Source organism: Chelonia mydas, chromosome 20, assembly GCF_015237465.2.
Source record: "Chelonia mydas isolate rCheMyd1 chromosome 20, rCheMyd1.pri.v2, whole genome shotgun sequence".
NCBI lineage: Eukaryota > Metazoa > Chordata > Testudines > Cheloniidae > Chelonia > Chelonia mydas.
The window spans coordinates 4,630,717-4,738,723 of NC_051260.2; the positions used below are offsets into that span (position 1 = coordinate 4,630,717).

A 108,007-nucleotide genomic window follows, 5' to 3' on the forward strand; every position below is an offset into this window, starting at 1 on the left:
AACGTTGCCACCAGATTTTCAAAAGCACTTAACGCTGGCCTGACGCTGCTGCTGTTGAAATCAACGGCAGTTTTACCATTATTTGCCTTCCACTGGGAGCAGAGCTAAGCCAACGCAGAGAGCGCTTTTGAAAAACGCATCTCCAAGGTCAGAGCCTGAGTGGATGGAAATTGCCACAGCGCTGTTGAAATCAATGGAGCTCTGGCAATTTACATCAGCAGGCCATCTGCTCCCTAGTGTCCAACTCCAGGTAGAGTTTTGCTGGAATAAGACCTGAATAAGGAACACAGGATTTGGCCTGAAGAGTTAGCATGGAAATTAGGAAGAATTTGAACCATTTCAGTGTTTTAATTGCCCATAAATATTTACTGCAGCAGAGACAAAAAAAGCCCCTTGACCTTCACTGCTTAAGGGCACTGGTTCACCGCTAAGGACACAGGTTGTTATTTTCCATTTATCTAAAAGCATTTAAGTATTCACAGAAAATGTTTGTTTTCTTTTGCAGTGGATCAATGTGCTCTGGTGCAACATGGGCCCGACAAGAACCTAATTCTCCACTTCTCTCTCTGGCCCGACCACGCCTTCTTGGAATGCCTTCCCCAAACTAATCTTTGAAGCCCCTGTCTTCCTTCAGATCCCTTTCCAAGGCCCATTTTCAACATAACAGTCAGCTGTCAATTTATAGTGGCGAGGCAAGTTGATCACAGGGTTAACCGAGAACATTAATAATTCTTGTTTAGTGGGTTTATACCTTTAAACTTCCTGAGTCGAAACCTGCTAGGCCTTGCAACTGTGTGACTACTTTCCTTCCTCTTTCATCCTCTCTGAATGCTTATTGCACCAGCTTGTTGCATTTTATCTTAAATTTTAACACAAACTCTTGGGGGCAGGAATTGTTTTACCCCGTGTATTTTACAGGGTGCTTAATACAATCCTGATTGTTCTGATCTACAGCTAAAAGCAAGCGTCAAATCCTCAGCTGGTGTAAAGTGGCCTGGCTTCACCAAAGCTAAGAAACTACGTTAAGTGGGGCTGATTTACAGCATCTGAAGATTCAGCCCCAATATTTCAACTTGAATGCAATGCAGTGGTTTCCTTTTCATGAAGACCTATTTTTAACACTAGATGGTGGTAGCTTCACAAATCTCGGATCCAGGGAGATGCAGTTACTACAGCTTCCATTACTGCAAGAAAGCAGTGGCTTCTAGAAATCCAGAAGTACTGCTGGGATTGCTCTCCAGCTAAAAGACATCTGAAGTACGGTAGGAGATCAATGGTGGCGAACAGCTGCTTGTGGCTGGGGACAAAACTTTGAAAGGGCACCATCAGAGGAATGGAACTTTTTTGCAATTGCCATTGCAGGTGTTGTCAGAGGCTAGTTTTAATATTTGCAACACAAGGAGGAGCTGTGGCATGCAAGCGGCTACGTTGGGACATCACACACAAAAAACACAGTGCTAGGAAACGCTAACCTATTGGGACAGCCATCTGTTTTAGATTGCTTGAGGAAATTCTGATTTCTGCAGCAAAGGGGCTGAGGAATTTGAACCTTGCACCCACACCCCAGGAATGGTCTGATGAGATGGTGGGAAAGAGCAGAAAGAGGCTGCATCAGCAGGCGTGAGAAACCAACTAGCCACACGCAAGGTTCTTAAAGTCATCAGGAATAAGTCCAAGGAGAGGTTTTAAAAAAAGGCAGACAGTTTTGGCCTGGATCCTGCATTGAACAGGGGCCAATGGACAAGGATGACCTGACCACGAGGAATGTCTTTCTGTATGAAAGAGTAAATCATATTATTACACATATCAGCGTGGCACCTAAAGGCCTCGGCCAAGAGATGGGCTACCCTGTGCTAGGTAGCGTACAAATGTAACCCACCGATGAGAGCATGTTACAGGTTTCTCCCCTCTGTGCCAATCCACAGAAGATTGGAGGGGTTCAAACCCCTAGTTTTAGCTCGGAGGTTCAGCCCCCATGTGTTGACCAAGAGGGTGGCCATCCCACAAGCGTCAAGTAAAAAGGCAGCCCCTCTCTTAAAGACCTCACCCAATAAACAGAGGAGACAGAAACAGTGTGGGAGGGGAAACAGAGACAGATGAAATAACTTGTCAGAGATCACACAGCAGTTAGTGGAAGAGCCATATGTATGGGGCTCAGAAGAGTTGTGCTAACCCCTGGGCAACACTACCTTGAATACCAGTCCCCTCTCATGTCGTCCTTCAGGGATACAACGCATCCTGCAGAACCTAATTTTGAAGCCTTGCTCTGCAGTCTGCACAGGCTGCAGCTTTAATTCACGGCTACTCTATTTCCTGTTCTGTCGCTGTTCTGCGGTTTCACTATTAACATCAAAATTGAAGGGAAATTCCCTGCCCCCAAAGTGCTCCCCATAAATTTTTTCGGTTGAAACTCACAGACCCAAATGCCACGCAACAGCAGAGAGGCAAACGTAAGGAGGAGACCCGGCACGAGTAAGTTGTCGCGGGAAATTTAGCCCTTTGTGTTCATCAGGTGTATAGTGTGACTGCATCTCCATAGAGTAACTCGCTTGATTTGACTGTTTAAGGGAAGGGCATTGTACAAGCCCCGGAGAGAACCAGGCAGCCATTGCTGATGACTGCAGCCTGCAGCTATGTGGCCTACATCTTTTAACTAGCCACAAGAGCAAAGTGTGTGTGGGGGGGGGTCACCACAACCCCACTTATTGTTATGAGCTTCACATCGAAAGCAACAGAGCTTCATCTGGCTAACATACTGGAGGATAGGCGAAAGATTCAGGGTCGTATGCTTCTCTGAGTTGTACCAATGCCATTCTACTGAAGCCTCAGAAGTCATACGAGCATGCTCCTTTGGGTTCAGAACCAGAGTAAAAGGTTGAAGCAGAAGTCGTCAGCCAAACAATCAAGGTGCAGGAAGGTTTGCCATTTTGGGATCACTACTTTGATCTTAAACTGTGAATAACTGGCAGGTTGCATATCAGATTAAAATTCCTAACTCTACAGTGATCTCATCTTCACTACAGTAATTGTTGGAAATTAAATAGCAATAAACTATTAAAGCATTTATTGAATGCAATCAATGTAATGAAGGCAAACTCAGTAATTAAACCCCCAAGTCATGCACTTTTTAATAATTCACTGGTATATTAATTTATAACTCTTGTATGAAATGTGTATTAAGGCTCTGTAACACATTCCTGGTGTTTGCTTCCCACAAGATTTCTACAGTGACTGCTTTGTAGCACAGTACATCTGAGATTGGCTTATGCTTCTATGGTCCAATGCAATGTTCACTGAAGTATTTTGTTATGTGTTTATAATTATACAATGCCCAGCATAATGCAACCCTGGGCCATAACTGGGCTTGCTAGGTGCACATAAATAACAATAAATCAATTGAAAGACTCCTTTTGATTCCCCGGGACATTAGATCAGGCGCTGGCTAGTGCATCTTAGGCTTGTAAAATTAATGAAGAGCCCAAAATAGCTTTGGTATATTCTGTAAAAGTGAAAGGAATCCCTGGGAACCAGACAGCAGAAAATAGGATCTAAATATTTTTCTAGCTGTGTTCATGGTGTGACAGATATGTAAACATCCCGCACTGTAATTTCCTTTACAGTTTTGTCAAACGTTCTCTTTGTGCCGTGCGTATTGCTCCTTGTTTGCTAATGATTGCAGCAATAGCCCATAAAGAATCATCCCTATCTTCCTAACAGGCAGGGGATGTTTCATCAGACGGATTAACCGAGCCCCTAATTATGGAGCTAGAGTTTAAACTTTCAGAACTGAGCTGCAGAAAAAAACTGGAAATTATGACAAGAAGCAAAGCTGATTTGCGTAGTTATGCTAATGGAGATGCATGAGCCCTTCAAACGACAATTGAAATTGAAGGGAAATTCCTCTGAGCATTGGTTTTATTTCCTTTTCTTCTCCCCCGCCCCGCAGTAATTGGTGCAAACAGCAAAGTCAAATCCACAATATGGCAGGTAAGGCAAGGAAGAATGTGCTAAATATAAGACAAAGATATTTTTCTTTGTGGCAAAACTGTTTTGATATGGAGTAACCCGTGGGCCATGAACTAGATTTCCACTTGCATGGTATTATAGGAGGAGATTTTCAAAAGGCACAAAGGGCAGTTTGTGTCCCAATTCCGGCTGAAGAAAAGAATAAATCATTTCCTAGTTCCCACATATGCCTTTGGCAACCTTCCCGTTTCATGTCTGTCTCCCTGGAGTCAGTTTGCTGCTATGCTACTGCATGGCATTAGTGGTCACAGGTGGGATGAAATTCATGACTCCCCACGGGTTGATGGTAATGGTTCATGGGTGATGCAAAAGCAAACCTTCCCCCCACAGAGGAAGCAGCCCTAAACATATCTGAATGACGGCTTTATTCTGCGCCCTCTTCAAATCAATGAGGAAACTCAAGTCTGGCAGGTTTGTCTTTAGTAAGGGTAATTACAAACTTCCCACTTTTAATTACTGAGAAGCAGCATGGCCTAGTGGCTAGACTGCCGGGCTAAGAGTCAGAAGACCTCAAGTCTAGTCCCACTGCTGCCACTCCCTGACCTTGTGACTTTGAGCAAATCACTTCCCCTTTCTTCCCCCACCCACTCTTTGTCTTTTCCTGGTAGATTGCAAATGCACTGGGGGAAGAAACTGCTTCTTATTATGTGTTTATACAGTGTCCAATATAATGGGGTCCTGATCTCTGTTGGCACTGTTGCAATTCAAATAAATAATAATCATATCAGTTGCAACAGCTCCTCCTAAAAAAAACTGCATCATAGGGCCTGCCTGGCTCCTTGCTAGTGTTTCTTCTTTAGTAACATACAGGGCTAATCATTTTATACTAGTTTTTGGTTTCCGTTAGCAAGGCACTGGAGAAATGGAAGAAGCGTTTTTCCAGCTTTACCAAGAATTCACACACCTGCAAGATTTATGTGCAAAGCAGGCTGAGCTGCTGCAGAAGTTGACTGTGAAGAAGGAACCAATGACTGGTAAGGGACACTGCTAACTCCCTGCTTCGGTTTGTGCTGGTTACAATTTCTGGCCCCCTAAAGAAGGTGTGAAGCTCAGGCAAACGTGAATTCACATACCTTAGAATTGGAGTCTGCATGTAGCTGGTCCGAGGGGGCACACTTTGTTGTGGCAGTTGCTTATGCTGTGTTGGATGGGAACTACCCTATACATCGTAATAAGGATGTTGAATACCAAGCAGACAGTCAAGGTAAGAATCATGCTTGGACTCCTCGGAGGACTCATGGCAGATGCAGCGTCTTTTAGAGTATGTGTACTCTGGAGCTGGCGGTGGTCTCAAGTGGAAGTGGGGGAGGTCTAGGTTGGATATTAGGAAACACTATTTCACTAGGAGGGGGGTGAAGCACTGGAATGGGTTCCCTAGGGAGGTGGTGGAATCTCCTTCCTTAGAGGTTTTTAAGGCCCGGCTTGACAAAGCCCTGGCTGGGATGATTTAGTGGGGGTTGGTCCTGCTTTGAGCAGGGGATTGGACTAGATGACCTCCTGAGGTCTCTTCCAACCCTAATAGTCTATGGACCGTACGTCCACATAGGATGACCATACATCTCGTTTTGGCTGGGACGGTCCCTTTTTTAAGCCCTGTCCCAGCCGTCCTGACTTTTTTTGGCAAAACTGGGCATTTGTCCCGTTTGACTGCCACTGGAGTCACCGCAGCTGCGCTGCGACTTGTGGCATGCTTGCTCAGTCGGGGCGAGCGTGGGTCTGTCTACCCGAGGTCTGGAAATGACACCTCTAGCGTAGACGTGCCCTGCGAGAGTCATTTATGAAGCAAAAAATTCACCAAGGGAAACTAGCAATAGAACTGAGCAAATTTCCTCTTTTTGCAATTTCCCCCCCCGCCTTCCCCCAAGTGAATTTTCAAACAGTTTTGTAACCAAAATGCCATCCATTGTGATTGGTATTAGAGAGGGGCTCAGTCAAAGCCAGAGCACCAGAGAGCTTATGATTATACATTTTTAAAAGATGCAAAGTTACCAGGAGAGCAGATTGAAGACCAGAAATACTTTCTGGATTGCCCCGCTAGCCAGGTTGAAAGCTCTTTGGGGGCAGGATCTGTCTTTTTGTTCCTTGTTTGTCCGGCGCTGGGTTCCTAGTCCGTGACTACGGCCCCCAGGTGCTACCCTAATACACCAAATAAATAAGCATCGCCACAGAATGCAATGCACATGTCTTTGACCATGCTTTCTCTAACATAAGCATATAGCAATATGTGTCTCTATGTATTAGATAAAAAAAATATCCAAAACAAGTCACTGCACCGCACACACGTCTCCCTCTGGGGAGAAGACGAGAGAACACACCCGTGAGAGAAGTTAGTCAGATTGCTTAATGCAGTACTGGAAGGTGCTCAGCTACTCAGAGCAATGAGGCTTAGCGCACAGCCCCTTCCCCATTTTACTGGTGGGCAAGCTGAGATGCAGAGAGGCTAGTGATTTTGTCCTCCTTTGTAAACTGCTTTGAGATCTGCTGATGAAAGGGCTAGGTTGTTATTTTTGTTACTACAGTGATGAGTGTGGTATAAGAATCTAGACAGCGTAGACTAGAACGCACCTATCTAAACTTTCTTTTCTTCCCTCTCTGACACTTCCTGGTTTGCTAGAGAAATCCCAGAATGCATCAACCTGTGACATCACTGACATCATTCGTTCCACAAGATGCAAAAAAGAAAAAAAACCCACATTCGCTTAGTAGAGTTTTGTCATTTTTGCTGAATTCAAAGCAAGAAGGGATTTACTAAGATTCAAGGCTATCTTCGCCTGTGATCTTAGCTACCAGGCAGGCTCATTTGCATTTGTGTGCTGGTATAGAGCACTTACCATCGTCCCATAATTAAGCAAGGTGAGGAATGGTAGATGGAATTGCCTTTACCTTCCTGCTCAGGAGAAGCCCATTGAGACGAGGGGGTAGCCATATCTGCTGTATAGCCAATGCCCAGTCACCAGTGTTTGTCGTCCAGGGCTGTGATTCACAAAAGGAGAATGATACCATTGGGGGGAGATGCAAACAAAAGCCATAACCTCCTTTCAGTCCCATGAGTAAGTGGCCCCACTGTTTTCTTTTAAAGACATGCCAATTTCGATGCCAATCCAGTGCACAGACGACGGGGGGTTAGCACAATCAGAGAGACTCTTCTTCAAACAGCAGTTACCAAAGGTTCCCAGCTCTATCCTTTCCAACCCAACAGTTCCTACATGGCCCAACGCTGCAGTTCTTCGGGACCAGCCACAAGATGCAGACACGGTTTCTCATTTTGCTATTAAGTACCCCCTGAGTGCAGCAAACAACGGCTTGTCAAGCGGCGCCAAGGGGAAGGCAGATTTCGCAATAGCACTTTCCAGCCAGAACCACCACAAACCGCACGTGGGCAAGAAGGCGGCTTGTGACACGCTGTTGAAAAATTATACGAAGTTTCCTGCCTTGAAAGCGGACAAGGAAAAATCCACAGCCCCTCCCATACCTCCAGAGCTTGCTACCCTAAATCCAGAGGATGTAGGCTCCTTTCCTAGTTTCTTGGATCTTTATGAAGCACCACAGGATTTACAGATGGAAAGTACTTCCCTTCCAGCTGCAGAAATTAAAGTTCCTATAGAAATACGAGGACCCACGCAGGTACAGTATATGGTTACATAACAGTATCTACTATTTGTATTATTATAGCCCTGGACCAAACCCCATTGTGCAAGGTGCAGTACAAATAGAGAACAAAAAGACTGCTTAGGTACTTTTATTGCTCCCTTCACTGTAGTATCTGAGCACCTAACAGTTTCCAGCATAGCTATCCCCACCACAGCCTGGTGAAAGAGGGAGTTATTACCAGTCCCACCTTACAGATGGGGACAGAAAAGCTCAGTGGCATGCCCCAAAGTCTGTGGAGAGCAAAGACATAAACCCAGGTCTGTCAAGTCCCAGGCTAGCCCCCTAATCACGGGGCTGTCCTCTTTCTCCAGTAGATTGTAGGATTTGCCATACAGCAGTGGTTCCCCAAACTTTTTGCCAGCACGACCCAATTTTAATGATTTTTTTCCTTCCGGGACTATAGGCACCGAGTTTTAGTTTTCCCCGGAGGTGCTCCACCCCTGCTCTGCCCCGAGGCCCCGCCCCCACTCTACCCGTTCCCCCAAGGCCCCACCCCTGCTCTGCCTCTTTCTGCCCCTGCTCTGCCCCCTTCCCCGAGACCCCGCCCTCGCTCCGCCTCTTCCCACTCCTGCTCCACCTCCTCCTCGAGGCCCCCACCCGCTTGCTGCTCTCCACCCTCTCCCAATCCCCTTAGTGAGCCGCCGATCAGCTGATTGGCAGTGCCGCCAAACAGCTGATCGGCGGCAATGCCCCTGAACAGCTCTGGCTGGTGGGTGCTGAGCATCCACTATAGCACACTGCTTAATTTGTGCCAGGGCTTGCCAGGGCTGAGCCCCGGCACCTCTTGGCTTGGCAGTTCATAGCCCCAGCATCTCTGAGCTTGCTGCGCCAGTTATGAATGTAAAAAAATTGCTTGAGCCCCAGCTCCTCATTGCTGGAGCCCCGGGACCTCTTTCATTACAAATTAAGTACTGGGTGCGAGGACATGCTGCGCGCAGCGAAATGGTGTCCTCCACATGCTAGGGATCCATGACACCGTCTGCGGAGGGCGCAACCCCATTTGGGGTCGTGACCCATAATTTGGGAAACGCTGCCCTGCAGGATCTGACCATCCGCTCTAGCATCATGTTTTCAAGGGGGAAGTGCTGGATTCATCACCAGAAAAAAATTAACACTCCCCCCCGCCACTGTACCTAGCCAGTTGTTTAACTCTGTACACATGGGGAGCAATTCTTTCCTGAGCCTTGGGGCAGCCAGTTGATGCCCTGAGCATGAGATCTGATAAGCTAGCTGTAACGCATCATCATACATGTTGTCTTTGCTCAGAAATTTACCAAGCCCTATTTAGGTGACAGCCCATTTGCGAGTACTCTTGGAGGGTCTAATCACCTTCATTGCCCTTCTCTGGGCCATTTCACTCTCAGCTACCGTTCGCCTCCTTCTCTGAATAGTCTAGAATATCGTCCAAACCCCAACAAATACTGAGGGACCCTGCCATGCATTTCTGCACCTCAGAGGGACCAACCTTGCACTCTGACTCCGTGTTGCTTATAACTAAGCCATATTTAATTCATTGGCAAGGCTTTGCTGCTTACCCCATATTGATATTTTCCTTCACAGCCTCGTCCAAAGGACTTCATCCAAAGCCTTTTGAAAAATAGATGATTTGGTCCATCTAGGGTAAGTGCTCGGCCACTGCTCTGTTGGGCACGCTGCAAATGCATGTAATATCCCCACTAATCTTTTTCAAAAGCCTGGACACCCTATCACCAGCCTGGGACAACACTCTGCCACGTCCAGTTACAGCCCTTACCTCAGGGCCCCGTTTATCCTTCAGCGCACACACACTCAGAAAGAAACATGGAACACCAGACCGCCACAAAATACTAGGCCAGGTCCACACCAAAAAAGCTAGATTGACGAAGCCAGGACCCTCATTTATATCCCAGAGCTGGGACTCATCAGACCCAATCCCTTGATGCTGTCAGCTGGGTCAGATGATTCCCAGCACATGCTTTCTGTGTTCTTCTCAAGAACAGGGCTGGCTGCTCCCCAGTCCCCCTGGGCCCTAAAAGGGTCAGCCCTGTTACAGACCCCTAATAAGTTAGAGGCAACATTTTCCCCTTCATAGATTCATAGATTCCAAGGCCAGAAGGGACCATTGTGATCATCTAGTCTGATTTCCTGGATAATGCAGACCAGAGAACTTCCCCATAATACTTCCTAGAGCAGATCTTGTAGAAAAATTAAAAAATGGTGTGCGAGGCAAGATCTCTCCTACGCCTCTCTCGTCCAGCCATCTCCTCTCTGTCTCTCTTTTTAAGTGTCCCCTGCTGATAAGCTAAATCATTTTGACAGGTGTTTAGCCATCCAGTCCGTAACCACTGATCGCCTTTCTTTGGCCCATGTGGGGATGCAGGCAGAGGTGCACAGATCGAGGAGTCCACCTTAGGCTACTCACATGCTGTGACAGCTCCATTGTGCAAGGCACTGTTCAAGTCTATAGTAAAAAAGTAAGACCGCACCTCATTAGCCTCCTTTAAATCCCTCCATCTGATTGCTTCCTTTTGCTCCTCCTTCTGTCCGTATGTCTCTTGTCAGATTGTAAACTCTTTGCGGGCAGGCACCGTCACCTTGTTCTGTATTTGTACAGCGGCTCGTGCAATAGGATCCTGGTCCATGAGTAGGGCTCGGAGATGCAGTGGGAGTACAAATAAATAATAATGGCAAGACACAACAGATAGATGAAATATACAGGGTGTTGTTGTTGGGGGGGAGTTTATTGTAATGCAAGCATGGTTTTGCGTAATTTCTTTTCACTTTTCCAAAAACGGGGATCTCGTTATAATTACACTATTAACAGTAACTGCTAAGGATGGTCAGCACTGAATCAAGGGTTGTTGTTTTTTTTTAAGAAGGAAAAAAAATGGACGTGTCTTGTAAAATCCAAATGTGCCTTATCAGCACTTAATAATAAAGCAGCAAAAAGGAAATTACAGAGCTTTCCAACTGACCTTTCACAAAAGCCCTTTGATCACATTGTGGCTTTGGCAGAGATTGGAGTCTCCAAGGAGGAAGCGATGGGCAACTTGAGACACTCAAGTGCCATAAATAACTAGGATGGGGGTGGGGGGGAATCGCCCAGGGGCTTCTGAAGGAATTGAAGTGCGAACAGAGGTGCTGCTGCGAAGGACATATCAGACTCTATGGCCCGAGACACAGCTGGATAGATTCTGCGCTGGGTCTCTCAGGAGGTGCAACCTTAGAGGAGGGGCAGGGGCAAAAGCCGGCTTTAAACCACATTTGCACCTTCTGCCTGCTCCAAGGGTTGGCGTGGCCGTGGGGTAAGTTAGAGCAGTCCTGGGGCTGCTCTGTCTTAACAACAGCTGTATTGCTAAGCACTACAGCCACCCCTCCTCCTGCCTTGGCCCCCAGCACACCTGATACGCTGTGGAACAATGGGGGCAGCATAGGGGCATAGAGGTTAGCTCTAGGGGGTCCTGCATAGGGGAATTCCCCGGGGACCAGTGTGATCTCTTTTTATAGCCCCTGCAGCAGAGGCCAGCCACTGGTCAAGCAGAGTTTCCTGAAAGCGGTGCCTGTTTTTAAACAAGAAGCCAAGATTGATCATGGGAACTAAAGACCCATGGAAATAAACATAGTTAAAAGCCAAACACAAATAATACCCCTATCTTGGTTAACCCAGTTATCACTCTTTCCCTTTAATAATTTTCTAGACTTCCTGGACTCCAGGATGGGCAGTAGAAGACAGTCCACTTGGTCACAGCGGGGATTGTGAACTCCAAGGGTACTCTGCATACACAGACCTGTGACTTTTGCCAAGTCATTTTCGCAGCTGGGGAAACAGCACAAGGAGACTATTACAAGCATCTCATAGCTCATATCGAATAGGATTGGTATCATCAGGTACTTGTAACCCAGCTTACAGAGGATGGCTTTCTGTTTATGAGCCTACTGTAGAGTGGTTGGAATAAGTGACGTCTTGACTCAGTGGCTGAACTGAAAGGTTGTGAAAAGAATTTTTGGTTTGGGTTGACCCAAAATAAAAACGTTTCAATGTTTCCAGCAAAGCTCAAAAAGTCAAAAAAGAATTTGTTTTGAATGGAATGAAACATTTTATTTAATTTCTGAGTTTTTATTTTTTAAATCTTTTTCAAATAGCAATTTGTGAAAATGAAGTGACACTCTAAGATGAAATGTTTCATTTTGGAAATGGAAAAAAAATAATAAAAATGAACTGTTTCAACAGTTCTGATTTTTTTGATATTTGACCAAACCCATTTGTGAAAATTGACCCCAATTTGTGAATTCATAGAATATCAGGGCTGGAAGGGACCTCAGGAGGTCATCTAGTCCAACCCCCTGCTCAAAGCAGGACCCAGCTCCAATTTTTGCCCCAGATCCCAAATAGCCCCCTCAAGGATTGAGCTCACACCCCTGGGTTTAGCAGGCCAATGCTCAAACCATTGAGCTATCCCTCCCCTCCCAAATTGTTTTGCTCCGTCCAAATCTGCAGGTTTTTCGCGTGGCGGCAGCGGAAATGAATCACACAAAAAAGTGTGTTGAGCTCGGTTGGCTTTGAGTTGGATCTTTTAGCTCAGGCAGTTGTGGCTCAGATGTTAAATTGAACGTTGAAATGTTGTTCCTGTGATCCAATTGGCTAATGCATCAGCTGATGCCTCTTGGTGGCCTTTGATTGGTGGGTTTCAGGGGTATTAAAGCAGCTTCTGTTCTGCAGGCTCTGAGGGAGGGGGTTATGTTTTTATTAGCTCACATGCTTTTATATGTACATGGTCAGATGCGGTAAGTGGACTTATCCATGGCTGGGTATCCCAAGCATTTTACTTGGGCAGAAACTATCTCAGCAGTACGGCTGGGGAAAAGATCAGTGCCTTCTCATGGCACTGAACAGTTATTCATATCACGGCTCTTCCTCTGACTCAGCTCGAAATCTTGCCATAGAGAACCAGATGAATGAACATCCATGGAAGCAGGTGCTGGGCAGGGAAGTAGAGAATTATTATTTGTTCTCATATAAGGACTAGCGGCCTCAACCAAGATCAGGGTCCAATGGTGTCAGGTGCTTGACAAACCCATAGTAGGAGACAGTCTCTGCTTTGAAAAGCGTACCGTAAATAGACAAGGTAGGAGGAAGAACAGAGGCACAAAGAGTTGGTATGATTTGCCTGAGGTCCCAGAGCTGGGTAACGGCAGAATTAAGAAAGAGCTGAGATCACCTGAGTCCCATGCTAGTTCCCAATTCCCTAGACCATGCTGTCTCTCTAACTTAGATGAAAAACCAAGTTAACACAGATAAGCCCCTGTTAAATAGTCTCTTTATCACGAATGGCAAAAGCTACTCCAGTTCTCACTCTTCCTTAAAACCTCATCGGCACCTGTTTAATCGATCCCCTAATGAGCATGAGCAAGGTTCTGCACCGTCTAGTGGTGATAAGAATAAAAGAACAGCCAGACTGAGTCAGACCAAAGGTCCATCTAACCCAGTATCCTGTCTTCCAACAGTGGCCAGTGCCAGATGCCCCAGAAGGAATGAACAGAACAGGGAATCATCAAGTGATCCATCCCCTGTCGCCCATTCCCACAGGCTAGGGACACCATCCCTGCCCATCTTGGCTAATAGCCATTGATGGACCCATCCTCCATGAACTTATCTAGTTCTTTTTTGGACCCTGTTACAGTCTTGATCTTCACAAGCTTTTCCCGGGGCCTTCTGTGTATTTAGAGAGGTGTTAAGCAGAAAATGGTGATGTGAACAGAAGACACCTCCTGCTCAAAGATGTGACAGGCATGTCATTATTCTGTTTTTCTATTTAGTCCCTTAGCTGCTTTCCAATGGGAGGCGGTGGGAACAAGTGGGTGAAGCACTAGACTAAGACTCTGAAGGCCTGGACTTTATTCTCGGCTCTGACTTCCTGTGTAACTTTGAGCAAACGCTCCCGAGCCACAGCTTGTAATGGATCAGTTCCATTTGCAAGCTTTTGATCTTCACTTTGCTCCTACCTTTACTAAGAGTGGCAATTAATCTACTATAAGGGTGTAATTCATGATGCCCTAAAAATATAATACTCCCTAGCTCTAATAATAATATTACCTAGCTCGTATCATCAGTCAGTCTGAAAGCAATTTACAGAGGAGAGCAGTATCATTATCTCCATTTTACAGATTGGAAAACTGAGGCACAGGGGGGTAAATGACATTACCACGGTCACCAAAGCAGGCTATTAGTGGAACCAGGAATCAAACTCAGGTCCGCAGAGTCCCAGTCCAGTGCATTATGTGCTAGGCCATATTGCCAGCTGGAAAACAGGTGCCTTCAGATATCGGAATTTAGCCACTCTACTCCAATTAATTTTAATGCGGCTAACACCCCTCCTAGCTTTAGAAATCTCAAGTTCAGCCTCCAGACTTCTCCTTTCATCAATGGTTCCATGTTATCATCCACTCAAGGGGTTCACCCAGCAATACAACAATGCGCACAAATCCGGCCAGGGAGAGATTGTCCTTCTTTTGTGCTCCTGTTTAGTACATGGACTGTATTGCAGCTCCGTATGTGGGGAAGGTACTTTGTAATATAAGTGACACTAGAGGCCCCCCGTCAGTTGCACCGGGAAATGGAGTCTCAGAAAAACAGGAGGCAAATGCAGTCGCTGGGAATGTCTCAGTATCGTAAGCCCCTGCTCAAATGGGTGGGAGTTTTGTAGCAACCAGCACTGCCCCTACTGAAGTCCATGGGTGGGTTTAATGGGCGCTGAGTTAGATCCAGCCTGACTTCAGTGGGAGCAGAGTTAAGCCAACCCTGAGCTCTGCTGAAAATCCCACTGTGGTGTATTGAGGACTGTGTTGGAATTGCAAGCTATCCCTTTAAGAGTATGCTGTTCCCTGGTAAATGGTGTTGTCTGTTATTTTGATGCCATATTAAGAACTGGGGAGGAATTCCAAGGAACGCTGACGAAACTTAGACGGGGTTCTAAAGAGATTGCAGAAATATGGTTGTAAGGGTAACACAGAGAAACGTGCTTCATTCCCAAGTCAGGTTACGTATGTGGGGCGGAAGAGGTACACCCGTTAAAAGTAAGCCATAGCAGCACAGCTCACCCCACCTTGTTCTAGGCTGGTTCTTTCGATGCTGACTGTCTCTGATCATCTCTCTACTTCCCTGTAGAGCCCTTAGCCTGAAAGCAAGACCAGGAAAAGCCTCCTCACCCACTCGTAAAGTGACAGCTTGCTATTCCAGTACAGTCCTCAATACCCCACACCTACCCTATCGTTCCAGGACACAATATGTATGCAGAATAGCAGGTTAAAGTTATTTGGCATCATTTACATATCGGCCTGGATCCTTGGCCTACTGAAATCAGTGGTAAAATTTGCAATAGTTCCAGGCCTGGGTTCATTCTCCAGCAAAATTTTGTGGTTTTGTGCTGGCAAAGAGAAAATAATATCTGCTTCTCCTCCCAGAAATGTAGCCTCTCCAATAAAGCAATGTCTGAGCTTGTTAATTCTCCTAAGCCATGTTCTGTCATGTGTTGGTGGCAACCAGCCTCTTAATCACTCTCGTAACTTTCAAAAAAAAAAAAATAGAAAAAGAAAAAGAAAGGAAGAACTTATACTGAGCTGGACTTCTAAGTCACCAATATAAGGGGCGCTAATTAAATCGAACATTCGTAGGACATAAAGCGTCTAACCTTTCCTCCTGATCCGAGGTGCCATTAAGGCTCTGACATCTGGCACCAAATGTGAATGCAGCGGAGATTCTGGATGAAGGTGGGTGTATACGGTGATAGGTGACAGTAGTGTCACTGTGACTTATACAAATGCCAAGTTATATTTATAATGTATCACAATACACAGGCTTTTCTTAGGGGAGATTAATGAAAGTTTCGGGTTTTTTTGGGTGTGAGCCATTGATCACAGGAGCTTCTTCCACGCAGAGCCCAACAACTTCTTAACGTACATCACAGCATTGCACCTTGATACAGGTGCGAGGCCTCTGACTTCGGTGGAGTTACTAATGTTTCACAGCCGTGTGAGAGGAGAATCAGACTGATTATTTTTCTGTAGGCCAATGAATATTCCAGTTCCTAGGACTCTGCTAAGCCTCATGTGTACACTCGTAAGCATTCGGACAAAAGTCTTATCATTTTCCCCCTTCCTGTTCGCTTCATAACCGCAACCAGAAGAAATGGCTTCAACACCCCCACCCTGAAGTGTGCACGCGTGCACGCGCACACACACACACACACACACACACACACACACTCTGCAGCTCGGCTACTCCAGATCATAATGAGAGGACAGCTTTTAACTATGCTCCTTTGTGGTCCAGAGTATATTCACCGAGTGCTGAGTTACGAGAAGGAGTGTATCAGAAAGCCGGCACAGGGAGAGTGGCCATACATTGGGTTGGTATGAAGTTCTAGCTGGCATCGGGAAGCTGAGAGTTTGCCAGAAAGAAAAGGCGAGATCTTTTCTGCTTTGGAAGCCAGAGTAGCAAATTTTATTAAAAATAATAATGAAGTACAGATGGATTTTCTCAGGAACTAACCATGTCTTCGGTGTATTGCTGATCGACAATCTCTTTTACATAAAGTAATAGTATATGATACTCTAATAGTGAGGCATGCTTGGAGCATTTGTGTTGTGTATGAGTGTGTGTGTGTGTCTGTGTGGGACTGCATTGCACTGGTGAGGGGTGGCACCACATGGGTAATTGCACTGAGTGCATCTTTGGACCCTGTGCTAACAGGACATTTCTCTCCTTTCTGGGTCTCTGATTCAGCAAGCTACTTAAGCATGTGCCTAACTTTAAGCATGTGAGTAGCCTCATTGACTTCAACAGCACTACTCACAGGTTTATAGTGAGTCATTTGCTCACCTGCCTAACTGAGTCACAGCCGAACCCCCCTTCCAAGTGCCATAAAAACTAGCTTTACTTTTTGATCATGCTTTGTTGCATTTTTTAAATGTCATGTTGTAAGGAGCCGTTAGTCACCCCGACTAGGCAGATGGTCCACACTGACATAAAAACTTTTTTTTTAATCTAGTGCTTTTCATTGGCATGACAATTCCTTTGCTCGGTAAATAACCTTCAATTCAGCATGTTTGTCTGAACTGCAGAGGGAGTAGGTGGCATCTCAGTCTAGTGGGCTGTGTTGAGCTCACTGAAATGGATGCGGTGTCACTTCTGAATAAGCATGTGTTGGCTGATGTTCGCAAGTTCAGATGCTGCATAGGATGTGCAATAGCCCCCGTAAGGTTTTATTTTTACTACTGAATTTATTATGGATACTGTTGCCCTCAGAAACGAGCATGTCCGCTCCCTGGCAATCATCTACCCAGCTGGGAATGTTCTTGTGGATACATTTCTCAGGTCTTTGTCTTAGTGGGAAGGTGAGATTCTCGGCTTTCCCGGAGCGTATAATTTATGTTAAAGCTGGCCAGAAAATGCCATTTCCCCCCCCACACACAGAAAATATCAACCAGAAAAAGTTGTCATTGAAATTTGCAGTGGAAAATTTCAACTTTTCTTCAGCAAAGTGAAACTTAATTTGTTTTTCATTTTTTTGCCAATTTTCTGATGAGAAACGAAAAAAATTCAGCTGAAAAAGGCTCAAAAGAGTTGGGCTTTTTGGGGGGCTGAAAATGTTTGTTTTCTCAGGTTGCCAACAAAAAGTCAAAAATGTTCAAGGAGCACAGACACTTTATGCAACATTTTTCATTCGCTCAAAACAGCCATTTTTCTGTCGGTAAAAAAAGGTCAAAGGAAAATTTTTGACCAACCCGGTTTATATCCTTGTTGGTTCACAAGATGTGCCTTGAAATGGCCACTGGTCACTTGGATCAGACAATAATGTAACTATTTACTAGACAGGTTAGGATGCTTTCAGCACCTTAAACATCCTGGGCCAGTCCACTCCTGCAGTCACGTCTCAAACATCTGGTGTTTTTTGGTGACATGAACAAGGATCTCTTGCTGAATATGGCCCTGATTCAGTTAAGCCCTCAAGTGATTGGGTAATCCCATCGCTGTTCAGCAAAGCGCATGTGTTTAAGGTCTTGGCTGAATCAGGCCCTATGGACCAAGGCCATCAAACGTATTTAATTGTGTCCCCCTCAATCCAATGATGGTTGCCAAGCCTGTGAGGGTGGCAGAATGCAGACAGAAGGAGAATAAGTAGCTCCTCAGAGCTCCATCTGGGATTAGATTCCCTCAGGGTTGGGGGGAATTGTTTTTGTTTATTATAATCCGCATCTGTTAAGATTCCATCTGAGTTAAGTTTCTTCCCTAAGGGGTGGATCCGAGACTCCCATTCAAGTCCATGGAGAACCACCCATTGATTTCACTAGTGCAGGATCAAACCTTTAGTGACAGTAACATTTTTTCCTGCTTTCATACAAATCAGTAGGCAGAATTATATCCTATATGTACATGCTCTAGGAATTCTTTCTGGGAAGATCTATGGCCTGTGTTATAGAGGAGGAGGTCAGACTAGAGATGATCACAATGGCCAAGTCTGGTCTTAGAATCTATGAATCCTTCAGGTTGCTACAGTTGCTATCCATCTGAAAAGGCATGATGCCTGATTACGGCACTGTCTCAGACCTATTCCTGATATCAGCTGGGAGTTTGTTAATTTAGGGATAACACATGAGAGGCCCTAAACGACACAAACATAATAGTACACCTTGTGTGCATTCAGAGGCCAAAGACTAAATACTAATGTAACTGCCTAATACCTGGTGTATATTACTCATATTTAAACACTGGTTTATGATTTTATTTTTGTTTCTGAGGGGGGAAAATTGATAAATATATTCCATGAGTCTTTGCCACAAATTAACTGAACCAGGGCAATTGGGACTCATTATAAAGTTATGGTGACCAAATATGGGCCAAAGTCTGTTCTCTGTTAGTGACACTGGTATCAATCTGTGGTAAATCCATTACAGTCAATGAGTGTTATGCCCATAACTGAGAGTGGAAATTTCCCCTCTTGGTTTTGCGTAGACAAAAGCTCATTGGGCAGTAACAATCAGATATGGACTGCCTCTGCATTCTCATTGGCTAAAAACTTAGAAATCAGCATTAATGACTTGTTCACAAACAATGCTCCATACTCGACTTCATGTCATTTCTCCCTTTGGCTGGCTGGCTGGTTGTAACGTGATCACTTTTGAACATTGCATCAGATCAACTGCAAAATTTCAAGGGCAGAACCCTATTGATTTTGATGAAAATCAGAGGACCAGAAAAGCCTGATTTCTACTTAAATCAGGCCCACAGAGGGCCCATATGGCGCTGAAGGTGGAGGAAGCTCTATCTGCTGCTCTCTACACACAGGTAGCAGCTTACTAGAAAGTTGCATACTTAATGGCTCATTAGGCCAAGCTCTGTTATCCAGCTTTTGAAATGCAAACGGCCCGTGAGAGGGACTGGCCAGAGTGTGGGAGGGAGCATCCTGGAGGGAGTAGAGACAAGGGGCCCAGTTTGAGGGCAGGGAGGCAAGTCCTGGCTAAGGGGTGGCTGCTTGGAATGGGGGGACTTGGGGTTCAGCTGGGGGCTCTGGTCAGAGAGGGAGTAAGGGTCTAGTTGCGGGTGGGGCTAGCTGCAGAGGGGCCCAGCTGAGGGTCCAGCTTGCCCTATGTAAGCAACAAAGTGTGTGACCTTCCGGCAGATACTCACACATACACACACAGGTATTTTAGGCTGGCATTTTCAAAGGAGTACTAAGGGAAGTAGGCTCCTAGATCCCATTGAAATGGGTCTTAATGATGGGTTCATGAAATATTTTCTTACAGTATGTACAGAACCAATATTTCTTGGAGAAACCACAAAACCTCCCCTCGCAGTGATAAAACACCTTTGATTGGTTCCAGGAATTCTTTCAAAGACAAAAAAGGGCAATAAATATCAGTTTACCACCACCTATAATGTAATACCATCTGGTCATCCACGAGTTATAGGAAATCAGTAATGACTCTGTTAATTACTAATTTACCAAGTTACACTTCCATTTTCAGCTTCCAGTAAGACATGGGGAAGATTAATGTTTCCTTATACCTTGAGTAAATGAATATGAAACTGGCACATAAAGAGAAAATGCCCATTTTAATCTATTTAATAACTAAAAAAATCCACTGTAATTAGAAGAATTACAGCTAAAGCTATATAAGATGGGAGCATTGCTCTTGGCATATGTTTTTAAAAGCTACTTTTGAAAGCTCCAAAGTTCTATCCTGAATAAGAAGGGAAATTCTATGGTCTGTGATTTACAGAAAGTGAAACTAGATGACAGAATAACATCTTTCTTTGACAGGGTAACAAGCTGTGGATAAAGGAGGAAGCAGTAGATGTGATATATCTCAATTTTAATGAGGTTTTTGATACTAGCTCACATGACTTTCTCTTAAGCAAACTAGGGAAATATGGCCTCAGTGAATCTATTACGTGTGTGTGTGTGTGTGCGCAAACCATACTCAAAGAGTACTTTTAATGGTTCACAGTCAAGCTGGAAGGGCATATCAAGTTGGGTCCCGCAGGGATCCATCCTGGGTCCAATTCTAGTCAATACCTTCATAAATGATTTGGATAATAGCATAGAGAGTACACTTATAAAGTCTGTGGATGATACCAAGCTGGGAGGGGTTGCAAGCGCTTTGGAGGGCAGGACTGGAATTCAAAATGATTTTGACAAACTGGAGAGATGGTCTGAAATAAATGAGAGGCAATTCAGTAAGGACAAATGCAATGTAGTATATTTAGGAAGAAATAATCATTTGCACAAAATCAAAATGGGAAATGTCTGCCGAGGAAGGAGTACAGAGAGACAAGGTGGATGAGTTAATATCTTTTATTGGATCAACTTCTGTTGATGAGAGAGACAAGCTTTTGGGCTTACAAAGAGCTCTTCTTCAGGTCTGGGAAACTAACTCAAAGTGTCACTGTTAAATACATAGGAAGCAGTAGGGCAGAAAAGGATCTGGGGTTACAGTGGATCACCAGTTAAGCGACAGTCAACCGTGTAACACTGTTGCAAAAAAAAGCAAACATCATTCTGGGATGTATTAGCAGGAGTGTTGTAAGCAAGACACGAGATGTTATTCTTCCACTCTACTCAGCACTGACACAGCTTCATCTGGAGTACTGTGTCCAATTCTGGGCACCACACTTCAGGAAAAGTGTAGACACATTGGAGCAAGTCCAGCGGAGAGAAAAAAATCATGATTAAATGGCTAGAAAACATGACCTACATGGAAAGACTCTGAAAATTGGGTTTGTTTAGTCTGGAGAAGAGAAGACTGAAGGGGACACGATAACAGTCTTCAAGCAAGTAAAAAGGTTGCTATAAAGAGGAGACAGATAAATTGTTCTTATTCACTGAGGATAGGACAAGAAGCGATGGGCTGAAATTGCAGCAAGGGAGATTTAGTTTAAACATTAGCAAAAAACTTCCTGTCAGGGTAGTTAAGCACTTGGAACAAATTGCCTAGGGAGGTTGTGGAATCTCCCTCACTGGAGGTTTTTTAAAGAACAGGTTAGAGAAACACCTGTCAGGGATGGTCTAGATCAGTAGACTACTGTACCCCTTTCAGGAGTCTGGTTTGTTTTGCAGACCCCAAGTTTCACCTCACTTAAAAACTACTTGCTTACAAAATCAGACGTACAAATACAAAAGTGTCACAGCACACTATTACTGAAAAATTGCTTCCTTTCTTATTTTTACTGTATAATTATAAAATAAATTAATTGGAATATAAATATTGTACATACATTTCAGTGTATAGTATATAGAGCAATATAAACAAGTCATTGTGTGTAAGAAATTTTAGTTTGTACTGACTTTGCTCGTGCTTTTTATGTCGCCTGTTGTAAAATGAGGCAAAGATCTAGATGAGTTGATGTACCCCCTGGAAGACCATTGCATACCCTCAGGGGTATGTGTACCCCTGGTTAAGAACCACTGGGCTAGATAATACTTAAGTCCTGCCTCAGTGCCGGGGACTCGACTAGGCGACCTATCAAGGTCACTTCAAGTCCTATGTTTCAATGTTTCTATGATCAAAGTGGTGCCTTCTGACCTTAGAATCTATTAATCTATTTTCAAAATTATAAAAATCATCTGGCCCATACACATCAGTTTATGGTTTTTCTCTTGATTTCATGAGCATAGGTCCATTCCCCACACCATCATGAATCAGAGAAACTCATAAGTTATCATTCTATGATTCACATCTTAAAAAAGACAATTTGTTGCCATGTGGTTTACACAGAATAGACTTTGCTCTCAATGTCTGCATTCAGAGGAGCTATATTTCATTAGATTTTTCTCAAGGCTCGAGCCAACGACCATTAATTTTAACACGAGATGGTGCAGATTCTAAATGAATAATTGTGAGTATGAATCTGAATTACAATTAGAGCTGAGTGAATAGTTGTTGGTTTTTTTGGGGGAGGAGATTGTTGGCTGAACTGAAAAATTTAAACAAACAAACAAACATATAAACAAACAATATTTTTGGGTCACACTGAAATTGAAATTTTTGTGTTTTTCACTTCAACAAACACACCAACCAACCAACAAAATTATTTGCTTTGGGTCAAACAAAACACTGTGTTTGACCCAAACTATTTTTGGTTGGTTGTTGGTTTCGTTTAGTTACATTTTTCTAGTGGTTTTAAACCTTTAAAATTTTTCTTTAAAAAGAAATCCAGCTCAACTGCAAACCAAAACGTTACTTTGAAATAAAAGGCCACAACATGTCATTTTTTACCACATTTTTTATCATCTGGCATTTATCTGCCAGATCTGACCTGAATTTGTGGGGAAAGATAGTTCAATGGTTTGTGCATTGGCCTGCTAAACCCCAGGTTATGAGTTCAATCCTTGAGGGGGCCATTTAGGGATCTAGGACAGAAATTGGGGAGTGGTCCTGCTTTGAGCAGGGGGTTGGACTAGATGACCTCCTGAGGTCCCTTCCAACCCCGATATTCTATGATTCTATAGTTTCAGTTGCCCAAAACGAGCAACTTTTTGGCAAATAAATTATTCCTTAGCGGAAGAAGGAGGCAGTGCTGCTGGGCAAACGCATTTCTCCTAAGCCGCATGGTGCTGGAAATGCTTATCCTTTGCTCCTGAAAAAATACACTGAGTGGACTGACGATAACACAGGGGTCAGCATATGCAATATGAAGGTGTGGGGAGTTTAGAGGGGTGGGTGTCTCCTGATCTCCGTCCCTCAGGTAATGTTACCTGGAAATTTGCATCCTTTGGTACAATCTGGTCCATTCCATAGGCAAAGCATTTGGATTTGCTCTTTGGCAATAAATAAAGGAATAAAATACTCTCTGGCAGGTAGGGTTTAGCATTACGGGGAGCTTGGGGGAAGGCAGGAGGAAAGCCATGGACTCCATCAGAGGCAGGGAAAGTGCCTCGGCTCTCCTTCCAGTTTGGAGGCAAAATTTTAGCAGAGAACTTTGGGGCGCTCCTGTCCTGACTGTCCCGTCCTAACACATCCCCCTGCTCGTCCATCTCGGACCCAGAACAGGATTTCTTTCTCCTTCCCCATTTCCCCCCTCTCCACCCATCTCTCCTCCTTGATTTGCCATTGCCTCCTTATATTTCCATTAGCCCCTTCCCCATCCCCCTCCTCCTTATCCCTCCCCCCGCAACCTCTCTATCTCCTCTACCCCCCCTTCCCCCGTACCTCTGTCTCTACTCTCTCTCCCCCTGCATCCCCACCTCTTTTCAGCCTACTCCTGTACCATCTCCCCCATACTCTCTCCCCTTTATCCCCAAACCTCACATCCTCTCCCCTTGTACCCGCTCCCCTATACCCTTCCCTCTGCAACCCCCACTCCTCCCCACCCCCTGCAACTGCACCCCTCTCCATATCACCATACCCGACCTCTCCCCTCCCCGTGTATTCTCCTCCCCTACAACCTCCCCCTGTATCCCCCCCTCCATACCCTCTCCACTATATCCCCAACACCCACATCCCCTCCCCTTGTACCCCCTTCCTCAGCAACTCCACATCTCCCCTCTCCCCTCAACTCCCACCAATCCCCATAACACCATACCCCACCCCACCTCTCCCTTCCCCTGCAACCTCCCCCTCCCCCACATATTCCTCCGCCATACCCTCTCCCCTATGTTCACAGCCCTCACATCCTCTCCCCTGGTACCCCCTCCCCCGGCAACCCCACCTATTCCCTCCCCTGTACCCCTCCCCTTGCAACCACCATTTCTTCCCTCCCCCTGCAATCCCACTCCTTCCCTATATCACTATACCCCACCTCTCCTCTCCCCGTGTACTCCCGTCCACTACAACCTCCCCCTCCTCCATACCCTCTTCCCTATATCCCCAACACCCACATCCCCACCCCTTGTACCCATTCCCCCAGCAATCCCCACCTCTCTCCTCCCCTGTACCCCTCCCCTTGCATTCCCACCTCTCCCCTCCCCCTTTTGGCCCCCTACAGCCCCATCTCTCTTCTACCCCATAACTGCCACTTTTCCCCTCCCCTTGCATCTCCCACCTCCTCCATACCCTCTCCCTTATATCCCCAACACCCACATCCTCACCCCTTGTACCCCTCCCCCGACAACCCCACATCTCCCCTCCCCTGTACCCCTTCCCTGCATCCCCATCTCTCCCCTTCCCTGTACCCCTCCCCCTGAACCCCCACCTCTCATCTCCCCTGTACCCTCCCCCTGAAACCCCACCTCTCCCCTCCCATTGCATCTTCCACCTCTTTGCTACCCTGTGCCCCCTCCCCCTGCATCCCCATCTCTCCACTCCCCCTGCCACCTCCAGTGCTCCCCTCCCCTGTACCCCTTCCCCCTGTACCCCCACCTCTCCCCTCCCCCATACTCCCCACCTGTCCCCTCCCCTTGCATCTCCCACCTCTCCGCTCCCCCTGTGTCCCCTCCCCCTGCATCCCCATCTCTCCAGTCTCCCTGCCACCCCCAGCACTCCCCTCCCCCTGAAACCACACCTCTCCCCTCCCCCATACCCTCCACCTGTCCCCCCCTTGCATCTCCCACCTCTCCGCTCCCCCTGTGCCCCCTCCCCCTGCATCCCCATCTCTCCACTCCCCCTGCCACCCCCAGCGCTCCCCTCCCCTGTACCCCCTCCCCCTGTACCCCCACCTCTCCCCTCCCCCATACTCCCCACCTGTCCCCTCCCCTTGCATCTCCCACCTCTCCGCTCCCCCTGCCTCCTCCCCTGCATCCCCATCTCTCCACTCCCCCTGCCACCCCAGCGCTCCCCTCCCCTGTACCCCCTCCCCCTGAAACCCCACCTCTCCCCTCCCCCATACCCTCCACCTGTCCCCTCCCCTTCCATCTCCCACCTCTCCGCTCCCCCCGTGCCCCCTCCCCCTGCATCCCCATCTCTCCACTCCCCCTGCCACCCCCAGCACTCCCCTCCCCCTGTACCCCCACCTCTCCCCTCCCCCATACTCCCCACCTGTCCCCTCCCCTTGCATCTCCCACCTCTCCTCTCCCGCTGTGCCCCCTCCCCCTGCATCCCCATCTCTCCACTCCCACTGCCACCCCCAGCACTCCCCTCCCCCTGTACCCCCACCTCTCCCCTCCCCCATACTCCCCACCTGTCCCCTCCCCTTGCATCTCCCACCTCTCCGCTCCCCCTGCCTCCTCCCCTGCATCCCCATCTCTCCACTCCCCCTGCCACCCCAGCGCTCCCCTCCCCTGTACCCCCTCCCCCTGAAACCCCACCTCTCCCCTCCCCCATACCCTCCACCTGTCCCCTCCCCTTCCATCTCCCACCTCTCCGCTCCCCCTGTGCCCCCTCCCCCTGCATCCCCATCTCTCCACTCCCCCTGCCACCCCCAGCGCTCCCCTCCCTCGTACCCCCTCCCCCCGTACCCCACCTCTCCTCTCTCCCCCATACCCTCCACCTGTCCCCTCCCCTTGCATCTCCCACCTCTCCGCTCCCCCTGCCTCCTCCCCTGCATCCCCATCTCTCCACTCCCACTGCCACCCCAGCGCTCCCCTCCCTCGTACCCCCTCCCCCTGTACCCCCAACTCTCCCCTCCCCCATACCCTCCACCTGTCCCCTCCCATTGCATCTCCCACCTCTCCGCTCCCCCTATGCCCCCTCCCACTGCATCCCCATCTCTCCACTCCCCCTGCCACCCCAGCGCTCCCCTCCCCTGTACCCCCTCCCCCTGTACCCCCACCTCTCCCCTCCCCCATACCCTCCACCTGTCCCCTCCCCTTGCATCTCCCACCTCTCCTCTCCCGCTGTGCCCCCTCCCCCTGCATCCCCATCTCTCCACTCCCCCTGCCACCCCCAGCACTCCCCTCCCCTGTACCCCCTCCCCCTGTACCCCCAACTCTCCCCTCACCCATACCCTCCACCTGTCCCCTCCCCTTGCATCTCCCACCTCTCCTCTCCCGCTGTGCCCCCTCCCCCTGCATCCCCATCTCTCCACTCCCCCTGCCACCCCCAGCGCTCCCCTCCCCTGTACCCCACCTCTCCTCTGTCCCCCTCTGCACCCCCCCCCCGTGGCCGCTCGCCGGGCCGCGATTGGCTGCCGGGGACCGGGAGCCGGGCGGGAGGCAGCGGCCGGCGCTGGCTGGGCTCCGGGGAGCTGCCCGCCCCGCAGGCGCTGGGGGCCGGGCCGGGCCGGGCCGGGAGAGCCGCGGGCGGGGGGCGGAGCTGGCGCAGCGGAGCTCGGCGCGGCGGAGCCGCCTGCCCCAGCCATGCCCGCGGGGAGCAACGAGCCGGACGGGATCGTCCTGAGCTACCAGGTACCGGGCCGGGGCCGGGGCCGGGGCCGGGGCCGGGGCGGGGATGGGGAGCGGGGGCGGGGCGGGGGCCGGCCCCCAGCCCGGCGCCAGGGCCCGAGCCCAGCTTGCGAGCCGAGCCGGGGAGCTGCGGCTGCTGCCCACTGCGGCAGAGCCATTTCCTAGCGCTGGAGCGGGGGGTGGTCTGACTCCGGAGTGGGGGGCTTGCAGGAGGAGAGGGGGTCTGACTCCGGAGTGGGGGGCTTGCAGGAGGAGAGGGGGTCTGACTCCGGAGTGGGGGGCTTGCAGGAGGAGAAGGGGTCTGACTCCGGAGTGGGGGGCTTGCAGGAGGAGAAGGGGTCTGACTCCGGAGTGGGGGGCTTGCAGGAGGAGAGGGGGTCTGGCTCCGGAGTGGGGGGCTTGCAGGAGGAGAGGGGGTCTGACTCCTGAGTGGGGGGCTTGCAGGAGGAGAGGGGGTCTGGCTCCGGAGTGGGGGGCTTGCAGAGGGGGGGTGCACAGCTACTGCCGAGGCGGCTAAGGGGAGACCCAGTCCCCCCCGCTCCCCTCCCGGCGCGCAGCCCCCACTGCAGGGAGCTGTCCAGGTGCGCTCACCTTGCGGGGTGGGGGATAGACAAAGCAACTGCCCCGTGGCGGCGCGGGGTGGGGGGGTGTTAAGGGGAGACCAAATTCCCGTCTCCCCTTTGTGCCTCCCCCCTGTGCAGACAACTGTCCAGATGCACTTATCTTGGGGGGGGGGGGAGGGGGTACATAGCTACAGCCCCTGTGGCGGTAAGGGGAGTCCAAACCCCCTCCCATAGGTGCTGAAGCTAGAGGTGTGGGGGTTCTGCAGCACCCCTTGGCTTGAAATAGATTCCACTATAGACAGGGTTTACAGTTTGATTCAGTGGCTTTCAGCACCCCCCTTATACCGATTGTTCCAGCCCCCCTGCCTCCTCCTCGCCTCTCCCTGCCTGTAGGGAGCTCTCCAGATGCGCTCACCTTGGAGAAGGGGGATAGACGCAGTTACTCCCCCTGGGAAATAAGGGGAGACCAAATCCCTCCTGCCCTTCCCTGCCCCCATCTGCAGGGAGCTGTCCACAAATCCCTCCTCCTCTCCCCTCCCCGCCCACAGCCCACCCCTTCTCTACCGCACAGAGCTGTCCAGATGCTCTCGCCTTGGGGGGCTTGCGGGGGGGGGGATACGCAGCTACTGCTCCTGGTTGAAAGGGGAGACTAAATTCCCCCTTTCCCTTTGCAGAGAGCTGTCCCGATGAAATCATCGCGGGGGGGGGGGGGGGGGGGAAGATATGCATAGCTACTGGCCCTGGGTTAAGGGGAGACTGACTTCCACCGCTCCCCTTACTCCTGCCCCCCTGCAGAGAGCAGTCCAGATGCCCTCACCGTGGGAGGGGGGGTTACATAGCTACTGCCCCTCAGAGGTAAGGGGAGAGCAGTCGTCCCCCCCCTCCCCGAGAGCTGAGAACCGTCCAAACCCACTTACCTCTGGGGGTGGGGTGGGGGCAATGCACAGACAATGCCCTAAGGGAATCCGATGGGCCCAGCCCTAGCCCCAGCAGTGTAGAACTGTCCGGGTGCGCTGACCTTTGGGGTGTACGATGTACACTGAGATATAAGAAGAACCCATTTGTTCCCCCCACACCCTTTTGTAAGCCGCCGAGTGGAATCCAAACACTCTCCCCAGTTGGCACCTGGCTTCCCTTTGTCACTAAACTGGTGGCTTTACATACAGTGGCTGAGTTTTTGGGAGCCATATGGACAAATGCCGAATGAGCTTCCACAACACAAAGAGACAGTCCGGTATGGACAACAGGCGGAAGGATTGCAAGCTGCATGCTCGGTGTCAGCTGGGAGTGGGCTGTGGGGGAGGCAGAGGACTCAGACTCCCTGAAATTGCAGTTTACTATAACGATTGACAGATTACTGCTGTCTTATTTCTCTCTTGCACAATGTGTGTGTGTGTGTGCACATGCGTGAGGGAGGATGGAGGAAGAGAGAATGGGAGACGTAGATTTTCAATAAGCTTGTTTTTTCCCTTGTATCTTAACGATATTATAGGTGGGATTTTCAAAGCAGCTTAGGGGAGTTTGGCATCTAATACCCACCAGATTTTCCTGTTAGTTATCAGGTTTTTAGTGATGTATATTGGAAGGGTGGGAATATAGCAGCTGTTGGCTTTATAATAGCGACTCAATATCCTTGTGATTTATTTGTTTTACGGTAGCACCCAAAGGCCCTGGATCACTAGGCAACGTACAGATGCATAGTAAGAAACAGACCCTGCCCTGTAGACCTTGCAGCCTGAATAGACAAACAGTGAGAGGGGAAACAGAAGCACGGTAGGTGAACTAATCTGGTCAAGGTCAGACGGTGGCTGAGCCAGCAAATACAAGCCAGCTCTTCTGAGCCCCGGTGCTGTTGCTTAGTCCCGCGACGGTGCTGACACCATCGTTCACCATGTCCTGCCCAGAGTAGAACAGGGAGGGAGGGAGGATTCAGGAAAGTAGGAAAAACTTCCTAACTGTAAGGATAGTGTCGGGGTGGAACAGGTTCTCGAGGGAGGTTGTGGAATCCCCATCACTGGAGGTTTTTAAGAACCGGTGGCCAAACACCGGTCAAGGATGGTCTAGGTCTACTGGTCCTTTCTCAGCATGGGGGATGGATGAGATGACCGCCTGAGGTCCCTTCCAGCACTACGCATCTGTGATTCTATTCCTCCCAATGTATAATAAAGTGACAATTTTTAACGTGCAAGCCGCTGTGTTTGTGAGCCTCTGGTCACCTTAACACACATCAGCCGAAGTCCTGACTTACCACTGCAAAGGCGATAAAGGCAGATAAAAATTCCAGAGCAGGAGCAGAAGGGAAAACCTTGAACAAACAATACCAGCCTACAAATGCAAAAACTAAAGAGGCCGCTTGCCTCACCCTTAAAAGGCGGAGAAGCATCCTTCAGCTCACGGTATTGTGTACTTTAGCATGGACAGTTCATCCACTGCATTTGCTTGGGTTACACAAAATAAGTGATGTTTACCCCTATACACAGTAACAAGGAGTCTGTTTTCCTTTTCCCTTCCCCGAGCTAGGGATTTAGTCCTGCTTATAGTAGTTTCGGTTACAAATGTCCTTTTTGCTTCCCCCCATTATAATCATCTGTGAATCAGTTACATTTTTCACATCTTGTGACTGGTTTTTCCCCAACTCTCCATGAGTATCAGAAAAGTAACCTAAGGCCATTTGCCAGGCCAGGGAAACGGAACTGAGGACAGGACTGGGACAGGGACTCGTTTTAAGCTACTTTTACGCTCGCCAATCCTGGGGTCTGCCTGGCCCAACAGTCCCCTCCCGTAGCTGTGGAGCATGGGGTGCAGAGATCATGTTTATTACAGTATCACCTAAGGGCTGTCTGAAAACAGGGGCTCCATTGTGCTAGGTGCTGTACTAACTCAGGGTAGTAGACAATCCCTACCCCAAAGAGCCCCTCTGCCCGTGCCCCCTTTCCTCCGGGGATGTCTCATGGACTGGGATGAAGAGGCTGCTGAGTGCGGACCACCTGGAGATTCTTGCCTACAGAAGGACCGCCAAATCTTTGTCTTTGCTTTGTGCTGAAGTGCCGAACAAGGCACAGAATCCAGCCCTTAATTTCGTCAATCGTCATTAAAGCAGGGAAGCGGTCCAGGGGTTAGCAGAATAAACAGGTAGCAGATAGATTAGCAAGGGAGGACATCTGTGGGGAGTGAAAATAACCAAATAAATAAATTAAAAAAGCAGGAATAAGGAAACGACACTCAGTTCCAAACTGTTTGTCTTTTTTTTTTTGGTGGATTGTAACCCCATTTTCCTACATCTCTCCATCCCCTTCGGTCTCATCAATGGCTGAATTCATTGTTGTCAATAACGGGCTACGTATGTTGAAAATAAATACAGAGACCCTGAAAGTGACCAACAGCCCCCATTCCGACGGCTCTTGTTGTATCTCATCATTTCTCACTTGGATGTCTATTATATATCCTCACTGTCTGGAAATGTGATTTTTGCTTGAAATGTCTAAGAAGGACCTTATCGCTTGCCCTAGTTCAACTTGCAAATAGGCTAGCTTGCAAGATATGTTTACAGCTCCTAGGATGATACGCTTAACAATTTGATCCTCTACCTTTTTAAGAGGTATCTACTCATGGGATCCCAAAAAGGCCATTAATGGGCCAAAGCGCAGAATAAAGAACACATTCGTTCTGGTTAATAGTAATAATAATGTGGTGGACTCCACCGCATTATTGTTACTATTAACCATCTACTTGGACAGAACCAAACATGGGCTAAGTCTGGTACTTTGCAGTCTGCCCTGAGTAATGGGCAGTGCGGCGCTGCAGTGCCCCAGGAAGGGACTGAATCGTGACCCTCTTCCTGGTGCAGTGTACTTCCTCTGTTCGCCAGCTCAGTGCGCTGGAAGGGAGAGAGCCAAAGTTTGCCAGCTTCCCATTCACCTGTGCATGAGGGTAAATTGCAGTCAGGGGCAGCTGCTCTTCCCGAGCCCGGTGTATTGTGACATGCAAGGGTGGCAGCTCTTGAAACAGAGTAGGGTGTCACCTTAGGCCTCCTTGCTCCTCTATATAGTCTGGCTCCGTTTGAGGTAGAAATGAGCGGAAAATGGCTTTCCTGTTGCGCAACATTTTTCATTTTGCAAAAATTTGCCTGTCTCACATCAGGACAGAAAGTCGAAACCTTGAAATTTTTTGCGGACTGAAAATCTGGGTGGGGGGGAGGAATTGCTTGGGTCCATCAAAAGATTTCATTTGGATCAGTTTGAAAAGTTTGTTTCGATGTCCACCATTTTGAATCAATTTGTGGGGGCTGTAATTAGCTTAAATTTCAGCGCCAAAAAAAAAAAAAGTCATTTCGACCCAGAAAACGGGGAACGTTTTCATTTGGAACATGCCGAAACAAAATGTCTGAACAATTTTGAAACTTACTTTTTCACAGGTTTTTTTTCAGGCTGAAAAAATTAATCAGGACTAGCCCTTTCACACCCACCCTTTTGGTTTTGACAAACCGGCACTGTCGGATGGGAAAAATGCAGTGCTGAAAAATCACTGGCCAGCTCTCGATGCCTGGGGGCGAGAATGATCAGGAATCAAGCGACTAGAGTAGAAGAGATAATGGACTAGAAAGGGAGGCGTGGACAAGTTTGGATTTGGACAGACGAGGATTACACTGTGCTCTGTACTTGCAGTAGAAAGCACCTTTCTGCCAGGACCTCAAAGTAATCATCCCTACTCAACTGGTTCACATACGTGCTAATTGTATCTGAGGGGCTTATATATCCCCATCACCCTAATAACGTACAGAGTTCTGAACACCAGAGTCACCACCTGACCAGTCAACCACACACCTCATTTAGAACCGGAAGTACGCAATCATGCAGCCGCAGAGATGAGAGAGAGAGGGAAAAAAAGGCAAATGCAGCACAAAAATCAAGGGACAGCAGCATTTTTCTGCTTCTGAGTAAAGTTTCAAAGCTGTATTAAGTCAATGTTCAGTGGTAAACTTTTGAAAGAACCACCCGACCGTTTTGTTCAAAGTTACGAACCGCCTCCATTCCCCAGGTGTTTGTAACTCTGAGGTTCTACGGTAGAACCTTGAACATTTAATGTATTTATCCTCAAAACACTCCTATGAGATAGTGAAGTGCCTGTTATATACCAAATGAGCAACTGAGGGGCAGAGAGGCTAAAGGACATGCCAAAGGTCTCTAGCAGAGTAGGGACTTGAACCTAGGCTTCTTAAGTTCTAGGCAAATACTCTAACCACAGGGTCATTTTCCCCTGTGTGGGCATCCCTCCATCCTTGCTATACACGCTCAATACCAGGTGTACGATGACTCAAGTATTAAAGGCCTCTAGCCTAATGGCTCTAGCCCCTGGTAGATTCAAAATAAGCCCTCGGACATTGTTGCCATTACACCAGTGCAAACGCCTACCGCAAACGCATTACACCAGTACAAATGGGACTGAAACTTACCCCAGTAAGTTGCACTGGGGAAAACACTGATTTACACAGTTGCTGTGTATCTGTTATTATTATTTGTATTACTGTGGTGCCTCGGAGTTCGAGTCATGGGACCAGGACCCCTTGGCGCTAGGTGCTGTGCAAAGACAGAACAAAAGACATTCCCTGCCCAAAGAGCTTACAGTGTAGATATGAGCGAAGAGATCAACAGATGGATACCGACAGACAGGGGAGTACAAGGAAACAATGAGACAGGATTGGTCAGCATACGATAGGCAGTGGTCACAGCACACCGGAGCCTTATCTCCCAGGGCGAGTTCTACTACTGTAACTATACCAGAGCGTGCAAGCAAGGAACCAAACACAAAACCACAATATAGACAGGGCCTCGCTTCATGCAGCCTGAAGGCTCGAACAAAGCAGCCAGCCAGAACTGATAAATTGAGTCCCAGGGGTCCTGACTCCCAGTCCTCTTCTCTAACTTTGGGGCATTCTTGAGAAACGCTAACTAAAGGTTGCAGATTATACACGGGAGAAAGAGGAGGATACATAGCTCCCAGACATGAATCAGCTTTTTCTGATTCTTAGTACCTCTGATGACCATGATCAAGTAGGTGGTGAAACACTAGTTGGGCATTTAGCTGGGCTGTGGATAACTGAGTGATTCCCCAGGAATACACTGGATCACCATATGCGAATACTGTACATGCTCGTCCATTTTTTTCCTGCAACCTGGCCCACCAGTGTCATCTGCGCCTTTGCATTCAGTGAGCAGGCACAGCCGATCCAGCCTACAGAATGCAGAAACGGATCACATGCATCTTTGGTTTTTGCATCGAATTTGTCCTCCAGGTTCTGAGATGTAAATCCTAAGCAGTGGCCTTAAAAAGAAAGTGGTGCTGTGGTTTTATAACTTTGCATTTGGCAAAGTGATCAGTAAGAAAATAAAATCTAATTAGCAGCTGCTTCTGGGAGCATCAACAGCAGTGACATGATAGATTGCAACACTCATGGGGCAGGGACTGTCTTTTTGCTCTGTCTTTGTACAGCACCTGGCACAATGGCATCCTGGTCCATGATGTGGGCTCATAGGCACTATTGGAATACACAACATTAGTAAGAAGAATAATGACACAGGGGTCATTGTATTGTGCAACCATATAGAAAGACAATGGGTGAAAATGAGGATTAGTTGAAATGTTTCCATTGAAACTGTTTTTTGTGGAAAATCGGGTTTTGGACAAAACAGTTTTTCAAGTTTTGTTTTTTCTGTAGAAAAGATGGACTCTTAGTTGAAAAACTGAACATCTGAAACCCCCCAAAATTTCAATTTGGAAATGCCATTATGGTGCCACATGGGAACTGTAGTCTGGGTGACTCATGCCCTTATTCTCCGCTATTGGCCAGGGTCCCCTGAGCAGACTACATTTCCCATAAAGAGAATGAGTCTAGAGGTCATGTGATGGGAGCATGTGACTCAGAACTAGGCATGCTGGGAGATATAAAGGGCAGCCTGAGCTCAGTTAGAGGGCGAGGTCTGTAGGGAGTGGGTTGGTTCCTGTAGGAGGTAGATCCTGGTTTATCTTGAACTCCTTTGGTTTGGAGAAATGAAACTCATCCTTGAAGGAGAGGGTCTGAACGCCTGCTGCTGTGGGGAATATTATTTGATGCAGTGGCTGGTGGGTTGGCTTGGGGGCTTATCGGCGGTGCCTCGACTGCAGGTACAATTTTAGAAAATGGAAAGAGTACGTATCCAGCCAAGAAGGGGGTGTTGGCACTAGCAGCTGCTTTGAAATGAGTTGGATTCTTGTTATTCTGTATAAATGTTGGGGGTTTTTTTTTTGGAGAAAAGATCTCTCTTTTCTCAATATTGGCTATACCAAAACCTGAATTAATATCTCTTCTATTATGAGTTATTTGTATTACTTTATTTCCCCCAACTAGGATCGGGGCTCCATTGTGCCAGCGCCTGTACGAACACATAATAAAAGACAGTCCTTTGCCTGAATTCTTTTCTACACAGCTTCTTATACTACCCTCATCACTACAGTATCTAAGGACCCACCATTAGTACATTAAGTGGTGTGGTCTAGTGGATGGAGACATAGACTAGATCTTAGAAACCCTGGGTTCTGTTCCTGGCTCTACTGCCGGGTGAGTCCCTTCCCCTTCCCTTGCCTCATTTTCCCCATGTGTAAAATGAGTGTAATGATGCTGATCTCCTTTGTAAAGCACTTTCAGTACTACTGATAATGGGAAACTGAGGCACAGATAAGTAAAGTGACTTGCCCACAGTAGTGCAGTGGCAGAGCCAGGAAAGAAATTAGGGATCTCAGGTTCCTCATTTGGCGCTCTAATCCTTAAAATTGTGCTCCTTCCTCAAGGTTTTTGAAAGTTTTCAGTAACACAGAAGATGGCCTGTGGGAATGGACAGTTGGAACATTGTCAGTTTAGTTTATCTTTCCTGTGTGTTTTACTGAGTGGGGCCGAATAGCCTCTGTTCTTAGATTATAAATTGTTTGGAGCAGGAAACTTTGCTATGTCTGTATCGTGCCTAGCAGATCAGGACTGGGGACCACCCCAGAGCACGACCATAATATACTTATTCAATAACAATCTTCGCATGTCACATCACTGGTTGATGTTGGGAGAGATTTCCTGATAAACTCTTTCCTTATTTGATTGATCCTGCTCTTTTTTTTCCTTTTCCCTGAAAGCTTTTGATGGTGTGTAAGTGAGAGAAGTGGTTCCATCCTCCCAGATGGCCAAGCTGGAATATCAATTAATTCTTCTCTAATGGTTTCTTTGCTTTCTTCTCTGCCTGTTGATTGCTGAAGTTATCCATGTGACCCAGCAAGTCAGGCTGCTGTTCAAGTCACTTTCATTTGTCCACGTAGGTATATGGTTTAATTGAAGGTTACACGTCGTGTTGTCCATTCTGTTAGAAAAGGCCCAGTAGAGCTGCTAGCATAACTGGCCTCCTGGGCAAAAGAAGACGTTTGATGAAGAAAAGCTGGGCATACCCGCCAGCTGTTAAGGCAACTCTGGCCTTGCAACACAGGTTGGAAAAGGTCATTCCAACAGGGAACAGCAGTCAGCCATTGTGAGCCTGCCACAGCATGATAACTGAACCGTGCAACAAGGATATCCAAAGATTATAGATTTCAGAGTAGCAGCCGTGTTAGTCTGTATTCGCAAAAAGAAAAGGAGGACTTGTGGCACCTTAGAGACTAACCAATTTATTTGAGCATAAGCTTTCGTGAGCTACAGCTCACTTCATAGGCATGCATCCGATGAAGTGAGCTGTAACTCACGAAAGCTTATGCTCAAATAAATTTGTTAGTCTCTAAGGTGCCACAAGTACTCCTTTTCTTTTTGCTGATACAGGAGTACTTGTGGCACCTTAGAGACTAACCAATTTATTTGAGCATAAGCTTTCGTGAGCTACAGCTCACTTCATCGGATGATTATAGCAACTGTCCGCAGCTTTACACTAGACAGACAAACTACGCTGCAGCAGTGAGCGTCCAAAGGCATTGCAACACGGTGCTTGAGAGAGAAGCCTCGTTTTTAATTTGATTAGTGATAGTGGTTGAGATTCAGCATTTTTCTACATCTAGTGCAGGGTGTTGCAAATGACTGGATAGAACGGGCAAAGTTTTCAAAACTGAGTGCTTGAAATTAGGCTCCTAAATTCGTACGCGGGCAGCTAGATAAAGACAGCCTGCTTTTCAGAGGTGTGGAGCATCGGCAAACTCCAGGGGCTTCGGCTGGATTTGTGGGTGCTGAGAGCTTTTGAAAATCAGGCTACTTGTATTTAGATGGCCAACTGTGAATTCGGAAGCCTAGCTTAGGCACTCCTGGGTGAAAAATTTTGGCTAGCAACTTATGAAACCAACCTAAAGCTGCTTAAAGAGTTAATAGGATCAGCTGCACTCTGGTATTTTCCAAAGGGTTAGGCAAGTTTAATATTCCGTTTTATGGAAACTTCTGCATCAAATGTTTATTTTAGGGAATCAGAAGGATGACAAACTTGTGAAAGCAGCAGGCACAGAGCCAAAAAGCTAGAAAAATCCATTCTGTTTGGATAATAGCAAATTCCCTGGCTGACTGCTGTTCAAAGACCGGCTTACTTAGCTCTAAGAATCAAGGCTTCGAGTCCTGGACGCCTGCTGAGGGAGTCTGAATTCTCAGCCATGCAGCCTGAAAGAGAATTACACAAACTGAAGATATCCAAGGGAGATCAAGGGAGGATGACAAAAACTGTTTGCATCTGTCAGGAAGTGGAGGCAGGATAATAGATTTCTGAATAGGTTGTGTTGTTGCAAAGGTCATAATATTGCAGCTTTATTAGATTGCTAAATCCCTCAATATAATAACCAATCATAACCTATTCAAAAGTCCGCTCAGAAGAGCATGCATCCACTTTTAGGGCTACGGTTTTTTTAATGGCCTCTAAGTTTGATGCATGCGGTCACTTAATATTATTTATTGTTTGTATTAAAGTAGCACCTGGAAGCCCTGAGATCAGAATCCCATTATACTAAGCACTGTGCATCCACATAGCAAGAGACTGTCCTTTTCCTGCAGAACTTAGACAAGACAGACAAAGGGTGGGAGGGGAAACAGGTGGTGACTTCCCCAACATCACACAGCAGGACATCAGCAGAGTTGGGAACAGAGTCCACGTCTCCTGGCTCCCAGTCCAGTGCACTGTCCAATGGACCACCTTGACTCTCTAGTCCACCCTCCTCCTCCAAGATTGTGACCCTTTTTGGCAAATTATGGCCACGCCCTTCAGTCATGGGAGTGGGCCCTAATCCTGCCATATTCTGTGGTTGCTTCCCTTAATTAACATCACCGCCATCTTAATCTGGACTGAGCCTGATACCTGTCTCAACATGACACTAGGGTAGCATGGGTGGGACACTGTCAAGGTTAGATGAGGGACAGAGAACTGCATAGTGACAAGTGACAATAGAACACTGTGAAATGCTGGGACAATAGACCCTTCATGGTGGATGAAAAAATGCCCATTGCTGCCCTCTGGGATTTCTCTAGGAAGCAAGCAGAGTCCCATCTACACCTTGCAGAGTTTGCAGTAGAATCTACTTCACCTTATGTCCAGTAGTAACCAAGACGGCTGCTAAGTCTTTAAAAAAACATCAGCATGGATCTCTGATCCTGGTACGTTGCTAAGAATAAATCACTAGCCAGTGTCTTCTCTGTATCATACACCCGGCATTCTATACCAAGGTGACTGGGAACCGAGCACTTCGATTTCCAGATCTAAAACCAGACTGACAGTGACAAAGGAATCGAACGTACTTGTCTGGCCTCCATTACTGTAGTACCTAATCTTTAATGGATTTATCCTCACACGCTGCTTGCATCCAGTTTTGATTCAGTCCTCTTTTATTAGCTTCCTATGGATAAAGAGGATGATTTATTGAGTTCCTCTCAGATCTGGGAAAGCCTGAGGTCACTGAGGAGAAAGTCCCTGTTTAGACCAGCTTTATTGGTTCTGGAATAACGCATAAACATTTCCCTTCATCAGCCAGGATTCTTTCTGAGAATTGCCTGTTGTACCTCCAGGCACTTTGTGAGAGCGATTGCATTGATTTTTAAAAAATCTAGCTCATCGGAAAGTATTTATAGTAGGAGAGAGAAATTGTTCCAAATGGCAGCGGTCTTTCATTGCAAATTTTATGCAACTGAGCATCACCACAACCTGTTTGTCATTTTAAAGTCAGGATTAAAATCTTACATTGAAATAATTATTTCCCGGTCTTTCTAAATGATGAGAAGTGTTTGGAAAATGTCCCCCCCCCTTTGAAAAGTTTGATTCAAAGCAAAAAAATGTGTCATCAGAACTTTTGGCAGAAAATTATGACTTTTTGTTGAAACCAACCCCACCCCCCAAATGTTTCAAAATGGTCGTCTGAATGCACCTGAAGAAGTGGGGTTTTCTACCCACGAAAGCTTATGCCCAAATAAATTGGTTAGTCTTTAAGGTGCCACCGGACTCCTCGTTGTTTTTGTGGATACAGACGAACACGGCTACCCCCTGATACTTATCAAAATGGCCAGTGTCCCAATGAAGAACTGAATTTTTTTGAGAAAAGCAGACACTTTATGCAAAACTGTTTGTTGAGTTGAAAACCGAATGTTCCATCAAAAAAAAGTAGATGGAAAATTTTCAACTAGCCCTAGTAATCACGCCTTAATTTATTGTTAAATTATTGTAACCATTGTATTGCAATTGTTCAGCATTTATGATGCTTGAACTTTTTGCCCGGTGTGAATAATGAGTGTAAAGTGGCCTGTTCCCCTTTCTGTTTATACGAGAGCTGATCCAATATCAGAATTTCTGTCTCGTGGGAAATTCTGGTATTTCAAAATTTGTTTTCATCCCAAACCAGGACAAAAAGTCATAATAGTAGAATTTTTCATACAATGAATAGCTTTATTTAGGTGTCTAGACAGGATTTGTGTTCTTTTGGAAATCTAGTTCCAATTGTGGGGCCCTACGTGATTACGTTTAGGCTCCTAAATTTGAAACAGTTGGTGTGGAATATTTGAAAACTGTGCTGGAATTGTGAGCTGTCACTTTAATTTGTAAGGGCTTTCCTGATCCTGCTTGCATGGTGAGGGGCTCTGCAGGGAAACAAGGGTGGGTCTGAGTCAGTTCTGCAGACTCTAGCTAGAATAAGGTGTGTTGAGTTGTGTCTCTCTCTTGTGTGGAGCAGCCTGCTTGGTCTATGTTTGTGGGTTCTTGTGTGTTATCAGTCTGAATTCTAAGGAAGAAAGTCGTGTTATGTTGCAACCTTCCAACAAGAGTATTTCATATTTTTATCTAACTTCTTAGTGTGTATGCCGTGAAACATAACAGTTGACCATAATACTTTCTTTCTATTACTTCTTGCAGATTGCCTCTTCCATTTCTTCAGTTGTTTCCTTTTGAGGTTTTACTGTTAAATAATAAAAATGCAGCCGGGATCTGAGACTGAATCATGACCTGATTTTAATTGATTAGACCTTGGTGTCGTTTTCATGTACCAGGTCATTTTACAGTAAGTGTCGCATTTCCTTTAAAGCTGGGCAGTTGATCTTGGTCCTGAGTAGGAATAAGCCAGTCCATTACAAGAAGTGAATTAGTAGCATATAACTAATTAGCCGTGCTTAAAAAAAGAGAAGTAATTTATCACTTGTGAGAGAGAGGAGATGAGCACAGTATAAATAAGTGATTGGATTATCCATGTATATGCCAGGTTCATATTCGACTGGGGCTCTGTGGAAGTTATTGCATCACCTGCACAATGCATGCTGGGAGACTCAATGAAGCAGGAACCACCCGTCTGACTTCAGGCAATCTGAAAAGAAAGGATGGATTTTAAATAGAGATGGTTGAAACTCAGAATTTCTGTTCCATGGGAAATTCTGACATTTAGAAATTTCCTTTTTGTCCCGAATCAAAAAAAAAATTTGAAATTTCAAATTTTCCCTTTGAAACGAAAATTTAGAAAAATATCATTTTGGAAGTATTGAAACAACCTTCTTGGAATGTTTCATTTAGATAAAGGGCGAAGTGTTTCATTTTGACTTTATCAATTTAATCTCATATTATATACAATAGATTAAATATTATATGTAATATTATGTACAAAATGAAATACTTTGACTGTATGTGACAGAATGGTAGCTATATCCTAGGTTTCAGAGTAGCAGCCGTGTTAGTCTGTATCCGCAAAAAGAAAAGGAGGACTTGTGGCACCTTAGAGACTAACCAATTTATTTGAGCATAAGCTTTCGTGAACTACAGCTCACTTTATCGGATGCATTCAGTGGAAAATACAGTGGGGAGATTTATATACACAGAGAACATGAATTATCTGTGTATATAAATCTCCCCACTGTATTTTCCACTGAACGCATCCAATGAAGTGAGCTGTAGCTCACAAAGGCTTATGCTCAAATAAATTGGTTAGTCTCTAAGGTGCCACAAGTACTCCTTTTCTTTTTGTAGTATCCTAGTCACTTAGATAGCTGCTAACAGAGACGATTGCAGGCAATTAACCTGTTATGTGGAGATTGTTGATACTTGGGCTAATGAGGTAATTAGCTCAATAAGGGAAGATATATAATTGGCAGGAACAGGAAGTAAGTGGGGAGAACAGAGAATGAGCTAGGTGTGGTAGAGAAAGTTGGGTGGAAGGCTTCTCTTGATGCCTGCCTGTACTGTGTCTGCGATGCTGAGACTCTAAAGATTAAAGATCCACATGGGGAAAAGAAATGGACTGTGTCTATTGTGAGTGAAACAACCCAGAGGGGCCTGGCAGCCTGGCACACCGGTTAGCGGAGACACTGTATCAAAATGAACCACTTCAACCTTATCAAAACGGAACATTTTGATACTTTTTTGTTGAAAATGTTGACGAAATTGAGATGTTTATGCAAAACATTTTGATTTTTGTCAGATCAGCACTTTCCGAAAGAAAACTTTTCAATCAGAATTTTTTTTGACCCCCTCTAGCTTTAAGTGTATTACCTCTGCTGAATGTGCCTCTTAGCCTTGGCATGCTGGGGCTTTTAACACTTATTCCAAAACTTTCTGCTATATGCAGTAGCGGATAGTGCCATTTATGGCTCCCTGGTTTTTAGAACAGATCTGTGCCTCCAGGATAATTAAAGCAGCCTAGGGGTTGCTCTAATCTATACCAGTAAAGGATGGGTAGAGTGCTATATGCTCTGGCCATGCCCCCAACATCTTCCTCCCTGCATGCTACGCGAGTTCTTTGGTAGGTCCACAAGTCTGTAGCTTTATTTTTCAGTCTTTCGTTTGATTTCAGTCAAGACAAGCCCACAGAGGCCTTTCTCCAGGCTGACTCTATGCAAAAATTCCTGTCACGGGAACCAAGTTCAAGAAGCCTATGTATCAAAGAGCTTTTAAACTAAGTGGAAAGAAAACTCTCTTGAATTTTGTTGTGGCGATGGCCCTGCTTGCTCTGAAGGATATAGCATCCATGTAAATGCCAGCTGGGATGGACCCATTCCACAGATCTCTTGAATTCAGGTGCAATATCTTTTAAAAACCATATAGAACCTTTCTGGCTGTGATGCGTATTTTCAGAAGCCAGTAGAATCAACCCCCCACTTGCTGTTTGCCATGCTGTGCCATTTGTCACCAGAGCGGAGAGTCATATGCCTCTTAGGGGTTACCAGGTGGACTAACTAGAGTAGTATTTAAGTGACCATTGTTCCCCCCCCTCCCCATTGGCGCAACGACTAGGATCGAAGTATTTAAGGGCTAATCAAGTTTTAAGTTGGCTTCTTTTTCTTTTTTAATCAAAAGTGATTGCTGTAAAGTTGCCCTCTATCCCTGTGGCTCGAATGGAGCATGCAGCAAACTAGGGGCTGAATTCAGCGATACCTGTGGTGAATTTGGTCCTAGGTCTGATCTGGACACTGGATTAAATACAAAAGGGGATTGACTAACTTCGCAGCCTTGTGGCCGAATTGAAAACCACCATGACATCGGCGGAACTGCAGGTAGTAGATGCTTGGGCAGCCGCTAACAGGATGGGGATTTTAAAAAGAATAATGTTACTAATAAAATATAAAAAACCAGTGGCAAACCTCATGATCACTTTAGGAAGTGAAATGCGCTAGCTTCTCAGCAGGAGCGGGGAAGAAAGAGAGCGGTGTTGCATTGGAAGCAAAATGTCTGAGAACATTTCAAAGGGATATAGAGAGCAGGGGGTGTTAGGAGAATAGAAAATGGAAAGAAGGAAAGGGCTCCGGCAATTTAGTACCGCAAAGGGAATGCTGAAGGAATAAGGACCAATGTAAGTATGCAGTTAGTTCGTGCGGCTAGAATCCTGCATATGAATATCCTGAATAGAAGATGTACTAGATAGATGTGTGTCTGACAGCTGCTACAAAGCAGAGACTCGCTGAGAGTAATAAAGGGGGTACCTTTATTTGGGGGTTCTGACATTTCCGGGTCCCAGTCCCCTGGTTCAGGTCCGGGTTATGCACTTTCATAACGCTCATATGATAGGATTCAGTGTCCACAAACTTCTGTTGAGGTTGAGAGGCTTTGCCACCTAGGAAAGGTGTAAAGTCCTGACCAAACTTCCCCCTTAAGGGCATGCTTAGTAGGAGACTATGGAAAGAACTGTATAGGTTTCCTGCCATTCCCTGGCATTTCTCTGGGGGAGCAGGTGATTAGGCCCTTTGTTACTGCTGGAGAAATGTTACATGTGCCTCAGCTTTCCTCTGCTGCCCCGTGAGAATTGAGAACTCCTGTTTTCGCTTCCGTAACATGCTGCAACCGCGTCTCAAAGCAGGGCAGGGGCTACGAAAACACTCCCCTGCCAATGACAGTTATTCCTGTGCTGTAGGTAACTTTCTCCCCTCTAGCTATGACTCTACCCTTCAAGATTGTCCTTGATTGATCAGGAATATTGACTGTCGTATTTCGGCAATAGCCTCCTGTTAGGGCTGCTAACTTCTCCAAATCGCCCAGTGATTCGAGCTCTTGGAATTTTTCTCTTTATAGGGATTTTGGACCAGACCCTCAAAGGTATTTAGGCTCCTAACTGCCATAGAAATCGGTTACAGATCTGGGCCAAAGTGCTGGTGAAAGGAGCCAGGAGTGACAGCCCGGCTGGATGAAATGTCTCTGCTTATCCAACTGAGTGCTTACATTCTCCCAGTCACAAGGGCTTTTCAGCGCTAGGGCCGCTCTCAGGAGTCTCATCTGTGCCCATTGGAATCAGTTGACTTCAGTGGTGCAGTAGGGTCAGACCCTAAAAGGCGCAGGGAGGAGTTAGAGCCGAGGGCCATCCGATGCAGCTGGTTGGCTGCAGAGTTGAGCAGGTGAACCCTCTTTTGCGGTGGAGGTGGGGTGCACAACAGCTGGACTCCCCCTTACTCAAGTCTGGGCCTTAATGGTAGAATCTGGCCCAAAGTTTGGAACAGGATCAGGCTGTTTATACTGCAGCCATCCCCGGGGTATAAGCATATGGGGGCCTCAGAATGACAGCTCCTGACTTGCTTTGTGCTAAGCTCAAGTCTGGGTGTCCCGTTTGATCTGTTCCTCATGTACTAGATTTTAAAGCAGTAATCGCAGAGACCTAGCGCCCGATCTGTGGTGTCGGAGAAATCCAGGCAGCGCCTTGTGAACAGACACCCTGGCATTAGTGCTAGTGGGAAGTTCTCGCTGCGTCTCCAGGAATCCCTGGAGAATTTATATTTTTATCACTGTTCCGTTTTCTCAGCTACGACTCATCGTTCATTAGGGTGGAAAAGAAATGACAAAATTGCGGCCAAAGTGCTTATGCTCTGCAGCGCTCTCTCTGCGAGCTTCTGCAGAATTTAAGCGCAGGCTGATCTTTTTCGTTACTTAGCCCAGGTCCACGCCGGAAAAGCTTTGTCGGTGTGGCAGCAAACCTGCTAGCGTAGACTTAGCTTCACTCTCCTCCGCCGTGTTACCCGCAAAAACACCTGACAATAGTTAGCCTGGTGGTGTGCTGACACCACTGCTTATCAATAGTGTCTCATTGTTTCCTTGTTCTCTCCCATCTGTCTGTATCCAGCAATCGATCCAGCGGGCGTCGATTTATCGCGTCTAGTCACCGCGGTAAGTAGATCTAAGTAACTTCGACTTCAGCTACGTTATTCATGTAGCTGAAGTTGCGTGACTTAGATCGATCTCCCCCTTAGTGTAGACCAGACCTTAGATTGTAAGCTGTTTGAGACAGAGACCATTTTTTGGTTTGGTGTTTGTAGAGGATCTAGCACGGTGGGGCTCATAGGTGCCACAGTAATACAAATATTAAACAATAATAATGATTCTGGCAAAAAATTCTTTTGCTTGTGTAGTTTGTACTGGGTCCCTGAACAAAATAGGCTATATGGACCAAAGCACTTTTATGCTGGGATAACTGTGTCTACAGTAGGGCTTTTGCTGTTATAGAAATGCTGCAACCGCCCCCAAACAAAAAACCTACCCACCCACAAATCACACCCCTGTAGACATTACATTACCAGCAAAAGTTCCTAGTGTAGATCTGGCTTTAGATTCACACCCGTTTACCAATGTTTTACACATCACTTCTGAATTTCACACATTTAGTCTACCCCAGTGTAAGGGGATCCGAAGTGATCTAAGCTACACATAGAAGGGGTTGGGAAAAGGTGTGGATTATACCCAGTTAGATTCCCTTTGACTCACCTCTGAGTTGGCCCCAAGTCAATATTTGCCAACAGCTACCACACTGTAGCATCCTACATTACCACAGTTTCCTCTGAGAACTAGGGAAGTAAATAAATATATTGACCCTGTGGTATCAGGTGGCAAATATTGATTGTTTAAATGGCAACCACTGCTGTTTTAACTCCCAGCAATAGTGATTCTTTTCATTAGCAAATATAAGGCAAAGGGTTCGCCGAAGCCCCACGGTCCATCCTTGCTGCAGACTGTTTTAGGAGCTTTAGTGGCTGTTGACTGTATCTGCTTTGTTAGTTAAATTGCATTGGATTCATAAAAGGGTGCAATGCACTGAGGTGAGGTGTGCAGCTCACCGTCCTATTTCCATGATCGGCTGATGTGTAGTGTACGTCACATGGGTTATTTCATCCACTCTGTGTGTTGGAAGGTGGCATGTTTTGGTCAGCATGCAATTGACATCCTCGAACACGTGGAGGAGTCCGGTGGTACCAGACTTCTCATTGTTTTTGTGGATGCAGACTAACACGGCTACCCTCCTGATACTTGAATATGTGGGTGATGTACCTGAACAGCAAGTCTGGGAATGGGCTACATAAATGTGATATCCACGGTCTTAAGTACAGTGAGCCTCTCCCACCTTGGTCAGACCTCTTTGCAAATGCTAGCTCAGGCAGGAATGCAAAGGGCAGGCTATACCACTGAAGGCTTTAATTGGAAAGAATTTTCTGTAGTATCTGGCTGGTGAATCTTGCCCATATGCTCAGGGTTTAGCTGATGGCCATATTTGGGGTCGGGAAGGAATTTTCCTCCAGGGCAGATTGGAAGAGGCCCTGGAGGTTTTTCGCCTTCCTCTGTAGCATGGGGCACGGGTCACTTGCTGGAGGATTCTCTGCTCCTTGAAGTCTTTAAATCATGATTTGAGGACTTCAATAGCTCAGACATAGGTGAGAAGTTTTTCGCAGGAGTGGTGGGTGAAATTCTGTGGCCTGCATTGTGCAGGAGGTCAGACTAGATGATCATAATGGTCCCTTCTGACCTAAATATCTATGAATCTATGAAAAACAACCGGTGCTGAAGAGTTTAAATTTGCATTACGTATAGTTTTGCAGCAGTGGTGGAGGGCTATTGCTTTTATATGCTCCCTTGAAGAAGGGCCAGATAAGACAAATGCTAATCAGGATCTGAATGATGTCTCAGAAATGAAGCCGCTTACTGTCTGCGGTGGTTCCATGCCTGTCTGAAACCTTGCCAGAGGTGATCTGGGTGACTGTTGCTAAGAAGGGACAGACAGAGGCAGAGATAGTTACAGGAGTAATTAGGAAATGGAAAGTCAACTGGTCTTGTAATGATAAGCCTGCTGCTAGGTAACATGAATTAATTCTGCAGAATAGGACCAATTTGCTTTCTTGCAACAAAGTAGTAACAAGTTTACTCTGAAATTGGAACTTGGGGGGCTACTAAGCATTAATTCTCGTTCTCCGACTGGAACCACCTCTGGTATTTCAGCTGTTTCCTGTTATTTTTAGTCGCCATAGCTAGGATTCTCCTAGGAATGAACGTTGCTTATTTGCAAGCGCTGTTGCTCCTTTGAAATAATAATGCAAAAGAGAAATAAACAAACAAACAAACCCCCAGCACCACCAATTTAAGGTGACAATTCCAATTTAAGGTCTTTTTCTGTGGAGTTATCATTCTCTTTTTAACGAAACTCCAGCACATTCAAAACATCAACATGACTTGGGTCTGTCATAAATACGCCAAAATTAAGCAGAGAGTGATAGCTGCCATTTTGGCCGTGTTTGAACTGCAGATCTCCAGAGCTGAAAAAGCATAAGCTATTATAACTTGAGCTAAAGCTAGGGCTGTCGCAGGCTTATATGCTCTGTGAATCAGACAGAGAAGGGAGCCTGTAACACGTGATCACCACTGGGTTACAATAGCCCCTCCGTTCTCAGGTAATGCCCCAGACAGCACAATTCCAGTTCACCTCCCGATTTACCTTATCTACCTGCCTCACCACTTCTGTTCAGCTGTTTGCTTTTGGATCCCTCAATCCTCCGCTATTCTCCTTCTTGTTAATATGGTTGCATCCAGAGGCCCTAACCAAGATCTAGGCTCCATTGTGCTAGTCCAGTAAGAGACCATCCCTACCCCAGAGAGCTTGTGGTCTAAGGAACTGGAACAAGCTCATGGTGAGCGTTTTTATTTTAAAAAGTTGACTTATTCCAGCTGCCTGTTCCCTGTTAGAGGCTGCAAATCTGTTGGGGGCACCCTACACAAGTGGTGGGAGTCTCTAAACTTTGTTCTTTCCAAGGGTCTTGATTACAGAGTGTATTTTGTAACAAAATCCATGCATGCCCAGTGTGCTGCACCCACATGTCCGGACTGGACTGTGAGAATGTGCTACCCCGTCCAATAATAGAGAGTGAGATGCAGCAAACATCAGCCAGAATGGCCGGTTCAGAGCTGAGTGGTTTGTTTGCCTCTACCAGATTTAAAGGGCTAGCCACGCAGAAAGGCATGCAGGAAAAAAAATCCAATTCAAGGATAAAAGCGTGGAGGAGTGGGTGACAAAGAAAGGAGCTGCTTCTGTGTATCCCTTCTGAAGCAGATGGAGGTGTTAATTACTTCTCCATTTACAAGTTAGTGCACTATGGATGTTGACATAACATATGCTTTTAAATCAAGCTTAGTGTTCTTGTTTGATTCGAGCCAATTCATATGTATAAGCAACATTCATTGTAGTTTTCCTGTTTCCACGTAGCAGCATTGCCAACTCTTGCAATTGTATTGATTTTCAATTTTAATAGCAGAAATGTATCATGAAGAGAGGGGCAAAATATGTTCAGTTTTTTCCCAGAAGGTGCCGAAACCGCAGCATAAGTCTGAAATGCAGGTGGTCTTTGCTTCTTTGGTCAGAAAGGGGTAACCCCTTTCCGCAACACCGAGGACAGGGAGAAGCAAGAAGGACTTGTGTGTGTCCTTATTGGTTGCTGCTAAGCTTCAATTCTGTAGCTTGTCTCCTGTGCATTTTGAGATATGAACATTTTCTCTGGCCTGAATCGTTTTGGGAATCACTGCACGTGTGACCCGCTGGTCAGTGTGTGTTGTGTCCCCTTCTGTGTGGTTTTTTTTTGTTTTTTGTTTTAACCAATATAGTCAGACCCTTGTGTGGACATAGTTTTACCAATTTAAAGGTGCTTTCTACCAGCATAACTTATTCCCCATCCCATGTGGGAATAAATTATACCGGTATACGCACACTGAAACCATTATACCTGCTTCCACACCAGGGGAGCTTTATCGCTTTAACTGTACTGGTTAAACTATACCGGTATAGTTAAAGTGGTACAACTTCTGAGCATAGACAAGGCTTGAGGTTGGATTAAAAATTATGAGCTTTACCCCATCCCCTCCTAATGGTTGGGATCAATTTATTTATCTTGTGTTTTTCTTAACTTTTATGGTACACTTTGCCCCCCCCCTCCCCATTTTTGAGCTTTTCTCTGTAATGACGAGGGCTTTTAAAAAAAGGAACCTGTGGTTGCATGAGAATCTCATGACTCCAGTTGCTAGGGCTTTAAGAAAACCACCAAATATCTCGAGACTCGCAGCAAAATCATGAGAGTTGGCAATGCTGCGATCCATTATGTTGCTGATATTTAAATAACAGCCTTTCACTGAGCTCCTTGCTTCTTCAAGAGTTCTACTGGTCCCAATCAGGATGGGGGGTTGAATTGTGGTAGGTCAGAGGTGGGGAAACTATGGCCCGGGGGCCACATCCGGCCCTGCAGACGTTTTAATCTGGCCCTCAAGCTCCCACTGGGAAGTGGGATCTGAGGTTTGCTCCGCTCCAGCTGCGGAACAGGGTCGGGCTCTTACCCCACTCCGCATGGATCCTGGAAGCAGCAGCACATCCCCCCTCTGGCTCCTACTCGTAGGGGCAGCCAGGGGGCTCTGCACACTGCCCCGTCCCCAAGCGCTCCTCCCACAGCTCCCATTGGCCGGGAGCTGCAGGAGCGGCGCCTGCAGACGGGGCAGCGCACACATCCGCCTGGCTGCGCCTCTGCGTAGGAGCCAGAGGGGGGAGACATGCTGTTTCTGGAAGCTGCTTGAGGTAAGCACCACCCGGAGCCTGCCGCCCTGCCCCAACCCCCTGCCCCAGTGCTGATGTCCCTCCTGCCCTCCAATCCCCTCTGTCCCAGCCCGGAGCACCCTCCTGCACCCCCAACCCTTCATCCCCAGCCCCACCCCAGAGCCCGCGCCCCCAGCCGGAGCCCTCACCCTCCCCTCTGCACCCCAACGCCCAATTTTGTGAGCATTCATGGCCCGCCATACAATTTCCATACCCAGATGTGGCCCTCAGGCCAAAAAGTTTGCCCACCCCTATGTTAGGTGCTGTACAGACACATAGGAAGACACATGGTTGAAGTTTTACCAGTGGGAGCAGAGCTAGGCCAACACTGCTTTTGAGAATCCCATGCTGTGCTTCTAGGTAGACCTGTGCCAATGTTTCGATGCCACCAAATTTGCATTTTTTCGCCAGCAAGGACTTTTGGTTGATAAATAGCACCCCACTCTTCTCCTAAGTCACTTTGAAAATCTTGTGCACGGCGAGTAAATTAGGAAATTGCTTCTATCTAGTTGCACATTTTTGTGTTGTTTTTTAAACAGAGAGTCGATGAAGAGGCGGTGGTGGATCAAGGTGGGACCAGTAATGTCGTCAATATTCATTATGAGAAAGAAGAGCTGGAAGGTAAGGTTCAAGCCTGCAGCTGATAACTATATTTTGCAGTTTTTCTAGTACATCGTTAATGTCTAGCTAGATGGAACCTGGAGTAAATGTACTTCTTGGCTAATAAAGTTCCAGATCAGATAAATGATTGGCCATAACTCAACTTCCATCGGTCTCTTTGCGATTGGATTGCCCCCCCCCGTCCAGTCCCCCATTAGCGCTGAGATTTACATTTCCTTACACACCTGAGGCCCGGTGTTCCATTGTGCACTCCTTTACACCAGTGCAAAGGGAGGTGTAAATTGTCAGCATTCAGGCGTGGCAGCATTTTACGCCCACTGGCGTAAATGGCAGTACGAGGGCAGAACAACAGAGAATCAGACTCTTTGGACACGGTTGAACTTTGCAATGCTAATTCACCCGCATGACATTTTTGTACCAGCTGGAAGACAAAATGCACAAAGAGTCATTGCCCAAGCTGTAAAAGACAATGCAATCTCATTCCCATCAGTCTGGGGTGTTAACGTGCATGAGACTCTGGCCCATTAACTGGCCTCATGCTAAAGAGAAGCAGTGGGATTTGAGAGCAGATCTGGGCAATCTGTGGGTAGTCCGTGATTTGTCATTTGACAAACTGAGCCCTGTTTCGGCTTGCAAGTTATCCATGAATAAAATGTATTCCTTCTCACAACCTGTTCGACCACGGCGTGCAAACCTTGTCTGGGGATCCAAAGCCCTGGCTGGGATGATTTAGTTGGGGATTGGTCCTGCTTTGAGCAGGGGGTTGGACTAGATGACCTCCTGAGGTCCCTTCCAACCCTGATAGTCTATGATTCTATTCTATGATTCTGTGATTCCTTCTGCTGAGAAGCTCCCAAAGGAAAGAAACAAATAGGAACCCAGTTAGTTTACCCAGGAATTAGCTGACCCAACGCTAAGCAGGAGAGTTCCTATTTGCACGGAATGCCACATTGTGTTGGACATTCTGTCAGTTGCTGAGAGTTTTTAATTGTGATGATTATTTTGGTCGTGCGTAGGGATCAACCGAGCACGTGGCCCCATTGTGCTAAGTACCTATACAAACGTAGAGCAATGGACGGAGGTGCAGAGACCGGCTAAGGAGAGGAAAAAAGGGCATAAGGGCAGATCTACACTTAAAACACTGCATCGGTGCTTCAGTGAAAACGCTACTATGCAGATGGAAGAGCTTCTCCCGTCAGCGTAGCTAATGCACCTCCGTGACATGGCTCTGTCTACACTGGGGGTTAGGTTGGTACAACTGCATCGTTCAGGGGTGTGGATTTTTCACACCCCTGAGCAACGTAGTTATACTGGTGTACGTTCATAGTGTAGGCCTGGTGGGAGTGATCAAGGTGATGGGTGGCAAACGGCATGTTAATCCCATCAGTTTTGATTATTTTTTCCGGGTGGGGAGTTTTTGTTAGGGGATTAGCTAAATAGAGAGACGAGGGAAGGGAGAGGGGACGCAGAGGGGAATAGGACCGGGTGGAAGAGGGAAGGGAGAAAGAACATGGGGAAGAACAGCCAAGGGAGAGACTATCCAGCTGACAAAGTGGACAAATCTCTGACCTCATTGCTCGTGGGCCCCTGCTGCAGAGCCGTGTCCGGCGCTGCCTCCATGCTGTGTCCTATCACAACCTAGTCTTTTGAGTAAAGACCAACCCTCGTGAGGGTTCAAAACATATTTAGAAAAGAAGAGAGAGAGCACTTCGGTTCTGCTGACTCTGTGTGTGCGTTATTCAGGGCACGGAGATACACCATTCAGGCTGTGTCTTCAACACGCCTGGCCTAAAGATTTCTGCACTTGCCTTGCACTGGTGCCGGTGATGACCCAGAATACAGGACAACATATAACCCGACCTTTTGATTTTTGCTTCATCCCCGTCCCTGCTTTCACAGATTTCAAAGCCAGAAGAGGGACCACTATGATGACCAAGTCTGACGGCCTGCATAACAGAGGCCAGAGAATCGCGTTAAATTTCAGGTTCATTCTGGCAAAATGGGCTTAAATTAGTAATAAGAGAGGCAGCAAACATTTTTCATATTTAAAAAAAATTATAAATAAAGGAACAAAAAAACTCCGGAGGAAACAACATTAGAAATAGCAGAGGGGTGGGATGACTAATCACCACGTTTTCTCAGTCGAGCAGGTAGAAAAACCCAGCTTTGGTAGGCCACTGGAATAATTTGAATGCTTAAGGTGTCTGGCTGTGATTTGTCTAATACAGTTCATTATCAGGAGATTGGCCCGATCTCCTCTCATGCTATGCCTTAAGCAAGCTTTGAAAATAATTACCTTCTGCCTCTGCTTAATGAGCTGTTGGGATCGTTGTCCTATTAAAGTTGTAAATTGCAAAGAGGGTTGTTTCTTTCTTAAGGGCGTTTTAAATCAAGCTGCCGCCTTGTTTTTGAAACTTTGTAATAATAAAATAAACCAGATATGTCAGATCTAAAATAGAACAAGTCCATGACCTTTAAGAGGCCCTGTGAAAATGGCTCCTTTGCAGATATCTGACTGACGCAGTTGAGAGAATATAGGCTGAGTTCTTGTCTAAATGAGAAAGTTGCACTGGTTTTACTTAAATCGGTTTTTAAACCCGCGTAGTTAAGCCAATGCAAACCTCTGTGTGGATATTCTTATTCTGATTTAAGAGCAGCTTATTTCTGTTTAGCTTTAACCTGTTTCCAGTTGGCCTAAGACAAACCAAAACAAACCTAGTTTAAAGGCACACAACATCTTGTCAGTCCAGACTAAAGAATTAGGAGGCTAGATTTGTATGTTTGATGCTCTTGCTTCTTACACAAACTTTCCTATCTTACAGATCTGGTTGGGAATTTTCGGTGGAAAATATTTTCCCACCGAAAATGCAGTTTCTGCACAATCAGAATTCGAATTTTGCTGATGTTTTCCAATTTTCTGTTGGGTTCATCTAAATGAACTGTTTTGTTTCACATCAGTTCTGCCGAATCAGATAATTTCGGCTTGCTGAATTGAATCAAAATGTTTAGGTTTGAGTCAGTTCAACTTTAAACTTTGGCACCCCAGTGCCTTCTGGGCGGTGCGGTTTTGATGCCTGGTTCTCCCATTCTACACTATCCGCTTGCCAGACTCTGTCTCCCATGATGCATAGTGGTCTGCCCTCTGGCCAGGCTGTGTAGTGTAAGTGCATCATGGGAGATGTAGTCAGATTGGGGAGCTGGGGCCATATGGGAGAACGAGAATGAAAGGTAGCTGAGCGATGTCTCCCATTGGGGCCCCACGGTAGGTGCAGTTTATAGATTCCGAGGCCAGAAGGGTCCGTTGTGATCATGTTGTCTGACCTCCTGTGTAACACAGGCCAGAGACCTGTGGCGCACAAAACTGAACACCCTAGCCCTGCCCCTTCCCCGAGGCCCCTCCCCCTGACCCGCCCCTTACTGAGGCCCCGCCCCCGCCCACTACATTCCCCCTCCCTCGGTGGCTCACTCTCGCCCACCCTCACTCACTTTCACTGGGCTGGGGCAGGGGGTTGGATTGCAGGGGGGTGAGGACTCTAACTGAGGGTGTGGGCTCTGGGGTGGGGCCGGGGATGAGGGGTTTGGGATGCAGGAGGGGGCTCCAGGCTAGGGGGTGGGGCCGAGGGATTTGGAGTGCGGGAGGGGGCTGTGGGTTGAGATAGGGGGTTGGAGTGCAGGAGGGGGTATGGGCTCTGGGCTGGGGGGTGCAGGCTCTGGGATGGGGCCAGGGATGAGGGGTTCAGGGTGTGGGTAGTAGCTCTGGGCTGGGGGTTGGGGTGTAGGGGGGGTGAAGCCTCCAGCTGGGGGTGGAGGCTCTGGGGTGGGCCTGGGGATGAGGGGTTTGGGGTGCAGGAGGACACTCCAGGTTTGGGGGGCTCAAGGCTGGGGCAGGAGGTTGGGGCTCGGGGTTGAGGCGTGGGCTTACCTTGGGCGGCTCCTGGTCAGCGGCGGGTCTAAGATGGGCTAGTCCCTACCTGTCCCGGCACCACTCTGTTCCCCTGAAGCGGCCAGCAGGTCCGGCTCCTAGGCATCCCAAGTTTGCATTAGCTCTTTTGGCCACAGAGTCACACTGGGAGCTCATGTGCAGCTGGTTATCCACCACCACCCCCAAATCTTTTTCAGAGTCACTGCTTCCCAGGATAGAGTCCCCTACCCTGTGAGCATGGCCTGCGTTCTTTGTCCCTAGGTGCATAAATGTGCATGCAGCTGGGTGAAAATGCACATCTCTTTGAATCAGTGGCCTGTTCTCTTCATTATTTACCACCCTGCCAATTTTTGGGTCATCAGCCAACTCTATCATGATGAATGCTGAACTGACTTGGCAGGAAACGGTCTGATGTTTCCAAATCAAAATGTTCCTGAAAGTTTTGGTCCATGAAAACTTTTGATATTTCACTTTTTCTTTCCCGATTCAGGATGAAAACAGAAGCTGAAATATTGGAATTTCCCCCTGGAATGAAATTCTGATGTTTTGCTCAACTCTATCATTGTACGACCTAAGTCAGCGGTTCTCAAACTTTAGCAACCTGAGGACCCCCATTTTGATGTCAAATATTTTGCAGAGCCTCAAGCCCTCTGCTCAGCCCCAGGTCCTGCCCCCACTCCACCCCCCCACCTCTTCCCACCCCCTGCTCCACCCTTGCCCCTCCTCTTTCTGCCCCCTCCCGCAAGCGTGCCCAGTCCTCACTCCTTCCCAGTGCCTCCTACACGCCGCTGAACAGCTGTTCCCGAGTGTGCGGGAGGCTCTGGGAGGGAGAGGGAGGAGTTGAGGGATGGGGAGGAGTTGATCAGCGGGGCCCGCGGACCTCCTGGAGTACCCTTGTGGACCCGTTTGAGAAACGCTGACCTAAGTGTTATTTTTTTTTTTTTACTGACTTTTAACATTATAAGTTATGAAGAGTAGCTATATGAAGAGCAATGTTATACCATGGCCACCATTCATCTTGTCAGGCCCTGTGGGGCTAAGAGTGACACCCACTAACGTGCTTCTGCTTTGTTGCAGGGCACAGAACTCTGTACGTTGGGGTACGGATGCCTTTGATGAGACAAAGCCACAGACATCACAGGAATCATGGCCAAAAACATAGGAAACGAGACCGGGCGAAGGGAGCCATTCAAGAAGAGCAGGAATCTCATGGTAAATAAAACCTCAGGCTAATGTATGATGGGAACATAGTGTGCGTTTAATGATGGAAGCATAACTTATGTAGGTAATGGGAATAAATATTTTTTAGTAGATCCATCGATTCCGATGCCAGAAGGGACCATGATGATCATCTAGCGTGACTCCTGTATAACACAGGCGGGAGATCTTCCCCAAAATAGTTCTTAGAGCAGATCATTTAGAAAAACCCAGAGTCTTGATTTGAAAGTTATCAGGGATGGAGTATCCACCACGAGAGTTGGTAAATTGCCTGGTGTTGCTCTTCTTGGGATAACATGGGGCACTGGACACTGAAAGTTCATTGCCCAATCTCACCCCAATGAAAGCAACATCTGAAATTTTTAGTCGTTTTAGTCACTCTGAAATAGTTGGAGCCAATCTCGTGCTAGTTAGCATGTACGAAAATTAAGAGGGGAAATCCTGGCTCCACTGAAGTGAGTGGGAGCTTTTGCCGTTCGCTTCATGAGGGCCAAGAATTTACTCCTCGTAATTCAGTTTATGATCAGCATTTATTATTTGTAGGAGAAGCACCCAGAGGCCCCTACTAGGATCGGGGCCCCATTATGCTAGGCGTGATACAGACACATAGCAAGCAGCGATCCCTATCATAAAGGAGCTTACAGTTGAAATAGATAAGACAGAGGAAAGGTGGAAGAGAAACATGCAGCATACAAGCAAAGTTATCCAAGTGAAAGCTGGGAACAGTCGTGTTATTTCATGATTCGTTTTTACTTTTTGGCTCTGTTCTTTTCTTTGGGGGATTTTTAATTTGCAAAATACATTTATAATAATAGAATCACAGAAAGGTAGGCCTAGAAGGGACCTCAAGAGGTCAGGTAGTCCATGCCCTTATACTGAGGCAGGACCACATATACCTTGCCGGGTGTTTGTCTAACCTGTTCTTAAAAACCTCCAATCACTGGGATTCCACAACCTGTCTTGGAAATCTATTCCAGTATGTAACTATCCTTCGTGAATAGCTGGAAAGTTTTTCTTACTATCTAACCTACATTTCCTTTGCTGCAGATTAAGCCAATTATTTCTTGTTCTACCTTCAGTGGATGTGGAGAACAACTAATTGCTGTTCTCTTTCTAACAACCCTTAACATATTTGAAAATGGCTATCCTGTCCCCTCTCCCAACCAGTCTTCTTTTCTCAAGACTAAACATAGCCGTTTTTTTTAACCTTTTCCTCATCTGTCACGTTTTCTAGATCTTTTATTATTTTTTTTGCTCTTCTCTGGGCTCTTTCCAATTTGTCCACATCTTTCTTAAAGTGCGGCGCCAAGAACTGGACGCAGTACTCCCGCTGAGGCCTTGCCAGTGCTGAGTAGCGTGGGCCAATTACCTCCAGTATCTTACATATGATACTCCTGGAGTAGGGGTGAGGTGAGATGGGGAAGTATGAATTAGCGGAAAAGACAGAGCATTAACTGAAAGGTCACTAACATTATGATGTATTTAGGACCAAACTCAATAGGGAATTTGAGGTGTTGCCACGATAATACTCAACACTGGGGCTTTATTCTGTTATGTTTTATGTAAATCTATTTGCTGTAATGTCTCATGCGAACAACATCATGTAAACATGGGCCCTCTTTCTGGGGAAGTTAGAGTATCTTAGTCCCAGATTTGTACTTGCTCAGCACCTGCATTTATTTAAAACGCCTGTTAATCAAATGTTTTGAATTTTTCCTTCTACTTCTTCTCCTTTTATTATTATTAATTATGTTACTGTGCTCGTAGTGTCTGGATGTTCCAGTCATGAGCTAGAACCCTGTTGTGCTAGGCGGTGTATAAACATAGAACAAGAATTCCTGCTCCAAAGAGCTCATGTTCCAAATAATGCAATTTTTTACAAATTTTATCACAGGCGCTGACTTTCTAATTTCCGGGGGGGAGGGATGGAGGGGGGCCGGGGAGAGGGTGCTTGACTCATGCTCTACCCGAGGCCCTGCCCCCACTCCACCCTTTCCCCCAAGAGCCCACCCCACCTCGTTCTGCCCCCTCTCCCGAGCACCTTGTCCCACCCCTTCTCCCACCCCTTCTCCCTCCAGGACCTCCTGCACGCCGCTGAACAGCTGATCCGCGGTGGGCGGGAGGTGCTCGGCGGGAGGGAGAGGAGCTGATTGGCGGGGCCGCCGGTGGGTGCTGAGCACCCACTTTTGTTTTCTGTGGGTGCTCCAGCCACAGAGCACCCATGGAGTCGGTGCCTATGAATTTTATATTTGGCTTCTGACATGTGGGTTGGTTGAAACCAAGCATCTTTGGCGTGCTGTTTCTTTTCGATACATATAACAATGAGCAACCTCTTCCTTTTAAATGTGGCATTTTTTGAATGGCGTAACCTGGTCACAGCAGATGCCTCTTTAATTGTTTGTTAATTAGACACCCCGTCTCAGCGAGTTCAGTTTATCCTTGGTATGGAGGAGGATGAGGAGCATGTTCCCCATGATTTGTTCACAGAGCTGGATGAAATCTGTGTGAAAGAAGGGGAAGATGCAGAATGGAAGGAAACGGCCAGGTGACACAAAGCTATATACTCCACCGGCTCAATGAAACTGAATGTGTTTTTGTGACCTCCCATCAGGCCATGTTTTTGGTCCCATTTCCTTGAAGTGCTGCCCAGTGACACCACCTGCTGGAAGAAGAGATGCTGCTGCTAGACAGGGCTTTCATAGTCTTGTCATTTCTAGAGAGTGACTTGGTAAAGCAGTATGGGAGGAAGATATGATGCAGATCCCTGGTATATAGCACAGCACCTCTGCTTTTTCATGCACCTCTGGTGTAATAACAGCATGTGGAAGAATCAAAGGCAGGCATGTTGATGTACAGACATGGGGAGGCAGTGTGATCCAATGATCAGTGTGTTAGCCTGGGCACATGGGAGGCCCAGGTTCATGTCCCTGCTCTGAGACAGGCTTGCTGTGTGACCTTGGGCAAGTCACTTAGTCTCTTTCTGCCTCAGTTTCCCATCTGTAAAATGGGGACAGTAGCGATGCCCTGCATCACAGGGGCTTGGGAGGCTAAATACATTAAAGACTGAGAGATGCTTAGGTACTAGGATAATGGGCACCATATAAGATAGAAAGGCATGGATGTTGCGAGGAAAAATGCTTTAAAGATTATGAGGCATTTGTGCATTATACTAAAAACATAAAAATGGTCATACTGAGTCAGACCAAAGGTCCATCTAGCCCAGTATCCTTTCATCTGACAGAGGCCAATGCCAGATGCTTCAAAGGAAATGAACAGAACAGGGCAATCATCAAGTGATCCATCCCCTGTCGTCCAATCCCAGCAGCTGATCTGCCTTATGTAAAATAAATATAAAATAGACCCTTCAGCACATTATTAGAGCTGGTGGAAATTTCTGCCTCAGCTGCTTAAAAAACAAAATGTGCACTCGATCCTCTTCCCTTCTCCAGCTTTGAACCGTTAATTGAGTTACCGAATGTCTGTTGTGTAGATTTCAAACACAGCTTTGTATCTCTGCAACACCTGCTTAAGAGTCTTTTCACTGGAACTGGTCGCTGCCGGTACGGTATTTATTTGTGTTTGGTTTGCCATGCTTCCAGGTGGCTGAAGTTCGAAGAGGATGTGGAGGATGGAGGAGAACGCTGGAGCAAACCCTATGTCGCGACGCTTTCATTACACAGTCTCTTTGAGCTGAGGAGTTGCATCATGAATGGGACTGTCCTTCTGGATATGTGCGCCAACAGCATCGAGGAAATTGCAGGTACCGCTCTAGTGAGCGATCAGTTGTGTCATGTCAGGGAAAAAAGCTTCAGGGAATATCCTTGTGCATTTTTGAAGGAAATAAATTCCCTTTGCACCGTGTTTGTTCCTGCAAAATCCTCGGTAGGGATGTCATTAAAACAGCAAATGTTAAGCAAAATATGCACAGAAACCGAACTTTAGGTTTGGAATCATGATTTTTCCACCCTGAAATCCTGATTACATTCATCCAAGCAAGGTCCGGAAACAGACCATGTGACAATCAAAAGAGTGCATCTTTCAAATATCAAATTCTCTCATGCTTTACAGAATTAGAATGATTCAGAGAAATCATTTGGAGAATAACTTCAGATAACAGAAATGAGTCTCATAGGTTAACATGCTGTTGTTGTACTAGAAGTGTATGTCTGGACCATTTGGGGTCAGAAAAAGAGGTAAAATTCATTGAATAAACTATTTGTTAAAATAATTCACCTATGTTTATTCTGTTTTAAGACACGGGAATCTGTGTGAACTGCACAAGTTCTTTAAGGGCTTATCTACATAGGAAAACAGTCCAGGCTAGCTATTGCAGACATGAACTCCCCATGTGGACACTTTTATTCCACACCAGGGGTGCTTGTATCTGGTTTAATTTAGTCCTCTTTGAAAATGGATTAAGCTAAACTGCAAAAAGACACTTTTAGCGTTTGCCTACACATGAAAATTAATCCGGAATAAGGAAAGGTATAAATTTAAAGTGTAATAACTACTCCTGATTGATGCCATGAGTGGACACTCTTATTAGTTTAATCCAAATAGTTGGGATTAAGATAATTACATTATAAATAATTCAGAATATTGCACTCTTACTCTGGGGTAAGAGCATCTGCACATGGAGATAATCCGGAATAGTTAATCCTCTTTAAATTCATGCCCCAATCTTATTTTGGATTGATTTTCATATGTGGACAAATCCTAATTCCGCATTACCTTAATCCGTTTCCAAAGTGGATTGAGACAATTCAGAATAAATCAGAATAGTCGGTTTGGAATAACTCCCCATGTAGATAAACCTTACTATGGAATAGGTGTGTCCATACGGGAAGTTAGTGCAGAATAGAATCATAGAGTCATAGAATAGAATCATAGAATATCAGGGTTGGAAGGGACCTCAGGAGGTCATCTAGTCCAACCCCCTGCTCAAAGCAGGACCGATCCCCGACTAGCTCTTGCACTTTATATTCAGTCCCTAGTTTATTTTGCAGTGTGTAGACAAGACCTAACTTTCAAAGCCAGGCTTCCTTTGGCAGATGACCAAGTAATACATTTCTGTTGAGGAGATAATTGAGGGTAATTGAGAAAGCAGCTTTGTAGAAATTATTTTTGACTGGCAGGTCTCCATTCAAACTCTTTCAAGGTCTGGTGATGTCAGATCCGTTCTTAGAACATTCCTCCCCGAGTGCTGCCAGTTACAGTCAGTTATCCAAGAAATCTCAGGGAAGCCAGTTATAGACTGGTTATAATTTGGTTAAATGTGTAGAGCAATGCAATCAGGAAAGAAAACTGCATTACTGAGAATGGGGAATAACAACTGCATTCGCTAAGCAGTGAATAATCATTTTGCAGAGACTTTTTAGCAAAGAAAAATTCCTGCCTCCGTTGAAAGACAAAGAATATGTGTACACAGCAGCTGGGAGTGTGCTTCTCTGCATGGTTAGACAGACGTGTGCTCGCTCTGCTTGAGTTAGCTGTCTGAGTAAAAGCCTGATCCCCTGGGTATGCACTCAGGGGGCTAGCCTGAGTCACTGCGTGTGCCACCGTGGCCACGCTGCTCCTTTTAGCATGCTAGCTCAAGCAGAACCAGCGTGTGTCTGTCTATCCATGCTGGGAAGTACGTTCCCAGCAGCTGTGCAGGCATACCCAAAGATGTATTAACAATGCTACGTCTCCCTCAATAAGATTGCGTTGGCATTGGTTGGCTGTTCTGTCTGGCGGTAGTAATGCTCTCCTATGAGGCGTGCCACCTTATTCCTGGCTTATCATGGGTTGAGAATATCACAGGTTTTGTTCTTTGCTGGCTGGCTGGGGCTGTTGTGATTCTTGGAGTGAATCCACCGAAGTTACTGTCTCACCCTCTCTCTTCCTCAGTGTTTGGAAAGCATGTAGCCTGCTGTCAGCATGACCGCAATACGAACATGTGGGGGTGGTTTGCAGGGGGGAAGGATGATCTTGTGGTTAAGGCTTTTCACCAGGAAACAAAGGGGGAGAGGGTTTAATTCTCAGCTCAGGCATGGGCTTGATGGAGGCACTTAATCTGTGTGGTACCTCAGTTTCCCCCATGTGTGAAATGGGGATAGTCCTTTCCCATCATATGGGGAGGTTGTGGAGGTGTAATTCAGACATGGGAATCTGTGATTGCTGTGGCCATGAAGCCTTTCTAAGCACAGAGCTAAATAAGAATAGTTTGGGGGCATGTTTAGTTCTGTCTGTGGTACTTATATGGCCTGCTTTACTGAGGACTCCGAGCACCTCCCATTCATTAATGCATTTATCCTCACAGCTCCCCCTGGGAGATAGAGTAATGCTATTATCCCATTTTACAGGTGTAACTGAGGCATAGGGAGACTTGCCCAAGGTCACACAGGACGTATGTGGCAGAGCAGGGACACAAATTCCGTCCTAGAATAGCGCCCTAATTACTGTACCACCCTTCCTATTGGCTTGTACATTTAGCACATGGACATTCATCAGCGACACAATCTGTACCTGTTGCAAGCTAGAGAATTGCCTTTTTTCCCCCGGCCCCAGATATAATCCTGGATCAGCAAGAACCAAGGAGTGAGTTTGATGAAAGCATGAGAGAGAGACTCCGGGATGCCCTCTTAAAAAAGCATCATCACCAGAATGAGAAGAAGAGGAACAACCTCCTTCCGATTGTCCGCTCTTTCACTGACGTCAGCAAGAAGCAGTCGGATCCACACTTATTGGACAAAACGGGTGAGGATTTCTGGGTCGCGCCTTCAGACAGCCTGACCCTTTGAGATGGGATTTTCCAAAAGGCCTAAATCACCAAGGATTACCTGTGACTTCACTGAATAAAAACATAGTGTTGGTTTTTTACCTCACGATTAAAGCTGGAAAGCTGAGGGAATAACGGATTTTACGGTTTGCTGGCGGTTCGGAAAAATGAAATATTTTGCAATTTTTGTGAAGCAAAAAAGTAAAAAAAAAAAATAAAAAACCCACCTTATTTCAGGTCAAAGAAAATGCTCCGTTTCAATGTCAAGCATTTCAAAAATAACATTAAAGGAAATTTCTGTGCCGTGTGTCGTCTCGACCCAAAAGAATCATATTATTTTGTTTTGAAAATGTTGAAATGAAACATTTCAACGTTCTTGGAATTTTTTGTGGTTGTTTGTTTTTCTCGAGACGAACAATTCGGCCAAACCGACGCGAATCCATGAAATGTTTCATTGTCGCTGAATCTGTACGTTTTTGCAGAAAAAAGCTTCAGGCAAAAAACGGCGCTTAGCTCTAATGATGAAGCTGGCTGGCTGGTAGTTTAGACTCCTTAGCATTCATGCAATCCGGATCACTGTGTCACAAGTATCAATGTAAACAACGAGGAGTCCGGTGGCACCTTAAAGACTAACAGATTTATTTGGGCCTAAGCTTTCGTGGGTAAAAAAACCCCCACTTTTTCAGATGCAACCCACGAAAAGCTTAGGCCCAAATAAATCTGTTCGTCTTTAAGGTGCCACCAGACTCCTCGTTTTCGTGGGTATAGACTAACATGGCTACCCCTCTGATAAGTATCAATGTAAAATCTTAGTGGAGACAATGCATTTTAGGTGAGGGGTATACAATTAATCTCAAATAGCTACACTGAGGTCAAAACTACCCAGGCCTTGTAAAAGATACACCTTTTCCTGCAGTGAAGCTAAAGCCTTTAACATGCATTAGAAAAGAGAGGTGTCAGAGTAGCAGCCGTGTTAGTCTGTGTCTGCAAAAAGAACAGGAGTACTTGTGGCATCTTAGAGACTAACAAATTTATTAGAGCATAAGCTTTCGTGAGCTACAGCCCACTTCATTGGATGCAGGTGATCCTGTAAAACGCATGAAGCTATTGCTTATCAAGACGCCCCAAAATAAGACGACTTCTTGTAATGGGGCTCAGGGAAATTGGGAGGAAGTTTCTATAAGGGTTTTCTTTTCTTTATTTCTCTTTAGTTATTTTGTTTTTTCATGATGGGACCTTGGGCGAAGGAGCTGATGTTCGGCAGCTCAAAAGCTGTTTATATATTTGCTCTAGAGTCCTTCTAGCTGATGGTAGCAGTGTGTGACTACTTAGCATCCATGCAAATACAATGCTGATCAGCACATCACAAGTACTAACCACTGTCCTGCAGCCGTGTGTGTTGGCCACAAATGGTGCACAGGAAACATGCTTCCTTGGGCTTTCTGATATCTTTTTCTTTTAGCAATGCACACGCTGTCTCCTCAACCTGGCACTACCAATCTAGAAGTTAAAAACGGAGTGACCCAGGACACTAGTCCTATGGATTTAAGCAAGGTGAGAGGCTATGTGTGGCTGTGTCACTCAAGGTAAATACAAGCAATGTGGATAATCTGGTGGGGCCAGATGTTTTGAGAGCTCAGCATGCTGGGTGGCAATTAATTGATTTTTAACTATTCATGGTAAATAGGCCCAATGGCCTGTGATGGGATGTTAGATGGGGCGGGATCTGAGTTACTACAGAGAATTCTTTCCTGGGTATCTGGCTGGTGAATCTTGCCCACATGCTTAGAGTTCAGCTGATCATCATATTTGGGGTTGGGAAGGAATTTTCCTGCAGGGCAGATTGGAAGAGGCCCTGCGGGTTTTTCGCCTTCCTCTGTAGCATGGGGCACGGGTCACTTGCTGGAGGATACTCTGCACCCTGAAGTCTTTAAACCACGATTTGAGGACTTCAATAGCTCAGACATAGGTGAGAGGTTTATCGCAGGATTGGGTGGGTGAGATTCGGTGGCCTGCATTGTGCCGGAGGTCGGACTAGATGATCATAATGGTCCCTTCTGACCTTAATATCTATGAGTCTATGAGGAGCCTGCTTGAAAAAACTGGCCATACATTTCATAATGGGGGGTGAAGTAGAGTTTGGTGACATTTTTTAGCCAAACCTTTTTTTGGCTAAAAAATGCAGATTTGGGTTGTCTGAAACCTTTTGGGTACTTGTGTTGAATTTGCTGAAATGTTTCAGCTGGGAAAAAAACGGCGAAAAAAAACCCAACACATGTTTTGTTTGCGACATTTTCCGACCGAATCATTTTGATTGGAAACAACTTTTCCTTTGGAATTTTACCTCAGTTCCATAAAAAAAAAAATACACGCCTTGAAAAATGAAACAAAAAGTTTCTTTCAGGTTGAACAAAATATTTCATGTGACCCGAAACAATTATTTGCCCCCGTTTTTTTCTGGTTTGGGCCACAAACCAAAAGATTGGTTATTTGCAGAGGTCTAGTGCTGAGTGCTTTGACAAACATCCTTATTTAGGTGCCTAAACTGGAGGTGAGCTTTTTTGAAAATCAGATCCTAATTGTGGGTGCTGAGAACTTGAAAATCTGTTCCTGAGTTCTTACAACTTGGTTTGGCCCTTGGGTTGGGCCATCTTGGCTTAACCATTTGTCCACTGAAATCAACCATTGGCATGTGATGCTTATTCCACATTGGGAGGTTATACTGGAATAACTATATAGATTTAAATTCACTCGTTATTAGAGCCGGGTGAAGTTTTTTTGAGAAATATTTTTTTGAGAAATTTGCCAAAAAAAATAGATTTTTCCCGGTGGTGACACTTCACAAATTTGGGTTGAATTTGGCAAATAGTTTCAACAGAAAAAAAATTGTTGTTGTTTTTTTTTCCAAAAAGTCAAAATACCCCAAAATGTCCCAAAACAAAAGTACCCCCAAAGACATTTCATTGTGGGTTGAACAAAACATTTTTGGTTGAAATGAAAATGAAAATGAAATGAAAAGAAAAAATTAGTTTCAGATCAACCAAAATGTTTTCTTTGACCAAAACCAATTTTTTTCTTCAGTTTTTTCCCCCTGTTTCATTACCAAAAAAATCGAAAACATTCAGTTTTTGACTGGAACCGAACTGAATTTTGTTTCAGATTTTTTTGGTTTGCCCCCCGAACATAATATCAAATATTAGCTCATCTCTTCTCCTTAGATTATACAGAAAAAGCTTTCCCGTGTAAACAAGTCCAAAGGCACCTTTATAACAGTACAACTGCATCCATGCTACGGTTGTATCGATTTAATGATTTCAGTAGAAAAGCACCCCCTCCAACCAGAATAATTAAACCAATATAAAACCTGTGGAGAGAGCAGGCCTCAAAGGTGCAGCTGTTGATCTGCAGAAGTGACTCCTAATTGTCTGAAAATTATTTCTTCATAACTAGGCGGAGCTTCATTTCATGAAGAAAATTCCTACTGGAGCAGAAGCTTCCAACGTTCTAGTGGGAGAGTTGGATTTCCTCCTTCGTCCCCTGGTGGTGTTCGTGCGTCTGACGCCAGCTGTCCTTCTCTCAGGCATGACAGAAGTCCCGATCCCAACAAGGTAAGGATGTTAAAAAACACTTTACCTTTTTTTAAAATTAAAAAATAGTTAAAAAATTAAATTAAAATATGTCTATATATTCAAATCTGATCCAAAAAATCTATGGAAAGTCCCAGTACATTCAGGCCAGCTTTACTCTTCTGCCTTTTATCAGCTCAGTGCACAGGGATGGGTTCCAAATGAACTCCATCCAGTGGGTGAAGTGAAGTTTTCAGAGAAGCAATACACTTAAAGGGAGAGATTTTCAGAGGCATTAATGTGCCTAACTCCCATTGCAAGTCCGTGAGCATTGTGTGTTAACTCCTGTTGAAGCTGATTTACTGTGCAGATCCCTTTGGAAACTTCACACAGGTTTTTTGCTCTTTACCAGCATTTTAATAAAGGCATTTTTTCTCTGTTTTATGTGGCCAGGTTCTTATTTTTCTTGTTGGGACCAGAAGGGAAAGCACATCAGTACCATGAGATTGGCAGGTCAATGGCTACTCTCATGACAGATGAGGTATGGTATGGCACAAGTGACAATTTCAGCTCTTCTCCTTTGCATTTCCTTGTTTTCTGCCCTTTTCTAAATCATTCCCTCTCTCAGCCCAGGATTTAAGGGCATGTCCTGTCTGTTTCCAGACTGATCAGATAAAGAATGAGATCAGGATGGGTGTGTAACACTAGGGAAGTTTGTTCTCTTCCCCAGCAGCAGCCAAAATCCACATTTGCAAAATAGCTCAGCCCCCATTTAGGCATCAAAATAAGTGCCCGGCTTTTCAACAACTCCTCTCAAAGGCCCTGATTATGGGCGAGGAATAGGCTGTCTGAAAATTTTCCATTGAAACTGTTTTTTGATGGAAGGTTGAGTTTAATTTCAACGAAGCAAAATATTTTGCAAAAAACGTGTTCTGTGGAACATTCTGATTTTTTGTTGAAAAACTGAATGCCTGAAATTTGAAATATTTTAGTCAAAAGCTGAAATATAACAGCCAAATCCTGAAATATTTTGACTCTGAAATGCCAACCCAGTGCCTCATGGGACTTGTAGTTCAAGCACCTCAGGCTCCCATTCTCCTCTGTGTGCTGGGTTCCCCAGCCAGACTACATCTCCCATGATGCACCACAGCCAGTGACTGTCCAAGAGGGGAGGCCATGGTTCATCATGGGAGATGTAGTCTGACCAGAGAACCTGGCTTTACAGGACAATGGGAGCATGAGGTCAGCAAACTACAGTTCCCATGAGGCAAATCAGTGGCATTTCAGAATCAAAATATTTTTGTTTTTTTTATTTTTCACTGAGCTCTTGAAATTTTCTCTGGGAATAAACCTCATTCTCTGACCAGCTCTAGTCAACTAGCACTTGACAATCTGGCCCATTATTATTGTCTTTTTGTTATTACTCAAATGAGGCAGTGTGATCTAGTGGATAAGGCACTCGACTGGGATTCAGGAGACCTGTTTTTGGTTCCCTGCTCTGTCTTTGAACTGCTGTGTGACATAGAATCATAGGGTTAGAAGGGACTGCAAGGGTCATCTAGTCTAACCCCCCAAAGAGCAAGTCACTCCATCTTTCTTTGCCTCAGTTTCCCCTTCCCAGGCTAAGCATGCCTAACCCTTACTCTCTTATTTGTAGATTTTCCATGACGTTGCTTATAAAGCCAAAGACCGTGCTGACCTTGTAGCTGGTATTGATGAATTCCTGGATCAGGTGACGGTATTGCCTCCTGGAGAATGGGATCCATCGATTAGAATTGAACCACCGAAAAATTTACCTTCCCAGGTAGGTAACATTTTTCACTTCCAGAATAAGAGAGAGACTAGAACGGCTGACGGGGATGTCTGAGCAGGAACTGTACAAATGAGACCCCTGTGAAGCAGTGTGTCATACTGGACAGAGCACAGGACGGAACTTGAGACCTGGATTTTATTCATGGCTCTGCAACTGTCATCCATGCTTGGGGCAAGTCACGTCCCCGCTCTCTGCCTCAGTTTCCCCATCTCTAAAATGGGGATCATCGCTAAGGTTACGACTTAATCATGGGTATTTTTAGTAAAAGTCATGGACGAGAAACAAAAAATCACGGCCTGTGACCTGTCCATGACTTATACCATAAATACCCCTGATTGAATCTTGGGGCGGTGCTGCCAGAGGGGAGCACACAGCACCAGCTGCTGGGGGGGAGCCCCTTGGGGGGGGACGACCAGCGTCTGCTCTGGCTGCTGCTGGAGGGATAGAGCCCTGAGGCCAGCCACTGCTCCATCCGCCCCGGGGCCGCTGCTCAGGCGGTCTCCAGGGCCAGCTGCATTGGCTATTGCTCGGGTGGTCCCCGGGGCCAACTGCTTGGGTGGCCCTGGGGCCAGCCACACTGGCTGTTGCAGAAGTCACGGAGGTCGCAGAAAGTCACGGAATCCGTGACTTCCGCAACCTCCATGGCAAACACCAAGCCGTAATCATAACACTTCACTAGCTCACAGAGGGGTTGTGAGGATAAATACATTAAAGATTGTGAGACATGCGGATACTACAGTAATGGTGGCCATATAAGTACTTAGATAGATAGCAGAGGTGGCCAGTCTGGATTTCAAAGAGAGGGGCTGGTGGAACACTGTTCTGTGCGAGAGACCATCAGCTCTGGATCTAGCTGTGTCAGTCCAGTCCAAAATAGACTATGGTGTGTTCATCTTTTTTGCCTGTGCAAAGTGTATCTGTTAGTACAACCTTCAAAGGCAGGTAGGGGTTGATTTGTGGAGTGGGAGTTTGGGGCTGTTTAATTCTATTTCTGGTTTTGCAATTGATGCCCGAGCACTGTGTGCAAGTCAGAAGAAATGAACACAAATCAATAAATAATTGCAGCAGAGTTTCTTAACGAAGCTGGATGTTTCAGTGTAGAGATGTGATTGGCAAGGTCCTAATGCTGCCCTGGATACAATTAGGGTGACCAGATAGCAAGTTTTAAAAAATTGGGACACTTTTATTTTCGGGGGGATGAAGGTTTAGTTGCATATCTAAGACAAAGCCCCTAATATCAGGACGTCTGGTCACCGTAGGTAAAATAGAATGTGAAAGAAACAGTGTGAACAAGGTACTTCCCTGAGCGATGTTAAGTTACACTGACGTAAGCGCTTGTGCGCACAGCTCTCTGGTGGCAGGAGAGCTTCTGCTGACGGAGAAATGGGGTCGGGGCGTGGGGCCTTCCCCCGCCCACCCAGCGCTCTTGCCGGGGAGCGGGATCAGGACGCAGGGGCTTCCCGAGCTCCCTGGCAGGAGAGCTGGGTGGGAAGAGCGGGGCAAGACACCGTGCCCCGACCCTGCTCCCCAGTAGGAGCGGGTGGCGGGAGCGGGGTAAAGGCAGGGGACACCTAGTTTTTGTGGGGTCCCCCGATTGTCTGGGGTCCCTGGGCCTGTGGCTAATCCACCACTGCTTACACATGAGTATCACTTTACTTGTGTGTGTAGTGCCATTGACAGCATAAAATTAACTGCATGCATCAGTGTTTGCAAGATCAAGGCGTTAGTGTAGTGATTAGGAATTGGGTAGTACCTCTTTAAATAGTTTGGTAGCTCTCTAGTGGGCCTTTCTGTTATGGCAGAAGCCACCAGAACCTACCAGAGCCGCTCACACACAAGGGAATTTAAAATTTTTATTAAAGCTAATGTTAAAAAATTTATATAATACCTAGGTTAGGAAAAGAGTATCTGTACATCTGGGTATAGTGCTTAGATTATCCACAAATATAAAGTTAGTTTTTAAAAGTCATATGATACATAGAGTATATAAGCAGCAATAACCCAAATTTAGGTGAATAGATTTAACAGTACAGTTTAGATATTAGAATCCGAATACTCGCGTACATTGCTCATGAGAAGTTGTACAGAGATTTGGTTGTGGAAAGCAAAATGTATCAATGAGTGGAGATTGTCCCACAGTAATTAAGAATCAGATTGGTTGTCCATTTAGAAAATACAATCGGTGAGGAAAGTATTTGTTACTTTCCTGACTGCGCTTCTCAATGGCTACTACCCAGTTCCTGCACACTCTACTAAGCACGGAAGAGTGTCTTACAATCAGCTGCCTGGGATCTAGAGGCGAACACCACGAAGATCTCGCTCTTGTGTTTCTGTTTTAACAGGACAAGAGGAAGATGCCAGGTGTCCCTAATGGCACTGCTTGCCATACTGAGCCAGAACAGCACAGTGGACCCGAACTTGAACGAACAGGAAGGTTAGTGCGACCAGATTAAACATTCATCTGCCTCTCATTAAAGTTTGCCCTAGAGCTTCGCGAATAATAGATTTTTTTTGGGTTGGCACCTGTCTTTTTGTTGTGTTTGTACAGCACCTAGCGCGACAGGGGCCCTGACCTGCTAAGATAATACAAATAAATAATAATAATAATTTTTTAACAGTCAGGGCAAAAAAAGTTTCAAGTTGACACAAAACATTGTTTGGTCAATTGAAAAGTCTAGAACATTAATGTGGGGTTGAATGAAGTGTTTCGTTTAACTTGGAGCAATTGTTTTCACATGCGTGAATTTCTTAAAAATCAAAGTGAAGGAAATTTCTAAACAAAAAGGCCTTTTCAATTGAAAAATCAAAATATTTTGTTTCAGAAATGTGCTCATGGGGGAGAAAACGGATCTATGTGGGTCAATACTTGTCCTGAGACCACTTTAAAATGGAGAGGTGTATTATATTAGTTAATATAGTTGTTAATTAGTTATCAATTAGTTAATAGATAAGGTGCCCAGTATATGATGACGCTCCAGTCTAAGCAGAGTAGTTCCTGGATTTTGTGGGACCAGTCAAGCTTGTTGGAGCTCTTAACAAACAAAGAGCTCAGTGGAGCTCTTAACAAACACAAACGACAAGAATCGCTGAAGAGGACGGCTTAGTAAAGACAGTGTGTTTCCTGCACAAGGCAACGTGGTTTATGACCAGTAATGCATTGTATCTTGCATATCTGTAGGTAGGAACATTTGGATAAAGAGCCTTAATTTGAGTCAGATACCACAAGGATGCATTTTAATGATTAAAGGAAGAATATAAGCCTTAACAACAGAGCCGGTTGGAAAATGGGAAGGTTTTCTAAGGGAAAATTTTGACTTTTTGGCACAATATCGAAACCTAAATATTGTAACTGAAATATTTCCATTCAAAATGGTGCCTCGTGGGAGTTGTAGTTTGGGTGGCTTATGCTGCCATTCTCCTTTATGATTGGAGCTTTCTAGCTGGACTGCATCTCCCATGATGCACCACATTCTCCCCCTTTTGAGGGGAGTGGCTGCATCATAGCAATTCCTGGTGGTGGTGTAGCATGGGAGATGCAGTCCTGCCAGAGTGCCTGGCCTGTATAGGAGAATGGGAACATAAGGTAGTTGAACTACAATGCCCATGAGGCACTGCAGTGCCATTTTAAATAAAAATACTTAGGATTTCAGTATTACACAGAAAAGCTGAGATTTTTTTCAGCATTTTTTTAAACAAAAAGAAGGGGAGGGGGAAATCATTTTTTGTCAAAATTTTCCATGGAGGAAGGGGTAGCAAAACATAGAGGCAACTCTCATTAGCATGATATGGCTCTTTGTTTCTCTCTAGAGGCTAGACCATGTAGAGAGGTCCTGCAACTGTCCCCGATCTTCTGTGCTCATATGAACCCCTTTAGTGTAGTATCTGAGTATATCCCAATGACCACTGGTCCCTCTAAGCTGTGCGCGTGTGTGCACGCACACAGATCCTAAACCCCGCGCACACGGCGAAACACTGCACGCACGAATATTTGCACAGAAGTGCAAAAATTTGCACAGAAGAAATTTTTTGCGCACGCAGCCTGCCAAAATTAGAGGGAACATTGCCAATGACTAATGGGTTTTATCTTCCCAGCATCTCTGCTAGGCAGAGAAGGACTGTCGCCGTATTCCAGATGGGGAAATGAGACACATGATGCCTTAGGTGTCTTATCCACAGTCACGCGGGATGTTTTCTGGCTGAGCTGGGGATTGAGTGCGGTTCTTTCCCCATAGTCTAGTGGCTTATCCACCAGGCTATCGTACCTACCTATCTTTCCATCCTAATGGCTGGTTCTTTAGGTCAAGCGGTAGCAGCTAATGCTTTAAGATCTAGGGATCCTAGGTTTAATCACAACCAGGGGTGTTGTTGCATCCAGATTTCTCTCGCTGTGGGGTGAAAAAAATTATTTGAACAGCACTGGAACTCCTCATTATACTGGTGTTTGTATCACCGTAGCACCTAGTCAGGGACCAGGACCCCATTGTGCTAGGTGCGGTACATGTGAGTATAAAAATGATTGAAAACGTAACGCTGTTCATATGCCCAGTAATGCAGAAAATTTAATGTATAGCAGTAGTGGATAGAGCACTGGACTGTGGTTAACAGACCTGGGTTCTGTTCCCGGCTCTGCAACTGGCTTGTTGGGTGACTTCAGGCAAGTCGGTGCCCCTCTCTGTGCCTCAGTTTCCCCATCTTTAAATGGGGTTCCTGAAACTTACGACCTGTGTAAAGCACTTTAAGATCTGATGGAAAGCATTGGAGCTAGGCATCATTTCATTATGAATAGTGTCAGAGCAAGGCGTAGGGTGGCTTGCAACATAGAGACTTTACAGGACAGCATTGCTTGTCTCTTGTTAAAAACAAAACAAAACCTGCCATTCTTGTCCCCAATAGGGGGGAAAATATCTCCTTTTCTTTTCTTTTTTTTTGCAGGCTCTTTGGTGGTTTGATCATGGATGTGAAACGAAAAGCTCCTTGGTTCTGGAGTGACTTCAGGGATGCTCTGAGCTTGCAGTGCTTGGCGTCTTTCCTCTTCCTATATTGTGCCTGCATGTCCCCCGTGATTACCTTTGGGGGGCTGCTTGGAGAAGCGACCGACGGACAAATAGTAAGAATATTTTTTTTCTAATGCATAATGTATGATTCCCAGGAGAACAAGCTACATCAGAGAACACCAAGAGCAATAGGCATTGAATTTCACTGCTGCTAATATGTTCTGAGTTCTATTGATTTGCCTTCTGCTAGTTGATCCTTTAGGGGGCAGGTTTTCTCCACAACCCGGCAGGCTAGAAAATTTATTTATTTTTAAATGAAAGCTGAGATTCTCGTGTAATCACTTGACTCCAGGAGCTGGAGCTTTAAGAAACCCTACCAAATTTGATGCGGCTCGTGATAAACTCGTGAGAGTTGGCAACACGGACTGATTTGGTGGAACGATATCAATTCACATCAGCAAAGCCGCTGTCCCATGGAATTCCATGGCATGTGCTGCTTACGCTTCGGGCACGCGAACAAAGTGTAGCTTTCAATGCTTACATTTTCAAAGCTGTTATTCCACGGGGCAGCCCGTTCAGTTTGGATAGGTGAATAACCCTAACCTGGCAGAGTGATAGCTATTTAAAATTAAGATCCTGCTGGAGGTAGGATAAGAGGCATAGATAGAAGGTGATGGGTGTCCCTGTAAAACTCTCAGGGTACATCTACACTTATTTGGAGCTGGAGGTGTAGATTCTAGCTGGAGGAGGCCAATCCGTGCTAGCTCTGATTGAGTTAGTGTGCTAAAAACCGAGTGTAGCTGTTGTAATAGGAGGGGCAGCAGGGGCTAGCCGCTGTGGGCACGAGTCCAATGTCTTTCGTAATTTGGTTTCCCATTGCCCTGCGTTAGACCGTACAACTCCTCGTCTTGTCTTTGCCGGTGTTACTATCTCCCCGCACTCCCACAGGTTGTGTATTTATGTAAAGGTTCGCAAGAATGTGCCATGAGCCCACGCCACTTTCATTCAGCACTATGCATGTGTTCTTTTATATGCAGGCCCTCTCAGAGGTCCAGAGAGGCCCAGGCCACTTCCAGCTTTTGAGGCCCCTAGCCATGATAAAAATAAAAAATGATGACAAGTGGTCTAATCTTGTGTAAGATATTTTTATTAATATTTATGAACATTTTAAACTCTAATATGACAAAATCTATATCAGTTAACAAAAAAATTATGTCTTTTACCAAATCACATCTCTTATTTCCTTAAATTTGCAGCTCTAAGCTGAGAGAGCGTGTCACATTCTGGTCTGATAGGGATGCACATAAAAACAAGTTGCAAAACTTATCAAATGCCAAAAAATTAAAAAGAGTCTAAATTTGAGGCCCCCTTTGAGCTTGAGGCCCAGGCCAAATGGCTCTCCTGGGGCCCCCCCCCCCAGATTGGCCCTGCATTTTGCAGTCATGGGATAGAGTCCAGAACCCCCCAAATTGTATAAAATCTTAAGGAAGGAAGAGGCATTTGCAGATTTTATTCACTAAATCCAATACACTGCAATCCATAAACAATACTCATCCCTAGCTCTTATCTGGCACTTTTCATCAGTAGCCCTCAAAGCACTTTACAAAGAGGGCGTTATCATTATCTCCATTGTACAGATGGGAAAATTGAGGCAGTGTATTTCGTTCCATCAAAAGGAATATAGGACTGGGAAGAACCTCCTTGGTCGCTGAGTAAAGTCCCTTAGTACTACATCCATGTACGTATTGCTATTTAGTAATGTAAAATCCAAGCAAAGAGACGCAAATTGAGATTTTCAAACCAACTAAGGGAGTTGGGTGCCGGATTCCCATTAAAAATCTGTCCGGGTGTTAGTGGAGAATTCAAGTGATTATTTTCAAAAGAGACTAAGGCCACGTACAGCGCTCTGGCAGCGTATACTCAGCTTACAATGGTGTGAATATAGTTTACGCCCACGCTTATGCACTGACAGAGCAGTGTGAAGTGGATTAAGTGTAAATGAGATTCAGACCCAATGTGTGTAAAACTTAAAGATGGAGGAATATTTATCTGTTTGTTTTTAACTTCAGAGTGCAATAGAATCCTTATTTGGCGCCTCGATGACTGGAGTTGTGTACTCTCTGTTCGCTGGACAGCCCCTCACTATCTTAGGAAGTACCGGACCGGTGTTGGTGTTTGAAAAGATTTTGTTCAAGTTCTGCAAGTAAGGCGTGTGCTCTTTAGAATGTACAGAATTGACCCAGGTGGCAGATTAAAAGAATAACAGGGTGTAAAATACAGTTTTATTTCCTCCTGGCAAAGAAAACAGTGCTGCTTTCATGAGCGATGGTGTAAGACTGGAATAGTTTGAATAGATTTAATCAAAATTGGAACGGTGAACAATATGCTGACTTTCATGAGCCGTGAATGGGTCGCTCATATACTTAAAGTTACCGTACATTCTCAAGTTCCTGGCCCCCATCCCCAAATGCTTGTTTGTCTCATCCACTTCATATGTCTTGTCTTTTAGGTCTGGATCCTGGAAATACTTATGCACATGCTTAACTTCAAGCATTTAACTAATAGAGCTGATGGAAAAGTGGTTCCCCCATAGAGAATATTGATTGTTGGGTAGAAATTTGAATACTGAAAAATTTTGTCCAAAAAGTGAAATCTTTCATTTTTGGCTGAAATATTTCGGTTTCCAAGCATTCAGTTTTTTGACAAAAACCTCAAATTTTCTGCAGAAAGCAGAAGCTTTAAAAAAAATTCATAGGAAATTTTCCATCCGAAAAAATTTCCATTGAAAGAAAAGTGGATTTCCAACCAGCCATAGTAACTAGTTCCATTGGATTTAAGGACTGTACATTCTTAATGTTATGCCTGTGTGTGTTTGAAGACTGATCTCTTAAGGGCAAGGACTGAAATTTTAATATAGAAGTGTACAGTGCCTGGCTTAATTGGGCCGTTGCTAGGTTGATTAATTAATAATAAATAATAAATAATAGATTTGAGCTCTTCTCTGCCTGGTCTAAACCCTTGACTGGTGGTAGTTGGCCTGGAGAGCTATGATGCACTAAATTGGTCCTCGTAAGAGTGTTAATGTGTGAATAAAGTGTCCTGTGCCATTCACTGAAAACTGTGCACCTCTTTGCTTATTCTGACCTTTGGCGCGTGTCCCTGGCTCCTTTTTGCAGAGACTACGCACTCTCCTACCTTTCCCTGAGAACGAGTATTGGATTGTGGACTGCTTTCCTGTGCATCGTCCTTGTGGCAACAGACTCCAGCTCCCTAGTACGCTACATCACTCGCTTTACTGAAGAAGCGTTTGCTTCTCTGATCTGTATCATTTTCATCTACGAAGCTCTAGAGAAACTGATTAAGCTAGGGGCAACCTACCCCGTCCACATGCACAGCCAGCTCGACCACCTTACCTTCTACTAGTAAGTTCATCTTGTGGGTTTTTTTTCCCCCTCCTTTTCTAAAGCTACTCTCAAACAGGACAGTAAGATGCTGATTCAGCAAAGTATGTGCCTAAGCCCAACCCTGTTTAACAAAGCATTTAAGCACACATTTAATTCCCATTGACTTCAGCAGGATTGCAGCACCTTGCTGAATAAGAAAGGTTTAAACATGTGGTTAGATGAAGATGATCTAGCGCAGCGTTTCTCACCCTTTTTTGATAACAGAGACCAGCTTGTTGCCTTCCTAAGCTCTGTCAGGGAGATCTCGGGGACCGGCACTGGTCCATGGATAAGAACATAACAGCCATATTGGGTGAGACCAAAGGTCCATCTAGCCCAGTATCCTGTCTTCCAACAGTGGCCAATGCCAGGTGCCCCAGAGGGAATGAACAGAACAGGGAGTCATCAAGTGATCCATCCCGTCACCCATTCCCAGCTTCTGGCAAACGGAGGCTAGGGACACCATCCCTGCCCATCCTGGCTAATAGCCATTGATGGACCTATCCTCCATGAATTTATCTAGTTCTTTTTTGATCCCTGTTATATAGTCTTGGCCTTCACAACATCCTCTGGCAAGGAGTTCCACAGGTTGACTGTACTGTGTGTGAAAAAATACGTCCTTTTGTTTGTTTTAAACCTGCTGCCTATAAATTTTATGTGGTGGCCCCTAGTTCTTGTGTTATGAGAAGGAGTAAATAACACTTCCTTATTTACTTTCTCCACACCAGTCATGATTTTATAGACCTCTTTCATATCCCCCCTTAGTCATCTCTTTTCCAAGCTGAAAAGTCCCAGTTTTATTAGTCTCTCCTCATACGGAAGCTGTTCCATACCCGTAATCATTTTTGTTGCCCTTTTCTGAACCTTTTCCAATTCCAATATATCTCTTTTGAGATGGGGTGACCACATCTGCACACAGTATTCAAGATTATGGCATACTACAGATTTATATAGAGGCAATATGATATTTTTTGTCTTCTTATCTATCCCTTGCTTAATGATTCCCAATATTCTGTTTGCTTTTTTGGCTGCCGCTGCACATTGAGTGGATATTTTCAGAGAATTATCCACTGACTCCACAATCTCTTTCCTGAGTGGTAACAGCTAATTTAGACCCTATAGCAAGGCGCAACTCACCAGTGCAGCACCTCCCGCTGGTCATCCTGGGAATTCTCTCTCCAGCCTCTGGAGCGCCTCTGTAGGCCAGTGTCATGCTTGCTTCAGGCCCCCCCGTGTCCCTCCCAGACCCAGTGTCCCTCTACATCAGGGTTCTGCCCCCTGTAGTACCCCCACAATCTGGGTCTCCCCCTCTCCAGTGAATCCCCATCCTCTATCCCCACCTTGCCTCAGCAGCTACTGCCAGTCCTCATCTAGCCCCCGGCACACTGGGGCAGACTACCGTCTACACTACTCATCATTAGCAAGGAGGGTTTAGACCTGCTGCCTTTACCTAACTTTGGGCTGCCCCTCTGCAACCCCAGTACCTGCTTTAGGCCTTCAGCAAGGCCTGCAGGCTGGGGGTTTTCCAGCCTGGAGCTCCCTAGCTCCTCTGGCCTTTCCCTAGCCCTGCTTCACTCTGGGCACCCTAGTGAGCTCCAAAGCAGCCAGGCCCTTCTCTCTTCACAGCTAGCAAGAGACTACTTGAGCTCCTGGCTCATAGTCTTTTATAAGGCCAGCTGTGGCCTGATTGGGGCGTGGCCCCAGCTGTGGCTGCCTTCCCCATCAGCCTAGCCTTTGGCTCGCAGCCCCAGCCCTCTCCCAGGGCTGGCTGTAACCCTTTCAGGCCCGGAGTGGGTGATCACCCCGCTACAGACCCCATCATTTCATATGTATAGTTGGGATTACGTTTTCCAATGTGCATTACTTTGCACTTATCAACATTGAATTTCATCTGCTATTTTGTTGCCCAGTCACCCAGGTCTGAGAGATCCTTTTGTAGCTCTTCGCAGTCTGCCGGGACTTAACTATCTTGAGTACTTTTGTATCATCTGCAAATTTTGCCACCTCAGTGTTTACCCCTTTTCCCAGATCATTTGTGAATATGTTGCATAGGACTGGGTCCAGTACAGACCCCTGAGGGACACGACTATTTACCTCTCTTCATTCTGAAAACTGATCATTTATTCCTACCCTTTGTTTCCTGTCTTTTAACTGGTTACCAATCTATGAGAGGACCTTCCATCTTATCCCATGACTGCTTACTTTGCTTAAGAGCCTTTGGTGAGGGACCTTGTAAAAGGCTTTCTGAAAATCTAAATGCACTATATCCACTGGATCCCCCTTGTCCACATGCTTATTGACCCCCTCAAATAATTCTAGTAGATTGGTGAGGCATGATTTCCCTTTACAAAAACCATGTTGTCTATTCCCCAACAAATTATGTTCATCTATGTGTCTGACAATTTTGTTCTTTACTGTAGTTTCAACCAGTTTGCCCGGTACTGAAGTCAGGCTTCCTGGCCTGTAATTGCTGGGGTCACCTCTAGAGCCCTTTCTAAAAATTGGCATCACATTAGCTATCCTCCAGTTGTTTGGTACAGAAGCTGATTTAAATGAAAGGTTACAGTCGACAGTTAGTAGTTCTGCAATTTCACATTTGAGTTCCTTCAGAACTCTTTGGTGAATCCCATCTAGTCCTGGTGACTTATTACTGTTTAATAAAAATTAGGATCTAGTGGATAGAACAATGGGCTGGGGTTCATGAGACCCAACTTCAGTTGCTAGCTACTCCTGAATAGCTCCCTGTGTGGACATTCTTATTCCAGAATCCACTTTGGAAGTGGATTAAGAACATTCCAGAATAAGTGTCCACACACTGTGTTGTTCAGGATTAGCTATTTTGCTTTGAAGGTACATCCTGCCTTTTTCTGGAACAGCTGTCGACAAGCCCTCTGCATCAGGCTTTCTGTGTGACCCTGGGAGAATCACTTAATGTGCCTGTAATAATTCTTCTCTGTCTCTCGGGGGAGTTGGGAGGATCAAATCCACCAGTGATTGTAAGATGCTCAGATATGATGGTGAAGGCCACAGAAGTGTCAGGAGTTGAATTTAAGCACATGCTTAAGTGCTTTGTTGGATTGGATCTTAATGCAGGGACTAAGCTTCTTGAACTCCAGCTGACATAATGTGTGACTGTTTAGTGGTAAAGCGCAGAGATGTGCCACAGAGGTGTGGGAACTTTTGAACAGGGAATCCACCAACACCTCGAAACCACTGGCATTTTGCTATGTACTTTGAGAGCATTATAATGGTCTAGTGGTTCGGGCACTGGGCAGGGAGTCAGGAGACCTGCGTTCAGGAGCCCTTGAACAAGCCCCTTCCCCGCTCTCTGCCTCAGTTTCCCCATCTGCACAGTGTGGATAATGGTACATATTTCGCTTTGGAGGTGCTGGTTGTGCCTCTGTAATGGAGGCTGAGCTCAGTTTTGCTCTTAACCCTTTTTGTTTTTGGGCTTAATCCTAAGAATACAGCATATCTTCCCCCAAAATTAAAAGCGAAGTATAATTATTATGCAACGAGGTTCTGTTATCGCTGAGGAGTTCCCCTCTTTTGATACTTTAACCCTAATATGTTTTCTTTGCTCTTAGCTGTAAATGTGCTGCTCCTGACAATCCCAGCAATCAAACCCTACAGTTCTGGAGCGACAGGAAGATTGTCCCTTCTGCGATTGAGTGGGCAAACCTCACTGTCAGTGTAAGTGCTTGGGCCTTTGTGCTCTTATCTGTGGCATATTACAGATCTAGGGTGACCAGATGTCCCGATTTTATAGGGACAATGCTGATATTTGGGGCTTTGTCTTCTATAGGTGCCTATTACCCTCTGTCCCAATTTTTCACACTTGCAGTATGGTCACCGTATACAGATCAGAAGGGAGCAGAAGGGTGTCAAGGTCCAAATAACCATCATGTCACACTCCCGCTAACGTTAGCTCTGCCTTTTCGTGCTGCTAATTGTTACTTATGTCCCCTAAGTTACCCCAGGCCTCAAACCGTAATATTACTACTGTAATAGAAATAATGCAGTTCAGATTCTTGTGAGTTTAAAATTAAGGTTGGCTGGAAAACAGGAATTCTCTTTTGCAAAAAATGTCAAGGTTTCAGCATTTGTTTTCACCGCAATGAAACGGAAACCTTTCACCGTTTCCTGTGAATACGAGAGAGAGAGAGAGCAAGCGAGCCTAAGGCCTGCTCTGCAATAGCTTGGTGGTTACAGTGCTCACCTGGCCTAGGGGAGACCTGTTCTACCTGATATGGAGGAGAGATGAACCTGGGTCTCCAGGTGAGTGTCATAACAGCTGGAATATATAGTCAGAATCTCTGTTGGGGCTGCTGCACTTTGTATAAATAAAACCTTCCGCCAGAAAATAATGGGACAGAGGGAGACTGAGTCTAGCCTGGTGGTTAGGATGCTTACCTAGCATGTGGGAGTTTCAAGTCCTTGCTTTGTCTATCACCCAGCTGAGTGCCCTAGTCCCCAGGCCATTGGCTATTCAGGGGTCACTCCCCTGACATCCCATCCAGGTTCTGTGAAAATGTTGCCGAAACTAACCCCTTCCTACCAAAAGTTATAGTTGGCATTTTTTGATGGAAAAACATTTTGTCAAAAATTTCCTGACCAGCCCGAGTTTAAATGCTTGGGACCAGCATTCTCTTGGCCAGGGGAGGTGATCATCCGCAAAGACCCAAGCAGTAAATGCAGCCTGCCTATGCCCTTGATTTAGGAAAGCATCTGTGTTCAGGAAAGCAATCCTGTGCTCGGCTCTAAGTCCACACTTACGTCTCATTGAAGTCAATGGGACATAAGCGCACGCTTAAAGTTAAGAACGTGCGCAAGTGCTCTCCTGATCTGGGGCCTCATTACTCCAAGCCCGGGACTCGGATTCAGTAATGTGCTTAAGCATATCGCTTTCTTTAAGCGTGTGAGATGGGGAACTGCTTAAAGCTAGGTGTGTGTTTAAGTCCCTTATTGGAATCGGGGACCCTGTGTGGAACATAGAGGTCTTTTCCCAAAATCTTCTGATCACTTCATGTGGGTTTTTCCATGAGAACTCACTTCTCCTTCCATCATTATCATTGACTTAACCCTCCTTTCCATCCCTCTCTCGCCTTCCCTGAATTCTTCCTTTTTCTGTGAGAGGTTTCAGAGTGGTAGCCGTGTTAGTCTGTATCAGGAAAAAGGAATGAGGAGTCCTTGTGGTACCTTAGAGACTAACATTTATTTGGGCATAAGCTTTCGTGGGCTAAAACCCACTTCATCGGATGCATGCAGTGGAAAATACAGTAGGAAGATATATATATATATATACAGAGAACATGAACAAATGGGTGTTGCCATACCAACTGTAACAAGACTAATCAATTAACCTTCTTGTCAACTGTTTGAAATGGGCCATCCTGATTATCACTACAAAAGTTTTTTTTCTCCTGCTGATACTAGCCCACCTTAATTGATTAGCCTTGTTAGAATTGGTATGGCAACACCCATTTGTTCATGTTCTCTGTATATATATATATATCTTCCTACTGTATTTTCCACTGCATGCATCCGATGAAGTGGGTTTTAGCCCACAAAAACTTATACCCAAATAAATTGGTTAGTCTCTTAAGATGCCGCAAGGACTCCTCTTTCTTTTTGCTGATACAGACTAACACGGCTACCACTCTGAAACCTTTCTTTTTTCTATGAGGTCTCGTGGATGAAAGCAGCATTCACAGTTTTGAGGATGTGCCTTTGATTTACAGTTCAGCGTTACGTTGGGTTTAGTTCTCTGTTCATAAGAATGGCCATGCTGGGTCAGAGCAATGGTCCATCTAGCCCTGTATCCTGGCTTCCGACAGTTGCCAATGCCAGGTGCCCCAGAGGGAATGACTAGAACAGGCTGTCATTGAGTGATCTGTCTCTGTTATCCAGCCCCAGCTTCTGGCAGTCAAAGGCTAGGGATTGCATCCCTGATCATCTTGGCTAACAGCCATTGATGGACCAATCCTTCATGAATTTATCTAATTATCTAATTCTGTTTTGAACTCCCATTATACTTTTGGCCTTTACAACATCCCCTGGCAGTGAGTTCCACAGGTTGACTGTGCGTTGTGTAAAGTAATACTTCCTTTTGTTTGTTTTAAACCTGCTGCCTATTCACTCCTTAATGCACCCTAACTTACCCCATGCTTGTTCGATGGCCATTGTGCAGCGAGTAGGCATCTCCACTGGTAGCTGACAGTTTAAATGCATTTTACTGGTAATGTCTAAGCCTGCACCTATGAGGATTTGACTCTGTGAGCCAGGTCAGAGCTGGGAGGGGAGGTTGGAGGAGCCCTGCCTGAGCAAGCAAATCTGAAGAGTATGACTGCCCTGGGCAGGCGTAATGCCTCAGGAGGGCTAGTGCCCGTACAGCCAACCCCAAATGGTGAGCAATCATGAGTCCAGTCCCCTGAAAAACCATGAGCAAAAAAAATCACAAGACTTGCAATAACATCGTAAGACTTGGCAACAGTGCCCCATGCTCAGGAGCAGCAGGGACTGCACCGGTTCTGTAGCTATATAGCCTGCATTTCCTCTAGCGTTGGCTCGGTAGCCTGCTGATGCTAGCAGGGGACGATTCCTAGCTAGCTTCCTGTGGGACCTGGAGCAATGTTGTGTCTCTTTGCCTCCCCACAATTTCCTTGACCCATTAGGTGACAGACTGCAGCCGCTTCGTGCGTGAGCTCTCCCTGCCCTTTCAGCACTCTAGCGCACGCTACAGGGCAACCCCAATATAGCCCGTATTCTGCTAGCAATTTGTGATGTAAAACATTATTGCATTTTTTTTTGAGGGGGTAGTTTTTAAATAAAGCCGGTGTCGTTACCACTCTATTAAGATCACATGCACTTTGGCAGGACTGTAATGCTGTCAGCTGTTTTTCCATTACATTTCCATTACTGTTTTTCCATTAGTAAACAGCACTGTTTGCACAAATTAGGTCATTAGTGCAACGATTCAGGTAAAAAGAACAGGAGGACTTGTGGCACCTTAGACACTAACAAATTTATTAGAGCATAAGCTTTCGTGAGCTACAGCTCACTTCATCGGATGTCATGCTAGATGAGTTCTTGGTTACCCAAGGTTAATAAGTGACTTAAGGCATAAGCATGCCAATGATTAGGAAGAGATTGTCAAAAGAGGTGGACGCTACAGCTGGTCCAAAAAATTTTGTCCAAACAGGTTTCTATCTGAAAATTCCACTTTGATGCAACTTACGTTTTCTGTGAAATTATATTTGCAGTAAAATTTCACTTCGAAAAAAAGAAAAGGAAAAAAACAGAACACATTGAAATGTCCCCGGTTTGATATATTTAGAACAAAAGCTTTTATTTTTGTTTGTTTCAAATTTATTTTTCATTTTGAAACCTACTTTATTTTGTGTAAAAAATAAAAATACATTTTTAAAAGTGCTCAGAATCGAAACAAAACCTTTCAGATTTATTGAACGTTTCGAATGACCCCCACAAAATAATTTTTTTTAAGAATCTCATTTTGCGAAAAATTTTAAAATTTTTGGCTTTTTGTCATGGTTTGGAACCTTTTTTTTTTTTTCCCCCCCCTTTTTTCTCAACATTCCAAAATGTTTCACAGGGACAGAAAATCCATTTTCTGACCGGTTTCAGAGTAACAGCCGTGTTAGTCTGTATTTGCAAAAAGAAAAGGAGTACTTGTGGCACCTTAGAGACTAACCAATTTATTTGAGCATGAGCTTTCGTGAGCTACAGCTCACTTCATCGGATGCATACTGTGGAAATTGCAGAAGACATTATTATTTACACAGACACCATGAAACAATACCTCCTCCCACCCCACTCTCCTGCTGGTAATAGCTTATCTAAAGTGATCATCAAGAAGGGCCATTTCCAGCACAAATCCAGGTTTTCTCACCCTCCGCCCCCCCCCCCCCCCAGACAAACTCACTCTCTTGCTGGTAATAGCCCATCCAAAGTGACCACTCTCTTCACAATGTGTATGATAATCAAGGTGGGCCATTTCCTGCAGGAATCCAGGTTCTCTCACCCCCTCACCCCCCTCCAAAAACCACACACACAAACTCACTCTCCTGCTGGTAATAGCCTATCCAACGTGACCACTCTCCTTACAACGTGCATGAAAATCAAGGTGGGCCATTTCCAGCACAAATACAGGTTTTCTCACCCCCCCCCACCCCCATACACACACAAACTTACTCTCCTGCTGGTAATAGCCTATCCAAAATGACCACTCTCCTTACAACGTGCATGAAAATCAAGGTGGGCCATTTCCAGCACAAATCCTGACCAGCTCTAGTCAGCAGATTGGGTGCTGAGCTGTTTTGAAAATCTGGCCCTACGTGTCATGACAGGAACCGTGGAGCGATGAACGCTTTTGAAAACGTGACCCCAAGAGATGACTCTCATCTGTTAAGTGTTTGCAGGATGGAGACTTTAAGTAAATAATAGTTTACTCCCGTCAAGTTCAGAGTTAGGGGATCAGAGGTCTTACTAGATGATTTAACTCTCCCTTCAGGGCTTCAAATCTCTGAATGAAGAAAGTTAGCAGCCAACACTTGTAACAAGAGGGTGTTAATATCCATGAATCATTACAGCCCTTCTGATCATTCCTACATGTTGCTACCTAATGCATATTAAAGCTACATGCTGTCAGCCAAAGGCACATCATAGTCAGTGGGAGTTTGGCCTATGTACGAATTGCAGGATTTAGTTCTGAATGCTGTCTTTAGACTATGCAGATACTAAGGCCTTTAAAGAGCCCGTTTATTGAGATGTCACATGACATTTGTGGTGTATCATGGGCATTGTGTGTGTTTATGGTGGTGTCTTGATTACCTGTTTCTCCAGGAATGTCGGAAAATGCGTGGTGAATTTACTGGACCTGCCTGTGGGCACCATGGCCCCTACACACCAGATGTCCTCTTCTGGTCTTGCATTCTCTTCTTCACCACCTTCATCATGTCTGGCGCACTGAAGATGTTTAAAACCAGCCACTATTTCCCAACAAGAGTAGGTAGAAGATGGTGGCTAACTGCCACCCCTCTCTTTCCTGAAAGACCAGCATTTCATGGTAGCTCTCGTTAGTGTATATTGATATAAATTCCAAGGCTGTGAGGAAATTAGGACTGGTCATAAATTTTGCCATGGTCCCTCATGAGAACTATAGTTCATTGATCTCATGTCCCGATCCTCCACTATGGTCTGGTTTTCCCAGGTAGACTACATCACCCATGATGCACCATGGCCAGGGACTCCTGTGCTACACTGCCTCCCCTTAGAAGAGGGACGATCAGAGTGCATCCTGGGAGATGTAGTTTGAGCTGGGAGCCCAGACTATAGAGGGGAATGAGAGCTTGAGGCATCTGGACTACATCTCCCATGCAGCATCATGGTAGCATTTCCAAATGGAAATATTTTGGGTTTTGCCTGAAATATTTTGTCTGACAATCAACATTTTTCCTGGGGGAGAAAAAAAAAACGTTTTTCAAACAGCTGTAGTGGAAATATCACCAAATTCTCCATGTATTGAAGCAGATGTCATGGCATGATTCTGGCACATCAGGGTATATATGTGATATATTTAGAATGATCCTTGTCCAGTGAGATCTAGCCAGTGCCCACAAACCTCATTGCATGCACTCCAAGGCATCTGAAGAATTTGGACTAACACCAATATTGCTAAATTGAGACTGCAGTAATATGGATAAAGTAATAGGACTATTGGAATTGACTGTGGGTATTGATATGTTCCTAAAGGGAAGAATCCAGGGATTTAAAAACAATTCTGAATGGTAGAATCATGTATTAAAAAGTATGCTTGAATCTGGGTGTTTGCTAAAAATTAACATTACGTTTAACAATAAAAAGGGAAAGAATTTCAATGGGAAGATCATTTGCCTTTGACTGTACTGTCTGTTGCTTTGTTTTGACAGTTTACTAATGCCTAAGGCTATATTTTAGTCATGGGTATTTTTAGTAAAAGTCATGAACAGATCACGGGCAGTAAACAAAAATTCACTTGTACTGTATACTGCTGACTAAATCTTAGTGGGGGATGGCCTGGGGGCACCGCGGGTGCTCGTGGGAGGGCGGCCTGGCGGGTGTTGCGGGTGGTCATGGGGGTGTGTCCTGGGGGTGCCGCAGGTGCTTGGGCGGGTGGTCCGGGGGGCACTGTGGGTGCTCAGGGGACAGCAGCCCGGGACCCCCACTGGAGCTGGGTGGGGGGTTTGGCGGGGCTGGCAGGCTCCCTACCCAGCTCCTCGCAGCTCCCCGGAAGGGGTGACATGTCCTTCCCTCAGTTCCTAGCTCTATATGCTGCCCCTAGCGGCTCCGCAGCTCCCATTGGCCAGGAACCACAGCCAATGGGAGCTGCAGGGGCGGTGCCTGCGGGCAGAGGCGGCACGTGGAGCTAGGAGCTGAGGGAGGGACATGTCGCCACTTCTGGGGAGCCCCCAAGGTAAGTGCTACCCAGAGTCCTTACCCCCTCCCCTGCCCCAACCCTTAGTCCCTTCCCACATGCACCCAAACACCTGCTGCTGCTGGGGTGGGGGGTTGTCTGAGACTGCCCCAGCAGCAGCCAGTCTAGGCCAGCTGCACCGGCCTCTGCAGAAGTCACGGAGGTTCAAGAAAGTCACGGAATCCGTGATTTCCGTGACCTCCATGACAAACTCGCAGCCTTACTAATGCCAACTGCTTCTTTAATTTCTCATACCAGGTACGAGCCATGATAAGTGACTTTGCTGTTTTCTTAACTATCGTCACTATGGTGACTTTTGATTTGTTAATTGGAATCCCATCACCAAAGCTACAAGTTCCCAGTGTCTTCAAGGTAATCAAATGGTGTAACAGATTTGGTTTCACTGAACAATCCACATTTGTAATGACATTTTAAAATGAGCTGTATGTTGTGAAAGGCAGCAAGGTTTGGTGGATGGAGGATGGCAGACTAGAACGCAGGACTCCTGGGTTCTATTCCCATTTCTGGATGGGGTGTATGGATTAGTGATTAAAGCAGGGGCAACTGAGAGACGGGATTCCTGGGTACAGTTCCTAGCGGTGGGATCTAGTGGTTGGATCAGGGAGGAGTGGGACTTAGGAGATCTGAGCCCAGTCCTGATTTGGTCACTGAATCCCTGGGTGACCTTGGAAAGCCTTTTCAACTCTCAGGGTGGAATTTTCAAAAGCACTCCAGTGGCTTGGGGGATGTTCTGTTTTTAGAGGTGACTTAGGCACTTAGGCCTAGATCCAAAGATATTTAGTCACTTAACTCCCATTGAAATCAATGAGAGTAAGGCATACCTTCGAGGATTTGGGCCTTAGGAGCCTAAATCAATGGGCTAAATTACTTTGCATAAATTACTTTGAAAAAAATGGGACATAGGCTCCTAAATCCTTTAGAAGCTTTTGAAAATGTTCTCTTTAGTAACATGTTCCCTATCTGTAAGATGAGGACAATAGCACTGCCCTAACTTGCAGGGGTATTGTGGGGATAAATACATTCAAGATTGTGAGGCCCTTAGGTACTCTGGAGATGGGAGCTGGATAAGTACATAGATAGAAAAATGACTGAGAATGGATGGTACAGTTGCTTCAATAAATGGCTTTTATTATGCTGTGTGTATTTTGCTGTAGCCAACAAGAGATGACCGTGGGTGGATTATTAGCCCGATAGGACCCAATCCCTGGTGGACGGTGTTAGCAGCTCTCATCCCAGCTCTTCTCTGCACCATCTTGATATTCATGGACCAGCAAATCACTGCTGTTATCATAAACAGAAAGGAGCATAAACTCAAGGTAACAGTGTTTGAGGAGTGGATCAAGAGACCTGATTCTCCATTACTCTGAACCTTGTGTCATTTACCCCTGTGCAAAGTGAGCGTGACATGCTTCCACATCGGAATGGTAGCAGTTTACATCAGCTTTGCACTCACTTTGCAAGGCCCTGACTTAAGCACATGCTTAACTTTAAGCAGTTGCTTAATTAGTGTCCTAAATAAAGATGCTTTCCTATATTAGGCCCTAAATAACTACACAAGGAGCAGAGCAACAGAGAATTTGGCCAGTAATCTTCCTAATAGGTAAATTAGCCTAAAACCAAAATATCGAGGAGAGGTTTATATTACCATCTCTGACGGGAATTAATTAGTCTGACACACCACAAAGTAACTCATATTATAACTGCCTCTTAGTTACTTAAAAATAAAACCAGTCGAAATTTTTCTGATGAAAAATAGCTTTCTGATTAAATGGAAATTTCTGCCAAAAAAAATCTGGTTATGTTGATAATTTCCAGGTTTTCATATTAAAAAAGCTAATTTTTTTTGGTTGGTTTTCAGTTTCCAAAAGCTAAAGAGATTTGTTTGGACAGTTTTTCAAGAAAAATATCAACAAACTTGAGTGTTTTTCATTTTTATCGATTTTTTTACAAGAAAAGGAATTAAAATGTTTTGCCACCAAACTCTACTTCAAAGTTAATTTCTACATGACTGGACAATTATAGACTTGAAGGATGTTAGTTTTCCAAGGTGCTTTATTAAAGCAGAAAATCTTCCTGCTGGAACGTTTCTGGATAAAAATGATGAATTCTCCGTTTCTGAAAGGATTCTTATGAACACAAATAACTCAGCACTTCTTTATTTCTTGTATTAATATTGGTGTTTTTCAGATCGTTATGTGGCATTTAATTAAAAAACATAACTTGTGCATTGTACATCAAGGTTTAGTTTGTGTTTCTGAAATATGTGCTCCAGCTCAACCTCAAGATATGGAATAACTGAGTGAAAATCTGTGAATGGCCTTTGTTATGATTAGACTAGCTAATCATAACAATCACTTCTGGCCTTAATATCTGTGGGTGAAATCCTGGCTCTGTTGAAGTCAATGGCAAAACTGCCATTAATGTGAACCAGGATTTCAACCCATGAGTCTGTTTTCAAAGATCATCCCTCTGAATAAAGCTTGTGTCTTGTCTCACTGGATTCTGTTTTCTTGCAGAAAGGATGTGGCTACCACTTGGACCTTCTGATGGTAGCAATAATGCTTGGTGTGTGCTCCGTTATGGGGCTGCCCTGGTTTGTTGCTGCAACTGTTCTATCCATCACCCATGTGAACAGCCTTAAACTAGAGTCTGGCTGCTCAGCTCCGGGAGAACAACCGAAATTTCTCGGGATACGAGAGCAAAGAGTCACTGGCCTCATGATCTTTGTGCTTATGGGCTGTTCCGTCTTCATGACTGCTGTGTTAAAGGTAACAGGACACAAAGTACCCAAAGTTCATCGGGACAATAAATATATGGAGAAATATTGTGTTTGTGATTGTACTGTGGAACTCACTGCCACATGATGTCCCCGAGGCCAAGAACTTAAAAAGATTTAAGGAGGGATTGGACATTTATGTGGATAACAATAATATCCATAGTTATAACAGATAAAGGAAGGGAAAAAAAGAGACAGAGATTCTTGTGCTGCAGGGTTTAAGCCAATGTCTAACTATTCAGTATTAAGGTGAGACTTCATGGGAGGGCAGATTATCCCACATTTGCCTATTGCTGGTTTCTTGCACTTCCTCTGGTGCATCTGGTACTGATTAGGTGGACCTCAGGTCTGATCCAGTCTGGCAACTCCCATGTTCCTATTTCCAAGGATAATGTGACAAGAAATATTACAAGGGGCATTACCATAAGAGGTGGCAGCTCGCTGTACTCGCTTCCTCCGAACTGGCTTCCGTCTTAGAGTATCTCTTCACTGAAAAAAAAAGGTATGTTCTTAATTCAGGTTAGCTAACCCTGGTTGAAACAGCAGTGAAGACATGTCTACTCAGCCGTTAATTCACGTTAGCAACTTGTGTTCAACCTCAGTCTCCCCATGGACTTTATCTTGAGCTGCTGACCTGAGTTAAAATCCGAGTTGCTGTGTCTTCCCTGCTATTTTCACGTGACTGAGCTAACCTGAGTTAAGAACACACCGTTTTATGCGGTGAGGACATGCCCTTAAAGAGGGTTAATGGATAAAGTGGCAGACCCCTACAGCCAGATTGTCAAAATGAGCCCTCTGTTTGTGCGTGTATATTTCTGTGCATGTGTTTTTCATGCCCACACCACATGTGCATGTGAATTTACATGCAAAAGCCCCATGTGCCTGGCTGTGGGTTTTGCACACAGGAGCTCTCCCATTTGCATGTGTCGATGAAGGGGGGGCTTGTGCAAGCCGTAAGACCCAGAGTGCTGAGGAGGGGGAAAGCCTGCCTGGATGGATTCCCGTCTGTGGAACTGATTTAAAACTGAAGGGAGACGTGGAGGCAGAGTCTGGACTCGGGTCACATCTAGGCCATCATCCTGGAGCACATAAGCCTGTGCCACAAACTCCTGTTTTCTTCCAGCCAGGGCCAGGCTCATCCCTTTTTAGCTTTTAAAACTGGATGAAATCAAGCTTATTTAGACCAGTACCACATCCAGCTGCTGGTCTTCCAGTTACAACTGACTGTGATTCCCAGCATGCACTGCTTTCGTAAAGGCTAACCATTCAATAGCAGCTGCACAGACTGTCTTACAAGTTTTCACCCCAAAACGTCACCTGTGGGCTGAGATGAAGCATGCTGGCCTTATATGTAGTCACAGTGAACTAGGGGGATGGCTTTTCTTTACTGTCACAGAATGCAGCAGCATTGAGATAAGTACATTTGAACACTGGCGAAATAACCTACTTTCCTCTAACCTCGTTCTCGGAAACGACCGAACCGTTTTTGATGTAACTTTCCCCCAAAAAGTCATTCCGATACAGAGCTGAAGCATGAAAAATATCAGCCTTAATGATAGGCGAGCCTTATATGGCTATTATTTACTGTATACAGGTTTATCTTTAATACTTACGTTCTCTTTGCAGTTTATCCCGATGCCTGTGCTTTATGGTGTGTTTCTTTACATGGGCGTTTCTTCACTCGGAGGGATTCAGGTGTGTAATTTTGTAGCGCAAGGCTGTGTGCTAGATAGCGTGGCAATGGATAGTGCACTGAATTAGGACTCCCAAGACCTAGGTTCTATTCCCGGCGCTGGCCTTCTGGATGATGTTAGGCAAGTCATTGCGCACCCTGTGCTTCCGTTTCCCCATTTGTAAAGTGTTCTGAGATCTACTGATGGAAAGTGCTGTATAGGAGTTATATGGTGGTGTTATTACTCCTTGAGATAAAGGACCTGGTCCATTAGCTTACAGGCAGTAGTAGAATCACAAACCTCTACACATGATCTAGCCACTGGGGGGGACAAAGACTCACGCCGGTTTGCATATGGTAATTTTCAACATCCTACTAGATTGTTATTTTAAAGGAGACTCTTTTATTTCTCTTCCTGTTAATAACTTAAACTACTAAATGCAAATCTCGGCCAGCATTTGAAATCCTGTGTAATCAGAACTTCTTCTGTATATGGTCTTTTCAGTTCTTTGATCGCCTGAAGCTGTTTGGAATGCCCGCAAAACACCAGCCCGACTTTATCTACTTACGGCACGTCCCCTTGCGAAAAGTACATCTCTTCACCGTGATCCAGCTGACGTGCCTCGTTTTACTCTGGGCCATCAAAGCTTCTCCTGCTGCCATCGTCTTTCCCATGATGGTAAAGCTCTTGCTCTTTACTAGCTGGATGGTTTGAATCGATAGACACCAGCCATCTGCTTTAGGGTGTGATTAGTGGTTTTGTTCAAGAATTAGTAAGGGTCTTACTGAGTCTCATTTCCCCTACGGCCTCCAATGCCAAAGTAAAATGAGTGTCAATATAATTCCCTATTCAGGCTCTTTTGCATGGTGCAAACGAGAAGAGATCCCTAAAGGCCTTGTCTATATCCCTTACTCATATGAGCAGTCTCATTGAAGCCTGCCATTCAGAATGAGCTGGGGCAGCATTTTTGTTACGCTTGCTAGGTTAACTGGACAGGGATTGGGCCTGCTTCTGGGGCCATGTCCAAACTAGGAAAAAAGATGTATTTTTAACACGTGTGAACTAACCATGTCAAAATCCCTGTGTAGACGAGGCAGTTGTAGTTAGCTGATTGAGGACAACCCAGAGCCGGAGTCCAGGCTTGAACTCGACCAGCTAATGCCTGCTAAAATGATAGTTTGCCTTGTCTACACTAGGATTTTACCACGTTTTAAAAACACACCTTTTCTTAATGAAGTCAAGGCCCTTGTGCATCACCTGAGCACTGTTAAGGGGCCTCACCGTAGATGAGGATCAGGCCCACTGTGTTTTCAGAAAGTTTTAGAATGTTGATTGAGGCATACCTGAAAACAAAAGATGTTCTGAATCTGAAAACTGAGTGAAACCATCATCGACTTGGTCCATTTGACCCATTTATTCCCAAATGGACTTCACTGGTGAACTCTAATATGAAAATTGGCTTGAACTGATTAGCTGTTCATCTGTATCCATGTAGGTCTTGGCTCTGGTCTTTGTCCGGCAAGTCATGGATTTCTGTTTCTCGAAGCGGGAGCTCAGCTGGCTCGATGACCTCATGCCAGAAAGCAAGAAGAAAAAACTGGATGATGCCAAAAATAAAGCCAAGGAAGAAGAGGTAATATCCATTGAGTGTCCCAGACTAGACAGTGCCTATGAACTCATAACACTTGTACTTGCCAGTATAACCCTTTGTTTATAGATTGAAACCTGGCTGGAGGACCAAAAATAAAGAGCAATGTAATGTATTTGGAAGCAGGATGGTTAGGGCTGGTAATTTTCAACGGAACAGTTTTCCTTTGGAAAATGCAGTTGCATTGAAGTTGAAAAGTTTTGTGGGCTATACAACACACCAGGTGGGCCAGAACTATGCTATACTATATACTGTACCAGTTATATCCAGACCTCAGGGGTTCAGGAACCAAATTAATGATCTACATTACCCAGAAGAGCCACAGTAGTGTGAATTTATATATATATATATATAATCAGCAAAATGACTGACCAAGTACAATTGGTTAATAACATAGCAAAAGGACCCTGATTCCTGAATAACTTAGACTGGATAATAGTTAAATCATGCAGTGTTTTAATATCATGTGCTGCAAAGAGCCACGGGAGACACATTGAAGAGCCACTTGCGGCTCCTGAGTCTCAGTCTGAGTATCACTGTACTATACTATACGGGTTCTTATACCACACACATCACTGTAGTATCTCAATGCCTTCCAGTCGTGCATGAAGTGATGTGGCTAACATCTGGTCACATGTGGTTCATTCTCTCATCCTGTGTGTTCCGTGCAGTGTTTTGTTCGGGTAGGGTTGTTTTTTTTTAATTTACATGTTGCTCTTTATTTATGTCAGAGAAGGCAAGGTCAAAAAACCCACTTGTGCCTGGAGCGGAAGATCCAACACCTTTTGCTCTCACGGTTCTACTTCATCTGGACTCTGGCCTGCAGAATTAAGCGAGTGAGACCACCCTTAATTTCTTGCCCAACAGAGAGAGAACTTGTTTTGGTTTTTTTAAAACAGGAGTCTCAGAAAATGATGGAAGCTGCTGAAGCAAATGTAATGCAGTTATCATTGGGGAAAACGAAATATATGACTGTTCCAGGACGAAATAACAATACCAGGTACAATTCACTAAGGAAATCCCCCAGCAGGAATATTTTGTTGTCACATTCTTTGCTCCACTGGTATCTTCATGGATGTGCTGTATTTCCGTCAATCCAGGCTTTTCTAAGCATTTGTGATCTAGGCTGGCATTTTCACAGCAGGCTAAGGGAGTTGAATTTCAATGAGATTTGGGCACTTTGAACATCCAAGCCCTAGTCATTATAATCCAAACACCAAAAAAAAAAAAAAAAAAGTTGACTTTCTTCTAATGCCACATATTTAAATGTCCTTCATATTCCAATAAATACAAAGGCCGTTACATGGCTTTGCACTCCCCAGGCAGATCGAGTGTGCAGAGAGAAATCTCCAGACATCTGCGGTGTGTTGTTCCTAACGCGAACTGATTCCACTCCCCTCCCTCATAACCGCTTGTGAGATCAGATGTGTTAATAAAATAGAGTTGGTTGGAAAACAGATTTTCCATCTTACGAAAAATTTCAAGATTTCACATTTTTTTCAGCCCTAATTGGGACAAAATGCCAAACTGGGGAAGTGAAATTTTAAAAAGAACAGTGTTGGATCAGTCAACACATTTTGTTTCAATGTTGACCCTTTTTATTTTTAAAACCGTTTCTAAAATAAAGTCAATTTCAAAACAAAAAGTAATTTTTTGAAATGAAAATTGCAACGTTGTGTTCTGAAAATGTCAAAATGGGAGATTTCAACATTTCCAACCTGCCTTTTTTTCCCCTACAAATTTATACGATTTTGCGAAAAAGTTCAGGTTCGCTGAAACGGCATTTTCCACAGAAACCTGCTTTGCCGACTTTTTTTCCGACCAGCTCTATTCATAAGGAGAACGATTAAGGGTGTGAAAGGGGTTTTTCATGAGTCTTAAGAGCCAGACTTCCCATTGATCCTTGTTGGCAACCCCCGTTAGGCAGAATCAAGTGGCTGACATGTCCTGAAATGAAAGTGACGTGAGGTTTCTCACCCCTTCCTCATGGGAAAACCCATTGAAGCCAAGACCTGGTGGTGGATGTGAAAACTAAGGTACCTTTAAATTTTGTGAGGAAGTGCAGCTTGTGGGTAGGGCACTGAACTGGGATGTGGGAGGCCTGAATTCTACGCCTGGCTCTGCCATTGGCCTGCTGGTTGACCTTGGGTCAACTGATTCCATTCCCCATCTGGGAAATGGGGGAATGGTGATTATCTCCTTTTGTCAAGTGCTGTGAGATCTGCAGATGGAAAGCGTGATGTAATATTATTGTGGATCCTACCTACTACTCCCTTGGGCCCTGTCAGCCTCGGTGTTATGAACAGCACTTGCAGCATCAGCAGCCAAGACATGCCTCCTGCACCCTGGTCCTCTGCTTTAAAGGATGTTGCAGTCACTTCACCACTTGGATGCTGTTCTGTTGCTTTTAATCTTACTGGAAACTCATTGTATGGGAGTAGAAACTCCAGACTCTGCTTCTTCGGAGTGTTACTGACATTCCTTCGTGCTCGTTTTAAGAGGCAGTTTCAAACACTGTCAAGACCAGCCCTCTCTCTGGTGCACCCAGACTGGGACTATCAGACAAACGCAGTCCGAAGAAGCAATCCATTTGTCCTTTGTGTTGGGGACTCCCAAGTTAGCTAAGTGGGCAACGAAGCTGTGAGCAAACAGTGTGCCACACGGACCACACGCTTTTCCTTTCTCGACCGCACATTTTGCACAGAAGCTTTCTCAGTGAACAGCTGGCTGCAATCCTGGCATATTGGCACCGGCCCATTTAGAATGATGTCCAGAAGGGTTTTTATCACCACAAATGGTTTAGGAGCCTGCAACTCCCAGTGCCCCCAGTAGATGCTCAGCCCTTGTATGGGTTGGTTGCTAAGGTCAATAATCCAGCAAGGCATTAAGCCCACGCTTCACTTTAACCACGTGGGCAATCTTGTTGACTTCAGACGCTCACCTGCTTAAAGATAAGCACGTGCTTAAGTGCTTTGCTTGAATGGAGCTGATAGCGATCACGGCCATCAACACCTATAATATTTGTTGCAGGGACGATCCTGCAGAGATAAACATCTCAGATGAAATGCCTAAGACAACTGTATGGAAAGCTCTCAGCATGAACACAGAAAATGTCTAAATCCAAGCAGAAGAGGTAAACTGATTGCATGATCTGGGTTAACTGAGCTGCGGTCTTCCTCTGCACATGTCCGCGTGTACGCCAGCTGGATGGGTGTGAGCATGTGTTTGGTAGACGCAGAGCTAGCTTGGGGGTTCTCTCTGAGACCTGATCTGCCCGGGTTCAGCTTCTGGGGACAGGAGCCAACTCGGAGCCTACCGGAGGGGCGGGGGGTGGGCTCCGGCTCGCTCGGCCACTGTCCCAAGAAGCTGAGCCAGGGAGGGGGGGCAGCCTGCTGCAGCCACAGCCAGGTGCTATCGCAGGCAGCTGCTGCATTGCACCGGGCAGCATCCCAGGAGAGGATCTGTCCCTGTCTCTTCCCTTCTGTCTCTGCCCCCCCTCCACTCCTGCTCTCCCCCCCAAGCCAGCTGCTGGGGCACTGGACCCTGGGGAGGTCACTTGACTCTTTGTGCCCCTCCCACGAGTTGCCCCTGGTAGAAGTCCACCCCCTACCCTTGTGGTTTTCCTATGGGCAGGAATGATTCAGCATCTGACAGCAGATGTTACCTTCTCCTGCCAATGAGGCTGTCTCTCTATGCTTAGTTTTCCCATTTAGGGACCTTGACTTTGTCGGCGGGGGAGGAGATCGTGAAGATGACTCAGGGATGAGCCAAGATGTACAGACACGGGGAGAAAATACTCTTAAAAAAACGGAGAAAGGGGGGAAAAAAACCCACCACTCTCCTCTGGTACTTTTTTCATTCAAGTAACTGGATTCCCATTAAAGCCATTCAGACATTTTCAATGATCTTTGGTGTGCTTCGGTGGGCGTTTATTCTCTTCAGACCAGCAAGCTGAGGTGGCCATGGCAATCGATGACAGTTCAGTGTTATTAAGCCTCTCTCTGTGCGTGCGTTCTGTTCTCTTTGTGGTAGAGAGATTGCTACCGCACAGCCATTGAGCGGTATAGATTTTCCATCTGATTTTCTTTTAAAAATATAAACTCTGAATGTACAAAATCCATTTTTTCTGGTCTTTTTGGGCCACCCTCCATTTACCGGTCTTCCCTTACTGGCTATTGGGCCGGTTGGGTTCTTGGTTAAGTTTCTGCAGTGATTTCTCTTCTCGTGTATTTTAATAGTTGTCACAGGTCCATCTAGCGACAGACCCCGGGGGGCCAGTGTAATGGGAATATCTTCAGCAGATCTGGACCAAAGCTGCAAACTGGTTTTTCAGTGCACGCTCATTTGAGTTTTTGCAATTTTGCACACATTCTGGCAACTAAGGCCTGGGTTCAGCAAAGCCTGCCGGCCGCGCTCGACGGTGCGATGCCTAATTTAGGGTGGATGATTGGCAGGATTGAGGCTTCTAAGTGCCTAAATCCCTTTTGGCATTGATACTTAAGCTCCTAAATCAGTTAGATGTTGCAACGCTGCGCATGGCGACGCCTCTAAGTACCTTTAAAAATCTGGGCCTTAAGGACATTCTTAAGTCCCGTCGAAGTTCATGGAACTTGCTTAAAATGAAAAGCTCTCCTGATTATGTAAATGAATCCTGTGTGTTACGGTAGCCCCTAGTGGCGCTGACTAAGATCAGGGCTCCATTGTGCTGAAAGGGAATCCCTGCCCCAAAGAGCTTGCAGTCTGTCTAGACAGGAGGGTCATGCGGGCATTGTTGCTTCTGTCGGCCGAGCTCCGTGCACACACCGGGGCTCCTTGCATCCCTGCATTCCTCCCCCACAAGCTCCCTGAGTACCCCCTCCCAACCCTCTCTGTTTTAGGGAGTCCCTGCAACCCCCACCTCCCTCATGCTAGGAGTTTTGTGTACCCCCATGCCCCCTTCCCCCCACAGACCAGGGTCCTCCATTAAACCCCCTATGCCAGGGGCTTTGTGTACTTCCTCTCCCCCGCCCCTCACACCAGGGTCCCCCATTCAACCCCCATGCCTGGGGCTCTGTGTACCCCCATTTCCTGCTCTCCCCCATGCCTGGGGTTCTGTGTACCGCCCTTCTGCCCTCCCTCCCATGCCAGGGTCCCCCATTATTCCTGCTCCATGCCAGGGGCTTTGGGTGTCTCCTTTTTTCTCCCCCCTCCAAAGTACCTTTCTTTCCCCCCAGATTGGAAGGGATGGACGGACAGCTGGGGTCCTCTCACTTTCTCTCTCCCTCCCCCTGCCCCTCAAGGAGGGAGAAAGGAATGAAGCTGCCTTTACTCTCCCCTCTTTTTGACTCCCCCTGCTGGCTGAGCATCTGCCCCCCGGCTGTTACACATCTCTCTGCAAGGAGAGCAAACAGCAGCGGAAATGGGTTTTCCAGTTTTCACCAAACTCAATAGGGTTCTGCCCGTTGATGCCTAGCATGCTCCCTGAACTTTCAGAATTGATCGGCCGTGGCATTCAAAAGTTATTGCATTACTCAGCCAGGAATAAAACCCAGGTGCCCTACGGCCCAGTCCTGTGTTCTGTCCATCAGGCAATGCTTCTTTCTTGCTTGTTCGCCTGCTTAGAGTTAAGCATGTGCCTGAGTGCTTTGCTGAATCCGGGCCTGTGTTAACTCACGCTGTGCATGGGAACAGGGAACATTGCAGACGATTCATAATGGTGAGTATTCATGCCATAAGCCTGCTTCGAAGAATCACCCTCGTCCCGTGATGGGCCAGAAACATTGGTTCTGACCTTGGAGGCCAATCCAAAAAGCTTGAAAGCTGCAATGATGCGCCCCTGTGTGAGCGTCAGCCCAAGATTTATTCACACCAGCTCTTCAGCGAATAGGTTCTAACCCTGCACGATTTGGAGAAAACTGCAGTCTCGTGGTGCTCACTTCTTGGGCGGAAAGAGGCAATGCTAATTAATACGTCATCTGAAAACAAGAGCTGTCAGATGACTGTCACATTGTCTAGCTGTATCATAGTCTGGGGACTTTCTTTTTGTTATACCGCTTGGCAGCGTATCACAATCAGATCAGCTATCAAATCCCTTTTTGAAATCAGGGTTCGTCTGAAGGCTGCGTTCAGCAAAGCACTTAAGCACGTAACTTTAAATACATCTAGTTCTGGGCATAAGGGAATCATACAGGTGGAAGGGATCTCGAGGGGCCATCTAGTCCTTCATCCCAGTCTGGGGCAGAACTCTCCCTCCCGTTCCCCTGGAGCAGAGGGATTCTACAAGCCACAGATTCAGCTGGGGAGGATTCCACCGGTAGCACCATAAGGCTGTCCTCTGATGAACCCTCTGTACATCTCTGCGGTAGAGGGCATGCCAGAGCTGGGAAGGTTGCGTCAAAGGGCGCAGCGATCCCAGGCAGTGCTGTGGCCCACAGCTCAGCCCTGGGAGGCTGCCGTAACTTTGACAGGCCCCCAGGGGTTTCTAAATTACAGCAGGGGCCACTGCAGTCCCTGGTGCAGGCCAGGATCAGAAAGGCGCAAAGGTAACATAGCCCCACCCTCCTCTGTGCGGTGCCTCTTAGAGGCACAACCCAGAATCTCACCTGTTGACTCTCATGGGCCTACTCAGATGCTTATAATTCAATCAGGTGCTTAAATACCTTGCTGAATCAGGGCTTCATTCTGCCCTTCTTACTCAGCCAAAACTCAGTTCCCATCGAATTCAAGAAGAGAGTCCCCAAAGGTTTGATTTTTCAAGATCAGGGCCTATGTTTTTAAAAAGCACATGGATTTCTTATTGGTGGAATCTTTTATGCTTATTGCAAGCAAATGTGACTAGTCTACGATCCAGAGCTTTCCCAGTTTACTGACCGTCCTGCAGCGTGGATAGATGTTATGGTAGCACTTACTCACCCGAACAGGACTTGATTGTTTACTGTAAATACTTTCGCCTGCAGTGAAACTCACTCCAAACATATGTCTCCTTTCTTTTAAAATGCTTTCATTTATTCCGTCCAGAATGGTTGACCTGACTGATTATGATCATCCAGAGGGCTGAATGTGGCGCCCCGAATTATAAAATGAATGTACTTTGATTTATTTGCTTTGTAAATTGCTTTTTCAGCATCCATGATGTCAGTGTACATCGCTCATTCTCTTAAAGGAATAGTCTCAGTGGAAATTTCTTCTTTTAATACAGTTGCCCGATTTACTGTAGTATTACGCGCCTGTGGAAAGCGTTACACAGGGGCCGAGCCTCATTCCAGCCTCGCTGGTGTAAATTGGGCATAACTCCATCATTATGCTGGCATCTGAATGGTGGAAGTGAGATCAGAATCAGGCCTTCTAAATTTAGCATAAGAATGGGGTGATATGGGGGGAAAGATTGAATTATTTTTGCTACCCCAAAAGATTTGGTTGAAGAGGAACCCGTTGGGTAGTATTTTTGGGCAGTGCTTTATATTGTTTTCTTGTATCACAGTAGAGCTTTGTTATAACCCCTTGATCTCCACACCCATCCTTGTGAGATGGAAACTTTAGAACAGTCTTTTACCCGCCTATGGTTTTTATATATCAGACTGTCCATCACTTGTAGCGCGAAAGCTTTGGAAAGGATTTTTTTCTGTGGCTCCTGTTTCTGTGAAAAGTGATTTTCTCCAAGGCTTGCAGGATCAATTCAGAGCAGCCCAATGGCCTACAAATAGACTAATTTGAAAAAAAGTTCCTAGCTTGCAGCCAGTAAGTTTGGTGGGTGAGGGGGGATCATGAAAGTACAAACAGATCTTGAGAAAAGATGGTGAGGGAACCCAGAAGCCTTCTGCAGCTGGTCGACGGGACACCTGCCGGAGCGGGAAGGAAAGGAAGTTCCATCGCAGGAGTGATGAAAGTGCCCTGGGGTGGGAAAACTGACTTAGAATGCCGTTTACTCGTCCCTGTTCCCTCACACACACTACCTGTAGCAATTACAGCTATGAACCTGCCGTGGTTCTTATGCAAAATCCGTGCTGGCCAGGATCTAAAAGAGTTGGCCTGTTGGTTGCAGCTTTGGTTTCCCCTGCTGAAGCAGGGTCCTTACAGGGTACACATTGGGAATGTGGCTGCATTACACCCTTCGCAACTCCTGCCTTTGCTTCTGCGGCCAGTAAGATGTTGGCCACACATTTACCGGCTGCCTCCATTGGCAAGGGCTGCCTGGTTCCCTCGGGCACTTGCATAATGCCCTCCTTCAGCTATTGAATGGTAAAGATGCTAATAGGCTTGACTTAGTCATCAGGCAACCGCAATCTATAGGGTGCTGCAGTAAGGACTAGGGTCTGAGAGATCTAAGGCCCCTTGTCAAAAGCTGGGAATCTCCCTCAGCCCAGAATTCATAGATTGATAGATCAGAAGGGTCCATTTTGATTCTCAGTCTGATGCAGGGGTGGGGTGGGGTTCCTGATCGAGTCATCCACCAAGGGCCCACTGAAGCATAGAGAAATTCCAGTCCTCTTCTCTGCTAATGACCATTAGTGGGGAGGGACCTTCAGGTCAACTGCCCTGGGAGCTGAAAATGTGTCAGCTCAAGGAAGGAAAAGGCCAGGCCTCTGGTTCTAGCTCTGCTTTCCCTTCCCTGATAACAGGCCGCTTGGGTTTTATTCTCACTCCTGCCTGGCTGCGTCTGCACAGAACTCGTGGTGGTGTGGATCCATTAATGTAACGTGCTATTTTATCCTGGACGTCTGTGCCAGTGTAACCCATACTTATGCAGCGATGTATCCATCTGTGTCTGTCTGTGTCCCTCAAGTGGTTAGACGTTCGTGAGTCAGCTACAACCTTTGGGCTGAGGACGAGGGGGGGCGTTCTTTGCATTCAGATCCAGAAGCACTTGTAGGAGTAAGGACCTGCTGTAGCTGACCCGTCAATGTCTGAAACAAGCATCTCCTCCTTCATTAAATAAGACGGAAGGGATCATTGAGTCCAGTCTCCTGTTACCGCATATGATCATTTATATCATTATTCCATATAATGATACAATCCAGTCTCCTGGTCACCCCATCATATAACTCTATTCATAAATGTATCAAGCTCTGTGTTCAAACTAGTTAGATTGTTTGCTCCCGCTGACCATGCCAGGGAAGAAAAATATAGCATGGAGAAAATCCATGATTTTCCTGCCATTTTAAAAAGAAATGAGAGTTCCGTGAAATAATAAAATGGCTTGTTTATGCAATGGTTACAATTGTTTCTACTGGACAGGAGAACACTTATTTCTATATGCTTTCTCTAAAAAATAACTACTGGGTCCCTTTAAGTGTCTTTAGCAACAATTTTTGTTTTTTTACTTTAAAAATGAGAGCGCTATGGAGTGGTTGAAAGTGATGACATTGCGCAGGGAGAGCTGGCTGTATCTTTAAAAGTGGCCTGCTTTTACTCGTATTACGGATGGAGTAAAATGACGCACATTGTGGAACTGTTTACAACACAGCCACAGCTGCCTGCTATACCACATCCCCTCCTTTTAAATAAGCAAAACCCAACCTACAGTAAAACTGCAGAGCTTTGCCAGGGACTGGGCCCTCAGCTAGAATCAAAATAGACAGTCCCAGACAAGAGACGTAACCAGTATGGCCAATCCCCAAACTGTTCAGAAATCATGAGATTGACTTAAAAACCATGAGATCAAGAGAACCAAAAACTAACAAATGGGGCGGGTGGGGAGGAAACAATCACATTTTGGGTTCATTTTGCCTTCTAGTTTCTGAGCCTGTAGGGTGCTCTCAGGTCATAATTTCAAGTTTTTCTCTGCAACCAGGAAGGCTAGAAGCTTTTTTTGTTTTATGAAAGCTGAGATTCTTGCATAACAACATGACTCCAGGAGCAGGAGCTTTCAGGAAAACACCAAAGATCCCGAGGGTCAACGTCAATGTTTAGCTGCCATCTTCATTGCCTATGTTTTGAGCATGCCTCTGTTTCCTACCATGTATCATGATTGGATGACTTGTTACCTAACGGTAACGACTAGATAGCTGACCTGTTTCTAGAACAGGACATGCAGAAGCAGATTGCAAACACCAAAGAATCTAATTACTTTGTAATCCATCAGCTAAAGACATCCCATAGAAAGGCTTGGTTCTCTGCTCTTCTTGTGCAGTCATTTACACCAATGTGAAGGGCTTCTATTCTGTTTGGCCTCGTGTGTTTTAGAGCCTTGCATTTTACACTTGGCACTGGGGTAAATGATGGAGAATCTGTCCCATCACTGATTTCACACTAGATTGATAACAAATAGAAATGTGCGAGTCCCCTTCTTCTTCCACTGAGCAGGGTCGAATTGTGCAGCTCCCCGAAGGTGTAGGGCAGTGTCTCTGTGAACACTTCAATGTCCAGTCCCCAGCCATGCCTCCTCTTCTACACACATGCCGAAGGCCTCACGGGGGCATGGTGATAGACCACTCTTAGTGGAGAATGCAGGAGCATGGGGCTGGGCTGGGGAAGGTACGGGGGTTTATGGGGGATGTTGTGCTGTGGGACATGATGCTGTGCTGAGGAATGTGCTCTGGGGAGAGTATTCAAAGGGATGCTGTGTGGGGCGAGAGAGATGATACTGTGCTGAGGTAATGGGGTGGAGGTAGCTATGCTGTGATTGGGAGGGTGCTGGACAGAAGGGCATGAGATGTTGCGGTGGATGGAAGACACAACAGGGCAGAAGGACCGATAAAGAACCTCTCTCTGGGACAACTAGGTGACCTTTACTAGAGCTGGGCGAATCACATTTCATAAAAGATCTTTTATCTTTTTGCATCTCAGGGCAAAATCTTTCTACCCGTGTATCATTATTAACCTTTCCCTTCCTTTAAAATAAATTCTTTGTTTTCATTCATTTCAAGCATCGCTCTAACCATTTCATAGCTCTCCTTCGAGGATTATTTTTACATTCTGCCTTGGCACTACTGACAGAACTAGCTCCTCCAAGATGATGAAGTCAGAATCCCACAGTGTTGCCAGCTCTTGTGATATTCTCACATATGTTGGTGTTTTGATTTGAAGGTTCAGGTCCTGGAGTCAGGTGATGACATGAGAATCTCAGCTTTTATTTAAGAAAAAATCTAGCTCTCATGGTTGAAAATGTTACTCCAGTGAACCCTAACATTAAAAAAAACACAGGACCTCCCCCTTACCCCCCCCCCAATTTATCATTTCAAAAATCTCATGCTTTTAATTCATCTTGTAATTTTGGGAGGGTCTGACTCATTATTTTTGACTACTCGAGGTTGGCAATACTGTAATACACACTGGAAAGATTTTCAAAGGCACACGTGGCTGTTTGGTACCTAACTCCTTTGACTTTCACAACAAATTAGGCTCCTAATTCCCATGTGTGCCTTTGAAAATTTCCCCCTGGAGCAAAATGTACCATCGGCTCAAGTTGTTTTAAATCGGCACCGTTTCTCTTTTTAAACACCTATAGTACCAAGAAACAGAGATGATTTCTAACGGGTGGATTATTTTACATTCACATAAGTTCATGTCTTTGCTTGCTCTCGTAAGGCATATTTTAATAGTCCCCTGTAAATCCGATGGATCTAATTTGTCTGATTTTTTTAGTTCAGAGAATGACGAAGGCTGGGAGGAGTTAGACACCAAAGTTCGCGAAGGGAATCTGATGCCTAGTTCCCTTCGGTCCCAGTGAAAATAAGAGCTAAAGTGAAGTGCATAATACTCTCTAAACAAGGAAGGGAAAAAGGCAAAATGGTGCTGGCACATTTTTTCTAGTATATTTTTTTCCTCCTCTTACGCTACATGTAGAAATGGAGAAATTTATTTTCTTTCTAGAGATACCGAAATATATTTATTTTGTTGTAAGAGATGATGTAGTTTGCAAACACTCCACGTTGTAAATAAAACGGGGAAACATTATGGAACGACGTGTTATTTACAAATTAAACTGTTTGCTAAAAGTCCGACATGTGATTTGATTGAGTTTATTTCAGGGTTGGGGGTTTTGTTTGGGTTTGTTATGTAAAAAACCGTTGCTGTCTCGTGCTTCGTGTCTGTGAAATGTTGCTTGGTGATCGTGGTACCTCAACAGTCAGAACGGTGCCTGTCTTTGATTGATCTGTAGCTCATCGAAAATAATGGAAACAAATAATAAAAAAAATTTGTTTGACTCTGTGTGCCACCTTCAGTGTATTTGAAAGAGAAAAAATCCTTCTGTTGGAGAAAACATAAGTACGGCCACACTGGGTCAGACCAGAGGTCCATCTAGCCCACTATCCTGTCTTCCGACAGTGGCCAATGCCAGGTGCCCCGGAGGGAATGAAAAGAACAGGGAGTCATCGAGTGATCCATCTCCTGTCACCCATTCCCAGCTGCTGGCAAACAGAGGCTAGGGACACCATCCCTGCCCATCCTGGCTAATAGCCATCGATGGACCTATCCTCCATGAATTTATCGAGTTCTTTTTTGAACCCTCTTATAGTCTTGTCCTTCACATCATCCTCTGGCAAAGAGTTCCACAGGTTGACTGTGTGTTGTGTGAAAAAATACGTCCTTTTGTTTGTTTTAAACCTGCTGCCTATTAATTTCATTGGGTGACCCCTAGTTCTTGTGTTATGAGAAGGAGTAAATAACATTCCTTATTTACTTTCTCCACACGAGTCATGATTTTTTAGACCTCTATCATATCCCCCCTTAGTCATCCCTTTTCCAAGCTGAAAAGTCCTAGTCTTATTAATCTCTCCTCCTACAGAAGCCGTTCCATGCCCGTAATCATTTTTGTTGCCCTTTTCTGAACCTCTTCCAATTCCAATATATCTTTTTTGAGATGGGGCGACCACATCTGCACGCAGTATTCAAGATGTGGGCGTACCATGGATTTATATAGAGGCAATGTAATATTTTCTGTCTTATTATCTATCCCTTTCTTAATGATTCCTAACATTCTGTTTGCTTTTTTTGACTGGCGCTGCACATTGAGAGAGATGGCAGGAATCCGAAGGGGAGAAGGGAACATTGAGTAAACAGTGCTGGGGTGGATTTGCGGACATAGCCAAAGGAAACCACAGATGTGTTCGACTGCTTTTCCCTTTTTTGTGGAGGAAAAGCACTGCACCACGGAGCTCAGTTTTGCGGGGCGGGGCAGTGCACTCTGACCCTGATCCAGATAGGCCCTTCAGCATGTGCTTAGCTTTAAGCAGATGAATAGCCCCATTGAGCTCAATGGGACTTCTCAGATATGGCAAGTTAAGCAGGTGTTGTTAATCAGAAGTTGCTCAGGGTTACATTTTCAAAAGTCACGTAGGATCCTAAATTCCATTGACTTTCAGTGACACATAGTCGCCTAAGTGACTTTTAAAAATGGAATTTAGGCACCTAAATCCCATTGGTGCTTCCCTTCGAGAAGGAAGAGGCCAACGTACCTGGCTCGAGAAGGCACCTGGCCTCTAAATGGAAGTGATTGGCAAGTGAGAGCTGCCTAAAAAACAAGTCAGCAGAAGAGAGCTACAGGAGACCCTGTCAAGAGAGCTGAGTTCGGCAAAGAGCTGGAGCAGAACCGCTGGTGAGAACTGACCAAAGCTGGGGAAGGTTTGGTCCATGGGACCCTTAGGAAAAGGAAAGATCCAGCTTGGTCAGGCCCTGCCTGAGCAGGGGTCGGACTTGCATTCCACTCCCCAGGCCTCATTGCCTACTGCAGGTAGCCCTTGGGGTGAGGACTGGAGTGGAGAGCTGCCGGAGGGGTGAGGAGGACAAGGGATGGGTCCTGGAGAGCGCTTCCCCTGAGGGACCCTGTGGGGAGCTCTCTTGGGGGTAAGAGTCAGGGGATGGCTCACTCTCAGAGGGACGACCTGGAGTGTGGGGCCCTGGACTAGAGACAAATGGAACTGGGGACACAGTGCTGCTACTGATATCTGCATGGGGGACCTGGAGGTGATGTCCCAATAGAGAGGACTGGGAAAACTGAGGAACCTGTATACTTTGACTGTGGGTTTGCCGAGAATGGTTTTACGACCGGGTTTTGGAGGAACTACTGCACTGGAGTGTATATGAATAAATCATCTCCAGAGGAGGGACTTTGTATCTCACACCGAGGGGCTATGCTTCTTTTGTGGGCAGGAAAAAAGGGAAACTGAGGCAGGTGTGCAGGTCATGCTGTGGCCTGCCACTGCAGGGCGCCCTAGGCAGGGACACCCTATTACAGTGCTTTTGGACATTTTTACCCTAAATCTCAATGAAAGTGTTTAGGCACCTAGTGGGAGTTTCAGAAACACCTTGGCGCCTCGATCTCATTAATTTCAGTGGGTGTTAGGTGGCTAGATGCAGAACTGTCAAGAGCGGGGAAAGGGAGACAATTGTACTGGGGACCTGAGCTCAGGCCCCCTCTCCCCAAATGTCTGTGTAAATCAAATGAAGTGGGAGGGGGGCGGCCCTAGCAAACATGACATGCTGGGGCCCCAAATTTCTCCCAATGAGCCTGCCTACATGCTTTTGAAAACCCCAGTAGGTGCCTAACTACCTTTAAAAATGTGGCCCTTCATCACTTTTGAAAATGGGACTTAGGCTCCTACAGCTACACAACTAAAAATTGTTTCAGGTTGAAACAAGCTTCAAGATTCACAACTAAAAGTTTTGAAATTTCCAGAAAATCGAAATGTCAGCAGAACAAACCCCAAACCATTTGGGGTCGACTGAAACATTTTGTTTACATTTCAACCATTCTTCACATTTGAGTTTAAAAAAAAAAATGAAACTTTGAAATAAAAATTTCAGAAGGAAAAATTGAAATGTTTTGATTTTTTCAGATTTTTTTTTTTAGGGTTTTTTCCAGCTAAAACAATTTGGTGAAACTGACATGAATTTGTGAAATATTTTGGTGTCATCAAATCTGCATTTTTGGGGGGCCAAAAAAAACAAACAAAACCCCAGTTCTACTCCTACAGACTTAGGACCAGATTTTAAAATGTATTTGGGTCCCTAATGGGGTTTTCAAAAGCCAAAATGAATGAGATTTAGGTGCCTTTTGATCCTGCTCGTTACCTTAAAAAAAAATTGAAAACCTTACCCAAATCCACCACAAATATCATTTGCCGCGTATTACTCAACAAACTCTACAGCCTTTGGCTTTTATTCAGCAAGATACTTAAACAAGGAGCAAACACTAAACCCATGGAAATCAACCTTAAGCTTGTGAGGAGTCACATGGGATGACTTGCTTGCTTAATGTTGGGCAAACACCTGGCTGAGTCAAGGCCTGAAGGGTGTAACAGAGATCCAAATTAAAATGCACTGTGAATGCAACCTGTTTTGCTGATTTTCCTGGGCACAAGAGACGTGGCAGAGTGTAGCTGATGTACTGTGTCTGTAGGAAGAGTGTATATAACTTGCAGGTGAAAAAAGGACAGTGGAGGGAAAGGGTGTCATAACAGTAGAGAGAAAGCTTTGCCCCTAATTATTGCAAAAGCGGACAAGATCTTTTGTCATTTAACTTGGGGGTGGGCTGGGGAGGATTCGTGAAAGAAGCGACTAGCTGACTCTAAATTGGGCAGTGTCTGTGTAGCACAATAAATGGCTAGAGACATAGACGTTAATCTGATGCCATGGGCTAGGCTAGCCTCTCCTCACCGATTTCCGTCAACACCGTCCCCAGCTCTCCCAGCTTTTCTAACAAGATTTATTCATGTTTTCCCCTTTTCTTTTCATGCCCAGCTTCCCAGCACCCTACTGTATAGACCAGGGGTGGGCAAGCTTTTTGGCCCGAGGGCCATATCTGGGAATAGAAATTGTCTGGTGGGCCATGAATGCTCACAAAATTGGGGTTGGGGTGTGGGAGGGGGCGAGGGCTCTGGCTGGGGGTGCGGGCTCCAGGGTGGGGCCAGAAATGAGGCGTTCAGGGTGTGGGAGGGGGCTCTGGGCTGGGGCGGGGGGGGTGCAGGCTCCGGCTTAGGATGTGGGCTCTGACGTGGGGCTGGGGATGAGAGGTTTGGGGTACAGGAGGGTGCTCCAGGCTGGGATCGAGTGGTTCGGAGGATGGGAGGGGGATCGGGACTGGGACAGGGGGTTGGGACATGGGGAGAGGCTCAGGGGTGTAGGCTCCGGGTGGCGCTTAACTTAAGCAGTTCCCAGAAGCAGTGGCATGTCCCTTTTCTGTCTCCTATGTGGAGGCACGGCCAGGCGGCTGTGCATGCTGCCACATCCTCAGGCACCGCCTCTGCAGCTCCCATTGGAGTGCCAGAGCGGGCCATTGGAGTGAGACCATTGGAGAGCGTAGCAGCTGGAAGGGGGCCATGCCGCGGCTTCCGGGAGCTGCGTGGAGCGGTCCCCA

General features: G+C 45.8%; 2 protein-coding genes across 22 annotated transcripts; both read left to right on the top strand.

Moving 5' to 3' along the window:
• Window positions 1–1,840: 1,840 nt before the first annotated feature.
• LOC102943455 lies at window positions 1,841–11,902 on the top strand. 13 transcript variants are annotated; one of them, XM_043533101.1, is made up of 6 exons: window positions 2,063–2,472; window positions 3,718–3,987; window positions 4,874–5,000; window positions 7,106–7,650; window positions 9,238–9,297; window positions 11,355–11,902. In XM_043533101.1, exons 3-5 carry the CDS (start codon window positions 4,889–4,891, stop codon window positions 9,280–9,282), a joined length of 702 nt encoding a protein of 233 aa, XP_043389036.1. In that variant the 5' UTR covers window positions 2,063–2,472; window positions 3,718–3,987; window positions 4,874–4,888; the 3' UTR covers window positions 9,283–9,297; window positions 11,355–11,902. The 13 variants fall into 13 exon arrangements, with proteins under 13 accessions (XP_043389040.1, XP_043389038.1, XP_037740040.1 ...); XM_043533105.1 differs by lacking the exon at window positions 3,718–3,987 and having other exon boundaries at window positions 1,841–2,472; window positions 7,226–7,650; XM_043533102.1 differs by lacking the exon at window positions 9,238–9,297 and having other exon boundaries at window positions 2,061–2,472; window positions 7,226–7,650.
• A 14,381-nt stretch (window positions 11,903–26,283) lies between these two features.
• SLC4A8 (solute carrier family 4 member 8) lies at window positions 26,284–103,865 on the top strand. Of its 9 annotated transcripts, XR_006286759.1 has the most exons (26): window positions 33,977–34,156; window positions 49,345–49,426; window positions 54,426–54,560; window positions 56,976–57,111; window positions 58,166–58,326; window positions 61,116–61,304; window positions 62,789–62,880; window positions 64,777–64,934; window positions 65,346–65,433; window positions 66,550–66,696; window positions 69,048–69,139; window positions 71,638–71,812; window positions 73,769–73,902; window positions 74,876–75,121; window positions 78,730–78,835; window positions 84,005–84,166; window positions 85,872–85,985; window positions 86,789–86,950; window positions 88,151–88,402; window positions 90,037–90,105; window positions 90,588–90,761; window positions 91,579–91,716; window positions 92,631–92,731; window positions 93,655–93,767; window positions 94,762–94,864; window positions 95,432–100,971. XR_006286759.1 is itself a non-coding variant. In XM_037884090.2 (25 exons), exons 1-24 carry the CDS (start codon window positions 26,388–26,390, stop codon window positions 94,847–94,849), a joined length of 3,249 nt encoding a protein of 1,082 aa, XP_037740018.1. In that variant the 5' UTR covers window positions 26,284–26,387; the 3' UTR covers window positions 94,850–94,864; window positions 95,432–100,971. The 9 variants fall into 9 exon arrangements, 8 of the variants coding, with proteins under 8 accessions (XP_037740018.1, XP_043389011.1, XP_043389009.1 ...); XM_037884090.2 differs by lacking the exons at window positions 33,977–34,156; window positions 93,655–93,767 and adding an exon at window positions 26,284–26,435; XM_043533074.1 differs by lacking the exons at window positions 93,655–93,767; window positions 95,432–100,971 and adding an exon at window positions 103,294–103,861 and having other exon boundaries at window positions 33,970–34,156.
• Window positions 103,866–108,007: the final 4,142 nt, after the last annotated feature.

Coding starts and splice junctions, on each gene's coding strand:
- LOC102943455 (XM_027832043.3), top strand. CDS start 4,889: ATGGAAGAAGCGTTTTTCCAGCTTTACCAAGAATTCACACACCTGCAA. Junction 5,001..7,105: donor GAAGAAGGAACCAATGACTG/GTAAGGGACACT, acceptor TTTCTTTTAAAG/ACATGCCAATTTCGATGCCA. Junction 7,651..11,354: donor AAATACGAGGACCCACGCAG/GTACAGTATATG, acceptor ATAATTTTCTAG/ACTTCCTGGACTCCAGGATG.
- SLC4A8 (XM_043533074.1), top strand. CDS start 34,043: ATGAAACTCATCCTTGAAGGAGAGGGTCTGAACGCCTGCTGCTGTGGG. Junction 78,836..84,004: donor GGGCAAACCTCACTGTCAGT/GTAAGTGCTTGG, acceptor CTGTTTCTCCAG/GAATGTCGGAAAATGCGTGG. Junction 92,732..94,761: donor GGACGAAATAACAATACCAG/GTACAATTCACT, acceptor TATTTGTTGCAG/GGACGATCCTGCAGAGATAA.